Raw genomic sequence first — 144,179 nt, 5'->3', positions numbered from 1 at the left:
AGCAGCCAGCATAAATTAGAACAGCCTTCTGGCTACTCTGAATTATAACAGGGAAATGGTCCAGCAGAGTCATCCCATGATTACTGAAGCATAAAGGTGAGATCCTCTTGAGCTGTGCTGAGCATTCCTTGGTCACACCCAAGAATCTAGCTCCAGACTTTGAATGCAATACATCTCTTTAACACATGTTGTCCTCTGTGACTAATAGACTTCTAAAGACGCTAGTGGGAAATTCTTATTAAATGTGGCATAGATCAACAAGCTATCCATCTTAAGCTAGTAATTGTTTTCTTTTCCAAACCCTTATTGTCTCTCTCAAAATGTCACAAAGCACTCAAAAGACTAAAAAAAAAAAAAGAATAGTAGTACTACAGTCCAGGGCATTAATCACAAGTTGCTCAATTTCCTTCTTCGTGAAGGAATATTATCCAATAAATATTGCATTTAGACACACCTTAATTGAATTATTGTTGCCAACAAGGTGTTTGTTAATCAGTTGTCTTTGTAGTAATTCTGACATGGCTGAATTATCCAGGTTTAACAACACTTAGGATTCTGCAATGTCTTCTTAAAATGTTTGCCACTAATTAAAATGTATGTTTGACAAGATAGTGTGTAATTTAAGTTTCCATAATCATATGTTTTCCATGCACAAAGTAAAATCTCAGTTATGCTGTGGTAACACTGAGGGAAGTATCCCTAGTGCACAATAACTGAGTGAGTTAGCTTAATCTGATCAAATTAATACAATTCTAGCAAACAAAAAAATTGTGAGTGGGGTTTTCAGAAGCACTCAGTGTTGGCCTAACTCTGCTCTTCTTGAAGTTAGCATGAGTTTTATCATTATTTTAACAACACCAAATTAGACTGGTATTGAGAGTTTTTGAAAACGTCACCTTCTGTTTATAACCTATATGGAGATTACATGAGGTTAAATTCAAAGCCTTATTGCTAAAGTTACCTTCTCAGTTATATACAGTAGGAGTCACTATTCCTTCAACTTTTAGTTGTTTAATAAAAAAGTCAAAGATTATCTGTCCACAGATTCAGAATGCTGAAAAAAGTATTGCGTATGATATTAGTCTCCAGTAACAAACACAAAGGACAATACTAAGAGTATGAAATGTGTAGGCCCTTAAATATTTTATATCTGAAGCTATTAGTAAGGTATCTGTAAGAAATGGTCTCCATTCCTGACCAGTAACTAAGTGGAGTGTTTGGGATTACAGCTCTGCAGAAAAAGGTAATTTTGTTTTATTGAAGATTCAGACATTTCAAAGTTTGGTTTGCTTCCAATTTGAACTTCAAAATTTGGGGGGTTTGTTTATCCACGATAGGGAAAGCTCTGGGTTCCCTGACTCTGGGACAGGCTACATGGACCTAGTGCTTCTGGGTTCCTGGCTCCCAGTCAATTAACCAGGTAACCTGTAGAGGTGCCTGGGACCTATGGAGCTTGCGAGCCAGGGCTCTTGGTGCCCCACCAGTCTGCATGGCAGGTTGTGAAGAGCCAGAAAGATTGGTCTCACATCAGGCAGGCAACAGCCTGGTAGCCAAATAGCCAATCAGAGGAGCTGGAAGAAAAATCAGAGCAATGTCTGATGGAAATCTCTCTGCTTCAGTGAAATCAGGCCATCTCCATGGAATAGTTCAATATTGCTGAACTGGCATTCTCTGAGGAAAAATGTTCCATCACAGAATTTCCAACCAGCTTTGCTCGAGACGAAAACTACCAGTACCATTCATCCAAAACAAACTGACTATTTGAGAGAGACAATGCAATAAGGAGAGCTTTGCTGATCTTCAAAAAGTCTCCAAGGGCTGGCCCAGCAGTCTAATGACAACTCGTTATTCTGTGGCCAAAGTTTGGGGCAAGGCTTGCTCCCTCGTTCTGCAGACCACTAGGTGCAGTCAGGGCCGGATTAATGCAGGGGCTTTAGGGGCTTCAGGCCAGGGCCTCGGACTAACAAGGGCCCCGCAAAAATAAATCGGTGGTCACCAACCCATTGATCACGATCATCTGGTTGATCCTGGAGCCTCCGCCAGTCGATCATGGTCTCCAGGCTGCTAAAAGTCCAGCAGCACAGCAGAGCTCAGGCAGGGTGCCTGCATACCCTGGCCCCATGCCGCTCCTGGAGGCAACCAGCTGCTGGCATGTCTCTGAGGCCCCTGGTGGGGGGAAGGCAGCTCCCCACGCTGCCCCTGCCCCTAGCACCATCCCTGCAGCCCCCCATTGGCCAGTTCCCAGCCAATGGGAGCTGCAGGAGCGGCACTTGTGGACGCAGACAGCACCCCAAGACACGCTGTCCCCTACCCCAAGAGGCACGCACAGACGGGCTAGCAGCCAGCCGCTTCCGGGAGTGGCGTGAGGCCAAGGCATGCAGGCAACCTGCTTGAGCCCTGCTGCACCTCCAGCTGGGATCTGCCTGTGGTATACAGGGACCCCACAAAGTCTAATAGCCCCAAGCCCACAGGAGAATTAATCTGGCCATGGGTGCTGGGTCTGCAGTGGTGGAGAAATTTACTTCTAGTTAATAGAGCAGCTCAAGCCCTTTGTAACACTTTTCAGGGATCAAAGGGGGCTTAAATGGTACATAGATAGATAGAAATTTCACCCTATAAAAATAATGGCCAGTAAGACAACTTGGTTCTGGATTTATTTGACCAGAGCAGGAGCAAGAAAGCATATGAATGTTTTCAGAAATATAAAAATAGGGAACCAATTTCTGCTCTGTTACCCACCTCCATGTTTTTTTAAGCCAGTTAAAAGGTATAACAGACGAGAATTTGATCTACACGTTTAAGTTAGATATATGCCTGATAAGCCTGATTCTCACAAACACTAACGCCATTTGCACCACTTTGGTAGCGTAAAAGAGCCCTGAAGTTGGCGTTAAGCCTCCTTCGCATCTACACTAATGCCACCTTACACAGCTAGAATCAGGCTTAGAGAGATTATTTTCCAAAGAGTCATCAGAATTTTGGAGTCTCTTCTCTAGGAAATTTTCATAGAACCTTCTTTACTGATATTGAAGGGAGAAAAGATGAACATTTACTTGGACAGCCATGGTATGGCTGGTATATTTAGAGTATAAATGATATGTTATTAGATGCTTAAGGCACAGCGATTCTTCAGGGCTGACCTGATCACTAATTTGCAAACAAGATGTTATTTTCCCCAGAGTCTTTTGGAAGGTCCTTAAGCCTTTCTCCAGAGCCCAGAGCCAAACCTTTCTAGACCAAAATGATCATTTTCCTATGCTTGCAGGGGGCAATCACATTTGGATCACCACCTTCCCTCCTTCTGCTTTTAGGTTTAATATCACCTTTACTGTGATAAATACACACAGAAGTCTGTGCCAGGATTACTCCTGGGCTCACGGCCAACCATTGTGGGGTCCCCAAGGCAAGAAAAGGGTTTATCTGGCTGTTGCTCCCTTCAGACAAGGCATCTGCTCCAGCAGTCTTACCCAGCAACACTAAGCAAGGTACTGGTCATACATCACAACAGTAGTAACACATCAAGCCTGCCTACCTTCCCTCTTGGAGACAGAAGTCTCTCCAGCAGTTCCTAGCCCCAGCCAGGTTTCTCTCACAGAGATCTACTCTCCTTCCTATTCAGCCAGCAAATGGGCTGGGATCACCCCCTTTTAATTCCTTCCTCCAACCCTGAATCTATTGCAGGTATAGCGGGCAGGGCTGATTGAAACCACAGTAGCTCATTAACCCTTTTGTTGTCAGTGTGGGATTTGTATACCCCATCACAAGGGTTTAAATTCACAAAGGGATTTAGGGCCAGATCCTCAGAGGTATTTAAGTTCCTAACTTCCATTGAAATCAATAGGTGTTAGGTGCCTTAATACCTTTGATGATCTGGGTCTTAGGTGCCTAAATCTGGGGTTTCGGCAATAAATTCCCAATTTTAGGTACCACTATGATCCATAAAACCTGCCTGCCACCTGACCCTGTAGATGCCTAAACTCACTCAGTGCATACATTTCTGCCATAGAAGTTCCCTAGATGCTTAAATTTCTGCCTCTTGGTATGTGCATTACTGCCTTACTCTAGGCGTCTAGATACCCATCTCCTGCTAAAGCCCAGTGTGATCCATAAACAGGAGGAAGACAGGTCTTTTCCTACCTATCTTCCCTGCAGGGCCCAATCCTGCCAGAAGAGAAAGTGGTGGTGATGAACCACTTTAACTTTAGCCACAAGGTTGGAGCACTCACCTGGGATATGTCAAGACCCACATTCAGTTATCCCCTCTGTCAGAGTGAGGAGAGAGTTTGCATGCAAGAAATATCTGGTTGTAAATAAACATGTCAGTGGCCATTGGTGACAAATGTTGCTACAACTGCAAGAGTTAAAATGCTGGTGAAAAAGATGACCGTCAAATAAAACCCACAGATTTTTTTTCCAAAAATCTACTTTTCTGAAGGCTGCAATATTTTAAACCATATGTCTTCCTCCCCACTCATCTGTAATGTTTATGTAGTTGACTCAGTTTACCCTGGAAGAAGGAAACAATGGACTTTTGAATAGAAACGTGGAAAATTTCTGGGAGTTGTTATGCATCAAACAGAGGAATTTCACCCAGTTTGGCAAACTTTCCCACCACTGAATTTCTTTTTCCAATTACACAAATGTCTTACCATATCTCAGATTCAACACAAGAGGAAAACAAAATTCTTGCCTAATGCAGATCATGAAGGGAAAATCATGTCTGACGAAAGAAAAAGGGGACTAAGAGAATATGAGAATTATTTGAGCAAAGACAATTAAATCAAATGATCTTGTCATCTGAAGAGCATTCAATCCACCTCAGGTGATAAAGACTTTATAAGGTCCCAAAACCAGCAAGTTTTCCCTTTGACTTCAATGAGAATGGGACCAAGACCTCGCTGAACAGACATAGGCCTGAACCAAGGGCTTGATTCACCACTTTGTCACTCCAGCTTTATGCTGATGTAAATCAATGGATTTACATAAAGCAGGGGGAAATCAGGCCCAAATATTCTGGATCCGAACGAACATGAACTCTGGGAAAACTCGAAAGTGAGACGTGGGTCTGGATCTGAGCTTTGTGGCTGGCCATTCTCTCTCTAATGGGCTGAACCAAATTCTCTAATCCAAGCACCTCCAAACTCAGATCCAGATTCAGATCTGCTCTTTGAGTCTCAGGGCTATACCTATAAATGGATGCTTCCTTCACCATCTTCCCTCATATATTTGAGTGTATTTCTGGCTCCTTTTCTGCAGCAGAACATTTGGAACATACTTCCAGAAAGACCAACAAACATGACAGATATATTTTGTCTAAGATTATATCCTGAACTAAACCCCTCAGCACCCCAGAACTGGCTGGCTGACTGGAACAGTCATAGTGTCCGTTACTTTTATTAAATGGATTAGACACTCCAGCGTTATAGTCCCATATGCTATGCCAGAGCAAATGCCATCTGCTGTTGAGTTCTTCCCTAGAGAGGAAAATCTGGCTACTTACATTCAATGTGAGCCAAACAATTAGCATGCCAGTTTTGTAGCCGAAAAGCTGAGTTATCTTACAACAGCAGTTGGAATATCTTGCAACAGGGGATGAGTATTCTCAAAGACAGACTTTTAGGATTGGCAGAACACAGCAAGCGTTTGGCCAAACCAAACACCGAGTGGGGAAACACTATTCAGTCAGTTCAATGTAATCCCAGACCCACTCTTGCCTATGCCCATATGTAACAAGCTTTATTTAAAAAAATTAATGTGCAGACAAAACAAGGCTGCACATCCAATTCACAGTCAATGCTCATGCCAGGCAGCATGTAAGAATGAGTAACAGGCAGCAGATTTGTGAATGGTTCCAATAAGAGAAGCAGTGGTCATTAGTGGATTGAGCATGGGACTGGAATCCTGGAGCTTCTGAGTTCTAAGCCTAGCTTTGCCATTGAATCATTGTGTGGCCTTTTGGAAAGTCAGCACTGTATCTCCATATTACCTAATCCAGCCAGAGCAGCTGACTGCATAGGCCAGTGTGGGGATGAGAGAAAGAAATAGATAAATACTAGCTGGCTGAGACTTAAACTGGAAAAGACTCAGATGTCATAGGAAGGTTGAGGGAAACAGACAAAAGATATGATAAAGATAAACCCATTACAGAAAAGTGCAAAGTACTACACTTCAGAAGGAAAAAATCAAATACACAAATACAAAGATGGGAAATAACTGGCTTGGCATTAGTACGACTGAAAGGGATCTGTGGGTTATAGTGAATCACAAGCTAAATCAATCAACAATGTGATGCAGGTGTGATAAAGTTATCATCATTCTGGGGTAAGCTAAGAGGAGTATTTTATGTAAAACATGGCAGGTAATTGTCACTAGTGAGGCCTCAGTTGGCATACTGTATCCAGTTTTGGGTGGCCTACTTTAAGAAAGAGGTGGACGCACTAGAGAGAGTCCAAAGGAGAGCCACAAAAATGATAAAAGGCTTAGACAACAACATGACCTATGAGGATAGATTTAAAAAACAAGGTATGTTTAGTCTTAAGAAAAGAAGACTGAAGGGGGATCTCATAATAGTCTTCAAATATGTTAAGGACTGTTGTAAAGAGAAAGTGATCAGTTGTTCTCTATGTCCACTGAAGGTAGGACAAATAATTGTCTTAATCTATGGCAATGGAAATTGAAATTAGCTATTAGGAAAAGCTTTCTAACTATAAGGATAGTTTAGTACTGGAATAGATAACCAAGGGAGATTGTGGAATACCTGTCATTGGAAGTTGTTAAGAACAGATCCTTGATGATGCATTGGAGAGGTTTTAGTTGGGGGCTGAAGGTGATGGCTAGTGGCGTTCTCTTATTTTCTTTGTTGGGCCTGTCCTGTAGTAGGTAACTTCTGGGTACTCTTCTGGCTCTGTCAATCTGTTTCTTCACTTCAGCAGGTGGGTATTGTAGTTGTAAAAACGCTCCCTGAAAAAGCACAAGAACAAATCCGCACAGACACACCCCTAGAACACCGACCGGGGTATTCCATCTCCTACCCAAGATCCATAAACCTGGAAATCCTGGACGCCCTATCATCTCAGTCATTGGCACCCTGACAGCAGGATTGTCTGGCTATGTAGACTCCCTCCACAGGCCCTATGCTACTAGCACTCCCAGCTATTTTCGAGACACCACTGATTTCCTGAGGAAACTACAATCCATCGGTGATCTTCCTGCAAACACCATCCTGGCCACTATGGATGTAGAAGCCCTCTACACAAACATTCCACACAAAGATGGACTACAAGCTGTCAGGAACAGTATCCCCGATAATGTCACGGCAAACCTGGTGGCTGAACTTTGTGACTTTGTCCTCACCCATAGCTATTTCACATTTGGGGACAATATATACCTTCAAGTCAGTGGCACTGCTATGGGTACCCGCATGGCCCCACAGTATGCCAACATTTTTATGGCTGACTTAGAACAATGCTTCCTCAGCTCTCGTCCCCTAATGTCCCTACTCTACTTGCGCTACATTGATGACATCTTCATCATCTGGACCTATGGAAAAGAAGCCCTTGAGGAATTCCACCATGATTTCAACAATTTCCATCCCACCATCAACCTCAGCCTGGACCAGTCCATACAAGAGATCCACTTCCTGGACACTACGGTGATGGTCACATAAACACCACCCTATACCCTACTGACCGCTATTACTACCTACATGCCTCCATCTTTCATCCAGACCATACCACACAATCCATTGTCTACAGCCAAACTCTGATACAACCGCATTTGCTCCAACCCTTCAGACAGAGAAACACCTACAAGATCTCTATCAAGCATTCTTACAACTACAATACCCACCTGCTGAAGTGAAGAAACAGACTGACAGAGCCAGAAGAGTACCCAGAAGTTACCTACTATATGACAGGCCCAACAAAGAAAATAACAGAACACCACTAGCCATCACCTTCAGCCCCCAACTAAAACCTCTCCAACGCATCATCAAAGATCTACAACCTATCCTGAAGGACGACCCATCACTCTCACAGATCTTGGGAGACCGGCCAGTCCTTGCTTACAGACAGCCCCACAACCTGAAGCAAATACTCACCAGCAACCACACACCGCACAACAAAAGCATTAACCCAGGAACCTATCCTTGCAACAAAGCCTGTTGTCAACTGTGTCCCCATACCTATTCAGGGGACACCATCATAGGACCTAATCACATCAGCCACACTATCGGAGGCTTGTTCACCTGCTCATCTACCAGTGTGATATATGCCACCATGTGCCAGCAATGCCCCTCTGCCATGTACATTGGCCAAATTGGACTGTGTCTTCGTAAAGGAATAATGAACACAAATCAGACGTCAAGAATTATAACATTCAAAAACCAGTCGGAGAACACTTCAGTCTCTTTGGTCACTCAATTACAGACCTAAAAGTGGCAATTCTTCAACAAAAAAAACTTCAGAAACAGACTTCAACGAGAGACTGCTGAATTGGAATTAATTTACAAACTGGACACAATTAACTTAGGCTTGAATAAAGACTGGGAGTGGATGTGTCATTACAGAAAAGTAAAACTATTTCCCTGTGTTTATTCCCCCCCCTCCACTGTTCCTCACACGTTCTTGTCAACTGCTGGAAATGGCCCACCTTGATTATCACTACAAAAGGCTCCCCCCTGTTTGCTGGTAATAGTTCACCTTTCCTGATCACTCTCGTTACAGTGTGTATGGTAAACCCATTGTTTCATGTTCTCTGTGTATATAAAATCCCCCCACTGTATTTTTCTGCTGCATGCATCCAATGAAGTGAGCTATAGCTCACGAAAGCTTATGCTCAAATAAATTTGTTAGTCTCTAAAGTGCCACAAGTACTCCTTTTCTTCTTGAAACTGGTGAAGAATTCAGCTTCTCATTTGTTACAGGGTACATCTTTCCAGGATGATTTCTGGATCTCCACTACCTTGCTAAAAAGGTACAGGGTAGAATTTAGGTGTTGGTTTTCACCTATAAAGCCTGAAATAGCTTGGACTCTACTTATGTCCCCCGCTGCTGAACTGCCACTGGTGAGATCATGGGATGACCCTGAAACTGATTCCAGTGGGGAGGGGGGACAGAGCATTCTCCATGAGGGCTTCTCAGCTTTAGATATCATTCTTTCCCTTGACCTGAAATAGCCTTACTTTGGTGCCTTTCAGGGCACACAGCTAGACATATTTGTTTTCCTGAATTGAGTGAGACTGAGAGGACCAAGGGAGATCTTAAAGACTGGATGTGAATATATCTTCTGGGTTAAGATTTATGTTAATTATTGGTTGAAGGTGTAGCTTTTGATAGAAGGGAAATGCAAATTAAATAAGTCACAAATAATAGGTTCTTTTTACTCAGCTGGCTATACAATACATTTTATTGAGTTTGAAACTGGTGAGATACACACAAACTTGAAAACGTTTTACTGAAAAGGAAAGCCATTCAAAAATAAAGAATAATGAGAAATACATAGATACAAAGTACAAAGCAACCACTGAGGCTGATATACTCACAACTTCATGGAGAGTGGGGAAACAAAGATGAAAAAACAGTCAGTGGGACCGTCATCAGTGAAAATGACACGAGCTGCCACCTGTTAATTATTCCGATGATCCCACTTGTGAATATACTTAAAGCAGTTTTTATACCCCTTTATTCAGACAGCTACACATCCGTAACTATATTTAATTAAGTCTCAGCCCCTGTCCCTATGTGGCTTTCTAGGTAGCCATAACTGGGATTCTGACTACTGACATAGCTATTTGCATCAATATATTTGTCAGTATTTTCCAATGTGTCAATGGATTAGCCTCAATGGTACAAGTTACCAAAAAGAAAACTCTAAAATGTCATTAGGCTTATCCTCCTGCAGTTAACTTGTTTATTACAAAGCACTTATTACCACATCTTATAACCCTAGGTCACTTATTTATGCTAACTGTTATACTAACCTCCTACCAGGCCTCACTAATCCCCAGTTTATTGCAAGCTTACCTTAATATTCATACTGTATGTTCTCCTGTTTGAATTTCAGCTATTTTGGCTTCACTCGTAGCTATTTAAAAGGCAATTTTGCACACACTATAGAAATTAAGCTCTCATTTATATCCTCTCCTGGATCAGATCACTAGTCACACATCAAAGGGAAGTTCCTGGATTAGTCTATTTAATTGTATTTTAAAAATTGCCCTAGATGCACCTACAGCAAAGGAGAGATACTCCTTTAATTGAAATAAATAAAGTAAATTTAGACCAAATTTGGGCACCTGAAGATAAACAACTAAATCACTATTTAGACACCAAAATAAGTGGACTGAGTCTTAAAGCAGCAAAGCATCAACAGCTCCCATTGACTTCATTCTTCGTTGACTGAATGGGAGCAGTGGGTTCTCATCAACATCATCATGGCAGATCCCAAAGGGGTGTGGCCTCATTGTAAACTGCACACCCACCTGAATTGATCTCTGGCAATATGCTGAAGATGGTCTGATTGTATATTCAGTTTACGTCCATCACTGGCAAACTTGTCATGCCACTGAAGCTTTTGGCACCCACACGAATGCTGGCTGTGTAGTAGCATTCCTTGGCACACTCACCTCGGATTTCCTTGATCTTCCATTCTTATGTGTGTATCAAGAAAACCATCAAAAGCGAACCAGTGCTGATGGAGACAGTTCATCTTCAAATAGCCTCATTTTTTCTCTTGTCCTGAGACATAGTATGGAGCAGCTGATAGAGATAAGAATCAAAAGCATCATACTGGGGTTCTTCATCGTTCTTCGGCACCTACACTTCACTTCCATACAATAAGGTTGTTATAACTGTAGTTCTATAGATCCACAGCTTTGTAGCAAGCTTGATGTTCACAACATTCCCACAGAGGCCACTGAAGGGCCTGAAACATGGCAGCAGCTGCTGCTGTTATAGGATCATCCACATTTTTGAGTATTTTCCAGCACTCTCTATGGCACTTCCCGAATATGTGACAGCTATCATCTGCTCGATGTCCCATCCAGACAGGTTAAAATCGAGCTGGTTGTAATCTGAAGGTGAAGGTTAATGGACAATAATGTACAGGGACTTCATTTTAGCTGGATTAATAACCAGAGCAGCACACGCTGCTTCTTGCCTGACTGGATAAGCCATCATCTGCCCCAAACTAAGCCAACAAGACAAAGTCATTGGTCTATTCAAGATCTTTAAGCAGAATGGTACTCAGCTCAGCTGCCTCCTCAAGCTTATCCATCAACCAATCAATCAATGCATATATTGAACAACAAATGGTACACCTAAAACAGCCTTACTGAACTCCTGTAGAGATAGGAAACTATGCCCTGTATCTACCATTGACTCAAAAGCAGTTTTCCATTCCTTTATAGAGCTCTTCTCTCAATGACGCTATCTTCCCAGGGACACTGAGACACCCCATCAGATCCCACAAACTTGCCTGATGCACTGAATCAAAGGTCTGAAGGAAGGGCTATATAAAGTGCTGTGCATGGCTTATTACAGTCAGCCATCTTATCAAAAAGCTGTCTCAAGGTAATGATCCAATTGACACCATGTCTAAAACCATACTAAGTATCCCGACCTTTCTCACAAAGTGCATCATTGATTTGAGACATTAGCACAGATGCAAAGACTTCCCCTGGGACCAACAATAGTGTAATATCTCTGTAGTAGCTACAATCATCCTTATTACCCTTTTTAAACAGAGGCAAAATAACCACCTTCTTCTAATTATCATCAGAGGTATGCCAGATGATCTGGAAAAGCCTATGTAGCCACAGTACAACAACACTGTCACCTGTCTTCAGCAACTCTGGTGTGATGTTACAACCCCTGGTACTTTCCCAGACTTCAGCTTATGGACTGCAGTCCAACTCTCTTCTTGACAGAAAGGAAGTGGTTCTCTGGAACTTGAAGAGCATCTTGAAATTATTTTCCCATCCATGCAATTGATCCTTCAGTCTCTGGCTGATACTGCCATCTCAATTCTTTACTGGACAAGCCGGCTTGGTTTACAAATCCGCTGTAAACATGCAAAGTTGAATGAGGAGTGCAGAAATTGTTCCTGGTCACAGCCTATTCCAAACAGGCTGCCTTAGTTGATCCTCACACTATCTTTCCTACAAAATGACTTGACGACGCTCCAATGTCTAACCCATTCAGCCTTACTCTTAGCTCTTGACAAATGTGTCTTTGAAGACTCAAATTGCAGCCTCCCTTCTTTTCTTAGCTGCAACTGCTGTGGGCATCTCCTCACTGATCCATGGACAACATTGGAAGGGCTGAGGCATCAGCACTGAGCTGTTAGTGGTCAGTACTGATGACTCGACACAGCACATTTCCTCATCAGATGACAGAGTGAAACACCAGTCTCTAATTCTTTGATAGCCTTCCACATTTCAAAACAGAAAGCCATCTGATAGCTCAGTTTTAATAAGAGCTTTTGGTTGAATCTAACTAATTTTGACCCATTAATTGGCTGTCTTCAGGTTGGAGATGCATTTTTGTCAGCAGAAGTCAATGGTCACTGTCAAGTTCAGCACCTCTGAGAACTTGAACATCCATGACCATTGACCACCAACAGTTGTTAATGAGGACTTGATCAGTAACAGTCTTGATAAAACCATCTGGGCTGAACCAGGACTGTTTGCAAATCTTTGGGTGACAGAAAAATGAGTCAGGGATCACCAAGTCATTGGCAGATGTAACTTCCAGCAGTGGGTGCTTGACATGTCTGAAAAATCAGACCATTTACATAGATACCTAAGCATCTACATTCATATTTAACTTTAGTCACTCACATTTGAAAAATCAGGGCTTAATCATGTTTCAGTTTCCCTGTTGGAAAACTGGAAACAATTCTGCTTGCTGATGTACCTCAGAGGGGACATAGTGCGAGGATTAATTAAGTTACTATTTATACATGTTTTGAATAGAATAAGACTTGTCCTTCTATAGTGTCTTCCATTTGCATATCAAAACACACTTTGCAAATGTTAGCTACCAAAAAGTAGAATTAAAAACTCCTATGCTGTCCCCTACACCTGGAATAACCTTCCTTTTTTTTGTGCATCATGCAGCCTTCCTCTCCTCTTTCAAAAGCACTTTCAAAAGTCTGACTACTGACACACATAGTCACACCAATTTCAAATACATGTAGAAATATACATTAATAGTAATAACCATACCTAATCCCCATAAGAATGATTTTCTTCCTTATATGTCAACATACAGCACAAAAGAGGGCACTATCATTATCTCAATTTTACAGATGGGGAAACTGAGGCACAGAGCGGTTAAATGATTTGCTCAAGGTCTCCCAGTGAGCCAGGAATAGAACCCAGGTCTCCTTTATAGAATTAACAGAAGAAACCTGATAAAACTTATATTTTGTAAGTCTTCCTCCCATCCTCTCTCCCTTTCCTAATGTCACCGTTCCCTGTATCATAATGTCTAATCTAGATGGTAAACTCTCCAGGGCAGGGACAATCTATTTGTCTATAAAATGCTATACGTACCTGTGAAACTGTATATGTTATTATAATAAAAGAAGATAGTCATCATTTGAGCTTGAGGAAATATTAATAATAAAAAAAATGTCCTAAATTTATATCATTTTATATAGAGAGAGAGGTGTATAAGAGAAGCTAAATTAGATTATTAGGAAAAAGGATTAAGTCTAGAGTCTCTATGGTACCTTCCTCTGAAATGATTCAGGTTCCATGGTCAAGGACAGCTGATCAGGAGGAACTTCAACACTGTAATGTATGGACAAGAAGCTCTGTAAAGAGGAGAGTGTTGAAATTGATAAGATACTAGAGAAATGTATTGGGAAGGGACACAGCCTTTACTGAAGGGATGTGTTCCACCTTAAGTCAATGTAATCAGCCGATACAGAAACCAGGCCAGGTGCACCCTGCTTCCTTTCATAAGACCAGTCCATTCCATGGAGTAGAGCAGTGAAGAGGGAGAGATCTGCTCCTCCTTTCGGCCTTCAGAGTGCTCCAAAGGAGCAATCCCTGCACTCTGCAGAGCAAGGACACTGCACTTGTGACGAGCTCTTGCTTATATAGCATAAGGGGCTTCACAAACAAACCCTTCTTTTTTAAAGGCCACTAACTGGGTTCCTTGTATATCACAAGGTCTAGGAAAGAAGGAGATGTTTTAATTTTTTCTAAGATTTGGGATTTTTTGAATATAGGAAAGTTCCAGGCCACTCCTCACACTAATATTCTGCAGAAAGGGATATTAGCTGATGGCCTCCTGGTGAAATGTGTATTTACCTTCTTTGCTGCTTTTGGCTGCTATTCTGCCATCAGTGAAGATCCAAATACATTAGACATAGACACTCTGTGTCTACCTTTGGTGACTGGTTTCCATAACATCTCCCACCACTGGGTTTTTATCACAGTAAGGGAGGCCAAGTTGCACATCCTCAGACTCATTTATCCGTGCTTTCATTCATGCCAGTTACATGAGTGAAGAACCTACAAGTATTTGGGGGTTTTGACTGAGCACTGCCCAGCCATTCCACTTCCCAGATAAAAGTTCCTTGTGCACATTTTGTGACACATTTCAGTAAGAGATGGTTAGTGTGATGCTTACATTTCTACTTATGTATGTAGAGAAGTGCAGGTGTTTGGAGTATTCCCAAACCTTAGTGTTCTTACTCTGCAAAGAGAGGCAGTGAGTCTTACCGGCCTTCTTTTTTTCCTTTGGCTGACTTCACCTAAGATTTGGTCCTCCTGAGGAACATAGCAAGAGTCTGATAGCTTGTTTCTAGTGCAGTTGTGTGGTAAGTGTGTGTGCCCTTCCCTGTGGCACAGGTGAGTGAGGCATGCAGCCGCCTGGCCCCAACTCTGGCTCCAGGCTGCCCCAAAGTGGGGCCCGCTCATGGGCTGGAGCCAGTTCCTGCAGCACATGTACTGCTCCCCAAACGCCTCATATGTAGCTTCCCCTGGACTAGCGGATTCAGGGACTCGGGTCTTAGTGCCAAAGTGCTGGATGAGCAGAGCCAAGGGCCACTCAGAGGTTGAGTAAAGCTCCAGGCCATGCCCCTCCTCTGTCAGAGAAGAGCTTCCTTTACAGTCTTACCCCTACAGGGGGAATTCTGTGCCACTGCGCATGTGCAGAATTCACCCCCCCCCCCCACCACCAGATTTTTTTTCCTGAAGGAAATACATTTTGCCAGGGAGGCACTGCAGTTATACCTTTCGCCCCTCTGGGGCTTCTGTGGTACCAGAACAGGGGGCAGCTGGAGCAGCCTTCTGGGGAGAGGGAGGAGGAGAGGCTAGTTCCCCACAGCAGGATATTGGGGGGTGGACATAGTGTAAATACAGTAGTACAGTATAGAGGTATTCACCAATCCAGTGAACTGTAGTAGTAGTACTGCACTGCAGAGTGGCTAGTTTCTTGAAGCACTTGGGTTTTTTCAGGTAAAGTTTTCTATACAGTAGGTTATTTTATGATACTACATATCACTATGGGCAGGCATGGCATACACCCAGATCACTAAAAATACACTTAACACTAAAACTATACTGAACATAATTTAATCTTTCTTTGATAATTCAGAAGGCACTTCAGGATCTTGCAGTGCCTCAGGGTCATCATTATCAATGGCAATTATCATTGTAGATGTAAAAGGTGTAGGAGATTGGGCTGAATCTTTAATGACCTTATGACACACCCTGGAAGCTGCTTTTTTGAATAAATCCCTGGTATCAGCTTGCTTTTTTGTCTTCTGCTTCTTTTGCTTAAAAGTAGAGTACAGAATGTGCAATTGCATAACCTCCTGGGCAGTATGCTAGTCCCGGTTATTAGATTGAAGATTTGTATTGGGGGATATCAGAAATGCCAGCTAATAGAGCTTTCCGGTTGATAAAGTGCCGGATTACAAAACTTTTACTGTCCCAATATAGGCCTGTAGTGAATACCAGACTTTATGTTACCCATCTTTCCTTCCAAAATTTCTGCTTAGTAATCTTGACACCCTCCTTATGTCAAGGTATAATTTAGAGTTTGATTGCACAAGGCCCAGAGTACTCTCTCTCAGAAGTCTTCTGAAAACTCAGTGAGAGTACTCATGAATTTACAGGTAAGCATGTGTTAAGTGCTTTGCTGGATCACTGCTAGAGAACTCAGCACCATACAGGATCAAGCCATTCGCTTTTAGGCTAGGACAAAAGGTATCTTCTTTTTTTAAAGAGAAGCACTAAGCAGTTTTGAGCCCTGATAGATGGGATAATGATATGGGTTGTCTCTAAAAAAATGTAATAGTATTAAATTGTGATGAAGGAAGAAGAAACAGACAAGAACTGATTAAACCTAAGAGGTTTGTGCATAGCTGGGAGATTAAGAAAATACACTTTTAAAACCCATGGTCTTGCTAAAAAATAATTGTATGTCAAAGTTTGCTGTGTGGGCTGATGTTTCAAGTGACACTAATTTAATGGCAATGTGTGATGGCAAACCTACCTGGCAACAGATCTATTTTGATTTTTAAAAAAAGACAAATGAAAAAGCCTCTGTTTGTACCACCACTTTTTTAAATTACCAGGTATTAAAAGTAAGATAATATGTGTTTGATAATTAAGTGGTTTATTTATTTACTCACTAATGGCAAAATCTTTGTCTCATTGAAGTCAATGGCAAAACTCCCAAAAGAATTACTGTAAATGGAATCCGGATTTAGATCTAAGACAATATTTTGAGTGGACAATGAAGCAAATGTTTTCTTCATGGAGTGCTAACAGACTTCCCCAAAGCTCACCACTCTACATAGATGCACTAAATTAGGTCAAAAATAAGGTCCTTAGTTTTCAGGATTTGATTTTTATTTTTACTTTTTAATTTCATGGGAATTTACTGGGTTTTATTTAAAAATTTGAAAAATTGGAGATAAATCAGAAAACAGAAAACAAACAGAAAACAAAGGGCATTAGGAGAGGGGGAAGGATGCCAGATACTCACAGAGGGTCGGGGGGAGGCACAGAGGAATGCCTGGTTCTCAGAAGGGATGAGTGAGGGGGGGGGAGGTGATTACTCACCATGTGACAGTTGAGGAAGTCTTCTGCTCCTTGCAGCGGTTGCAGGTCACAGCTCCTTGCCCTTCTCACTCCCAAGGCCCCTGCACAGAGGAAACGGAGAGGGCCACACTGAAGGGCTGGGGTCAGGAGGGGAGCAGAAGGCTGAACCCAGGGAGTACTGGTGACCCTGATGGACTGAGCCCCCCTTTTGACCCCCGCCCTTCAGTACAGTCCTGTCCACCCTGCACAGGCCCTGTCCAGCAGGAGATGCACATGGGGCTCTGTGCTCTACGGCCAGCTGCTGCAGCTGCACAGTTAGGAACTGAAACAGGCAGGGATCCTGGTCCCAGCAGCTGAGACCACCCATACAGAGCCCTGTCCACTTCCCCTGCCAGACACAGCCCCTCTCTGAGCCCCATCCTTCAACATGGCCCCATCCACTCCCACACTGAAGGGGGCCAGTCCTCACAGAAAGCAACCTTCCGCTCCCTGCAGACCTGTCACTGCAGTGGTCAGGCGGTCTCAGCTGCTGAGACCCAGCTCCCTGCTCATCTCGCTTCCCCACTGTGCGGAGAAAGCAAACAGGGCTGTGTTGAAAGGCTGGGTCAGCAGGGGCCCCATGAGTGCTGGCACCCCTGCCTGACAGGGTTGCCTCCTGACACTGCCAGCCCTTCAGTGTGACCCCATCCACCTCTCCTGCAAAAAATTCTTGTCTCCAAAAAAAGGCAAAATTCCCCTGAAAAAAAAATGGTAAAACCCCAATACTGGCTTTTTCAAAAACCTGGTAATTTTTCAGGAAAACTATTAAATACCAATAACGAAGGGCCTTAGTTAAAAGACATTTCAAAACATGGTTGGTTGGAACACTGAGTTTGAAATATTTATGTACAGTCTTGTACCTATAAATTACTGCCCCATGCTTATTTTACAAATGTTAGTGTAAGGGAACTGTTGCCCCTTACTAACATTCAGTGGAGGTGTTTTAGTTGCTAGCTCCCAGTACTAAAAGGGAGAAGGGTAAATGGGGAATCAGGACCCTGAGACTGAGTCCCCAGGAACAATGGGGAGAGGCCAATGCTCCAGATCAGCCTGAATGTCAGGGCAGGCAGGCTAATCAGGAGGCCAGGGAGGTCCCGTCCTCCGTGTGAGCTGGAATTGCCTGGGTCAGACAGACTGGGGCCAAGATAAGGAGAAAGCAGGGGCCCAAGCTAAGCTGTGGAGCAGAGCTGTGCCAGATCCAGAGGGGCCAGAAAAGCAGCCCAGAGAGAGCAGACCCTGTCCTGGGAGCAGAGCTGCAGCCCCAAAGCCAGAGGCACAGCACAGCCCAGAGAGAGCAGACTTGCCCTGGAGGAGAGCTGCAGCAACCAGAGCCAGAGGGGCCAGAATAGCAGCCCACGAAGCAGGTCAGTGCTGGGAGTAGAGTCACAGAAGCAGCCTGTGGAGCAGACCTGTCCTGGGAGCAGAGCTGCAGCAACCAGAGGCAGAGGGGCCAAAGAAGCAGCCCAGGGAGCTGGAGGCAGAGCAGCAGAGACAGAGTGGTGGAGCTGGGGCCGGAGCTGGATGTGGTGAGCTGTTGGGTTGAGCAAGGGAGACCCTGGGCAGCGGGCCCAGCACAGGGAGACACCTCAGCCAAGAGGCTCTGCAGGCCAAGCTTGGATCGTAACCCCGACAGGGTGGGGGGGCGACACTGGGAAGAAGGACCCTACCACTTAGAGCCTGAGAGCGTGTGGCCACCACCAGAGCAAGTGTCCAGCCCACAGCATCCCTACAGCACAGCCAGGGCCTGAGAAGGCGGCCTGGGACTAACAAGGAACAGCCTGTGAACTGCCCTGACATTCCAGAGACACTGTTTGTGAAGTTCCCTGCCACAGAGCGGGTTGATGTGTTTCCTTTAACCTTTCCCATTTTTCCTTATTCTTTTTAAAAGTAATTGTTGATTAAATAACTTGCATTTGCTTTAAATTGTATGTAATGGTCAGAGAAGTGCCCAGTGCTGACAGAGTACCCCGGAGTGGGGACACCCTAGTCCCTGTCCTAGGTGACCACAGCAGGGTTGGGGGTCTGGGCCCAGCTCTGTAAGACAGGAGTCCTCAAGGGCAGGGAGGCCACTGGGTAAAGGAAGTGGGAGCGAGGACTCAGATCCTTTCGCTAGCCCACTTCACCTGGGTAGTGCAGAAGCCAGGAAAGTTCCCCACAATAATGGGACTATTCCCCCGCTTACATTAGTTTTGCCAGTGGGCCTCAACACTTCGGACTAGGTCTTTAACTCAGGTTTGGCTGAGCCAATGAAATCTACAACAGTTTCTCCCCAAATTACATAAGAAACCACAAGTGTTACAGTTAAATTTGCTGAATCCCCTAAATCCATAACAGAGTTTCTTGCATCTTGAAATTACCCAGGAGACCTTTTTTCTCCCCAACAACAGAGCTGTGGAGAGGTGTTACAAAAGTCTAACAAGGCATTCACAGACCTAAGGTATGCGGAATGGGGATGCATGTCACTGCTGTTCAGAATGACAGAGACACATTAAGCTGTTGCCAGGACATGCAATGACAAGGAGAGGCAAAAGCATTTTCATGCTACCAGGTTTCCTGAAGTTGATTCCTTGATTAGGGCCTGTTTCAAATCCCTATGAAAGAGAAATTTTGAAGCAAAAATCTCTAGTCTTTTAAATAATTATTCTTGCTATCTATTAATTATTTTTGGTCTGACTTACTTCACTTTGCAGCCTGACATAATCAAGAAGAATTATAGGGAAGATAGGAGTCCCAAGTGTTGAGTTGAGTCAAAGGGCAGTATGTCAAAAAACATTATTTCCCTAAGGATAATTATGTCATTTATCAGAGTAACAGCCGTGTTAGTCTGTATTCGCAAAAAGAAAAGGACTACTTGTGGCACCTTAGAGACTAACAAATTTATTTGAGCATAAGCTTTTGTGAGCTACAGCTCACTTCTCACGAAAGCTTATGCTCAAATAAATTTGTTAGTCTCTAAGGTGCCACAAGTACTCCTTTTCTTTTTATGTCATTTATGTGCTAAAGAGTCAGTGTTAGCTGCTCACAATGCCAATAATCATTCTCCTAGGATTTTAATTCACCCACACTTTTCCCATTCCTTCAGTCATAGTATAGCAGGGAATCAGCAATGTTTTATCCCCTGGGATATTTTTGATCAAGAAATGAGTTATACAAAAGTAATCCCCTCATGTCTTTGAGTCTCAGAGAATGAAGCTTTCTAAATAATAGCAATTGCCAGTTGCCAAGTTTCATATGTGTTTTTGACCTTACAGTCCCACACTGCTTTAAGTGCTTCTTTGGGGGCGAGGGTGGGGGGCTGTGTGTTCTAAAGAAAAATAGAAGCATGATAATTGTCTCTTCAGAACTTTTTCCCCACAGACAGATCCAGGCCACTGGGAGTTGACTGTCAAGCATCCATAAGGACATTCCTATAAGAAACAAAAGAAGCCTTTCCCAGGAATTTCATGTTTATGGTGAAAAGCTTCAAATGAATTCCAGTCTCCCATAATACATTACCCTGTGGACTAACCTATACAAACAAAATTGTTACTATTTGATGATGAATGTCAAGTTCCTGCTTCAACTGGGGTTCAAAATGATTTCTGCTAATGTGTATGGGGCTAAAACATGCTAAACACCCATTAGAGAAAACACGTTAAGTTCCTTGTGGAACAAGGGGTCTAGTACACTTGCGGTTATTGGTGGTGAATTTGACCCTGTCTACATCAGCAACAAAATCAGTCTCAACACAAGAGGAGTAGGGGTGGGCCAAGAGGATGTAGTTGACATGGTCCAGCATAGCCCCTTTTCCAAAATTAGCCAGAACCTTTGAGAAAGATAGTCCTCATGTATCTGTCATGTAATCTATATTTGGTAATTATATGGCTCCCACTACTGCAGTATCCAATCATCTCACAATTTTTAATATATTCATCCTCTCAACCCTGTGAGGTAGGGAAGTACTATCAGCTATCATAATCCTTAGAGGAATAAAAAAAAAAAAACTGATTCAGCCCATGCCTGCATTTCTTTCTTCATCTCTTTCTGCCCTACTTTCCACTTCCATCTCAGATCAGATTCCAGCTACTTCCTGATTGTAGATAGATTTCAGAGTAGCAGCCGTGTTAGTCTGTATTCGCAAAAAGAAAAGGAGTACTTGTGGCACCTTAGAGACGAACAAATTTGAGCATAAGCTTTCGTGAGCTACAGCTCACTTTATCGGATGCATTCAGTGGAAAAAAAATGAATGCATCTGATGAAGTGAGTTGTAGCTCACGAAAGCTTATGCTCAAATAAATTTGTTAGTCTCTAAGGTGCCACAAGTACTCCTTTTCTTATTGTAGATAGAGTTTTATCTTGCAATCTCCCCAGCTCCCCCACACCCACCGTATCCCCCTGCCACACACACACACACACTTCTAGGTTCACTGAAATCAGGAAAAGCCCAGAGTTGTGAACATCTTCTTAAAGTTATCACAAAATGATATGATCAGGTTTGATGCAAGAGATGACAGAATGTACAGGTCAGTTCTATTCTATCCAAACCAATTTGTCCCTATCTACTGAAAATATTAAACTACTGTGTCTATGTACTTCCCAATAGCTACATATCTAAAAAGACTCTAATGCACTGTTTATTCCAGCAAGATGAAGGAAAAAATGCACTCAAGAAACATGCCTGTGAGTAAGAATAAAACATTCCACTTTTGGCCATTTTTGTTGTGCCGTATTTGGACATGTCGTAAAGCAATGGATCCCAATCACTGGTGCACATACCAGTACTAATGTTTCAGGATTATGTGATTGGTATTCTTGGCTTGTCCTCTCTGACTTGACTTAATGATGAGCCACTAACAGAATCTGAGGAACTATTAGGAAAGGGATATATAATAAGACAGAAAATATCATAAGGCTACTATATAAATCCATGGCACACCTACACCTTGACTACTGCATGGAGTTCTGGCCACCCCATCTCTAAAAAGATCATTTAGAATTGGAAAAGGTACAAAGGATAGTGGCAAAATGATTAGGAGTATGAAACAACTTCCATATGAGAAGAGATTAAAAAAGCTGGGAGTGTTCATCTTAGAAAAGAGATGACTAAGAAGGATGTCAGAGATCTATAAAATCAGGAGGGTGTGGAGAAAAAGTGTTATTTACCCCTACACATAATACAAGAACCAGGGATAACACAATGAAATTAACAGGCAGCAAGTTTAAAACAAAGACAAGAAAGTACTTCTTCACACAACACATAGTCAACCAATGGAACTTGTTGCCAGGGAATACTATGAAGGCCAAAAGTATAAGTGAGTTCAGAAAATAATTAGATACATTCACGGAGGCTAGGTCCATCAATGGCTCTTAGCTAAGATGATCAGGGCTACAACCTCATGCTCCGAGTGTCCCTACACCTCCAATTGCCAGAAGATGGGGACGGATCACTCAGTGATTGGCCTGTTCTGTTCATTCCCTCTGAAGCATCTAGCACTGTCGGAAGACAGGTACTGAGCTAGATGGACCATTGGACTGACCCATTATGGCTGTTCTTATGTTCACTGTGCTGGTCCCTGTTGTACAACCACTGTTTCATATTCATTAGGTGCCCTCATCTCCAGATGCAGTAAATCTTGGGCTGCTCTAAACTCCAGTCTCTCTTCTGCAATTTGCAGTATGCATAAATGAATGGGAGGTTGCAAGCACTGACTGATACTGCCAGAATCTTGTCTTCAGCTACGTTTCTTGTACAGGTTTCCCCAAAAGATTGGGAGCTACAGTTATATCTCAAAGCCGAAGGAAGAGATACATGTCTGGTGTAAGAGTATTTTGAGATAATGGCAAAATTGTGATAGAAGTTTGGTACATAGGCTACTGAAAGCCATCACACAAGTCAATTATTCCAGTATTTGGAGCAATGCATCTGAATAGCTATTGTTTTCTCTTCCTCTTTTGTCCTGTTTGATACCTGCAATTGCTAAACTATAAGAGTGATTGACAAAAACTTGCATAAAGCCAAAGCCAGCTAGGAGTAATGTGAACAAATAAGGAATCGCAGCAGGGAAACTAGTTTATGTCTAGTTAAATGAGTGAATTTGTCTCAGTTTTCTGAGCTCTCCTTCCATCAACAGTGGAGTTAAGAACATTTGTGATAACTGCAGTTAAGATTTTGGTGTACGAGATTGCTCTATTCCTTTCACTGGTTTTCACTTTTTGGCATGTGACAGAGGGGTAGAACTCAGTTAGAACAGGAAGAAGGCAGGCAGAAGAGTATCATATTAATGAGAAAAGCATAATTCCCCTGAACACAAGAATCAAACCATGATATTGGGAGGGGTTGAATTTGTGACTCTTCATTCAAGCTGCACTAAAGGCTTTAAAGTCATGTTTATGCTGGGAAGTTGCCCTGACTCCAAGTATTTGTGGTTAGCCACTGGTAAAAAAAAAAAAAAAAAAAAACTGCACTGGTGCAAACTCCTACGGTGGGATTTTCAACAGCACTAAGTTGGCTTCAATGTGAGGAAGGTTAGGCTAATTCTGAACGCCTTTGAAAATCTCTACTATAAACAAGGAAAGCTATGATTTGCACTGGTACAGCTACCTCAGGGGCTAGCTACTAATGGCTGGAATTGGGGCAAATTCTCCATGTAGATAAGGCCTTACACACTGTGGAGATTCCGCATGCCCTCCAAACAGAGTCTGCCTCAAAACTTCACACCTACATAATGTAACTCTGGCCATTCTGGAATTCCTTTTTACCTCTACTGCACATCCAGTCAGTCAGAGCTTCACATAGGGTTGCCAACTTTCTAACTGCACAAAACCAAACACCCGGTCCTGCCCCTTCCCTGAGGACCCGCCTCCCACCCCATCCCTTCCCCGAGGCACTGACCCCCATTCACTACATTCCCCCTCCCTTGGTGGCTCACTCCCCCACCCTCACTCACTTTCACTGGGCTTCAGGAGAGGGTGAGGGCTCCTCTAACTGGGGGACTCCAGAGTGGGGTCAGATATGAGGGGTTCAGGATGTGAGAGGGGGCTCAAGGCTGGCGCAGGGAGTTGGAGTGCAGGAGGGGGTGCAGGCTTTGGCTGGGGGTGCGAGCTCTGGGGTGGAGCTGGGGATGAAGAATCTGGGGTGCAGGAGGAAGCTCCAGGTTTGGGGAGGGCTCAGGGCTGGGGCTGGGGCATGGACTTACCACGGGCGGCTTCCAGTCAGTGACTCAGCAGGGCTAAGGGAGGCTAGTGCCTACCTCCTGTCCTCCTCACCCTCACCTAGGAGCTGGACCTGCTGACTGCTTCTGGGGTGCAGCGCGGTGCCAGGACAGGTAGGGACTAGCATGCCTTAGCCCTGCAGCACCATCGACTGGACTTTTAATGGCCCGGTCGGCAGTGCTGATCTGAGCCACCAGGGTCCTTTTTCGACCAGAAGTTCCAGTTGACACCTGGCAACCCTACCTTCACAGAAAGAGAAGGTATAGACTTCAGAAAAAGAGGAATCTCTAAATGTAATAGTAATATGGCTCCTGACCTGCAGCTGAGCAGCTCTGATTCTCCCCTGTAGACGACAGTGGAACACACACATACTTGCATGCTCATTGCATGACCACAGTACCATATTACAAAAGTAAATCCAATCTGTTACATATTTAGACCATTTTCATTCTACTTATTTGATGAGTCAGAGAGCTAGTTCAATTAACATCTGAGGTTCTCAATGCTGTCTTTTGGTTCAGAGGCCTGCAGATAACCAGCAGTCCTAGCTGGATGCAGGATTAGCTGTCTGGGTCTGTGATGGGGTTCACAAACCCCATACTAAGCTGATGAAAGACCGGCGCAGTATGGGGCCAGGAAAGCTCCACCCCTCAAGCGCTGCTGAGCATGCTCCCAAAGAAAGAGCAGTATAATGAGAGCTCCACAAAAGGCCAGATAAACAGAGAAGTCATTTCCTAGAGGAGCACAACCCTGCAACAGTAGGAGAGGAGCCTTTACTGAGGAGGTCTGACTTTGAGTCTTCCCCCAAGAGATAGGGAGAACTGTGTGCAGGAGGCCACAGGGGTCACCTGCATCAGCTCTGAGACTTGCAGGATTTGAAGCAAAGGACTATAACTAAAAAGCAGATGCACCCCAAACGGAGTCATTGGGTGTGGTAGGAAGGACCCTGGAGAAGGTGAGCAGGAGGTGGGCTGAATGTAGGCCATCCCATTCTAGCACACTTCTAGGGCCCTGGGTTGGAACCTGGTGCAGCAGGAGGACCTGGGGGCCTCTACCCACCCCAGATTCCCCTATGCCTAGCGCTGGGACAGGCAGGACTAAGGGATTATCAACAAGGAATCTGCCCTAGCTGAACCCCATTCAGGGGGCTCAGAGTACATTGAACTTAAAAAAAAAAAAAAAAAAAAAAAAAAAGAGAGAGAGAGTCTGGAGCAGCAAGCCCTGACCATTAGCCCTGCTGACCAAACAGCCAACCCTGCTCCAGGGTCATATTAGGAATCTGAATTTGATTGGTGGATCATATCTGTTTGATCCGATGGCTACATAATTAGCCAAGTCACATAATAATGTGAATATTCTAGAAGTCCCTGCTAGCAGAGTTATATTTTAGGGCCTGTCAAGGGTTGCATTGCAAACTATTATTTCCCAGGTCTTAAAAATTCCTTATTCAGTGAAATTTCTAATATAAACTCAGTGCCAGTGCTGTGAGGTCCTGAGAGCTTCTTGGAAATTGCTGAGCACCCCTTGCTCCTTTTGACCTCAATGAGAGCTGGGGTAGAGGAGCAGCACCTGACATAGGCACACTCAGAAATGGCAGCTTTAAAAGAGTTGGTAAATACATACTCTGTATTTGAAGGGGGCTATTTTTCCTGAGAGATCTATACTAGTTTCAGTTTAATTTCTAAATGTCTTTTCAAATACTCTCTACACTAAAAAAAACAAACAAAAACACTGTCAAGTCACTGGATAACGCACATGGACAATATTTTTTCCCTGGCACTTTAATATGTATATCTATGGCATTCTGAAAGCTCCATACTACAGAATTAAACTAAGCATTTAAGTATCTTGGGTCAAACTCTCTTCTCCCTTGGACCCATGCAACCTCGATTATTTCAATGGCATGGCACAAGTTTAAGTCAGAGCAGAATTTGACCCATTCTGGACCCCAGAAAAAGCCATTACATTTTAGGGGATCAAATAGGCACTTTCAAAACTCATGGGTTGATGCAAAAGACTGTAATGGCTCTGAAATAACACTTAAAGGGGTCAGCTTTCAGAGTGTTGGATGGTACTTTCATGAAATCTGGAAGTCTAATTCTAAAAATACTCCAAAGGATGCACAGGATTTCAGTTGGATGACTTCCATTAAAGTCAATGGAAATCATGCCGCTAAAATCCCATGTATCTTTTTGATGATTTTAGGATTAGATTTTCAGTAACATACTGATAATATGCTCTTCCAAAATTGTCTAGATAGTAAATTTCTAGTGGTAAGTTGTTCTTTTTCATGAATGTTCTTTCTCTGATAGTCCATGCTGGCTCTTTGACCATCTGTCTGCATTCACACAACTGTTAACCTATATATTATTTAAATAGCTTTCCAGTTGTATGCATATTTATGAATGTTTTAATAATGCATATTCACATGACAGTAACTGTACTGAATAAGTACCAAGCAGGATTTGAACCTAAATAAGACCATAGGAATTGTCATACTTGATCTGCACACTGGCCCATCTAATCTAATGTTTGGCCTCTGATAGTGGCCAGTACAATATGCAAGAAATCTCCTGATGTGCAACCCCACAAACAGCAAGAAACCCTATCCACAATAATTTTAGTCAGCTATTGATTGGCTTATGCCCTGAAGCATGAAGGTTTATATATCTTATTTTTATCTTATCCAATGTAACTGTGCACTGGATATCAATATGGAAGTTGAAGTCACCAAAATGATGGTGGGAGATTGAGAAAAGAAGAAGAGCTGTGTGTGAAAGTCAGAAAAGAAGATGGATGGCGTGTGGTCATGGAGGACCATGTATAACTACATGGAGGAGTAAGGTGTGGAGTGTCACTAGAAGGAGCAGGAAAGAGGGCAGTGAGGGAGGCAGGTATTGGAAGTAGCATGAGAGCAGTAACTAGATGTCCATCATGGTTGGGGGGCGGGGAGAGGAGGAAGATCCAGGATGGAGAGAGAGTGTGTGAGGAGGGGGACAGGACACCGCAAAAGTTATCTAGAATTTAACTGTGTCCCAGGTGCAGGTGTGCCACTGATTGCTATAGGGGCATTATTTTCTATCCCATTCTCTATGATCATAGTATTTTGCTGGCTTTTTTTGAGCACTGCTGTGCATTAAGCAGATATTTTCACTGAGATGCCCACAATGATCCCCAGATCTGTTTTCTGTGTGATTACAAATACATCAGAATCCAGCAATGTGGATGAATGGATAAATAATTCCTGCCTATGTGAATTACTTGCACAAAGCTGCCTGCCTCAGATAGTTACAAGACAATGAACAGCCCTCAGATATCTACCCCAAACACATCACCAAACTCATCCATTTCATCCTCACCCAGAACAATTTTACATTCAACAACAAACACTTTTTCCAAACCATGAGAACTGCCATGGGTACTAGTATCACTCCGCAATATGCCAAACTCTTTCATGGGCCACCTTGAAGAATAATTTCTGGACAAATGCACCATGAAACTAATGATATATCTGAGATATATCCATGATAATTTCATCCTCTGGACAGATGACAAACTCCTGCAGAGATTTCCACCACAACTTCAACAACCACCATCCATCCATTAAACTCTCTCTCTAATACTCCCGCACTGTGATCAACTTCCTGGACACCATGATCAGCTTCAACAATGGAACCCTACAGACAAATATATACAAGAAACCCAAAGATCAGCACACCTACCTTCATAAATCCAGTAACAACCCCAAACACACAAAGAAATCTGTTCTATACAGCCAGGCACTCAGATACCACAGAATATCCTTGAAGGAGAAAGTCTGGGATATACACATCATAACACATTCAAAACCACCTCCATCAAACAAGGACACTCCACCAGACAAGTAGACTGCATCATGGAATGGGCTACCCAAATATTCCCAGAAAACTTGCTTCAATACAGAAATAAAACCCCTTCTGACCACACACCCCTAGTTGTCACCTACCACCCTGCATTGGAACCCATACAAGGAATCATCAAATAACTACCACCCACACTTGATGGGGACCCCATCCTGAAAGAAATCTTTTCTGAACCCCCTCTTCTGGCCTTCAGACACCCCACTACTTCTCCAAGCTCAACAAGTTCCCTACAGACCAGGACACAACAACTCATAGCAGCACCAGACCCTACCAGAACAACAGATGCAAAACCTGCAGACATATTTCCACTGCTACAATGATCAACACCCACACAACACACCTTTCAAGATCCATGGGTCTGATAATGCTGATCACAACATGTGGTGTATCTCATCCAGAGCATTAAGTGCCCCAATAACAACTTTGTGGGTGAAACTAGACAATCGCTAATCTCTCAAATGAACTCACATGGGATAATGATAAAAGACAAAAACACCCTGTCACTTGTGGGTGAACACTTTTCACAAAGCAACAATCACTCTATAGCTGACTTATTGGTCCTCATCCTCAATAGAAACCTGCACTTTCAAAAGATGAGCCTGGGATTTTAAATTCATAATTTTACTAGACACAAAAAAAAATCATGGCCTTAATAAAGACACTGGATTTATGGATTATTAAAACAATCTGTAACTCATTAACTCCCCATTTTTGCCCTAACAGGCCACTTCACTTTGAATGGTTCCTATGTGCTAACTACTTATACTAAAACTATATGTTTGACCTTGTATTTAGCTGTTACACTCCGAGTACATTTCCCAGGGAAGAGCTCTGTGTAGCTTGAGAACTTGTCTCTCTCACCAACAAAAGTTGGTCCAATAAAAGTTTTTAGACTACCCATCCTGTCTCTCTAGTATCACGGCTACAACAACACTGCAAACATTGCACAAACATATGCATTTTAGAATGTATGTAAATAATATGTTTCAGAGTAGCAGCCGTGTTAGTCTGTATCCACAAAAAGAAAAGGAGTACTTGTGGCACCTTAGAGACTAACAAATTTATTTGAGCATAAGCTTTCATGAGCTACAGCTCACTTCATCTGATGTGTCTGATGAAGTGACCTGTAGCTCACGAAAGCTTACACTCGGATAAATTTGTTAGTCTGTAAGGTGCCACAAGTACTCCTTTTCTTTTTGTAAATAATATATATTACAACACATAATATATTATGTATTATATATATATATATATATATATATATATATATATATATAATTGCCTATTTTATATATTTATAGCCTGATCTCTTCCCCATTTAGCCTATGGCAAAAGTGTAATTAACTTTATTGGGAGCAGAATAAGGCAGTAGTCATTAGATCTATGATGTCAATGTATATGCACTAAAAAGAAAGGAGAAAAACCCACCATAACAAAAGAGGAAATTAAACCACAAAAGCTAAATGTCTACAATATTAGGCATTGGATGAAAAGCTTGGAAAGATTTCCACATAAGCTTGGGAAGTTAGAATTGTGGTTAAAATTCCGTCCTTAAATCACCCCATCTCACAGTATGTAATCATACCTAATGCACACTAAGCAAAAGTAGATTCTGCAGTGTTTATCCAAGAGAAGTAGAGGGCTTGTTTTGCCTCTTTTACTGAAGTGGCATAATCCTGTAAGTGTTGTTTGTATTGTTGGAGAGGGTTACAGGATGTTTTGTGCAACTGGCATAAATTTCTGCCTATGCACATCGTAAGATGTAGCATGGCAACTTCATTTGTGATATCGCTACTCCAAACTTCTGTTTGACCCACAGTGCTGCATGTCACACTATAATTAAGCCTGTTCCCATTTTTCAGTATTAATCCTTTATTCAAAGTGAGTCAGCACCCACATGAAATTGAAAAAATGCCTACCAGTTTTAAATATACACACTGATCCTCTAACTTTAAATATATTATTAGATTGGCAATGACATGCATGAAGCAGAATAAACCCTGAATGACTAACCATGATGGGGATCATGAAGTATTAACTTTTCATACTTGGATAGAAGTTATATTTAAAGTTTTGCTTGTATTACCGGGTATATTCATTTTAATTATACTAATTGTGTATTGTTGCTCACAGTTTGTTTAAATTTTAAACAATATAAATCTCTCATGAATACTGTGACTTCTGCTTCACATATCCATTTAACAAAGGTGTCACCCAGAAGTGGCAATAATCCATGCAACAATCAACAAACTGTTAGCCAGCATATATGTTATGCATATTATACACCACATTACTATGTATTACATTACATCACTTATGAATGTTGTGTAGTTATGCTAAGATGGATAATTGTGAATTTTACTATGCTTTTCCCAGAATGCTGTTCACTCATGCTAAGGCATATCCAGAACCCTCCCTTGGGTAGGGCAAATGGAGTGATCACCCCAGGCCCTGTGCATTAGAGGCCCCAATGCTTCAATAAAATCAGGACTATCCCGATATTTATTCTTTGTCCCGCGTCCCAACCAATGTATGATCCGGACACCATTTGTCCCAATATTCAGGTGAGGAGGTGGGCGGGGATGTGAGGAGATGAATGGGGAGGTGAACGGCAGGCAGGAGGGTGTTGAAGAGGAGAATGGCAGTCAGATGGACGGGGGGCCTCCAGATGGATAGCGAGGAGCCTAGCTGATTTGTCCTGGGCCCTGCACCCTCCTTACGGATAGTCCTGCATATATCCACAACACTTTGCAACAGTTGAACTCAGCTCTTACAATCAAAAATGAAACCTCTCAGAGATAAAACATGACTAGTATGTCCTGGTAAAGTTGTAGGGTGTGCTTTTTTGGACCACTGACAGCTGAAATGTGGTATTCAAAAGAAGATAAGGAAAGATGCAGGATGGTACAGAAAAACATGTACAGATGATGTATAAAATACTCTAACTTGTAACAGGTCTACTATAAATATAGTCTTAGATGAGTATTTTTGAATCAGATCCATTATGTAAGCTGAATGCTTTGAGACTACATCCCAAACGTATGCCTCCTTTTGTATATTGCTTTGTCTTTTGATAGTAAGCTGACTAAGATTGGCTATTTGTCTTAGATAATTTTAATATTGAACTGAGAGAGTAGTGAAGCAATTGGCTATCCTTAGCAAAACAGTTGGAGGGGGAATGGATGGCTTTGGGCCAAGGCATTAATAATAGAGGACAACAGTGTCATGGCCTCATATTTGGGTGGCTTGTTCTCCTAGTATGAGTTGGAAACCTAGGGAGTTCAGGAGTCTTTGGGGGCAGACAATCTTTGGTTGCTCATTGCCCTGGTGGAAAAGAGGAAAGGCTCTGATCTATGCCTGGACAAGGTGGTGATCAGACCAGGGGAGTAGTACATTGGTGACATCTGCAATATCCTATCTTAGGCTGAAGAGAGAATCCAATATATGTCCAGCTGCATGTGTAGGCCCAGAGAATCCCATGTAGCCATGAGAACAAGCACAAGATTCAAAATTAGGACCTTATCTCAGAATCATTCCCTAAGGACTTCTCACAGACCTCAATTCTGAAGTCACTGGGAGTTGTGGGCCAAAAGTAAATCTCAGGAGACTTCTTAAAGTGATTGGTAATGAAGGGAAATTCTCAGAGACATGGATAGGTGCTTAACACCCATTGGAAGTCAATGGGCCATAGGCATCTAACTGCCATTCACACCTTTGAAAAAATTCCCCCCCCCCCCCAGGTCTTTAACAGCACCAGTGAAGGTTGAAGTAGAACACAACTGGATTTTTACTGTGATTACATATGATTCTTTAAGAGCTTCTTGTTCCCAACTTTTCTGCTGATTTATTTATTACTACATCAAAGAGTAATACTATGCCAGAGCTGCTTCTCAGAAAACACAATGCAAGAGAACATGGAATTCTGACAGCCTTTTTAAACCCTCTTTAGACAGGAAGTTTCTCCCTGGCCAGTGCACCCCTCTTGACCAAGTGTGGTGTAGCAGCCTCTCCAGCTCTGGTGTCCCTGTCAGTGGTCATTCTGAGCATGGGGTGGTTTGCCTCTCTCACAACTCAGCCCTCTGGCCAGGTCCCCAGTAGTCTTGCTTCTTCCAGGGTAATAGTCCAATCAAGTAGAAATCTAATTACCCTGTCCTAGGCCTTCAGCCCCACCCTGGGCTCAGCAGTCCTTGACCCTCTCTGTGTCAGGGGTTTTTAGCTCCACTTCCTTGGGGAACAGAGGCCCTCCCACTCCTCTGGGTTCCAGCCAAGAGACCCTGTATTAAGCAGCTAGGGTATTATTCAGTAGACTTGCTGCTGTTTGCCTGGGTCACTTCCTACCTTGGAGAATGACACAAGCTCCCCGGCAACATGCAACCCTTTGGAGGCTAGGCTTCCTGCAGCTAGCTGCAGATCTTTTCCTGTCAGCTACCTCTTTCCTCTGGAGTCTCCTCCGACTTCAATGTTTCTCTTTCTAGGAGCAGCTTTTTATCTCAGCTCTTGTTCGTCAACCACTTAAGGTGCATCTGTATTACCAAAAAAAATAAACCTTTGGCAACGAGTCTCAGAGCCTAGCTCAGCTGACTCAGGCTTACACTACAGAGTTAAAAATAGCTTGGGCTGGAGCTTGGCTTCTGAAACCCAACAAGAGTGGTGGGTCTCAAAGCCTGGGCTCCAGCCTGAGTGAGAACTGCTACTCTGCTATTTTTAGCCCTCTAGTGTGAGCCTGAGTCATAGATACTAAGGTCAGAAGGGACCATTCTGATCATCTAGTCTGACCTCCTGCACAGCACAGGCCACAGAATCTCACCCACCCACTCCTATGAAAAAGCTCGCCCATGACTGAGCTATTGAAGTCCCTAAATCACGGTTTAAAGATTTCAAGGAGCAGAGAAGCCTCCCTCAAGTCAACCATGCCCCATGCTACAGAGGAAGGCGAAAAACCTCCAGGGCCTCTCCAATCTGCCCTGGAGGAAAATTCCTTCCCGACCCCAAATATGGCAATCAGCTAAACCCTGAGCATATGGGCAAGATTCACCAGCCAGATACTACAGAAAATTCTTTCAGTCAGTTGACCTGGGGCTTTGAGACTCACGGCCATTGGTGTATTGGGGGTGGGGGAGTTGCAGTGTAGACATACCTAGAGTCACATCTGGTGAAGCAACTATTCTTCCCATTAATCTCTTTATACACCGCATCACACCACCACTTAAAATTCACTATTCTATTTCCATACTGATGACAAAGACAGCCATTCAAAATTGAAAGGCTGGTGTTGTTAAAACTCCTCTGTCACTTAAAGTTTGCATTAAGTTTCTATATTTCCTCTTCAAAGTCCAATACACATTTATGAATCATCAGAGGGCTTCAATTTGTTAGCGACAGATGTTTTTTGTGAAAGCTACATGAGGAAAGTGTATGAAAGGGGAAAGTGCTAGCAGAGAAGTTTCCTGCACATTGCACCTATTATAACTTATAGAGCTTTCAGGAGGAGAAACATTTACAACAAAAGTTCATGGGAGTGAAAAATGATCCTGTACTGTACCACTACTATTCTTTTACTGCCAGGGCCTAAGCAACATGTATAAAGAATAGAATTTTCCTTTCCATTTGTCACACTAACTCAATTTGTTCAAAAACGATAGAGGATGAAATGTCTGCTTTCATGTCCAAGGAGTCGGGAAGTAATAAACCAAAATGCCCCAAATTATTAAAAATATAGCTCCCAAGTAGGGCAGGTAGAAGTATGGCCTCCTAAAAATCTAGTTTCTCTCTTTTTAACTGAAGATTTTGGTCCCCAAAAAGTTAGAAATAATAAATTTTTAAAAATGTAAGGCTAGCATGTCATTAGAGATGCCCGAGTAGTTCAAAGAGCAGTTTGTGAAAATATTCACAGATAAACCATGTGAATTCACACTGCTGATATTTGGGTGCAAGGGTATCAATAGTGTTTGTGAGCATTCACACAACTGCCAATACATACATAAAAATGCTTGCAAATTCTAAAAGTTTCTTGAATGTTAGTACAAATAATGTTTCATCTGAAAACTCTTACCTGAAAGAACCTGTTACTCGCTAGTCATCTTTCAGTGTTTGTAATTTGTTATTCTCCTGCTTAAAAAGTTTCTGTCATCCAATCAGGGAACAATATGTGACTTAAATGATAAATCAGACATCACAAGTATCAACGAGAAAATAGCTGAAGATCTGGTCAAAGTAGATATTTGGCAAACAGCCATAAGCTGAAATTTCTTTGTAAATACTATTTGGCAAAAAATCGTGAAAAATTACTTGTGTAAATCAGGATCAGCCTGTGAATGATTCACAAAGGGAAGAACAGGGCTAGATATATTGGGAAATTTAATTGCAATAATAATACGATCAGTTCTATATATAAATGAGTACAATATATTACCATTGTGTCTAAGAATTTTATAAAAAATTCTTGGGAAATAGTTTTACACACACAATAGTTGACAGTGTAGAAAATCCATTGAATTCTAGTAATTGCACAGTACTTATATTTGTAAAGGTGATAACATTAGGATTTTGTACAGGTAGAATATGCTAATGTATCCTTAATGTAAAATTCTGTTATTAGATTCCAGTTAGCTATTTATGTATTTTACCAAGGTTTTATAGTGAGTTGAGCACCTGACTACTCTTATCACATATTATCCTTCAGCAATCCTTTTGGTTGCTATATCCATTAGTATGAGCCCTTTGGCTATTCAGTGGTAACCAGGTAAATGTTTGATATACATAATAAGCCAAAGAACCTATCTGATTCTGACTTTTCCTTGCTGCCCTTTGTTATGAATGTTTGAATGATGACGTTTAATGGTATTTTTCTTTATTTCTTAAATCCATCCTTATTCAGAAAAGTACTTTAGTATATGCTTAAATCCCATTGACTTCAATAGGATTTAAGCATGTGCTTAAAATTAAGCATGTGTTTAAGTGTTTTACTGAATAGGGATAGATATAAGTACATACATAAATGTTTCCTAAAAGCAGCCTACATGTTGATTCTCAGTGTACTTGGTGTTGTTTCATTACCTTGTTACCCCTTTAAGAAATAATTATTTTATTTAAAATAATATATTCTCCAACATGAGAAGCCTAGTGTTTAACAAATCTGTGGCTGCTTATAGGAGGCAAAACCAACACAGCTGTTGGCTGAACTGCACACGTATACCGTGAGGAACAGAAGTCATGAACCTCTGCCTTATTTTAAGCATGTTCTTAAGTCCCTTTAAAGTCAATGTGTTTAAATCTATGAGACTGCTCAAAATGCATAAAGTTAAGGATGCATACATGTTATTAGGGCCTTAATGGAACTCCTCCCATGAATAGATACTAATCAGGGCAGGTTAGGCTTGCAAAATCAGGCATTAAACATATAATATACCATAAATGATTAAAAATATATTTTTTAAAAAATATTCTTCCCTTTGTAATAATTTCTACTTTGACAGTATCGTTTTAATTATCTGAAAAAAAGCAACTGCATGCAAGCAATAGTTTAATAAACATGAAGTACCTGAACAAGAAACTCTGAAGTAGATCATTAAAATTATTAAGGAGCTGATTACCTAAAAAATGTTGTTCACTGCATGTATACGTGAGATATAGTCTGCTAGACACCAGTTTAAACTTTTTAATTTTAAACTTTTCCTTAATAACCTGTTTTTCCATCAGATCCTTCTGATCCAGTGACATCTCTGCATACAAAAATTCAAAGACAAAAAAGGAAGTAATCTTACCAATTTTTTTTTATTGCTCATAGAAGTAATATTCAGATTCAGCAAAAAATATTCTATACTGACTAATCTGGATATTAGATTTATCCAAAGCAACTTGCAGAGTGACCATATATGCTGGTTTTAGAGATTCATTTTAACTCAGACATTAAATGAAAGAGCAATTTCCCTTGCAGCTTTCACATCACCCAATTAAAATTGTTACATCTGGAAAACAGAATCCCCTCTAGCAAGTGTACGTATTCCTCAAAGAATATGAAATTCCTTCATTTCTATTGGACCTTGCTTAACAGACAGATGGTTTTTTGCTATTCCTATCTAAGAAGCAGAGCCCCCAATTTAAGAGGCATCTATGAATGCATACAGAGAGCCAGGTATTGACAGCAGCAAAGTCAAAAATCAATTAGACAATGTCTTAGATGATCTCAAGCCAAAAAAAACAATGTCAGCTCAGTCAAATTATAATCCAAAATGGTTTTGATTTAAATTTAGTCTCTTTAGGGCACTATCACCTACAATATATTTTACTATTTTCTGCTAATAATTTATTGGAAATTATATTAATTAATTGGTAATAATTTCTTGGAAATTAATATTATCCTACATAATTTTAAGGTGTTCCTGTTTATTAAATATATAGCATTTTTTAAAAACAATAACCCCCATGAAATGTGCTCAAGTAAACCAACTTTAGGAAGAAGTCTACAACTAAGTTGGGGTTTGAGATAAAACTACACTGATTTGGGGATATTTAACCACACAGGCAAGTTAAACACGGCTATCTGACCTAATCAGCCTCGAGAAGAGATATTTTGATGTAGCCTCAGTCTGAAATACAGGCTGTTTCTAGCCCCTCAAATGCATCTGCTTTAGGTGTTACTGTACTCTATGAATTTGCAAATCCAGGACAAAAATGGAAAATTGGGAATGGAGTATGTATAGGATTCACACAGTACTTGCATACCAAGGCGATAGGCACCTTCAAAGTACCATAGATAAAATGGAATATACTATAGGGGTTCTTTTCTGCTGTCTCATGTGGATAACTGTTAGCTAATTACATTCTTTAGAGTCAGAGACTCTAAGGGAAGAAGGGGGCCATCATGATAATCTAGTCTGACCTCCTGCACATTGCAGGCCACAGAACCTCACTCACCTACTCCTGGAATAGATCCAAAACCTCTGGCTGAGTTTTATGATTTAAAGACAGCAAGTTACAGAGAATCTGACATTTACACTGCTGCAAGTGACCATGCTCTATCCTGCAGAGGAAGGCAAAAAAAACCCAACAGCAACTCTGCTAATCTGACCCAGGGAACCGGTGGAAAATACCTCCCCGACCCCAAATATCATGATCAGTTAGATCCTGAGAATGTGGGCAAGATCCACCAGCCAGACACCTGGGAAAGAATTCTCTATAGTAACTCTGAGCCCTCCCCATCCAATTTCCCATCACAAGCCATTGGAGATATTTACTGCTAGCAGTCATAGATCCGCTATATGCCATTGTTGGCAGTCTCATCATACCATGGTTAATACTAAATTGGTATCCATAGAAATTCCACTGTGGCCTTCCCAGTTTGAGGGGAAAAAGGGAGATTTTCCCCTCATACTCATGAGTGATTACCACATAAAACTACACAATTACCTAATACATATGGCAATAAGTTTCTACGCACACTTTCCATTTTACTTTATAACATCTGGTATTCCTATCAAAAACCATCTGTATTTGCATGTAAATTGATCTGTACAAATATCATGTTCAAGAGCAGAATTATTTTTTAAATATATCAGAGGGGTAGCCGTGTTAGTCTGGATCTGTAAAAGCGGCAACGAGTCCCGTGCCACCATACAGACTAACAGACGAATTGGAGCATAAGCTTTCATGGGTGAATATCCACTTCGTCAGATGCATGTCATGCATCTGATGAAGTGGATATTCACCCATGAAAGCTTATGCTCCAATACATCTGTTAGTCTGTATGGTGGCACAGGACTTTAAAAAAAAAGTGATCTTAATAACTAAACTCTCCCTTTTTGAGAATACACTTACATTTTGTGGGCCTTGTACATTCCTTAATTGTACATTGTTCTACCCAACAAGTTTTGTGCATGCAAGAAATCAGGCCCAGTAAATGCATTGCCACAGGAAACCATTAGGCTATCCCTCCATAAATATTTTGGCTTATTGATAGAACAGTTAGTAACACAAACTAATAAACGCGAGACTGACTAAATTTCTATGGCTTCTTTTTATGTGTGAGAGTTTTTGGAAGATGTCCATTTAGCATGAGGAGAAAGGTCCGAGTGTGCTGCCCTTGTTTGTTTGTTTTTTCTTTTTTGAAGATGGATATTGCCTGATCTTTGTAAAGTTTTTCTATCTTTGTACATTTAGTACATCCGGGTCAAATGTTTTGAATCAACCTTTTGCTACTTTTATGCACTTACAAGATAGGAACAAAAATGCCTCTCTCCTTCATTCTTTGAAAGGCAGAACAGACTTCTTATGGATTTATTTCCTTATCCTGATGACCATCTTACTCTCTCTGTGTGTTCTCATAGAACAAAGAAACAAACAAACAATCTTCCCATGAAATTCTGGGTCCCCATCTTTAATCCTAAAGCATGCCACTTTATCAAGAATCCTAGAAAATATTTAAACAAATGTACATATTTGTAAAAGACAAAATATTGGAAAGCTTGTTCAGGATTTTCCATCTGTCTTGCTAGGTTACCAATTCAGTTTTTAAGATTATCTGTTGTGGATCCTTAACATTTCATCTAAACATTGATTATTTATTGTATAATGCTGTCTAAAGTCAGTGCTGTAACATGGTCAGTGCTTTTTCAGCTAAAATAATTTTCCCTAACAAATATTCGATTTTTTTGGGTCAACTTGTGGACAGCGGGTCTCATTGCCATGAGTATGGTACTCCAGAAAAAGGGTAGGAAAAAGGGTGCACAAAGCAGCCATTGATAGAGCTCTCAGGAACCACTGACTCTGTGTATAGGCCCAGCTTTGGAGCAAGCTCTAATTAAACGTTTGTCGTATGCATGCTATCCAGATTATCCACTTCCTTCCACCTTGCTGGGGCATGTACTAGGTGGCTTCTGAGAAAAGCAGGATCAGGTTGCTCTGCACTGATATGTATAATATGTATCCAAACACTAGCACACAGTATAATTCGCACCTCCATAACAATTGTGGAAATGTAAATAAGGTAGGGCCATTCTTGTTCCAAATCAGAACAGACCCAAAATTGCCTAATTCTCTGCAAAAGAAAATTCTTTTCAGATTGAAACCTGTCATGGTGACAAGTTCAAAAGTTTCATTTTGATTTTGTTTTTTATTTTATTTTATATTATGCAGCCTTTCTGCCAAGTGGTGTTGGCAGCACCAATCTCTGGGTTCCTCTTAATATTACAAAATAAAATTGGTTCAAGGTCTCACCCAGAAACTTAGGAAAACCAAACACCGCTTCTGGGCACTTCTATCAGGCAATACTTCCCCACTTGGAAACACTAAGCCTACATATAACAAAAGAAATTTTATTAGGGAGAGGGGAAACATATCATTAATTTGGGAAAACACCACAACAATAATTCAAAAGTATGTGAACAGTAAGTAAACATCTACTTCACAATACATTGGGAAGAGTCCTTTGCTGCAGTTTCCCACCTTGTGCTGTGAAAGTCCAATGGACAATGTCCCTTTAACACACCACTCCTTTTCCCTCTGCCATACCCCATTCACAGTTTTGTGGTCAGAGGTCAGTGAAGTCCCAGAGTCCAGGGGTGCATTCTGGTAGGTTCACTTCTGACCCCTGAGAGAGGCAGAGGCATCACTCAACCTCTCCTATTATAGCTCATTTTTACCTCTATCATATCTGTCATTGTTACTGCCATCTCTGCCACTGCTCAGGCCTAATGCCTCTGCAGCTGCCTGCCAGTGTTGCTGTCACCTCTGCTTGCCACTACCTTTAGCTGTGATACAATATTCTGAAATTCCAATCACATAGCCCAGTCCTTAGTGATTTCAGCTCCTAGTGATTTCACTAAACAATAAGAAACCTCCTTTGTGTTATTTTTCACCACAACATTGTCCACACACCAGATCTAAGACTCATCCCTACTTATCTAGGGCAGTTTATCAGTGACTGCAGATCAACTGATCACTGAGAAACAAGGACTCTTAATTGAGTCTGATCAACTGTGGCTTTAAACACTGGAGGAAGCTCAAATAGGATTTAGAATGCATTCAATACCTGACCCCTCTACCTTTTACTTGGGTTTGGTGTTATTAACCCAGGTTTATCAAGTGAGATTAGAGTTAGAGTGACCCCCTCAGTAAGGGCATATTAACTACAGTTTTTCTCCCCTTAATCATACAATAAAGATAAACAATATTTCATTACCCCTGCATTTAAGACCTTAGTGAATTTCAATGCAAAACAGCCAAAACTGATCACTTTTGCAAAGCAGATCTGTCTGCTATCATCAAAGCAAAGTGGGTGTGTCTATGCAAATACAATCAGCTTCTGAGATTTTTTTCCCCCATCATTCATCAATAGATGGCAGGAAAGAGCTCATTCAGACTACCGGCTTAAAATTATAATATATTACAAATTTAAAATTGAAGTGAAAAGTCATTAAAAAAAACATTTAAAAAGTGTTGACATGGACATTTTGACATTGTTGGAACGTGATCTAGTTTTTTTTCTTCCGAAACAAAATGTCAGTGAACTCAACACAATTTTGCAAAGCATTTCACTTTTGACCAAGTTGCATTTTCCAAGTAAAAATGGTTCCATCAAAGATTTTCCAACTAGCAGGATTTCTGACAGTTATAATAACTGTCTAAAAGACTGTGCCTTCTGAGATGTGGTCTTGGAGACTGTATTATTAGAAAATTAAGGAAAGTGAAGGCTATAGAGTCCAGATAAAATGAAACTATAAATCAATGAAACAGTGTAATTGTGATGCTTTCCAGGGGTTCTCAGGGTTGTGAGGCACTTTGTTACCAGCTGCCCTTAGCATGAAGAAGCATTTTCTCTGCCTGCCAGGGGTCAGTTCCCTGACTCTTCCAGCCACAGGCAACACAAGCACTCTCCTCCCAGCCCTCATGGGCCCTGCTGTCGCTCATGTAGGCTAGCAATAGACACATTCCAACCAACGAGTTCTCCAAGCATCCCCCTTCAGAGTCCAGTCCCTCATCCACCAGATGTTCTCAGAATTACCAGATCCTCTGTTCCCAAAGGAACAGTACACCAGAGCTTACTAGTTACACCTTAGAATACGGCTCTGCTTAACACACAACACTTAGATTTGCCACTTAGAGAAAGCAAGTACAACTTTATTTAATGAAGAACAGAGACACAAATGATAGTGCTCAAATATTGGAAACAAAGAGTTACATATAAAATAAAATTATAAAAAGCATTTTAGCGCCTAAACTTGACTAACACGATGCCCTCTTTCTAATAAAGTACTAATTACCCAAAATCCTTCTGAGCGTTTTTCAACCAGGATGGCTGAGACCATCCTTTCACAAGACCAAGACTGATGGCAGCTTGTCTGCCCAGAAGAAGGATGCCAGGGTGTCTTTCTGTACCTGTCCTTTTTCTTCTTCCCCTCTGAAACAGAATTCACAGCCCTGCTGTTTAGCTCTTTCTGTTAACTTTCCTTCTGAAGTCTCTTCAATCTCTTCATTAGCTCAGTATGCATGCTAACTTCCATGGATAGGACAAAAAAAATGGTCAGCAGGAGAGATAAAAGTCTCCCACCCTCTGTCTAGTAGAATTTGACTTAATATAGAAAAGGAGTACTTGTGGCACCTTAGAGACTAACAAATTTATTAGAGCATAAGCTTTCGTGAGCTACAGCTCACTTCATCGGATGCATTTGGTGGAAAAAACAGAGGAGAGATTTATATACACACACACAGAGAACATGAAATAATGGGTTTATCATACACACTGTAAGGAGAGTGATCACTTAAGATAAGCCATCACCAACAGCGGGGGGGGGGGGAAGGAGGAAAACCTTTCATGGTGACAAGCAGGTAGGCTAATTCCAGCAGTTAACAAGAATATCAGAGGAACAGTGGGGGGTGGGGTGGGAGGGAGAAATACCATGGGGAAATAGTTTTACTTTGTGTAATGACTCATCCATTCCCAGTCTCTATTCAAGCCTAAGTTAATTGTATCCAGTTTGCAAATTAATTCCAATTCAGCAGTCTCTCCTTGGAGTCTGTTTTTGAAGCTTTTTTGTGGAAGTATAGCCACTCTTAGGTCTGTGATCGAGTGACCAGAGAGATTGAAGTGTTCTCCAACTGGTTTTTGAATGTTATAATTCTTGACGTCTGATTTGTGTCCATTCATTCTTTTACGTAGAGACTGTCCAGTTTGGCCAATGTACATGGCAGAGGGGCAGTGCTGGCACATGATGGCATATATCACATTGGTAGATGCGCAGGTGAACGAGCCTCTGATAGTGTGGCTGATGTGATTAGGCCCTATGATGGTATCCCTGAATAGATATGTGGACAGAGTTGGCAACGGGCTTTGTTGCAAGGATAGGTTCCTGGGTTAGTGGTTCTGTTGTGTGGTGTGTGGTTGCTGGTGAGTATTTGCTTCAGATTGGGGGGCTGTCTTGTGGACGGCTTGTAGTCCATCTTTGTGTGAAACTACAGTCCATTGGTGATCTTCCTAAAAACACCATCCTAGCCACTATGGATGTAGAAGCCCTCTACACCAACATTCCACACAAAGATGGACTACAAGCCGTCAGGAACAGTATCCCCGATACTGTCACGGCTACCTGGTGGCAGAACTTTGTGACTTTGTCCTGACCCTAACTATTTCACATTTGGGGACAATGTATACCTTCAAATCAGCGGCACTGCGATGGGTACCCGCATGGCCCCACAGTATGCCAACATTTTTATGGCTGACTTAGAACAACGCTTCCTCAGCTCTCGTCCACTAATGCCCCTACTCTACTTGCGCTACATTGATGACATCTTCATCATCTGGACCCATGGAAAAGAAGCTCTTGAGGAATTCCACCATGATTTCAACAATTTCCATCCCACCATCAACCTCAGCCTGGACCAGTCCACACAAGAGATCCACTTCCTGGACACTACGGTGCTAATAAGCGATGGTCACATAAACACCACCCTATATCGGAAACCTACTGACCGCTATTCCTACCTACATGCCTCTAGCTTTCATCCAGATCATACCACTCGATCCATTGTCTACAGCCAAGCGCTACGATATAACCGCATTTGCTCCAACCCCTCAGACAGAGACAAACACTACAGATCTCTATCATGCATTCCTACAACTACAATACCCACCTGCTGAAGTGAAGAACAGATTGACAGAGCAGAAGAGTACCCAGAAGTCACCTACTACAGGACAGGCCCAACAAAGAAAACAACAGAACGCACTAGCCATCACCTTCAGCCCCCAACTAAAACCTCTCCAACGCATCATCAAGGATCTACAACCTATCCTGAAGGACGAGCCATTGCTCTCTCAGATCTTGGGAGACAGACCAGTCCTTGCTTACAGACAGCCCCCCCAATCTGAAGCAAATACTCACCAGCAACCACACACCAACAACAGAACCACTAACCCAGGAACCTATCCTTGCAACAAAGCCCGTTGCCAACTCTGTCCACATACTATTCAGGGGATACCATCATAGGGCCTAATCACATCAGCCACACTATCAGAGGCTCGTTCACCTGCGCAATACCAATGTGATATATGCCATCATGTGCCAGCAATGCCCCTCTGCCATGTACATTGGCCAAACGGACCAGTCTCTACGTAAAAGAATGAATGGACACAAATCAGACGTCAAGAATTATAACATTCAAAAAACCAGTTGGAGAACACTTCAATCTCTCTGGTCACTCGATCACAGACCTAAGAGTGGCTATACTTCAACAAAAAAGCTTCAAAAACAGACTCCAACGAGAGACTGCTGAATTGGAATTAATTTGCAAACTGGATACAATTAACTTAGGCTTGAATAGAGACTGGGAATGGATGAGTCATTACACAAAGTAAAACTATTTCCCCATGGTATTTCTCCCTCCCACCCCACCCCCCACTGTTCCTCTGATATTCTTGTTAACTGCTGGAATTAGCCTACCTGCTTGTCACCATGAAAGGTTTTCCTCCTCCCCCCCCCTGCTGTTGGTGATGGCTTATCTTAAGTGATCACTCTCCTTACAGTGTGTATGATAAACCCATTGTTTCATGTTCTCTGTGTGTGTGTATATAAATCTCTCCTCTGTTTTTTCCACCAAATGCATCCGATGAAGTGAGCTGTAGCTCACGAAAGCTTATGCTCTAATAAATTTGTTAGTCTCTAAGGTGCCACAAGTACTCCTTTTCTTTTTGCGAATACAGACTAACACGGCTGCTACTCTGAAACTTAATATAGACTATCTCTGAATTACTTGCCTTTAACTACAAGACTTTAAGCACATAGGAGATATATGTTTATACATAGTAGAAACTATATATTATCTGAACATGTATTTCACAAAGATTATAATGACCAGTGTGACAGGCTTTCAGAGAAACTTTCCATGACACTTTTTGGTGAACTAGAATGTAAATAATAGACCCAGGGGATCCCTGTGATTCTTATGCACTGCTGTAATGTCTGCCAGTTGGCACGAAGAGGTCTTTGGGTCACAGTAACATTAAAAATGAAGACATTCTGAGACAAATAAATATTTCCTATCTTTAACAGCTATTATGAAGTGTGGTATCAGTGGGACTATGTGAACAAACTATAGTGTATAAAGTATAGGTTTTTTTAAGAACAACATTTGGAAGACAGCTGCATGTTGACTGAACATCTGAGTAGGCCCAAAATCATAATGTTCTGCCAAATGCAACTTATGAATCCCCAACCACGTGAAATCTACTAACAAAAAATGGTTGGATATGAAAACTTCAGCATTTGGTAATTTGGCCTATTTTTGGCCAAGACGTGCTGCTGCCTGGAGAGCCAATTCCACAAACAGAAGCAACATGGAGACACATATTTTGGAGGCTTGGCAGAATTTCGGTGGATTGGAGCATATGTGAGGATGCTGATCTGAGCAAGCCACATGTCTGTATGAATCTCTTTTTTTTTTTTTCAATGTCATTCTGAGAACAGAATCTGGCACTAAATTCTGCAATTTGCAAGCATCAAGATTAACCTAACTTTTTTTTTTGGGGGGGGGGGCGCATCAGATATGCATTGGTTTTAGTAAAATCATCACAATAATCCAATCCAAAGGAACTATACAAGTGACAGAGGGAAAAAGTAAACTGTCAATCTGACAATTTATGGTAGCCAGTACAAAATAAACCAAGTGTGTCCATCTGCTACTGTCTTACTCATTCTGTTATCACAGATTCCACCATAGCCCTTCCCTGATTTTCTCTGGAAGCCCAAATGTACAGTCCTCGTAAAGTTAGCTTAAGAGCTATTTTTTTGCGGATGTTTCAGCTCTCTGCTAACATTCTACAGCTGTTGCAAATAGAGCATTAAGGAAGAAATGATAAATGTGGACTCTCTGGCTACAAGGGTTTTGATGGAATGCAAGTCAAAGAGATCACATCTGAAAATCACTTCACAATGTCTGACTAATAGCAAATCCAAAAGTTCCAGTCTGTATACTGGAGGCATATGTACATACATATATTTACACATTATACATAAAGAATCAGAACACATAGAAACTGCCTCTTCAGTAAGAAGCTTCTGTTTTGGCAATTTGCTTTAGCAACAGGAAGCCTGTCAAATTTAACAGGCTAACTGTTCCAAATGATTTATGTTCCCTTCTGTCAACAAAGAACAGATTGACTTCATTATTTCCAAATTAATTTCACATCACGTTGCTAAATTTGGGGGGGTTAATCAAATCTTCATTGCAGTCATAAAAACTGTTTATTATAAAAAGATATGATCCTAGTAATATGACATTTTAGAGGAGATATTGTGTGTCCTGAAATTAAAATATTTACCCACATGCACATAAACTAGTCAGATGACAAAGATTCTCTAGTTAATTTATTATGTGGGCAAATGTTTTTTCCTAATGCAATTGTTTTGCTCTTTAGTCTTTCCAAATAAGGATTTTACAACTTTTGCTTCAATGGCAAGGTCATTTTTCCTGGAGCTGGTCAGAAAATTATCAAAAAGCGTTTTTCCTGAAATTGTATCAATTTCAATGAAATTTCATTCTTAAAAAATTGAGAGGGAAAGGTTTTTAAAATGTCAAAACAGGATGTTTTAACATTCTCAGAATGAAAACGTTTGGATTTTTGTTTCAAAATAATTTTATTTAACAATTTACATATTTAAAAAAAAAAGAGTTAGAACAGTTTCAACAAATTAAAAATGTTTCATTTAGAAACATTTTGACTGACCTGAAATGAAATTGGTTTTGGAAATTTTTTTTTTTGAAAAATATTGAAATTTGTTTTTTTTGTCCTCATTCAGGAAAAAAATAAAAAATCTCAATATTTTTCACAGGAAGGAAATGGAAAAGGTACAGAGAAGGGCAACAAAAATGATTAAGGGTACAGAAGAGCTTTCAGATGAGGAGAGAGAGAGAAAAAAGACTGGGACAATTCGGATTAGAAAACAGACGACTAAGGGGGATGATAAAGGTCTGTAAAATCATGATGGGTGTGGAGAAAGTCAATTTACTCCTTCACATAACATAAGAGCCAGGGTCATATGAAATTAGGAAGCAGCAGGTTTAAAACAAACATTCTTCACACAATGCAGCTTGTGGAATGCCAGGGGATGTTGTAAAAGCTAAAAGTATAACTGGTTCAAAAAAGAATTAGATAAGTTCATAGAATATCAGGGTTGGAAGGGACCTCAGTAGGTCATCTAGTCCAACCCCCTGCTCAAAGCAGGGCCAATCCCCAACTAAATCATCCCAGCCAGGGCTTTGTCAAGCCTGAACTTAAAAACCTCAGAGGAAGGAGATTCCACCACCTCCCTAGGTAATGCATTCCAGTGCTTCACCAACCTCCTAGTGAAAAAGTTTTTCCTAATATCCAACCTAAACCTTCCCCACTGCAACTTGAGAGCATTACTCCTTGTTCTGTCATCTGCTACCACTGAGAACAGTCTAGATCCATCCTCTTTGGAACCCCCTTTCAGATAGCTGAATGCAGCTATCACATCCCACCTCATTCTTCTCTTCTGCAGACTAAACAATCCCAGTTCCCTCAGCCTCTCCTCATAAGTCATGTGTTCCAGTCCCCTAATCATTTGTGTTGCCCTCTGCTGGATGTTTTCCAATTTTTCCACATCCTTCCTGTAGTATGGGGCCCAAAATTGGATACAGTACTCCAGATGAGGCCTCAGCAATGTCTAATAGAGGGGAACAATCACGTCCCTCGATCTGCAGGCAATGCCCCTACTTATACAGCCCAAAATGCTGTTAGCCTTCTTGGCAACAAGGGCACACTGTTGCCTCATATCCAGCTTTTTCATTGAGTATAGGTCCATCAATGGCTATTAGCCAAGATGTTCAGAGCCACAACCCCATGCTCGGGTGTACCTAAACCTTCAACTTCCAGAAGCTAGGACTGAATGACTGGAGACAGATCACTCAGTGTTCATTCCCTCTGAAGCATCTGGCACCAGCCACTGTCGTAAGACAGGATACTGAGTTAGATGGACCATTGGGTCTGACCCAGTATGGCCATTCTTATGTTCCTATTTTGAATCCAGCATCCCAGATCCAAATACATCAGAACTTTGGTGTTCAGTGCTCAATTTCTCAGCTATTATGTTACCAGAGGATTGCATTTCAGAGCTGTGACATCACAGATATGATAATATCCAGCGACTGCAGCCTGAGGAGAAGTTAAGGGCAGGGCTTCTTTACACTGTGGAAATTTCCCAGGAAATTCTAAACAATTTTAGAATTGGTGCAGTTAAACCCATTTTGGAACAATGGTCTATATCAGGTGCCAGGCAGTCTGAACCATTTTTACTGAACTGTTTTCTAAATAGTGCTGAACACCTGGAGCCTAGTCTGCACTACAGCTCCAACTGGTTTTCAAATGGATTTAACTGAACTGGTTTTAAAACCACTTTCATACTGGGGGTGAAGGAAGAAACTCAAAGAGACCCATGTGGTTCCAATAAAGCAAGCACATTATTAACTATAACCGTGAAGTGACACATATTGCCAGCATTATATACAGAGGTTGAGACCTTTACAGTTAACTCTTTTAGGGTCTTGCAGTGCACCAGTTAGAATTTTGGGGGAAATTTCCCCAGTGTAGACCAAGCTTAAAAGGTTCAGAACAGGCTCTGTGGCTTCATTTCTCTCCTCCTTTCCTCTCAGTAGCAATAGCACAAAGGAAGTTTGCACTCATCACAGACGTATGATGTCAGAATTATTACAACTCTTATAAATATGAGTGAAGGGAAGGAGGTTATAAGTCCCGTACTTTGGAGCTATGCTATTTTTAGACTGGTTGTAAGTAAGACCTGATCTACACTATGAATTTAGATTGATATAACTAAGTCAATCAGAGATGTGAAAAATCTACACCCCTCAGTGATGCAGATAAATCAACCTAACCCCCAGTGTAGTCAGCAGTAGGTCAACAGGAGAATTCTCCCATCAACCTCTTGGGGAGATGGAGTACCTAGGCCGATGGAAGAACCCCTTCTGTCAGCATAGGTAGCGTCTTCAGTGAAGCGCTACTGCAGCATAGCTGCAGCGGTTCCATTATAGCATTAATGTGTCGACAAGACCTCAGACAACTGGTTTGATTCTTGAACGGATAAGGAAAAACGGTCCCAAAAACTTTTTTTAAAAAACTCTAAAATGTTTTAAAAGTCAAAATGACTTTTCTGTAACATTGTACCATATACAGAATACATGTTAATGCAATATAAAGGATTTATCAACACTTATTTGGGATGATTTGCAAAACCAACTCAAATTCAGCCATCTGAATTTATGCCATTAAAACATTTAATCCTCCCAGCACCAAGAAGTGTTTCATGGCACATTTTGTAGCATTTACATATGTTATACATTGGCATACATATTTCACATGTAGAAGACATTCTATATGTAACAAATAGGATTTGTTTTGTGACTAAGTCACCAGACTGGGACTCAAAGTTTTAACTTTAATTCCTGGCACTGCCACAGACTTCTTATGTAATCTTGGGCAGCTCACTTAGTCTCTCAGGGTCTTAGACTACACCTACACTTTGAGCTGGAGGTGTCATTCCCAGCTTGGGTAAATGTATACAGGCTAGCTCTGATCAAGCTAGCATGCTAAAAATAGAAGTGTAATTGCAGTAGCACAGGCAGTGGGATGGGCTAGCCACCTTGAGAGCAATGTCACCCAGGACCCTAGGTATGTAGGCAGCTAGCCCATCCCAACACCCATGCCACTGATATTTTAGCACATTTGTTCAATCAAAGCTAGCACGTTTGTCTACCCAAATTGGAATTTATCATCCCAGCTTGAAGTACAGATGTAACTTTAGTTCCCCCTCTGAAAAACCAGGATAACACCACTTCTTTTCTCCCACCCTTTGTCTGTCTTCTCTTTAGATTGTAAGCTCTCCAGGGCTCTCTCTCTCTCTTTCTATGTGTACATGTATCAGAGGGGTAACTGTGTTAGTCTGTATCCACAAAAACAACGAGGAGCCCTGTGGCACCTTAAAGACTAACAGACTTATTTGGACATAGGCTTTCATGGGTAAAAAACCACTTCTTCAGATGCAATGTACATGCAATGCCCTAATCTCAGTTGGGGCCTGTAAATATTATTTTAATACATATACATAGAGTAAGTGAATATGGGCATGATCCTCTCAGCAAGCACCTGTGGTCCAGGTAGGGATTGTGCACTCAATACACTTTGATGTGAGTTTCAAAACTCACTTTAAAATATTACCTGTTTTTATGAGGGTTGCAGAGCAATGAACTGTCTGGTAAGAAGGCTACTTACATATTGAATGTTTAATACATTAACAGTTTGGCAGGACTAATTTTGTGGCTCTTTCTTTGATGGAGTGTCTGGCTGCTAGAAACACTGGGCAAACAATACAAGGAAACATCAAACCCATTCAAAAGAGGGTGATTTCCAGACATGCATTCTGAACAGAGTCCAACATTTAGGGCTGTATGATCAGATATTTTTTCTCTTCTCTTCCACCCTTTGTATATTAATAGTTACACTTGATCTCTCTTCCATTTAACCAAATTTTTGAGGCTCCAAGTGAGATAACATCACAAAGTGCTTGGAGCTAAAGACTAGGAGTGAGAACATCTGAGTTCTGTTTTCAGTGTTGCTCCTGGCTTGCTGTGTCACTGAAATTTACTGGATAAAGCACTAAGTGGGATTCCAGAGAATAAACCTGCATTGCCAAGGGAATAGATATAACCTATTAGGCATTATTCACCTCTAATTTTTAGGACTCTATGATTTCTTTGTTAGAAAACTGATGTTGCGTATTTAGATTTCATAAGTCATGATGTCAAATACAAACTTAGTCAAAGTTTTATAAGACAGACAATCAAGCAATACTGAATACAGCACTATACCAAATACAGAAAAGGAAACATACATACCAAATTAGAAACTGAAGAAGTGAGGCAGCATACCTGAGTTCACTTCTGACTAATTCCCTAAAACTCACTACCTATATACTGCTCAGAACAAAGGAATATCCTTTCTCACTCTTGATCTTATTTTAAATCAATAAGCCAACTATATTGGTAACTAATTTACCATTACTAGGACCATCTGTGACCACAATTAGCTCTTAATGATTAGAAATGTATCCATTCATTAATGTTTTGCTCATGCATTGATTATAGAACACACCTGCTATACCACATGTTCTTTTTCCATTTAGTCAGTTACTAATTTTATCAGCTACAGAACATTTATGACACTCCCATATCAAATATACCATTATGTCCATTATAACATACCTTCATAATAACAGGCATCTGTTTATATACTATGTGTGTTCACAGAAAAGTGACAAAGAAAATGAACTATTGTCTGTTGACTTTTTTTCATGGTATCTGGTTTACAGAACTGATCAGCGAAAGACATCTGTTCTATCATCCACTATTTTATCAATTACAAAATATATTTATAACCAAGTCATTATGAAAGGAATAATCTGTTAGAGTAATCCCTGATAAGATAAAAGCATCTTTTGATAGATTATTATCTCAATTACAGAAAACATTGACCCCATTTAAGTTATAAGTAGTCCCTTTCTGGACATTTCCCTAAGGGTCAAAATTTTTAAGTAAAAAAGGACACACCATCCATTATTTAACAACATGCTAAGGTCTACACTAGAGTCAGCTAAAGTTCAGAGTAAAATAGTGTGGATAAAAGAGTACAGGCCCGCTAGGACAAAGATATGCATGCATCTAAAACAAAACCCTATTTAACATTAGAGTTTAGCCACCACCTTTGGCTATCACAGAAAGGATTCTGGGATGTCTGGCCAAGAGAGTTTATGTAAAAAGAATAATAAAAAAGTAATATTTCCTAACACTGAGTTGAAGATTATTAATCAGGGAGAACTCATATATAAAATATAAATTTCATGCACTCATTCTATTTGGTGTGTGCATTTTAATATATTGCCTACAGGATGCAAAATAAATTAGATATTGGCACAAATCAAAGCCCAAAGTCTCAACACCCCCATTTGGGGGGTGTTTAAAATTCAAATGCAGATCCAAATACGGCAAATGATTTTAGATGGCTTTAGAATGGGCCAAACCAGGATCCTACATCCTAAGATCCCTATGCTTTGGTCTGTTAGAAAATTAGATCTGAATTTTGAGGTTTGAGTCCATCTTTACAACAACAATAATAAAAATAGCCACAACACTTTGCTAATTGTATGACCTGTGCTGTATAAAGGCAAATCATTAGGGCCAACATTTTCAAAAGTGGCTATTGACTTTGAGTGCCTCAATGTCTAGGTGCCCTAAGTTGGACATCCAAAAATAGAGCTACTCAAAATCAGTGGCCTTTTTTAAAAATTTATCTCCATACCTTGGTTTCCTCATCCAAAGTCCCAAGTAAGGATAAAATACCCATTATGATAGAGATCCTCAGATGTACATGAGGGCACAACATTATTACTTATAATTGTTGGTACCAGGCTTTTAGCCTCCAAACACCAAAACCTGACATTTTTAAAGTTAAAATGCTTACAAATGGAACAAACCAGCAAGCCAAAGGGAATAGTTGTCTGCCTGTAGGCAGAAGATGTCCACTTTCTGAACATCATGGCCAAGGTGTATAATTTCATCCCCTTGTGTAAATCTGGCTCCAGAAGTCTACAAGGCTTTATGTGTGAGCTCATGCAACTGTGAGTAGCATCTTTAAAACCCATTTTGTCCTTTTGAAAATCAGGAAAATATGAATTCAGGGACAAAGAAATATACACCGATAAGTAAAGAAGCACATGTGTTTGCACGCTATGAGGAACAAGCATGTCCTTTAAGAGATTTTGAAACTGGATGGATTCATGCTTAACTTTGCAGTTAATTGTGCAGCCATTACTCCAGCCAGTCACTAATAAAGGATGCGACATTTCTGGAGACTACTAAGCATGTTTCTTTCATAATGAAGCTGGGGTTATTTAACATAAGATCCTGTGAACTGTGATGCGCACTAAGAAAATACCCTTACACTCACATATCCAAAAATATGCTATGGTCTATTACTAGACAACTGGAATGTAATATTATTTATGTGACAGTACTGATTAATTTTAAAACAGAGATGGTGGTAAGTCTCAGAATTGGCATCTGGATCACAAAATCATATAAATTCGTACTGTTGGCCTTTTGCTGCAGCACATTATGGGAATGTGGAATTCATGTCCAGATCCAGTTCTTCTATTTTTCCAAAGTTTCAGGTGTTCAGGATTAGGCAAAAAGGTCACATCCAAGTACATTCAGATGCCATGATGGAGACATTCTAAAAAATGGACTAAAGACAAGATTAGACTAATCTAGAGATAAGACCAACTGAAGACTACGTTAGACACTAGAATACAGGTATACTAGAGGCAAGACTAAACTAGAGATGAGACTGGAGACTAGATCAGCCACTAAACAGTAGACTAGAGAATAACCTAAACTCAACTAGAGACTGGTAACTAGACCAGAGACTGGACTACACATTATAGACCCACCTAGAGAACAGAGACTCAACTACACACTAGACTTGACATTGGACCAGAAATCAAAGTACAGACTAGCGAATAGACTAAAGACTTGAAAAGAGACTTGACTAGACAGTAGACTAGAGACTAAAGGTTAAACTAAACTTGAGACTCGACTAGAGACTCAAAACATAACTAAAAACAAGATTCAGCTAGAGACTAGGTTAGTCACAACATCAGATTAGACTATACTCAGCTAGAGACTAGGCTAGTGACTAGAGATTAGACAGTAGACTAGACTAGAATCCATAGTAGAGACTAGAATACACTGGAGAAGATTCTACTCTAGTTTCTAGAAAAGTGACTAGAAACTATATTAGACTTGTCTAGAGACTTGACTGGACTAAAAACTCATGTAGAGACTTGTCTACAAGATACCACTAGATTCAACTTGACTAGAGTCTAGATTCAACAGACTAAAACAGAGACTGGATTAGAGGTAAAACACTAGATTACATACTAAATTAGAGACAAAGCTAGCCTCAAAACAAGACTAGAGTAGAGATTAGACTCCACTAAAGACTAGATTCTATTAGATACTAGACTAGAGACTAGAGAAAAGAGACTAGAGTAAATGAAAGACTAGACTAGAGACTTGACTGGAGATCAAAAGTGCACTGGAGAGTAGATACTAGATACTGGACTAGATTAGACTAGAGACAAGAGACAGTACTACTAGAGACAGTAGAGACTAGAGTCAACTAGACACTAAAGACTAGAGACTTGATTCAACTAGGGACTAGGCTAGACCTAACTAGAGATGGAAGACTAGACTGGGGATTAGAGACTAGAGGCCAGACATTAGATTAAAAAATAGACACTAGACTAGATGCTAGACTAGACATGATAGTACTCAGAGACTAGTAGACTAGAGACTGGACACTAGAATAAAGACTAGACTACAGACTAATCTAGATTAGAATACAGTTTAAAATATAGAGACTCGACCAGACTACAGACTATAATAGAGTCTAGTATAGACAGTGGTCTAGAGTAGACACTGGACTAGACAGGAGACTAACCTAGGTAGAAGACTAGAGGCCAGAGACTACTAGACAGTGGGGTAGAGACTAAACTAGACTAGACTGGAAATTAAGACTAAAGATTAGTTGAGAGACTGGGCACTAGATTTATATAGAACTAGACCACAGATTAGACCAGAGTCTTGACACTAGACTAACACTAGACTAATGATTATAGATTTAACTAGAAAACAGAATACAAGAAACTAAAAATTCAGATCCACATTTTCCCATAATTTGGGGGTGTTTGTATATGTGGTTTTAGTTCAGGCCTATTCCTACCAAACATTCTTCCTCACCCATCATTTTTGGTTCATTTTTCCTTTTCCATCCTTCTCCTGCCCCATCACACACTTTACCTAGTGGCAGAACAGAATCAGACAGCAGAACAAGAGGTGTGGTCAGGAGGCAAGCCAATGGTCAAAGTCAGGAGCCAGAATAGAACCAAAGGGCAGAGCAAGAGTCGTGGTCAGGAGACAAGCCAATGATCAGAGCTAGGAATCAGGTGTTTAGAAGTAGGCAGGGACTAGGGCTGGAGTGGAGCAAGCAAAGGATGGAGTAAGGACTAGACAGAAAAGAGGCTTGGTAAGATGAGGGCATAGAATGCATTGAGCAGCCACTGTGCTACTGTTGCTATAAGTCTTAAATAGGGATCTTTGGCCCTTCTGTCCAGTCAAGTAACACATCACTTAGTGAAGGTGTATCGGGCCCAGGCAACTCATTGGGTTGCTAGGCAACCATGCCCAGAGACAGTTGAGTTCCTAGAGGCAGTGAAATGAAGATGAGTAGGATTGCATGGGTACTCATCAGTAACTGCACTCATACTCAATGGTTTCACTCCCACAGTGCAAAAAAAACAAAAGAAAAAAGGAATCAGCAACACATAATAAAAACAAAGGTAGACAGAAAGTATCTTATTTCCAGGGGAAAACACAAGGTACATCTGAGAATGTATAATGCCCCTTTAAAGGATGGGGAGCTCTTCTTTACATACAATCTCATCTAAATAAGCAATAAAGCCACCCCAAAATAGCAAAAATCTCCAGGAGTAGAAAGAAAAAAAATGTAATTATATTCAGCTAAAATGAAAACAATATTCTTTAAAAGGCAGGGGAGGAGAACCCAAATTGCCCTCATCACCAACAGAAGTGGCCATACATCCCAGTTTTAGTGGAACAATACCAGTTTTTCATATGATATTCTGATCTCCAGGCAATTTCTTTCACAACACCTAAAGTGACCCATTTTTAATGTATCATCAGTCAAAATGTATACTTACTAAATGTTTGTTCAGGATGATATAAGACGTTTGTAACCCCTCTGTGTCACCCTTATCATCAGTGCTGGCCGTACGTGTGGGTGATGTGGGCAACCACCCAGGGCACCATGGTCAGGGGGTACCATGATCAAGAGGCAAGGAGCGGGGTGGGCCTGGGGTGTGAGGCCACAGAAGGGAGCTCAGTGCAATGGGCTGGGAAAGCAGCAGAACCTGGGAACAATGGGGGAGTGAGGAGCCCAGGGAGGCAGTGGAGGCCAGGGGGATGGGTGGGGAGCCCAAGGAGGCAGCACGGGCTAAGGGCACCAAAATACAAGTTTGTCCAGGGCCTGCCCAGCTTATCATGTAGTGAATGTGGGTTTCTCACTAATCATTGTTCAAAACCAAAGTTTGTGATATATCATCACACAGCAACTCTGCAATCTGAGTCTGTGCCAACGACCCAGTTAGTCAGTACAAAATCTCTTGTTTTGGCCCCTCTATACTTTTCTTTGATCTTATCTATGGTCATCAGCTGGAGAAAGACAGGCACAGGTGGAAGAGGCAGAGCTCAAGTTTTCTTTGAGTTTTCCCAAACCAGGCAGAGGCAGATCAACGACAGGAGCTAGAACACAGGACAATTGAGTATTTCACAACCTCAAAAAATATGTCTAAAGAAGTCCCAATTTCTGGTTCTGAATTATGGTCACTTTAAAAAAAAATAAGTAATTAACCTCTTCTCTACCCACCACAGGGACATAGAAACAGATGAAGAAATTTACATACAGACCCACACAAGAACTGCTGGCTGTAAGCTTTGAAACACCTTGATTGGACCTACCTTAGTTTTCAATCTGAGATATATAGCTGTAATCCTGAACTAATTTTGAAAAGAGGCTACCAGGAGGAAACCCTGGAAATCTAATCTGAAACAGTACTCTAGGGAACAATCCTGCATTGGCAGGGAGATGGACTAGATTACCTAAAAGGTCTTTTCCATCTCTGGTTTCTATAATCCTAAATCTTTTTGTAAAAATATACGCCTAACAAACTCTCATACCTTCCACAAAGGGGTTTCAGTCAAAAAGCAGGTTGACAGATCAATTGAACTTGCTCAATGTTAAGATATTTTGGCCTGACCCTGCAAAACCATACATGGTTAGTCCTTACCCACATGAACAGCCCATTGTAAATTGGTGAGACTACTTAGATGGTACTGACTACTGACATGAGTAAGGCTTTGCAGAACAAACCTTGGTGTCTCATGGGGAGGGAAAGGTCAGCTATATTCTGGCTGTAGGATACCTCTTCTGTAGCATGGGTGAGAAAAGTAGCTTGCACCTTTCCTCTTTTTTCCTCTGATATGACAAGTTCTGAGGAAACCATCTGAGGAAAGCAGAAGATATCCAGTGCTATCATAGCCTCAGTGCCCCAAAGTAGAAGAGACAGACTGGATTCCTGGACAGTCTACGACTTTCTGTGGGTCTCAGCCTCTGACTACCAGAAAGAAAGGGACCTCCATACCAAAGACCTGTCCTTCATCTAACCTCAATTCTCTGCCACTAAGGGTTTTCCGCACACAGGAATCATCATCCGGCTAGTTAGACCCGCTTTCCAGTCCCATTGCATGACCAGAGCCACCCAAAAGGGGCCACATCAGGGGGCCAAATTTAGTGAACTATAGTGGAGGAATTTAAATTAGATAGCAATTAACAAATCAACCAGCTGATGAGTACAGAATTTCATATAATAAAACATGGCAATAAGCTTTCATTTGGACCACAAAAGCGAATGTGATTAGTAGTACAAACATATTCTCAAAGAGCTCTGAGAAGTCATAACACAGGGTTATTTTTATAACTTAAGTGTTTAGTGTCATTAATTATGGTTTCAATGGCAAAATTCACTAATTTAAAGCATGTGAACTACAAATATAAAAAGGAAAGAGAAACCCCTTTTGGCAATGCTTAATGAAATGCTAATGTAAAAACACCCCAAAATCTGATTTTCAAACATTACCATAATGAGTGCCTGTAACGAGGGCTTCCTATTCACCCTCGCACTATGGGACCCAGTGCCCACAAATCAGCCAGAGACCTCTTCTGGGTGCAATCACTAGTGCCTTTTATTTACAGTGTCAGCTCCCACCACCTTCTATTTACCGACTACTCAGAACTAGCAACCTGGGGGACACGACGCCTTGCCTTGCCTGCCAACCCTATATAGCCCCCTGGCTAATAAGGCCCGCAGGTGCTTCCCTTGTATCAATTAGGCGTGGCATACTCAGCCAGCCCCAATTAATGCTTCTTAATTGAAGCTGGGCTAACAGAGGGCTGACTCAGGACCTCCTGGCCAGCATCCTGTTACAGTGCCATAGGAATGACTATTAAGTGATTTAATTTAACTGATACCAAGGACAAAACCCGAGGTTCAGCATACAGAACTCAACCAGAAAGTGTCATTTCTTTCTCATGTTTCACCAAAAGGATCTTTGGGAGAATGAAAAGAGAATTTGTGAAGTGCTCGGTCATCTATTATCTAGACAAATTTAATATTTCACAGAACTGTAGTTTTTCCACACAGATATGGGGGAGGGGGGCAAGAGGAAGAGAGGCATTAAATTCCTTATGTATAAAGGTTAGTGAACCTTTTCATCTCCCTGCACCTTGGAATTGGGATCCGGGAATGCAGCACTCTTCTGGGCCAATAGCACAATGCAATGAAATGTGTCAGAACATCCTGAGTCATACATCTATTCTATTCCATTCTGTAGGTTCCCATGATTCCCTCATCATCATAGTGTAAGCGGGGAAATAGTCCCACTGTCATGGGGAATTTTGCTGGCTTCAGTACTACACCAGTGGAATCGGATGGTGAAAGGATCTGAGTACCACCCGAACTCCCTTTACCAGATGTCTGCCTGACCTCAAGGACTGTATATCACATAAACTGTCAAGAAATCAGAATGTACATAATGAACATGTTCTTACTTCATGTCAGTAGGCTGGCTCTTCACATTTTTGCTAAAGCTGATATTTTTGCCATGTATGGCTTGCACATCAGGTTTCTCATATTATGACAGAAACATCTATTGTGCATTTGCAGTGACTCCAAAGAAGAAAAACCCTTCCTGGAGGAAGACTTAATAATTAAAAAAAAAAGAGGATTATGCCTATTGTGGGCATCACTTTTCACTCCTGGAATGAGGGAGAAGGAAGAGCACCAAGAACTCATGGGGTACAGGGTGACAACAGCCGCTGGAATCATTTGAAGAGCAAGGAGTCTGGCACTGCAAGACACCAGCTCCATGGTTCAGAGGCAGACTTGGGGTTTCATGCTCTAGCTGCTGCGAAAGCATGCCCTGAGAATAAAGATACACTAGCAGAGAAATGCTAGCAGATGTCCCTAGCTGAGGATTTCCCCAATATGGAGGAGTCTCTAGTTGGAACAGAGCCAGTATAGCTGCTCCCATACCAACACGATGTATTCCCACAGCCAGTGTAGAGATCCTGTCAAGATCCTGAGTTTGGAAGCGTTTCTGACTGGAGTGCTCTGGCAATCTGGCAATAATGACTTCTGGGGATCATAGACAACTGGTGTACTTTAGGGTAGGGGTCACAACGTGTCCATACATGGACACAAGGGTCCATGGTAAAAATTTTGAGGCCTGTGGTAATTTTTCAAGAAAGGACTGAATGACATAACCCTTACTCAATGTCTATCACTAAGTACGGTAATTTTGTCAAGTGTCCGTCATACAACATGGTGGTGCCGACCCCTGCCAGGCCCACCAATGGGGGAAGGCAAAGGGGGCTATTGCCCAAGGGCCCAGATGATTTAAAAGGGCTGGGGACCTCTGGCCATTGCTGCTGGCAGCGCAGGAGGGCTAAGGCAGGCTTCCTGCCTGCCCTTGCTCTGCACTGCTACCAGAAGTGGCTGACTTCCCTGCGGTCCCTGGGGAAGGGGGTCTCCACACGCTGCCCCCGACCCGAGCACCAAATGTGCAGTTCCCATTGGCCAGGAACTGTGGCCAATGGGAACTGAGGGGGTGGTGCTTGCGGGCAGCGGCACGTGGAGACCCCCTGTATACTCCCCCCCAAGAGTCACTGCCAGAGAGGTGTGCTGGTTGCTTTCGGGAGCCACCCAAGGTAAGCACCAACCCTCGGACTGCCTCCTGCACCCCAACCCCCTGCCCCAGCCTAGAGCTCACACCCTGCACCCAAACTCCCTCCCAGAGCCTGCACCCCGCACCCCAACCCCTGAACCAGCCTGGTGAAAGTGAGTGAAGGTGGGGGAGAGCAAATGACTGAGGGAGGGGGGGATGGAGTGAGCAGGGGGGGGGCCTTGGAGAAGGGGTGGGACATGTGCGTGGTCTCAGGGAAGGGGCGGGGCAAGGGTCTTTGGGTTTGCGCGATTAGACAGTTGGCAACGCTACCGGGTGGGCATGTGGGAGCCCTGACCAAGCCAGAAGAGCACGCCCAACCGCACAGCCGGCAGCTTGCTGGGCACCAGCTACCGCAGGCACAGCACCACCCAGTTGTCAAGTGGACCACATCTGCGCGGGCACGGCTTGTGTGTGCGTGGAGGCCTATTGACTATTCTGCCCTGGGGCCCAGAATTGCTGTCGGCGGGCCTGACCCGGGCTTTAGGCGAGCCTTGAATCTGATCTCAGCTACACCACAGCAGCAGCCAATATAGAATTAGCCCTGGGATCAGGAAACTGCAACCAGCTCCTTTGCAGGCCTTCCTTTAGCTGCTGTTATTTGCTGGACACAAAAAACACAAAACACTAAACATATTTTCTCCTTTCATTACCCTTTCCTATCTGTATCTCCCTTGGGTATAGGATCAGTATGAAATACACACTGCCAGTTGTGCCTTGAGCACCACACGAGGAGAGAGTAGAAGCTTCCCGAAGATCATATTTCTCATTTGTAAAATCACCTTTGTAAAAACACCGGCACAAAAGACAACTGGGGGCACAGCAAACATAGGGTGAGTGTGGTATCGAGCATGAGCAGGAGACAGACATGGTTTTGGCTGTAAGGACATCGGCTGCCTAAGCAGTTGACAAGGCTTAGGTGCCTAATTCCATGAGAGGCTTTGTGGCTACATATCCAGAGCAGAGGGAGGTGCCTATTTCTGGTCTGTCAGCCAGGTACACAGTGTCAGCTGCTTTAGGATCTACTCCCCTCCCCTGACCCACCCATCTCCTCAGCATTTCACCTTATGTGGCTCCCCCCTTAACTGGCCAGTTTCTGAAAACCCCTTCTTAGGTACCTAAATCTCCACATGCGTTGTATGTAGAAATTGGGCACCTAGCTTGGATATGCTGCCTAGCGATTAGTCATTGCCACAATGAGCAGAGCAACACTTATGCAATTTTAAAGATCTGGGCCAAAGATCACACAGCAGATCTATAATGGAGCTGGTAACAGAAGCCAGGTCTCCTGATTTCAGTCCAGTGCCCTATCCACTCGTACATGCTACCTCCCAATATACTTCAGCTGCAAGTTTAGATGAGGCTAATCTGTGTTTGGAATTTTTCAACTAACCATTGTTAAACTGTGGACAGAGCAGGTGGGCTCAGTAGCATGGGAGCAATGAACTTAGTAGTAGTCCTTGCTACTGCAGACGATTCTATATATGCTGTCCATAGTATTCGCTTCTAGATGCTGCAGGCACACAGAGAGTGCACCTGGTTGTGCCCCATATGGCTGTGGCACTATGTGTATTCTGCCGGCTCTGGCCTAGCACTCAAGATTGGGACTGGGTGAAAAAAATTTGTTCAAATTATTTTTTGACAGAAAATGGAGTTTGACTAAATACATTTTTTTTTTGCAAAAAAGTGTCCACTTGTGAAAAGCAGACACTTTTTGCAACAACAACAAAAGTCAAAAACTCCATTTTCCATTTAAAAAACTGTTTCAAATGCCCCCAAAATGGAACATTTAAATTTGGATGTTCTGCCACAGAGTTTCAGGGGAGTTGTAAGTCAGTTGCTTCATCTCCCTATTTTCCTGGATGGTCCAAATTCCCTGAATGGACTACATCTACCATGATACATCATAGCCAGGGACTCTTGTGGTACATTGCCTCCCTTCTTCAAGAGGGCAGACTATGGTCTGATCCAGCCTAAAGAGGAGAATGGAAATCTGAGGTACTCAAATGACAGCTCCCATGAGGCACCACAGCCACATTTCCAAAGGGAAATATTTTAGTTTTCAGTTAATGGTTTTGATATTCAATTTTTTGCTGAAAAATCAAATTTTTTCTCAGAAAAAAACTCCAGCTCTGCTCTAGAGATTATTAAATTGACATTTTGCCTGACTTCTGCACAAGTGTGCTGGGGAAAAGGAAACTCACATTGCATTTGTTTTCCTGCCTTCCCCTTTACGGTGCATAGGACAAATTTACCCAGTATTTGTAGCCCTGCCAGTACTCATTAAATGCACTGTACATGCTTTATTTTAAGTTTTAACAAAGAAGTAAGTTGCAGACAGCCTAAAGGTATGTATGCCTGAAATCAAATGTAAATATTGTAGTCCGGCTTTCATTTAAAATGGCATTTTGTATCTTCTGCCTACACCGCAGGATTGTTAGTTTGCCTGCCCTTGTACTGTTTACAAGTACCCACAGCATTTCTGAAGAAAGAAGTGAAAACTTAGGGGTTTTCTTTTTGTTTAATAAGTCAAAAATGTGTCTGCATTTTTTTGACAGGCAATAACCCATATTTCAACCAAGTCATATGCACAAAATCACTTTCCTGAAAATACTTCAAAATACCCGGTGTAAACATGTTGGATATAATTAATGTGCCCACTTTTTAAACATGTCAGAACCACTACCAACATAGATATGTATAATTTGTAAGAGAAATCTGAAGATAATTGAGTTGCTAACTTCAGGTATTAATATCATTTTATATTGTCAATGTGGTTCAGCAACTACCCAAATCATTGAAAGATCATTAGGAGCAATTAGACTGATACAAGTTATACACTTGTTAGCTCTTCAGTTTCTGTCTGGGCCTAAGTAACTGTGACAATAAAAACAAAACCACTTTTAAGTAAAGATATTTATTGTTACCATTCTCTCCAGTTGTAGCTAGATCAGAACATGCCAAATAAACAAATTAAAAGTTCCAGGGATTTGTGGATAAAAATGTATCTGATGTACCTGCAGGCTAATTATCCCTAACTAGTAATTAGCCACCAGGTGATCTGAGCCACATAAAAGAGAGGTTGATGGAACTGTTGGTTTTTATGGCTCTAGAGAGGAAAGGCACAGTTTCTCATTGTACCTTAAAATCTGAGGGAATACTCTGATATATTATATTCTATTTTCATTTATCCTAGGATCTTTATATGATTGAACCAGTAAAACAAAGCAATTGTGATTTTTATGGGAATATTTGTTTTATTGGTTGATATTCTCAAGGTTGACTAATTGGGTGAACAATCCTCTTTGAAACCATTTTGAATGTGTGGATTTTATTTGCCTTTTCACCTAACTTTTTATAGAGAAATGTATTTGTCAACTTGCTTGCAAGTTACTAATCTGGATTATACGCTATCTAAATATTTGACCATATGAAAAATATATGTACGATAATGAACTGCCCTATTCTCTGAGATTTAAAATAGCTATGGCTTGCTAAAATGGGAAAGAAGCCTGCAGGAAAAACAAACTGAGTTAGCAAAGCATAAAGGGAAACCTCACTGTGGACACTGCCTGTGCTCATGCTTTCGTATGTAGCAGTTTGCAGAGAGCATGAGAAAAAAAGTAATGTGTGTGTAACAGCAAACAAGCCAATGGTGGAACTAATGAAAGGCTCAACCAGCTAGGAAATTATAGTTCCATACATCAGCTGAATAAAAAGCAGATTGAACAAAACCTTTTGCCAGAGGGAACCAATAAAAACATACATACGGCAATAGAATGATGAGGTTGGAGAAACAAGGTTTTGTATGTGTAGGAAATATGAAATAAACCAAAATGACACATTCTGACTAAAATGCCTCTGATTTCATTAAATAGGTAAAACATTGTCCCCATTCAGAGCAGCCTAGTAATAAAATGACATTCTTAGAAAGCTCTCTCTGAATTCTGCATCACAAACTTGAGAAACAATGTGATAACATTAGAACCCAGGAAGAAACTAATGAATCTTATGCAAATGAAAAGCCAAGTACTGTAAACAACAGGTAAAGACTGCAAACCTACTTGGCAGGGGAGCAAATTCAGTTTGAAGAAGAAGAGAGCCCCAGTTTTCCCACAGCTAGGGAGAGGCAGAGACTGAAATAGCTAAACAGTCTCTCTTCTGCAGCAACTGGTAGGCAGGACAGAGGGGAGAAAAATACTTTTCTTTCAAAAAGAAAAGGAGTACCCGTGGCACCTTAGAGACTAACAAATTTATTAGAGCATAAGCTTTCATGAGCTACAGCTCACTTCATCGGATGCATTGACTCCCTCCCACCCCACCCCCCACTGTTCCTCTGATATTCTTGTTAACTGCTGGAATTAGCCTACCTTGCTTGTCACCATGAAAGGTTTTCCTCCTTTTCCCCCCCCTGCTGCTGGTGATGGCTTATCTTAAGTGATCACTCTCCTTACAGTGTGTATGATAAACCCATTGTTTCATGTTCTCTGTGTGTGTGTGTGTGTGTGTGTGTATATAAATCTCTCCTCTGCTTTTTCCAACAAATGCATCCTATGAAGTGAGCTGTAGCTCACGAAAGCTTATGCTCTAATAAATTTGTTAGTCTCTAAGGTGCCACGGGTACTCCTTTTCTTTTTGCGAATACAGACTAACACGGCTGCTACTCTGAAACTTTTCTTTCAGAAACAGTTCTCTTGTTCACCAAAACCCCCTGAGAAATATCATGCCAGAGTGAAACCTTAACAAAGTTTCTGGGGACAAAGGACATGAAATGTACAAAAGTATGGAAACCAACATGAAATGAGAACACAACTGAAAAAATCATCCAGCCAAGAAATAATCTCATCCATGTGTTGTAATTTCAAGACTCTTCTTTTCCTTCAGTATTTCATGCTTTCCCTTCCCTCTTGCTTTGCCTGGAACTCTGCCTATCACTGCCTTCGCAACAGTGCCTGTGTACATCACTCCCTCAACTCCACCTCAGATGAAATTCTCTTCCACACCTTCATCTTCTCTCATGTTTAATATGGAATTTCCCATCTACGCAGCATCCCCAGGTCCCAGCTCTCCAGAACATGTAGAATGTTGCTGCCTGGATCGCTGCACAGACCTTGCACGAGTCTGACCACTTAGTCTCCGCCGGCTCCCAGTCCCTGTTTATTCCAGGATCGAGTTCAGAACTCCCTTTTTGTTTTCAAAACTCTCCATGGATTTGCTCCAGCTTATCGCATGGGTCTGACCTCTAATTCTCCTTTTACAACTTGGCTCAGATCACTTCCCTGGCTCACACCATAGCTTCAAAGCACGGCAAAGGGCCTTTTTATTTCATACCTGAAAATGAGGAAACTAACTTGTAAATGAAGGCATGGGTGGGTCCAAACCTTTCAGGCACATTGACATGAAGAGTACAGAATATTGTTATGTAGGGCTCATAAGTTGCAGACTGAAAACAAATCCCACAAATTCCAACTTGATTCTAAGCTAAGTAATACACTCAAAACATGGCACACACTGGCATGGCAACAGCTGAACTACTGATATGCAACAGACTCTGAAGCGACACCAAAGCCACTATCAATGGTAAAAAAGGAAGCTGCCAGGTTATTTAGTCAGATGCAGGAAAAGATAGAGAGTTTGGTATCCAAGTCCTACACTGCTATTGAAGAAGTAGAGCTCAAGGATGGTGTTTTGTTGTTGTTGTTGTTGTTGCTGTATTTAATTTTTAGTGGAAGAAGACAAGACATGGTTGTGTAACCTTCAGTATTAGGTATTTTTTTCATTTTCTTTCTGAAAATTTTTTTTAAGTGACTAGTATCCCAGCTGGGGTCATTTTTGACTTTGATGTACATTGCTAGAGACTTGGAACTTCCAGATAATGGGTTAATATTTGATATTAAGAAGAAAATAAAAGATGTTCCTCCAACGCCTATTAGTTACCCCCAGAAAAATGTTACTCATTTCCTAGGTGTGGTCAGATTTCTGCTCAGTGGTGTTGAAAATAGGTAGTTATGATGTAATCCTTTTTAGGCATGCAGTGTGTGCTATTACTTTTCCATCATGGAAGTCTGAAAACAACATGTTCTTTGAAACAAGCCACTGTGACCTAGCTCAGTTTAAGAAATCTATTTTGAATGTGCTCTGTGTCTAAACTGATCTACTTCCAGCTTGACAAATTTGTTTAGACAATTAACCAGGTGCATGTGTCATGCATGTCTGAGTCTATGAACTCACATTCAGCACCAGCAGTATTCATCAATTACACCTATTGGAGTGAAATGTACAGTATGTACAGGCTTAGAATTAAATATCTTCCATACAATCATAGATGAACCATTACAGTATGCTCAGGAATGAGTGGAATACTGTTCTAAAGAGCAAGGAAATAAATACATCTCTGTTTGAAAAGAACTCTCTCTCTCTCTCTCTCTGCTTCTCCTTCTTCCAGATTCCCACAAAGAGAGATAAATAACTAATTTTTAAGCATAACAGTATAGAATTGTTTTAAAAGACTGCACCTGTCACACCACATGCATGATGAAGGAAGGAGTATACTTTATAGACAGTCCCTCAAAGGACAGGGAAATCACTAATGCACAAATGAGTGAGATAGGTACTAGTGTGGATTGTTAGTTGTTGTAGCACATGAAATAATATTTGATCACTCAGTGCAGTAGAGAGAAGTGACTTTGAAGGATCTCAAGCACTGCAGGATTTCCTAAGACCTATCTATATCCTTGTTATCAGCTAATATTATCTGTTTCTTGGACCAAGCCCACAAAGAAAGAGAAAGTAGGGACAAAAGAAGAAGGCAGATAAGATAACAACTAAAAAAAAGCTTTCAGAGTAGCAGCCGTGTTAGTCTGTATCCGCAAAAAGAACAGGAGTACTTGTAGCACCTTAGAAACTAATAAATTTATTAGAGCATAAGCTTTCATGGGCTACAGCCCACTTCATCGGATGCATAGAATGGAACATATTGTAAGAAGATATATATATACACATACAGAGAAGGTGGATGTTGCCATGCAAACTGTAAGAGACTAATTAATTAAGATGAGCTATTATCAGCAGGAGAAAAAAACGTTTGTAATGATAAAAAAGGAGGAGTTGGGTTTGTTGGCTTGTTTTGTTTTTTATTATTGTGTATAAATACTTGGTGTGTATAATTACAGAAGGGCTCTTTAACATAGTGCAGGAATGGATAACAAGGACCGATGGCTGGAAGCTAAAGCCAGACAAATTCAACACCACTTTTTGACAGTGAGGGTGATTAACCATTGGAACAAACTACCAAGGGAAAAGGCAGATTCTCCATCTCCAAAGTCTTCAGATCAAAACTGAAGATACGCTTTAGCCAAATCACGAATTATTGGCCTTAATACCGGAGTAACTGGATAAAATTCTATGGCTTATTCAGATAAGACTAGATGACCTAATGGTCCCTTCTGGCCTTAAAATCTATGAAGCTATGAATTGTTTTAATTATTTTTTAATTTTAGCTGTGGGAGAATCAGAAATTCATGTAAAAACTAAACAAAGAGCTAAGAAGCTCTTAACTGAAGAAGTTGTCAGTTAATCTGACCTGGGTTTCCAAATAGATTCACAGATATTAAGGTCAGAAGGGACCATTATATCATCAAGTATGACCTCCTGCACAATGCAGGCCACAGAAACTCACCCACACCACTCCTGTGATAAACCTCTCACCTATGTCTGAGCTATTGAAGCCCTCAATCATGGTTTAAAAACTTCAAGGAGCAGAGAATCCTCAGCAAGTGACCCGTGCCCCATGCTACAGGAGGGAAGGTGAAAAACCTCCAGGGCCTCTTCCAATCTGCCCTGGAGGAAAATTCCTTCCCGACTCTAAATTATGGTGATCAGCTGAACCCTGAGCATATGGGCAAGATTCATCAGCCAGATACCCAGGAAAGAATTCTCTGTAGTAACTCAGATCCCATCCCATCTAACATCCCATCACAGGTCATCTGGCCTATTTACCATGAATATTAAAGATCAATTAATTGCCAAAATCATATTATCCCATCATACCATCTCCTCCATAAACTTATTAAATTTAATCTTAAAGGCCAGATGGTCTTTTGGCCCCACTGCTTCCCTTGGAAGTCTATTCCAAAACTTCACTCCTTTGATGGTTAGAAACCTTCATCTAATTTCAAGTCTAAACTTCCCGATGACCAGTTTATATCCATTGTTCTTGTGTCCACATTGGTACTGAGCTTAAATAATTCCTCTCCGTCTCCGGTATTTATTCAAATGTTTTGAAACCAAGGATTGTCTTTGGCGTTACCTCTCTTTGGATAATTAGCAAAAGTCTGATGACATTTAGCACAATATTATTGTAAATTTTCCAAGAAACAGATTACTTTTATCTGATAATTAGTTTGTCTAAAATGATTATTTCTTAATGGAATAAGGGGTTGTTTCAAATCATATTGATAATATTATTTTTATTTGGCTCAGAATAACCTGCACAAATGCACACCTGATAATCAGGATTTTGTTAAATTAATTGTATCTTCTGTTTGCAACAGATTTCCAGAGAGACTTGAGAGTCCAGCCAACTCTTGGCCCCACAGGCTTTAGGGGATGGGATTTGGTGCTGAAGCTTTGGGACTTTCCTGGGAGATTTTTGGAGAAGGGAGCAGGCTGAGTTGGTGTGTTTTCTCACCAACAGCACGGCTTGCCTTAGGCAGGGTGATCCTGGATAGAGCAGTTTTCCCTTGATCCACATAGGGATCCAGCTGGCAGTGTGTGGCTCTTCTCCTTGTCCCAGTACGGTGGAGGATCTAAGTAGCAAGTGGTTTTTTGGACAGCAGGTTTTTTTCCCCCACAAGAGAACGTGGGCAACATGTTCTTCCTTCTCCAAATGGGGTCTTATATCCGCTACGGAAGTGCTTAAGTCGCCCAGATACAGGCATGCTCTGTGTTTATCTCCATTTCAGTAAGTGCATATTGTACATAGATTATATGGATGTAAATACATTAAGCCAAATTCATCCCTGATGTAACCTTTTGTCATCAGTGGAATACACAAGGGATGAATCTGGCACATTAACACCTACACTATTCCTTATAGCAAGAACAGAGTCCTCCTGTGTGTTTTGCACAAGGACTGAACACAATATTGGGGCTTAACCTGTAAAAATAAATCCTTTACTACTTACAATAGAAGCATATGTTAGTATCAGAGACTGAGACATAGGCAGTCTGATGTCCTGGTTGGAGCAAGAGTCTGAGTTAGAACTGACCTCAGATGTGGATCCAGAAGCCAAAGGCTAAACCAAAGGGGTAAGCCAGAATTGCAGTCAGAAGACGTAGCCAAGAGCCAAAGCCAGGAGGTCAGAAGCTGAAGCCAAAGGGTTAACTGGAGTTACAGTCAGGAGGTGTAGACAAGGGAGTCCAAAGCCAGAACAGAGCTGGAATCTGGCATACATACAGGCACAGACAGGGCTGCGCATATAAACCAGGCTGCCGGCCCAGCAGCCAATCAGGCACTATGATTAATCGGGCAGCTCCCAAGCAGTGCAGTTGGACCTATTAATTGCCTAGCAGGGAAGCTGGCCCATAGCTGGTCCTAGATGACCTAACCCTTGATCCTTTAGGGGCACCTTCCAAGATCCCTAAGGCTGGATTTCTCAGGGTATGGATGGTGAAAGGTGGACAGGAAATCTGGGGCATGGGACATGTTCCATAGATTCCCATATCTTTCCCAGTCTATTAAATATTGGCATTTTTCCCTGAACTTTGAAGGAGTCCTGAATTTGTCAGGCCACACATTCCTCTTGTCCCCCAACAGTTACTAGTGGTGTGGGGAGGGAGGAGCGGTGTGATGCAGGAAGGTATCCTGGACATACAGTTTTAAAACAGGAAACCACATGAAACTGGGGTGGACTTTAGGAGATTCTGGTAATTTCAGTTGCCACGGAGTCTCCTGCCTCCTCCCCCCACCTAGAAGCTGGACCTGTTGGCCCGTTCCACGGTGCAGCCTGGTGCCCAAAGACAGGCAGGCAGCCTGCCTTAGCTCCACAGCACCGCCGACCAAGAGCCGCCCAAGGTAAACCCATGCTCAACCCCCTGCCCCAGCCCTGAGCGCCCCCCTCAAAAACCCAGAGTCCCCCTCCTGCACCCCGGAGCCCATACCCCCTCCTGCAGCCCAAACCGCAGCCTAAGTTGCTGACATTGACCATCCACAGGCACAGCCTCCTGCAGCTCCCAGTGGTCGTGGTTCGCCATTCCTGGCTGCTGCTTCCCACAGCACCCGTGGGCCGGGAACAGCAAACGGCCACTGGGAGATGCGGGGGGGCCATGCCTATGGATGGTCAATGTCAGCAACATGTCTCACAGCCCACAATCAGATTACCCTGCGGGCCCTGCAGGTTGCCCACCCATTGATTTATATGCTGCCTTAGCTTTGTCTTACCTCCTTCAGAGCTCTTGGTACACCTGGTGGATGTGAGTGGTGTACCAAGTGGCAGTACCGGTGATTTGGTGGGGTTCTCAGGGTGGAAAGCAAGGGTGGAACCCATAGTTAGGGAAAAAAAGGAGGAGGTCTCTTGGTGGAGGCATGCATGGCATTGTTGTAAGCAAAGTCAGCATGGGGGATCAGGGGCAGCCAGTTGTCTTCGTGATAGTTCAGGAAGCAACACAGATACTGTTTGAGAACCTGATTGACTCATTCTGCTTGACTGTTGGTGTTCAGGTGATTGCAGTTGAGGCCAAGGCATCAATATGCAGGAGCAGCAGGGAATGAATGGAGGAGATCCGGTTACACATTGCAGTGCCAAAAATAAAGTTTGCGGGTTTGAGGCTTGTGGACAGGGCCTCATTGCCAGGTTCATAGTACTTGTCCTTTCTAGACAAAACATCAGCCTTCCCATTCATTGTCCCTGAGCAGTAGGTGATCACAAAATCAAATCATGTATAAAAAAAAAAAAAAAAGAGGGACCAGCGTGATTGTTACCAGTTCAGGTGCCTGGCCCTCTTTTGGTCTCCAGGTTCCTGTGCTCAGTGAGAACTTGGATTGGGAACTTAGCCCCCTCCAAGAGATACTGCCCATTCCTGAAAAACTTGATGGCCAGCAGCTCTTTATCCAAGATATCATAATTCTGCTCCTCTGGGGTCAGTTTATGTGAACAGAAGGCAAAAGGGTGAAGCTGACTATCAGAATCAGACAGCTGAAAGAAAACAGCTCCAGCACGAAATTTGAGGCATCTGCCTTTACTGTAAATGGTCTGGCCAAATTTGGATGACTCAAGATGGGGGCCATGACAAATCTCTGTTTTAAGTAATCGAAGGCAGCCTGCATTTCCAGACTCCAGAAAAAACAGGCTCCTTTCCACAGAAGAGCAGTGATAGGAGCAACCAAAACAGAGAATCCCTTAATAAATGCCTATAGAAATTGGCAAAGTCAAAGCACCCCATGGACATCCTTCGGCACCATCTAGTCTGTGATGGCCACCACCTTACATGGGTTTGTGGCCAATCCTTTAGAGGAGATGATATAACCAAGAAATTCCATTGTGTCCCAGGTGAATTCGCATTTCTCCAGTGTGGCACATATGTGGTTCTGGCAAAGTCTTTTCAAGGATACTGTGTACATGTGTGTTCTGAAGTGCTTGGTCCTCCAAAAAAATAAGAATGTGATCCAGGTAAATAATAATGAATTGGACCAGCCTGCCCCAGAAAATGTCATTAATAAGGTGCTGGAATGTCACTGGGGCATTGCATAGACAGAAGAGCATGATCACATATTCAAAATGAGTATTCTGGATGTGGAAAGCAATCTTCCACTCATCTTCTTCTTGTACACACACCAGGCTATTGGCAGGTCTAGTTTCATGAAATTTCAAACAGAGCACAGCCGATCTAAGAGTTAATGGATGAGAAGGAGCAGATCGCAAATTCCAAATAGTCACCTTGTTGAGTACCCAGTAATCAATGCAGGACTCTCAAGAAGCTGTCCTTCTTCATAACAAGAAGATTGGAGCCCCTACCAGAAAAGTGGATGGCTGGATAATCCTCTTCTGTAGGTTTCCTTGCAGGCAGGTGTGAAGAGCTTGAAGTGCTTGTTCAGAGAGGGCATATTTATGACTGAATGGAACCTCAACTCCAAGTAGTCATAAATCCAGTTCAGGGACAGGGTGTCAGTATTTCTTTGTCAAATACATCAGCAAAGTCATGGTATTTGTGAAGTTTCTCCACGGCAGCAGATGGGACTGTGTGGGGTGCTGTGACTTCTTGTGGATTTGTTTCCTTAGAGCAGGGGTTTCCTGGGAAGCAGCAGAAGCTGCAGGTTTTGCTTTTGGGTTCTGGGAGACAAAACTGCTGGCAGTAATGGGAGAAGTGTATTGTCCCCTTAGGCCAGTGGATACAGGGGACATTGGTGCTGAGCCAGGGTATCCCGAGGATGACTGGAAAGTGGGGGATCCAAATTAACCCAAACTGGAGTGTTTCCTCATGGTCCTGGAGGATAACCACCACTATGGGAACAGTCAGATGGGTTACCAGGCCCGAGGAGAGGAGGGATCCATCAATGGTATCCACCAGGTCTGGGGAGATCTTGTGCAAGGTAGAGGTTGCATGAGTCTGGGGCTCATGTCTGAGGCTCCTGAGTTAACAAGCACCTCCAGGTGGATCTCAGGGCTGGTGAGAAATTGGATCTTCAACAGGAGCTTGAGGTGCATTGGGTATTGACTAATTGCTACCATCCCAACAGAGGCATGTGGGACACTGAGAACTGCGGAAGACAATAGGGAAGCCACCCATTCCAGACCCCCTTGTTGGGATGTTTCCTGACCTCTGAGCTGATTGGGCCTTCGCAGGGCATGCTGAAGCCAGATATCCAGGTCCGCCACCTTATAGGCATAGCCCTGAGGCTAGGCTTCAGTGCTTCTCCAGTTCAGAGAGATGTGGGCAGAACTGGTCAACTTGCAAGGGTTCCAGCACCAGGACTGAAATGCATAGGTGAAGATGCATGGCCTGAAATGACAGCAGGATTTGGGGGACTGAGACATATTTATGGTGCTGCTCCATCATGGTCATCTGTCCTAACACATAATTTAATTAGATCATCCAAACTAGGTAAAGGTTCGACATTGGCCAGCTCATCCTTAATATCTTCATTCAACCCCAGGTGAAACTGGTTGTACTGTGCAGCCTCGTTCCACTCAATGTCTGAGACTCAGTAGTGACATTCAGCAGCATATTTGGCAACAGGCTGGCACCTTTGCCAAAGCATTTAAATGCAGCCTAGGCAGTTCAGGTGCCTTTGAGATCACCAACAATAGCTGATGTGGCTCAAACCCCCATTTGGCCTAGAGACTGGATTGTTCCAAGAAGGGAAAAGCCCAGGCCAAGGTTTCACCAGTCACCAAACTAATGATTAGCCCTACTCAGGGAGTGGAGAACAAACAGGGACAGGAAGCAACACTGGTTTGGGAATCCTCACAAACTGGCCATGATTACTGTCAAATTTATCTGGATGGGGAATTTTTGACTCCCTGTGTCACAGATAAAGGGTCTCAAACCCTGGTCCATAGGGTGAGTCAGTAAGTTCTGACCTGCCGACAGTTGCTAGAACTAGAAGCTCAACTCTGATACAGGACTCCTGTCCTGGGATCTGATTGGCAGAATCGGGAGATTCTGATTGGTTCCTTGATTCTATTAAACCAACCACAGGAACAGGAAGTTATCCAGGCAGCTGGGTTTGCTTAGGATTGCTTCCCTTGCACTACCTACTCCTACTGCCTTACTCTGATCCTACCTGCCTCCTGATGATGCTCAGTCCAACCTCTGGCACTACAGACTCTTTATCCCCTGTATCTGACCAAGCCTGGCTCCTGACTCCTGCTCCAACCACTAGGTCAGACCACCCACATCCTATTCATGACAACCTGGGGGGTGGGGCAGCTGTCAGGACAGCCTGTATTTGTAGGATCATATTCTGTGCCTGTAGGGTGGACATCTGTGCCTGCAGGTTCTGTACAGTGTCTACCAGCTCTGTCAAGGAGATATTAGGTTTTCATGTGATCTATGTCAGCAAGGTGGATCTCTATCCTTTGTATCTGAGGGCTGCTCAAACTGTCAGAGACAGAGTCAGGAGTGGTCTTGCCTAATGGCTGGATCAAGAATTTGGCCTATCAATTAGACCTGACCTCAGAAGGTCTGGGTCCTGAAGCAGAGCCATGGGTCAGAGCTGGGAATCAGAAAACAAAGGGCTAACTGGAGTCAGTCTGGAGACATAGATGAGTGTCAGAGCTGGGAGTCCAAAGCCCAGACAAAGCTGGGGGCTGGGCCAGGAGCAGGAGCAGTCACAGGCTGGGACTGGAGCAGGAACAAGGCTTGAGATAGCAGAGACCAAGCACAGCTGCAGGCAAAGAGTACACTGAGCAGCCACTGCTCTACTGTTGCTGCTGGGCTCCTAAACCATGTTGCTGGCCCAGCAGCCAGTGAGGTGCTGTATTTAATCAGGCTGTTCTCACGCAGTGCAGCTGGACCTATTAGTTGCCTAACAGCAAAGTTAGGAGGGAAGCAGGCCATAAATGGTTCTAGCAGGCCTGACCCCTGACAATCACCTATCCTAGCAGCTCTTTTCAGAGGAGGTCAGCTATGAGCATGCTGCATGCCTGTCGGTGTTGCCTGTGATGGATCTATAATCAGGTATTTTATGCATTTATGTGTTAGTGTTTTCTTTGTTGAGTTAAGTAATAAAAGGAGTATTGATGGAGGATTTGTATATTTAAATTTTATAGCAGGCAAAGTATAATTAGCTATCTCTGCTGACTTAAGAAATTCTTTGTTTTACAATTGTAATTATTAATCTCTCAGCAATAAAAATGCCTAAAACATTTTATTTTTTTCTTAATTCAGTTGAAACATTTATGTATTATGTTTCATTAAACCTTTTCTATTTCTACATATCCCTGCCCTGATGTACAGTAAGCCATAGTCCAGTGTTTAGGCTGTTAGCCTGGACTTCAAGCTGGGTTAAATTCCCTAATTGGCCACAATCTTTCGATATGACCTTGGACAATTTACATAGTCTGTGTGCCTCGGTTGCCCATCGGTAAAATGAGGATAACACTTTCCTACTTCACAGAGTGAGATGAGGAGAAATACATTAAAGATTGTGAAGTGCTCACATACTGGGAACCATCTAAGTACCCAAAAAGTTTCATGAGGTTCCTTTTAAGGTTACTTACTGCACTTTAGGTTTTCCTTCTCTAATTTATTTGTTTTGTTTCTTTAGGCCCCACTCCTCCAAACACTTACACACTTGAATAACTTTAAACATTGTGAGCAGTCACATGGAATTCATGTGCATAAGTGTTTGCAGGATCAGGGCCTCTGATTACACCTATCTAAGACCTCAAATCAGTAAAGCATACCTAGTAAGGATAGCACTTAAGCGCATGCTTATATCCCCTGAGAGGGAGAGACTCCCCATCCACAATCCAGAATAGCCAATAGCTTGGTGGTTAGCACACTCAGCTGGCATGTGGTAGCAACCAGAGCAAAGACTTGAATGCAGACTTCTCCCAGGAGTGCCCTCACTACAGGCCATTGGGGTAGCGTGGGTCTTTTTCAATCTCTTCTGATGGAACAGTTCCACTTTGTATAAACAAATATTTATTGGAGCAGGGACTTATACCTGGGTCTCCCCCATCCTAGGTGAGTGCTGTAACCCTGGGCTATTGGGTCAGCCTCTCCCAAGGAATATTTGTTTATTTGTACAAATTGGAACATCTCCAGCAGGAGTGATTGAGAGAGAGAGAGACTTACTGTATAGTCCATTGTTTCAGGCATTCATCTGGGATGTGGGACAACTGGGTTTAAGTTCCTGCTCACTGTGACAAAGTTCCTGCTCTACCTGAGTGGGTCTTGTGCTTATTGGCAGATTTGCTCGCCTTGGAGCTTCATGGCAGCCCTCAGCTTGGCCAGTTTTCTGAATTCACAGTCCAGGTCGACTCCTCCTGTGTCTGACCAGGAGTTGGGAGGATTTGGGGGGAACCCGGGCCCGCCGTCTACTTCGGGGTCCAGCCCAGGGCCCTGTGGAATGCAACTGTCTAGAATGCCTCCTGGAACAGCTGTGCGACAGCTACAACTCCCTGGGCTACTTCCCCATGGCCTCCCAACACCTTCTTTATCCTCACCATAGGACCTTCGTCCTGGTGTCTGATAATGCTTGTACACCTTAGTCCTTCAACAGTCCGCATTCTCACTCTCAGCTCCTAGTGCCTCTTGCTCCCAACTCCTCACACGACAAACTGAAGTGAGCTCCTTTTTAAAACTAGGTGCCCTGATTAGCCTGCCTTAATTGATTCTAGAAGGTTCCTGATTGTTCTGGAACCTTCCCTGTTACCTTACCCAGCGAAAAGGGACCTACTTAGCCTGGGGCTAATATATCTGTCTTCTATTACTCTCCTATAGCCATCTGGCCCGACCCTATCACAGTACCTACTCCAAATCAGACAGAGCAGGGCTTGAACCTATGTCTCCCATGTGAATTTGAGGGGAGGGCTCCTGCCTCATACTGGGAATGAGGGGCGATCAACAGGTTATCTCAAGTGCTTATATACAAATGCACAAAGCCTTGGAAACAAGCAGGGAGAACTGGAGGTCCTGGTGATGTCAAGGAATTATGACGTGATTGGAATAACAGAGACTTGGTGGGATAACTCACATGACTGGAGTACAGTCATGGATGGTTATAAACTGTTCAGGAAGGACAGGCAGGGCAGAAAAGGTGGGGGAGTAGCACTGTATGTAAGGGAGCAGTATGACTGCTCAGAGCTCCGGTACGAAACTGTGGAAAAACCTGAGTGTCTCTGGATTAAGTTTAGAAGTGTGTGCAACAAGAGTGATGTCATGGTGGGAGTCTGCTATAGACCACCGGACCAGGGGGATGAGGTGGATGAGGCTTTCTTCCGGCAACTCACGGAAGCTACTAGATCGCATGCCCTGATTCTCATGGGTGACTTTAATTTTCCTGATATCTGCTGGGAGAGCAATACAGCGGTGCATAGACAATCCAGGAAGTTTTTGGAAAGCGTAGGGGACAATTTCCTGGTGCAAGTGCTAGGGGAGCCAACTAGGGGGAGCGCTTTTCTTGACCTGCTGCTCACAAACCGGGTAGAATTAGTGGGGGAAGCAAAAGTGGATGGGAATCTGGGAGGCAGTGACCATGAGTTGGTTGAGTTCAGGATCCTGACGCAGGGAAGAAAGGTAAGCAGCAGGATACGGACCCTGGACTTCAGGAAAGCAGACTTTGACTCCCTCAGGGAACAGATGGCCAGGATCCCCTGGGGGACTAACATGAAAGGGAAGGGAGTCCAGGAGAGCTGGCTGTATTTCAAGGAATCCCTGTTGAGGTTACAGGGACAAACCATCCCGATGAGTCGAAAGAATAGTAAATATGGCAGGCGACCAGCTTGGCTTAATGGTGAAATCCTAGCGGATCTTAAACATAAAAAAGAAGCTTACAAGAAGTGGAAGGTTGGACATATGACCAGGGAAGAGTATAAAAATATTGCTCGGGCATGTAGGAAAGATATCAAGAGGGCCAAATCGCACCTGGAGCTGCAGCTAGCAAGAGATGTCAAGAGTAACAAGAAGGGTTTCTTCAGGTATGTTGGCAACAAGAAGAAAGCCAAGGAAAGTGTGGGCCCCTTACTGAATGAGGGAGGCAAGCTAGTGACAGAGGATGTGGAAAAAGCTAATGTACTCAATGCTTTTTTTGCCTCTGTTTTCACTAACAAGGTCAGCTCCCAGACTGCTGTGCTGGGCATCACAAAATGGGGAAGAGATGGCCAGCCCTCTGTAGAGATAGAGGTGGTTAGGGACTATTTAGAAAAGCTGGACGTGCACAAGTCCATGGGGCCGGACGAATTGCATCCGAGAGTGCTGAGGGAATTGGCGGCTGTGATTGCAGAGCCCTTGGCCATTATCTTTGAAAACTCGTGGCGAACGGGGGAAGTCCCGGATGACTGGAAAAAGGCTAATGTAGTGCCCATCTTTAAAAAAGGGAAGAAGGAGGATCCTGGGAACTACAGGCCGGTCAGCCTCACCTCAGTCCCTGGAAAAATCATGGAGCAGGTCCTCAAAGAATCAATCCTGAAGCACTTAGAGGAGAGGAAAGTGATCAGGAACAGTCAGCATGGATTCACCAAGGGAAGGTCATGCCTGACTAATCTAATCGCCTTTTATGATGAGATTACTGGTTCTGTGGATGAAGGGAAAGCAGTGGATGTATTGTTTCTTGACTTTAGCAAAGCTTTTGACACGGTCTCCCACAGCATTCTTGTCAGCAAGTTAAGGAAGTATGGGCTGGATGAATGCACTATAAGGTGGGTAGAAAGCTGGCTAGATTGTCGGGCTCAACGGGTAGTGATCAATGGCTCCATGTCTAGTTGGCAGCCGGTGTCAAGTGGAGTGCCCCAGGGGTCGGTCCTGGGGCCCGTTTTGTTCAATATCTTCATAAATGATCTGGAGGATGGTGTGGATTGCACTCTCAGCAAATTTGCGGATGATACTAAACTGGGAGGAGTGGTAGATACGCTGGAGGGGAGGGATAGGATACAGAAGGACCTAGACAAATTGGAGGATTGGGCCAAAAGAAATCTAATGAGGTTCAATAAGGATAAATGCAGGGTCCTGCACTTAGGATGGAAGAATCCAATGCACCGCTACAGACTAGGGACCGAATGGCTCGGCAGCAGTTCTGCGGAAAAGGACCTAGGGGTGACAGTGGACGAGAAGCTGGATATGAGTCAGCAGTGTGCCCTTGTTGCCAAGAAGGCCAATGGCATTTTGGGATGTATAAGTAGGGGCATAGCGAGCAGATCGAGGGACGTGATCGTTCCCCTCTATTCGACACTGGTGAGGCCTCATCTGGAGTACTGTGTCCAGTTTTGGGCCCCACACTACAGGAAGGATGTGGATAAATTGGAAAGAGTACAGCGAAGGGCAACAAAAATGATTAGGGGTGTAGAGCACATGACTTATGAGGAGAGGCTGAGGGAGCTGGGATTGTTTAGTCTGCAGAAGAGAAGAATGAGGGGGGATTTGATAGCTGCTTTCAACTACCTGAAAGGGGGTTTCAAAGAGGATGGCTCTAGACTGTTCTCAATGGTAGCAGATGACAGAACGAGGAGTAATGGTCTCAAGTTGCAATGGGGGAGGTTTAGATTGGATATTAGGAAAAACTTTTTCACTAAGAGGGTGGTGAAACACTGGAATGCGTTACCTAGGGAGGTGGTAGAATCTCCTTCCTTAGAGGTTTTTAAGGTCAGGCTTGACAAAGCCCTGGCTGGGATGATTTAACTGGGACTTGGTCCTGCTTTGAGCAGGGGGTTGGACTAGATGACCTTCTGGGGTCCCTTCCAACCCTGATATTCTATGATTCTATGATCTAAGGGCCAGATTTGTAAAGGCATCTAGGCGCACAACTCCCTTTGATTCTGATGGAAATTAGGTGCCTAAATACCGTTAGAAATCTGGCTCTAACTCCCTTAGGCCTGTTTAGTCTTTAGTTGTATAGTCTATTAAAAATAAACTTTATCACTTTAGGTAGGGTTCGACACATTACATTCATTTATCTTCAGACTCCATGATTTTTATAAACCCCCAATGCGACACAATGGTACAGTTCTGCTTTAGATAACCACCTTTCATTCATGGACTTTACCCAATTCTACAGAAGCCCCACTAATTGTTTTCTTAGTGTTAATTTTTTTTTACCTTTCCTTTCTTTATCCACCGCCAGCTACAACTGCACGCCAACTCATGCATTAGTAGGAACTGATATGCAGAAACAACATAGGACATTGTATATCAATCTGCTTGGAAAAAAAAATTTGGCCACTCAAAGGAAGCCCAATGCATACACCAGGCTATGTGCACTCAGGCTGACCTTTGGGGAAATAAAAGTTTTCCATTTAGCAAGATGAGTATGTTGCTCACTAGCAGGGTTGGCTTTTTTTAAATTTTTGTTTTGTTTTTTAAAAAATCAAGTCTAATGTATCCAGGAGAGTTGAGCTTAGAAGCATACAGAAGGTCTGTGGCCTGAGCCTGGTTATTGATAGACTAGGTATGTCAAAGCATTTTGAACTCTAAGGGAGTTTCTTTGTGTGCATTTCTAAAATCAGATCTGAGACATATTCCAGCTACTAGAAAAGGTCTTTACAAATAATTCTGCCTGGTTTCTCTAGGAATAAATCAGTGGTGAAAGCATGACTGCGAGCAGTAACTATCTCTGTGCTTTTTATAGCTATATGGGCTAGTTCCAAGACTTCTCCACCTGGGTCCCAAAACTCAGCCATTTCCAGCTGTGAATTATCTGGCAGATGTGCTCATTGGTTTATTATTTGTTCACATGTTTCACACATTTGTACAGCACCTCCCCCTCAAGTATCGGAGAGTACATAAGGATGGTAATTTGCTGCTGTATGAAAATAAGCTTTCTAAAAGAATGATACACTTAAAAGAACAATAGAAAATAAATACTGCTATCACTGCAGTATTTAGTGGAGTATATCCATAAAGCCCTGTGGGTCCAAAATGTCCGAGGGATTTATTTTTAAATGACTATGGCTCTGTTATACATAAAAACTCAGAGAGCTCTTCCTGCTGAGTCTGCCACTTTTCCTTCATGTACAAATGAAGGTTGGTTCCTTTTTTCTCCACTATCTGGCTTTCCTGATACACATATTACTCACTTTCTCCAGTCCACAGAAAACAACCATAAGACGACCTTTCTTGTCCATCTCAACTATATCCCCCTGCTCCTCTTTGAATCCCTCCTTTGACTTCCCTTCATCAACGACATCAAGTTCTTCTTCTCCTTGCTTCATGGATGTACACAATTCTACCCCTCCCTATTTATCTGCCTTTGTCTCTGATCCTGTGGTCCCCATCCCCACTCTGCAAATGACTCCAGTACCCCATTTGCCCATGTCTCCTAAAAATGTCTTTGTACTTTCTTTCATGCCACTGCCTGAGCACACAATACCCTCACTGCATTGGTCTGCAAGGCTGCTTCACTCTCCAATTTCAAATCCTCTCCACTTAATACCCACTTCCACTACGATGCCTACCAGGAGCTGCCAACTGATAACGCCCAGGAAGAGGGACAGTTAGGAACCCGAATATCATTTAATAAAAAAAAACAATAAAAACCATGGAACTAGCTAGAAGAGTGCCAGTGTAATGAAGTGAGCTGTAGCTCACGAAAGCTTATGCTCTAATAAATTTGTTAGTCTCTAAGGTGCCACAAGTACTCCTTTTCTTTTTGCGAATACAGACTAACACGGCTGCTACTCTGAAACCAGTGTAACCTTTGATTACATATTTTGTCTCTTTGCCCACAATTATTTGGCTTTTTCGATTGTAAGCTCTTCAGGGCAGCAACTGTTTCTGTACACAGCCATGCATATTTTGGGCATGCTCATATTCTATGGTGATGGACCTTCATATAAGAATCTAGCTAGACAATTAATATACAGCTAACCTCAAATGTACTTAACTGCAAATGTTTGATTAGCAAACTCATTTTATATAAAAATAGTGCAAGGAATTGCAATGATATTTTTTCAAATATAAATTAAAACAGGAGGTGCAAAGAAAGGTGCCAGTTGACAATTTTGGGCTTGTATTTCATAAGGGACTTGCAGTCCCATTAATATCATAGTATCTTAGGGCCAAATTCAGCCCTGGTATAAGCTGGCACAGCTCCTTTTGAAATCTGCATTTACTGAACACTACAGCAGTTAGTGTTCATTCAGCCAAAATGAACACCGATTTTAGATATTCCAGAGCATAAAAGTTTAGAATTCCTGACTTATCCACAGAGAATAGTATGACATTAGCTCTGAGTTATTAACAAGAGAACCAAGGCAATAAACCATGTAAATTACAGACTTCTGTTCTATCTACAGTACCTTCTCAAAAACCTTCCAATGTCAAAGAAAGGACATTAGCAGAGATCTGTAAGAAAGGAATGTATACATTTAGGCTTTTAAAATACTTGATGTTGTTAAGAAGTATGTGTTATGAACAAATGCTTATTTTTTCCTCCCATGTGGAAATGCTCTTATAAGCAGCATTTAAACACTCATGCTGTCCTGAGTACTTTGCGTGTACAAATGTTAGGTTGCTTAATTCTCTTCTCTGGTGTATGTAGCAAAAGAAAAGTAACAATACCAAATGTGTTTTGACCGCCTGGGATAAATAAACCTGTTTAAAGAGACTAGTGTAATTATATTTTGAAATATTAGGAGATTAAATAGGTCAGTTGAAAAAGCAATTAAAACATTATGTAGCTTAAACCAAACAATTTAAAGTAAAGACATGCATAACTCCAGTGCTTAATTTATAATGAAAAGTGCTGGGAATAAAGCAATATTTTTACATTCATAACTTATGCAGAGGTGCCAGGGCTATCAACTGCCAAGCCTAGAGGTACAAGCCTTGGCACAAAATAAGCATTGCATAACTCTGAGATGTTCCTTCACAGAAGTTAGAAGGAAGTTATTTGCTTTATTTTTTTATAATCATGAGTTCACATTTCTTTTGCTTAGTTTTAAATTTGGGATTCAGATAGAACCAAAATCTTCGAGGGAAACAGTAAAAATCCAAAGCCAGGATCCATTTCCTCCCCTCAGCTTTCTATTAGGCATACAGGGTTTGTTTTCTTTTTCAATATAAATGAGTTATGTAAATAGTGATGAGATACTGACATTAGGGTTTTATCAAGTTAATGTAAGAGATTCCATTGTACATTCTGGCAACTCTAAGCAACCATGAGCCAAGTTTAACTAAACAGTTAACATAGATTTATCCCTGATTTGTGTCAATGAAGCACCACTAAAGCAGCAGGAGCATACCAGTGAATTTGGCCCAGTATATTAAGAACATAAGAAAAGAATTCAACAAACGTGCAGGAATGGGTAGCACTGGAGTGGAGGCCAAGGTAACACACAAACACACACACACTTTTTTCATTAGAGGACTTTGTCCCTGGGTTCTTATAATGTTCATAGTTGGCATTATAAATAAATTATAGTTATTCCACTCAATTATCCTTTTCCACCACTCTCAGATGTCCTCAGGACCTCTTTTTAAGAAAACCACTAGAGTGAGGACAAAGGAAGGGGATTGAGATATTACAGCCTAGGGAAATATTATTTTACCATGTAGCATCCTACAGAATGTGATACAGGAAAGCTAAGGAGCAGTGGAAGAGTGCTAGAGGGGAAATATATAAACTCAAGGCTAATTAAGGTGTGGTTCCCTGTAGACAAGGGAAGGTAGCTGCAGGTTAATTGGAGCACCTGCAGTCAATTAAGGCCCTCTTAGGAACCTAATAACCCACCCACCCCTCCCCACTTCAGGTAGACAGAGAAGAGAAGAAAGGACTAGGAGGTGTGCTGTGAGACTTTGAAAAATCAGAGAGCTGAAGTAAGGGGGACCCTACCCAGTAGGGGAGGGAGACTCCCTTCCCCAGCATCTAAGGACTGCAGGTACCACTCCTGAGGGGGAAGAGGGTAAGAATCCACAGGAGTTGAGAGGGACTGGGGCTCAGAGTGAGGAGCAGACCTTTCCCCCATTTTCCTCCTTTACCACCTTCCTAGGCCACTAGTAGGGCCCTTGATGCCCCAAGAACAGGGGCAAGAGGTGACATCTTAGCTCCCTGCCAGGAAAAATGCAGGCTCTACCAGACTAATATCAGCTCTCTTGTCACAAGAGATATTGGCATATAAGGCCCATCCACCCTACCCAGCCCTGTCTTTGGCCTGGCCACTCCTACCTTGGTTTACCCACTCCCTTCTTCTGCCCAAAACTGGACTTGGGGCTGTCATAAATATAAAGGGAAGGCTAAACACCTTTAAATCCCTCCTGGCCAGAGGAAAAACCCTTTCACCTGTAAAGGGTTAAGAAGGTAAGATAACCTCACTAGCACCTGGTCAAAATGACCAATGAAGAGACAAGATACTTTTAAAGCTGGAGGGGGTGGGGGAACAAAGGGTCCTCTCTGTCTGTGAGATGTTTTTGCTGGGACCAGAGCGGGAATGCAGGTCAGAACTCCTCTAAAGAGTGAGTAAGCAATCCAGTTAGATAGGTGTTAGATTTTGTTTTGTTTAAAGGACTGATAAAATAAGTTGTGCTGAATGGAATGTATATTCCTGTTTTTGTCTTTTTGTAACTTAAGGTTTTGCCTAGAGGGATTCTCTGTTTTTTTTTTAATCTGATTATCCTGTAAGGTATTTACCATCCTGATTTTACAGAAGTGATTCTGGTTTTAAGAACCTGGTTGCTTTATCATTGTTAAGATCCAAAGGTTTAGGTCTGTGTTCACCTATGCAAATTGGTGAGAACTTTTATCAAGCCTTACCAAGAAAAGGGTGTGTAGTGCTGGGGGGGGGAGGGATATTTTGTGAGGGAGATGTTTCCAAGTGGGCACTTCCCCTGTTTTTGTTAGACACTTTGATGGTAGCATAAAGGTTCAAGGACAAAAGATAAGTTTGTACCTTGAGGCAGTCTTAACCTAAGCTGGTAAGAATAAGCTTAGGGGGTCTTTCATGCAGGTCCCCACATCTCCACCCTAGAGTTCAGAGTGGGGAAGGAATCTTGACAGGGGCCATAGGTGAGGCTGAAGGGAAATGACTCCACTGAGTTTGCTGAATGGGAGGCAGAGTCCTCTCCAACGTAGAAACTTAGAGCATGTTTAGCAACGTAGAACTTAAATCCAGTGTTCATAAAGCAAATTATTTGCCCTAGTTAGATAACCTAAGGCCATTGCAATAAATTCTTTCTAGATCCCAATTGTATGCAGTGTTGTAGCTGTATTGGTCCCAGGATATCCGACGCACAAGGTGACTGTAGTAGTATCTTTTATTGGACCAACTTCTGTAGGTGAGAGAGAAAAGCTTTTGAACTTGCACAGAGCTCTTTTTCAGGAATGAGACACTTAATCAGACCTGAAGAAGAGCTCTGTGTAAACTCAATCTTATCTCTCTCACCAATTGGTCCAATAAAAGATATTACTGCACACACCTTTTCTCTCTAATATCCTGGGGGGAACATGGCTACAACAACGATGCATACAACTTGGGAGCTTAGGTCAATTATTGATGGGGAAATGTAATGGTCTACTTGTCTAAAACCCTAAAGTAAGCAATGATTAAACCCCTTGATCAAAGGCATTAATAATCTCATCAATCCCCACTCTGCCTCAAATGTTCTGTATAAAGCGAGATTGAGACAGTCTTGGCAAATCTTCTCCAGCAATATCCAGATTTGCCTAGCTTTCTATAGCTGACCAGACCATGGGCAGTCAGGCCTCATGATGGAGCAAGAGTTCAGCCTACCAGTTAGAGCTTGTTCAGGGGTGGGCAGAATCCAGGAAACAAGCAAAGGGTCAGTGCTAGAGGGACAGAAGCCAAATGCCACAGAGAGGGATCCATACAGATGAGATGGAAATCAAATGCCAGGACTGGAGGGTCAGGCAGAGCCAGGGATCAAAGCAAAGTCTGAAGCCAGAGGGGAGCGGGAGCAGGGGCTGGAACAAGCACAGTGATGGGCATAGTACATGTTCAGAACCTGCTACTCTGCTGTGGAGGGACAGCTTTATAAGCAGGGCTGCTAAATCAGCAGCCATCAGGGGCTTTGGCCACTGTCAGTTCCAAGGCAGTGCAGCTGGGCTCACTGGTTGCCTAGCAAGGCAGTTAGTCAGGGAGCAGGCCAGCAGCTGGTCTGGTCACTGACACTTTCTGAATCCCTATCAATCTGTTTTAGGACATGGACATAGCCTGTTACTTCCATTCTATCAATCTCCCACGTCAGCTCAGTGTAAATATGAGGGCTGTGGGGTTTCTGGACCAAAGGACCATCTGTTTGTTGACTATATTCAGCTCTGCATCATCTCCTCTATCACCAAACCTGGATTCAGTTTTGTCCTCATTTTCTCTGGGTTTGATCAAGGTCCTGGAAGAAAGATAAGTCAGTCTCAGTTCAGAAATGATGGAAGTAATCTTCAGGGGGAAGCCTTGTGAGAAGGGGAGTTCCCAGCCTTTTCCTCTGATCATTTCATCACAGCTATTCATACCTGTCATATCTAAGATGGACCATTGTAATATGCTCTACCAAACACAACTGCATATACACACAACCCCTATTCTCTGTACTTTTCACTGTCACCTCCTGAAATTGGTTATCGTTAAAGCTGGTCAAAAATCTATACCATCAGAACACTTTTGTCAGAAAATGACAATTTGATGTGTTCTGTCAGAACATTTTGATTTTGACAATCTAACAATTTCATTTTGAAAAAAATTGTGATTCAATAAGGTTGAATTGAAACTTTTGATCTTATAAGAGGTCTGAAATATTCCAAGGTGCAGGGGCATCTCTAATTGCTTTTATTTTGTCTTTCATTGGGTGTAGTATCTGGGCATCCATTTCATATCCCAAATATATCACTTCCTACTCCAGGAAGGAACACTTATCCCTTTTTTTGGTGCAGCCCTGCTGCCCTTAACCTTATTAACACTTCTAACTTTTGTTAATGTTCTGTTTCTCTGATACCTGTGATTAGTATATTGAATTATACTGCCATGTGGATTTCCTTGGATTCCCTGTTCCATTCATTCCCTCTGGGGCACCTGGCATTGGCCACTGTCAGAAGACAGGATACTGGGCTAGATGGACCTTTGGTCTGACCCAGTATGGCCGTTCTTATGATCAATCCTTCCATGGTTCTTTGGAAAACAGCAGGAGCTAAGGACACACCAATAGGTAACAGATTATATTTGAACAGTTGTTTGAGTATTTACAGTGAGATACTGCTTGAAATCTTCCAGAATAATCTGATAGAAATGGCTCATGTCTAACTTTATGAACTGCCCTTGTGCTAAAACTGCAAACAAGTCTCCAATTTTTGGAATTGGATATTCTAGCTGTGAGACCCTATTTACAGTCAACTTATAGTCACCACATATACGAGCCACCACATATACGAGCCATTTGGCTTAAACACTGTCACTATTGGTGCAGCCCATTCAGAAAACTTTACATTAGTTGCCTGTAGTCTTTTTAACTGAATTTCAACTTTTTGTGGCACAGGGTACAGATCCTGGTCTGAAATAATGAACCTTTGTGGTTTATGTAACATTTGGTTTATGTAGATTTTTAGCAGTAGTGCCTTTTAAAGTGCCCAATTCATCTTTAAATACTTCCTTATGTGTATTTAAAACAGTTTCCAGAATTAGATCATTGTTTGATTTCCAGTGAGGAACTTTTCCTTCCAGTCCAGTGAAAGGTCAGCCAACCATCCTCTAAGCAAGTTGGAGCCAGTGCCTGTGATCACTAGCAACAATAGATGTCTGTCTTGGCTCTGGTGGTATATTTTGACATTGGTGGTTCCCAATATCTTTACTGCTTCTCCAGCGTACGCTTTTAATTTTATCCTACACTTCTGCAGTGGAGGTGGTTCATTCTTTCCACAAGGTCTCATATGTTTCTGGCTCATAATTGTTACATTGCATCCTGTGAGCTCAAATTGTACTTCATTTACAGGCAGCCCATTATGAATGGGACCTACTGAAGAATATTTATTTGTTATATTGTAGATAGTATAAGCTACTTCCTCATCTTTTCTCACTATTTTCCTCCAAGTATCTGAAAAGTACCATGACTATGAGGCTGCTTTTTATCATGGTTTTGAAAGTCTGTTTTCCCAGTTTTCTTTCAACCTGAAAATGTGATATTTCTCATTTTTTAAATCTGCAACCCACTGGGATAGTGTTGGCTTCTGCAGTGGTTACAAGCTCTGCAGGTTAATTGCATTGATTTCCCAGGTTGCCTTAAAATTTTGTGCACAATTCCTTGTTTCCTGTGTGCAATTTCCATCTCCTCAGGTTCTTGTGGCCTGTGTTTGTAAATCCTGTACATTTTTATTTGCAGATTCCATAGCATGAGCCAATTTCAGAACTGTTTCAAATGTTAACTCTGGTTCAGACAATAATTTCCTTTGCATTTTGTCATCAATGCCACAAACTAATCTGTTAGCATTTTTATCAGGATCACACCATAATTAAAATCTTGAAAGAGCTTTCTCAGTTCTGCCACAAATTCCCCTATTGTCTCCTCTACTTTCCTTGAGTGAGTGAAACTTAAATTGTTCTACTATTTCACTGGGTGTAGGGTTAAAATGTTTAACAAATTTACAAGCTCATCAAAAGATGTATCCAGGTTTTTCAGGGGTTAACAGGTTTCTCATTAACCTGTGTCTTGGCCTCACACTACTGAATGATAGCTTTCTCCTTATCTTCATCTGTAATATCAATAGCTGTGAAAAAATAAAATATTTCATAGTGTTCTTTGCAAGTTTGTTGCAGATTAAATGGTGAAATTGTCCCAAACATTGCAGCTTTCCCCCTGTATTTGTAGTAGGGCTGTCAATTAATTACTTTAAACCATGATTTGTGTTAATTGCATGAGTTAACTGCATTTTAATTGCGCTGTTAAACAAGAGACTACAAATTTAAACTCATTAAATATTTTGAATGTTTTTCTAATTTTTCATTTATTCTATGTTGTAATTGAAATCAAAGTATATATTTTGATTACAAATATTTGCACTGTAAAAATGATAAACGTATGAGGTGAATTGAAAACTACTATCTTCCAAGTACTGTAGTGCAATCTTTGTCCTGAAAGTGCAACTTACAAATGTAGATTTGTTACATAACTGTTTTGTTTCTGGGTGCAATGTAAAACTTCAGAGCCTACAAGTCCACTCAGTCTTATTTCAGCCAATTGCTAAGAAACAAATTTGTTTACACTTACAGGAGATAATGCTTCTCACTTTCTGGTGACATTGTAAATAAGAGGGAACAGGCATTTGCATGGCACTCTTGTGGCCAGCATTGCAAGGTATTTACGTGCCAGATATGCTAAACATTCGTATGCCCTTCATGCTTCAGTCACCATTCCCGAGGACATGCTTCGATGCTGATGACACTAGTTAAAAAATGTATTAATTAAATTTGTGACTGAACTCCTTGGGGAAAGAATTGTACATCCCCTGCACTTTTATCTGCATTCTGCCATATATTTCATGTTATGGCAGTCTCAGATAACCCAGCACACATTTGTTTTTGAACATTTTCACTGCAGACTTGACAAAATGCAAAGAAGGTACCAATGTGAGATTTCTAAAGACAGCTACAGCATTCAACCCAAGATTTAAGACTCTGTCCCTCAGTTTTTGGAAGGCACTTCAAAGTAGGCAGCATGCTTTCAGAAGTCTTAACACTCCAATGTGGAAACTACAGAACTGAACCCCAAAAAAGAATCAACCTGCTGGTGGCATCTGACTCAGATAATGAAAATGAACGTGCATTGGTCCACACTGCTTTGGATGGTTTTCAATCAGAACCCATCAACATGGTGCATGTCCCCTGGAATGGTGGTTGAAGCATGCAAGATATTTACATGCCAGATGCACAACACTTGCTACAACAGTGCCATGAGAATGCACACTGTCACTTTCAGGTGACATTGTAAACAAGAGGGAGCATTATCTCCTGCAAATGTAAACAAACTTGTTTGTCTGAGAAATTGGCTGAACAAGAAGTAGGACTAAGTGGACTTGCAAGCTCAAACTTTACTTTGTTTTTTGAATGCAGCATTTTCGTACATCTATATTTGTTTGTACAACTTTCATGATTGCACTATAGGACTTGTATTAAGTGAATTGAAATACTATTGTCTTTTTACAGTGCAAACAGTTTTAATCAAAAATAGTGAGCATGGTACGCTTTGTATTGTGTTGTAATTGAAATCAATATATTTGAAAATGTAGAAAACCTCAAACTTAAATGGTATTCTTAACAGTACAATTAATCACAATTAAATTTTTTTAATTGCTTGACAGCCCTAATTTGTAGGCCTTACTTACAGATGACTTCCCAGCAGAAGCACCCTAAAAATGGGGGGGCCATTGGCACCCAAACCATGGCCCCCTCCCTGCTTTGCTACTTCTCCCCAAGGCCCCACCCCACACCACCCCTTCCCCAAGGCTCTGCACTCACACCACCCCTTCCCCTTAGGTCCTGTTCCTGCACTACCTCTTCCCACCAAAACTCCACCCTCTGCTCGCTCTTAAGGCTGGTAAAGTGAAGGGCATAGCCCCTTCCTAGACCTATTTCTTTCTATCTCATTTTTGTTCTTTGCCGTATGTTGCATTGAAAACCACACAAAAGGCAGCTTATTTAGGTATCAAGTCTTTATTCAGGCAACACACGTGCCAGCAGATCGAGGGACATGATCATTCCCCTCTATTTGGCATTGGTTAGGCCTCATCTAGAGTACTGTGTCCACTTTTGGGCTCCACACTACAAGAAGGATGTGGGAAAAATTGGAAAGAGTCCAGCAGAGGGCAACAAATTATTAGGGGGCTGGAGCACATGACTTGTGAGGAGAGGCTGAGGGAACTGGGATTGTTTAGTCTGCAGCAGAGAAGGAGGGGGATTTGATAGCCCCTTTCAACTACCTGAAAGGGTGTTCTGAAGAGGATGGATCTAGACTGTTCTCAGTGGTACCAGATGATAGAACATGGAGTAATGGTCTCAAGTTGCAGTGGGGGGGGAGGTTAGGTTGGATATTAGGAAACTTTTTCACTGGGATGGGTTACCTAGGGAGGTAATGGAATCTTCTTCCTTGGAGATTAAGGTCAGGTTTGGCAAAGCCCTGGCTGGGATGATTTAGCTGGGGATTAGGTTCTGCTTTGAGCAGGGGGTTGGACTAGATCAGTGGTTCTCAAAGCCAGTCTGCTGCTTGTTCAGGGAAAGCCCCTGGAGCTCAGGAGCGGTTTGTTTACCTGCCCCATCCACAGGTTTGGCCAATCACAGCTCCCAGTGGCCATGGTTCACCACTCCAGGCCAATAGGGGCTGGGAAGCAGCATAGGCCAAGGGACATGCTTGCTGCCCTTCCTGGAGCAGCCAACTACAGCCAGTGGGAGCTGCGATCAGCCAAACCTGCAGATGCGGCAGGTAAACTGGTGCAGTGCGCCAGGGGCCTTCCCTGAACAAGCAGCGGACGGGCTTTGAGAACCACTGGACTAGATGACCTCCTGAGGTCCCTTCCAACCCTGATATTCTGTCTCTGCCATGTTTCTGCAGGCCTCCCACTTCCTGCACTTGCCAGTAACAGGCAAAATCAAAACTAAAAACTTGTTTCACTCTGCCTGCTCCCCCAGTGTCTGGTTTATTATACACATAATACCAACAGGAAATTTCAGAAATTAACATTTCATTCTAAACTAAAAAAAATTTTGAAATCATGGAACTTCCCATAAAATAAAAATGCCAGTTCCCATGAAATGGAAACTCCAGTTCCCTCCCAGCTCTAGCTATCATTCATAAAACCCTGAATGTTAGCAACTTGGCTATGTCTACACTGAGAAGTAAGCCAAGGGTTAGAGGGACTTGAGTCAACTGACGCTGGGTTAAAGAATCCAGATCTTGAGTGTCTATACTGATTGTTATAACACTATTTTAAGAATTTTCTAACCAGGGCTCAAACCTTGGGGCTCTGGCATCCACACCACAGCACTCAGATTGGAGTCAAACCAACCATATCCCTAGTGCCCTCTTGAAATGTCTGTCTTGCTCTTTGTCCATGGTGCGCTGTGGGAAAGCTTTGCTGTGCCCGCTGCACGCTTCAGGAAGTTTGAACAGGCTGCCATGCAGTCTGCTGAACAGCCATTTTGTTCGCTTCCAGCTACTGGGGCCAGCAGCACAGAGGAGGCACCTTTTGAAGAACTACTCTTGCTCGTGTTTTCACTTCTATGACAGGAAATAGGAAGAGCTTCCATGACCTGCTGGCAGACATTTCAGCAGGGTTTTTCTGACCCACTGAAAGCACCTGACACAGCTTATGATGGAAGAGGAGGAGGGGTACCCAGGCATGGCAGACTTTCACTAGCTGATGCTGCTCAGTGTACACAATGTAGCTGCTGATGCCCTGATGATGCTTCTGGCACAGGTCACAAGCACAGACTGGTGGGATCACCTCATCATGCACACTTGCAATCAGCAGTGGGTCCAGAACTTTTGCATGAAGAAAACTATTTTTTCTGGAGCTTTGTGAGCAGCTTTCCTCCACTATCCAACATAAAGATGCATGCATGAGGGCACCCCTGGCAGTCCAGAAGCAGGTTGCTATAACTATCTGGAAGCTGGCTACCCCTGACTGCTACAGGTGCACTGCAAGTTGGAAAGTCAACTGTGGGTAAAGTACTAGCAGAGGCTTCTGAGTCAATGAGGTGTATGGTTTACCCCAAGGTGGAGGGCATAAAAGATATTCCTGAAGTAAGTACTGTCTTTGAGATGATGGGAGTTTCCAAACTGTAGTGGGGTCATTGATGGGACTCGTGTGCCCATAGTTTGCCCTCTTCGAAGTGCACATGAGTACATAAACTGCAAAGGGTACTACTCGATTGTTATGCCTGCACTCCTGGACCATAGCAGACACTTCATGAATTTCAACATGGAGTGCACAAGGAAAGTTCTTGATGCCAGAGCTTTTCACCAATCTGTCTACTTTCATGGACAGGCTGGGACACTATTCCCATCACATGACATTGTCATAAATGGGGTTACTCCCCCAACCATTATTCCAGGGGACCCTGCATACCCCGTTTTGCCTTGGTTCATGAAACCATACCCTGATCTATAGAGGCCCTGGCAAAAGGCTTAATTACACTGAGCAGATGTAGAATTGTGGTTGAATGAGCTTTTGGCAGATTGAAATCCCATTGGAGATGTCTACAGACATGTCTGGATGCTAGTGTCATCAATGCTGCCTTCGTTAGTGTGGTTGATTGGCTCCATAAACATTGTGAAGAGCACGACAGCTGCAGTGGCACAGGAGCCAGAAAACAGAGATGTAAACGGGGGAGTTCTGTTGGAGTTTATATTCTGGTGCTTGTTTGGGGTTTGTTTTTTGCTGTGGGTGGTTTGGTGTAGATTGTTTCCCAGATTAACAGGATTTAGGTGGAAGGCTATGACACAGCAGTGGGAGTGACCCATGTCATGGAAGACGCAATGAACGTGACTGGATGTGGAAGCTGCAGCATGTACATGATCCTGGAGGGGGGACCTGGTAAGAGTTTTGTTGGCATGAAATGCCGTCTGATAGAGCTGATGGAGGAAAAGATCCAAGGTTTGGAGATGCAGGTGGAAAGTCTGAGTTTAGGAAGGGGTTTTGAGCAGATGCTGGAGCAAAGACATGAGGTATCTGAAGGGAAAAGCTCATGCTTGCAGATGGAAGCAGGACTGAGGAATTCTGAGGGGAAACTGGTGCTGAAAGTGGTCAGTGGAAGCATGTGACTAAACACCAGGCAGAGGAAAAGGCAGGCTAGTGAAGGAGAAATAGAGCTCAAGAATAGGTTTGCAGAGTTGGAAAATGAAGAAGGGGCTCAGCAGGTACTTGTTGAAGGTGGAAGGGTAAGGAAAAAGAGAGCAGCTTGTCCTATAGGAAAAGGTGAAGAGTCAATGGAGACTACACCAAAGATGAGCCCCAGGAGGATACAGGATGGGTTGAAGAGGATTATAAGGGAGAATAGGAATGGAAAGAACTTGCAGCCAGAGGGAACAGGGGAGAGACTAGAGAATAGCACCGTCACCAGGAAAAGGCAGGTCTGTGATCAGGGACTCTTTACTGAGAAGAACACAGCCCTGTAACCAGAGCTGATCCAGAGAATAGAAGGGTATGCTGTCTTCCAGGTGCAAAGATGCAGGATGTAGACCTGAGGTTGAAAAGGATCCTAAAGGGAGTGGGAAAGAATCCCCTAATTATCCTTCATGTGGGAACAAATGATACGGCTAGATTCTCGCTGGAAAGTATTAAGGGAGACTATGCTAGGCTGGGGAAGACGCTTAAGGAAATCAAGGCTCAGGTAATCTTTAGTGGGATTCTGCCCCTTCCTAGAGAAGGGCAACAAAGGTGTGACAAGATTATGACTGTTAACAGTCTGTCCTGAAGGTGGGAAGATGTTCTTGTTGAAGGAATTGACTTCTGACTGTGGCTTGCCAGAGCCCACATTTGACAATTTACAGGATTCAGTTCCTGATGGCATTTGTTCTCTCTGGCTTTTTCTTTTTGGCACATAATGTTTTCCCATTTACATCTACACAACTCATGGCAGTGAGTCTGAGCGCAGGTCAACAGATTCAGGCTTGTGGGATTCATGCTATGGCACTAAAAATAGCTCTGGAGACATTGAGGCTCATGCTAAAGCTGGGACTCTGATACCCATGCCCATATTTCAGAGCCAGAGATGCAGCCCAAGCCACGATGGCTAAACAGCTATTTATAGCTCCATAACATGAACCTCGGAAGCCTGTCTGTCAACCCAAGCTCTGGGACTCACTACTGTGGTGTGCCACTCACTGTGTAGACGTACCCAGACTGGGTGGGGATAGTAAAGGCAAAACTGTGCCAATTGACAGTTGACCCTTGGGTACAGCAAATTGGGGTGACCACATCATGCCTCATGCTTTGGGGGGCCCAGCGCTTTGATAAAATTGTGGGGAGGCGAATGGCTGGCAGGCAGGGGGGTGAGGAGGAGGAGCCCCCCTACTGGCACCTTCCCTTCCCCTCAGTGTCTCCTGGCAGGCCCTGCCAATCAGCACCTCCCCCTCCCTTTCAGCATCTGCCACTGATCAGATGTTTGGTGTCAGGAGGTACTGGGGAGGAGGGGAAGGGAGAGGAGCAGGGGAGCAGCATGCTCAGGGGAGGGGGCAGAACTGGGCAGGGAAGAGGTGAGGTGGGAAGAAGCAGGGTAGGTGTAGAGCCTTCAGGGAAGGAGTGGAGTCAGAGCACCCCCTGGCAGATTAGAAACTCGGTTCCTATGTCCTGAGCCCTGCGCCCCCTAGGGATGGCCCTATCAATTGATACAAGAATTGCTCATTTTAAATCTCCATGAGGTGCCCAGATATCACAAAGAAGGGTCCAATACAAATTCATAAAATATATGCCAAAAATAATTACAGTAGTTGTCATATGCCATTGGGATGATGCATGAGTTGCACACTGTAGTTTTGCTTTTCCAGAGAATTGTAACAACTGCATACACATACTCCCAGAGGAGAAGGAGAGATGTTTCACATGGACAAGTTCTGTTTTTCTCATTTTTGGCCACGTAATTACTGGCCTTTCTGGCTTTCTTGCGGGAAAGTCTGATTCAGGGAGGCAAAAAGACAAATTTATGCAGCATAATTGTCTGGGGAAATATGTGCAAAAGTATTCCTGAGGCAACATGGACTGAAAGCAGGAAAGGTAACCTACAGCAGGTTGCAAACCTCTCTGGGGAAACTAGATACCCAACTGACTGAAGTGAATCAGCAAGGACCATATGAATTTTTGCGTGTTAGTTCTCTCATTTATGGCAAATTCATGTTTCGGTTTTGGTATTCAGATTGGTCCAAACAGGCTTTGAAGGAAAAAACCTGCATACTCACTAAAAGCTCGAAAAAACAAAGCTATTGCTCCTAACCATTTTATGCCATTTGGGGTTATAAAGCAAAATGGATTGTTTTTAGATGTAACAGGTTAGCCTCCATAGGCTAATTCCTATCTTGCATGGATGTCGGTGTGCTAGCCCAGCTCAGGCTAGCATCCTAAAAATAGCAGGTGGCTGCATCAGCAAGGGCATCATCTCAGGCTAGCCATCTGAGTACACTGCCGTCTGAGATCCTACTTCAACAGCAAGCCTGTCCCACTACCCATGCCACCACAGCCTCACAGCTATTTTTATGTGGACAGCTACCCAAGCTGGGAATTACACCTCCTCCCTCCCCAGCTTCAGTGCAGACATACCCATAGAAATCTGAAGCGTTGTTGTTGTTGTTGTTGTTGTTGTTGTTGTTGTTTTTTTTCTCTGATCTTGACCAACATTTACCCACAAAAGCCTAATCCTTCCAAGCCTAACTACCTTGGATATAGAATCAATTTCACCATACACACAAACTAATTAAATATTTCCAGAGATAATTGTGACATTGCACTCCATATGTTTTATGGAAATACGCTTGAGTGTAAATATGATATAACTGGAATATGCTTTATGCAAAAGGTCTCTTGTAAGGTATCATAACAAAGGTTATAAACTACTGAACATATGCCTCCTATTTGTAAGCATGTATCATTCTTGTATCTGAAGCTAGAAATATGAAGTATAACTCTGAGGTCCTATTGTAATTTATGCAAAATGTGGGCCATTAATGGTGGTTTAAAATCTTGACTCCATTGACTAGGAAAATTTGGTTGTAAATGGTTTATTTACCTGTAAACCTTCCTGAGTGTGTGTGGGACAACCCAGGAAGAATGGAGACTAGGGGTCTTACAGTGACATGTGATCATATCACATGATACTAGAATCCATCTTAATCCTTGTACTTTTCCATTGATGAGGCAGGGATGGGGAGAAGCACAAAAGATTCCCATCTTGTGCCAAAGCTATAAAAGGGTGAGGAGCAGGACAAAAAGGATGGCCAGTCATGAGAACTTCTGCTTACCACCTGAGATGTCTGCTGGAACTAACAAGGACTGTACCAGGGGAAAGGATTTGGCGCAGACTAGGAAGGAGTCTTGTCTGTGAAAGAAACTTATTGGAACATCTTTGAGGGTGAGATTACCTCTAATCAGTTTCTTAATATAGTAGGCTTAGACTTGCATGTTTGCTTTATTTTGCTTGGTGACTGACTGTGCTCTGCCTAAAGAAAAGGAGTACTTGTGGCACCTTAGAGACTAACAAATTTATTTGAGCATAAGCTTTCATGAGCTACAGCTCACTTCAAGTGACCTGTAGCTCATGAAAGCTTATGCTCAAACAAATTTGTTAGTCTCTAAGGTGCCACAAGTACTCCTTTTTTCTTTTTGCGAATACAGACTGACACGGCCACTACTCTGAAACCTGTGTTCTGTCTGTTACTTGAAACCACTTAAATCCTACTTAATAAAAACACTTTTGTTAATGAACCCAGAGTAAGTGATTAATACTTGGGGGAGCAAATAGCTGTGCATATCTCTTATAGAGGGTGGACAACTTATGTGTTTACCCTGTATAAGCTTTTTCCAGAGTAAAACAGATTTATTTGGGGTTTGGATCCCATTGGGAACTGGATGTCTGGGTGCTGGAGATGGATAAACTGCTGAGCTGTTTTTGGTTAAAGTCTGCAGCTTTGAGGGCGCGGCCCAGACCCTGGGTCTGTGTTGAGCCAGACATGCTAGCCTGCTGCAACAAATCAGGGTGCTGGAGTCCCAAGCTGGCAGGGAAAACTGGCTCAGAGGTAATGTCAGCACAACAGGTGACAGTCTCAAGGGAATCCGTGTGACTGAACCCATCCTGAAGCACTATTGGGTTTTTTCTCCAATTCTGTATCCAAGATACTTAGGCTTGGAAGGATTAGGCTTTTGTGGGTAAATGTTGTTAAACATCAATTTCACCAAACACACTCAAACAATTAAATATTTCCACAGATAATCAAAATTTATACATAGGCAAAATAAGAAATGCTGCTTTAGAGCTTATAGTTTACATGTGAGGTTAAACATTCTGAAAATTTAAAGTGAATACAAAAATGCTTACAATTAAATGTCAATATTATCTATCAATTATATTTAAAAAAATCTAATTCTGTCAAGCCTAAGGACCCTATTATGGAGTAAGGGCCACCTGAATAAACTGCTGGGCTTTGTGTCTGGACCCTTACATAAGTGCAAGTAGATATTATGTTTTGGTTGTCCTTATCAGCACTGTGGTCCATTCTGTTCTCTCCATATCACAATGTAGATATGTCAGGAGTACAATTTATATCATTTTAAGTTAAAATAGTGACTGAAGCAGATTCACACTAGGTCACAGGGCCAAATCCTGATCTCACAGACATCAATGGCAAATGGGATCACCATTTCGCTTTTGGTGATTTATTTGGAGAAAGAGAGAAGCCAAGGAAATTCACCTTTATACATTTTATTTCCTGGTTCTAAATGTGCAACAGTTTCCCAGCCAGGAAATGTACATTTCCTTCCTCTGGTGTGTGGTTTTTTTTTATGTAGTGTGCCTTATCCTATATAGAGCACATTGCTTAATTGGATGGGCCTTGGCAAAAGATAAATGAGACTGTTAAAGTATGGTAAATAAAATGGCGAGTCTGCTAAACTTGTAACAAACCCCCCTTTAACTTCTGTTAATACACTCTGAATGTGGGGATGGCTGCAAGGGGTTTGACAAATAGATAAACATAATACTTGTTGAAAGTTCATTAGAAAATTATTTGGACTGATGCATTTAACATGTTTTACTCAATCATATTGCATAATGAAATGGTTAACAGCAAATACATTCGCTTGCTTACATCATATGTACTTCAGAGCCCTTGCTAAATGGGACTTGAGCTTAGATAAAATACCTTGCCAAAAGGTTAGAGTTAAAACCACCTTGAACTCAAATTGGTGGTGATATTTAACACCAACAACAATGGAGAAAAGAGTTTTTAAAAAAAAAAAAAAAACCACCCACCAGCAGTGCGCAGTGCTGCCCAATTAAGGTCAATGGGAGTTTTGCCACATGGGAGCAAAAACAGACCCACGTCAGGAAGGCTGTAGATGTGTACTCCTCAATCTCCCCCAGGACTGAGATCAGCCAGAACATCCTTCTTCCCCCTTCCATACATCTGAATACATGAAATAATCACTCATCCTGTGACTGCTTGATAGGGGGTGTCCACCTCACACAAGGCCTGAAGGGGTAAATTAGGCCAATTAACCTATTGGCTGCCTGGAGGAAAGCTAAAGCTAATTGCTGATGGAGTCCAGCTGGGGAGAGTGAGGCTGGGTTTATAAAAACAGGAAGCTGGCATCAGGTGAAGTAGTCACTCCCTGGGAGAAGGAAGGTGTATGTGGGGCTACAGTGGCAGGCAGCCTGCAGTTGCTTCCTGGGAGAAGGAAATATGGCTGGTAAACCCAGAGGAGGGAGCTAGACTGTAAGAAGGAATCCAGGGAAGCACAACATGGCATCGGGGATCAGACATCAGGTCTTGAACCCTGATTCACAGGCCAATTTGGCACTAGCCATGTGCATCCTCTACAAGACAGAGGGCCCCAGTCATGGGAGCTGATTGGCAGATCTCTGGGAGCCCTGATTGGTCCACAGCCCCTCTTTAAACCCAGCACAGGAACAGAAAGTTGTCCTTGCAACTGGTATTGACTTTGTGCTGGTCTGTGTGCCTTGTGCTTCCCACTCCTGCTAGCCTGATCCAGACAAACTCTGGTTACCCATCTGTGGTTCTGCCCTCAAGTTTGTCTCCTGCTTCCGATCTCCTGGTAACCTGACCCTTCCTGCTGCCCAACTCTCAGTTTGCGTTCTGGGCTGTCTTGGATGCTGACTGCCTGGCCTGGCTCCTGTTATGACCACTAGGTCACACCACCCACATCCTGGTTATGACACATGGTCTGAGGGTGAGCAGGCCACCGTTACTCGATATAGGGTCCCTACATTGGAACCTGGAGTAGAGGATGGGCCCGGGTTCCCCTACCACACACTGGAGGAGTGGCACCATTAAAGTAATGAAGGGAAGTCTGCCATTTTGTATAGGAGGCCTTTGGTACCCTGGAAGGGGAAACCACATAGTGACTTGGCTGGAGTCACAAAGAGGAAGCTGTGGTTCCTGGAGCAAGAGTGGGGCCACAGAGAGCGAGAGAGAGACACACACAGTGCTACCACAGGAAGGTGTATGGGCATGGCAGAGCTAATTCCCAGAGCAACCAGGAGGAGGCATTCCAGAGTTGAGTGGACCCTGTGACACTGTTGCTTAATACACTAACGTAATTATTTCAATGTTACCTTCTGCTCCCCAACCCCACATGTTCACTGTATCCATCAGATTGAAACAAAGCCCTACTGTTTGTAAATCAAAGACTTTTCAAATGTTATGTTCATGTAAATGCTTCAGAGTGATAGAGCACTTTCAAAAATGAATAAAAACCCACTGGGTTATGTTCTTCCTCAGGGGAAAAAGTACTATATTTTCAATACTTCCACCTCCTATCCTCAAACATGTTTCACTATGCTTAGTCCCTGCTCTCTCCTTTACCTCTCCAGGGCAACATACATTCTCAGAAGTTTGGCACTTTGAGCCACTAGCAATCTGTGATCCATTCTAGAATTATTCTAAAACAACAGCAATGATGAGATCCAAGTCTCCATGACTTGTTTTGATCAGCCAGATTCCTACCTGTTCTGATGAGGGGTATTCGCAAGCAACTTTTCTTCCTTCCAGGTGTTCACACCCCCAGTTTGCCTAATTAGTTCTGACATGTCTTCCATCATACTACAGGATGTTGCTCTTCAAGATTTAAAAAAAGGTAAAAATGAATGGACTGGAAGGGGAAAGCACTGCTGAACTTCAATACTGGCTCTCAACAGCTTTCTCTTTTATCTCTCTTTTGGCTTTAGGGGCACATGAAACTGTAAGATGTGACTGGAAAAATTAACTCCCATGAGAAAGTTGCTTTTTAAAATAACAAGCTTATACATATGAGACTTTTTTTTTTTTTTTACCATGCAGGCAAAAATGTTTTACTGTTAATGTTAATTAATTTGTGGTGATGCCAGAGAATATCATTTCCTTTGTAGCAGTCTGTTTCCTCCGTTGGATAACTCTATGATTTTTTGTCACATTTCCCATTTCTCTAACAAACTGGAGCTTTTATTTGTACTCTTTGCTGCCCGGGGAACAGCAATTTAAGCTATTAATTTGGTCCCAGCCTGGAACCGCTTTAAAGAATCTCACCTGCAGTCATACCACGTGGAACTGTGAGCTTAAGCTGATTAAACACAGCTAGTATTTGCAGTGTGAGTGCTCCAGAGGAAGCCCAGGGTTTTGCAGAAAGATGTTCTGTTGATTCTGTAAGTGGCACACTTTCTTATGAGCACAGAACCAAAGATGCTAGATGGCCCTGTGTGGCTGGAGGTGTACTCTTTCAGAAAAGTATATGAATCAAAAGTACTGAACTACTGTATCTTATAAATAACCTGTGGCACTTTAAACGTTCTTAATTCTATTAAGGGGAAAACAGAAACCATAACAATCACAAGGAAATAAAAAAAAATACAGGATTAAACCATATTCTTCACCTCAGACGGTAATATATTAAATTTCTTTATTACTTTGTTGTATGAAAATGCAGAAGAATAGAATAAAAGCAAAGAGGAGTAAGAACAAGCAATAGAAAACAAGAGAGAGATGACACTCTGAACATAGCAAGTCAAAAAATATCATCATTGTACAGCTACAGCATCAGCCTATAAATGTTTCCAGCAATGCTTGCTTCACCACACCCATTAGCAGAATTCTGTAAACGTCCTCATTTCGTAGTTTTCAGTCAAACTCCAGAAATAAAAACCAAATATCAGTAAACTTGTGGAGTCCTTTCTTTTTTAATATGCTTCTCTTTGAAATGCTGCCATGTCACTTAATCCACTGTGCCAGTTTTCTATCCTGGGAGGTACAGGTGATTTCTTCAGGCATATTTGCAAAGTGTTAACCCCTGAGTTCTGGCTGAATTCCAGTTTGGGTAACTGCATTCTGCTGACCTTAAAACTCCTGCTGTCATTTCAATCGTACATGTTACTTTTTCCTTCCTCTCTTAAAAAACCTCTTATGTAGTGTTACTTGCAGAGAATGACAGCTGCATTCCAGCCTAGTGGTAGGAAAGCTGGAGAGACAAGCTGAGAAGTACATTGGGATCCTTTCAGATAAAAGATGTTATATAAAAATGCAGATTATTAGTTAAAAATGCAATGTGAAGCTTTTATTTTTGTTGCCTGTAGGCATCCTGCCCTGCTATTCAAATATCTCATTATTTTTTGTTCTTTGATCGGGCATTCTCATTTAAAAATAATGTAAATAGAGAGCTTTTTATTCTTTTGGATTTGGGTTAAGCCAGAGGCCTGTTCTAACGTTCGGGTGTGTTCACTTGTATTTTGGACTCAAAATTGCTCCTGAGACAGGAAAGCAATTTTTGTTATTAAAATTGTAATTGGATTTTAGGTATGCATATCTTTATGCAGTCATTTCAAAGAAGAATGTCCTCAAAAGGACAGAATTGGCTGTGGGAAAAGAGAAAGGAAGTTGGCAAAAGCACAAAAGAGTAACAGTGGTCTATTTGACTTCCAGTGAACAACTAGCATGTGGGGTGGAAGCATGATGCAGAGGCTAACAGCAAGCGGTCATTGATCAGACATACCAGGGAATAAAGACAGTGGGTGAAATTCTGGCCCTTTTGAAGTAAATGGCAAAACTCCCATTGATTTCAATGGAACTAGTATTTCACCCCTTATATTTTCAAACTGTTCAGTCCTGTTGTGACTCTTGGATGCCACCCTTTTCCAAGGCAGCCACATCACAACATTCAAAAGCCCGGTTCTTTATATTCAGAGCTGTTGAGTTCTTCTGTCTCTACAGCACTTATTGATCAAGCTATTGGGGAGGCAGGGAGAAGCAAGTGTTTTTGGTAGTTCATAAATTCCAGAGACATTGGATTAGTATAAGTAGCTGAGCTCTGAGCAGGACCATCGCTTGGAGGAAGAGGGAATTCCTGGAACACTACTTCTTTCAAAATCCTTTAATCCTGGAGTATTCCCACAGCATATGGAGCAGTGTGCCTCCAAGAACACAACAGCATGAGCTGTTACCCAGGGTTTTCAGAGCCCAAAACAGCCGTAAATAACTGTTTCTCTCCAGGCGGCATCGGGAATATATCAGTGGGGACACAGCTCTTCCATCTGATAAATGATTGGTACAAACGAGTGCTTTTACCTAAAATTACTTTATTAGCTCTCAGACAGACACACACATACATGCTGTAGCAGTAGGTTCAGAGCATCCCAAATACTTATTTACCCAAAGTTTGAGATGGTTTTGGGGCCTTCCTTCCGTCCGGCTGCTGGAGAGTTTAGGTGTTTAGCTCCTTGCCCAAAGAAAAGCTTCCTCGGACTGCTCCAAGGTGTATCCTTTTCCCTAATCTTTTATAGTTAACTTAAACAAAGCACATAACTCATTGTGACTCTTAGTGGTTCACCATAGTAACCCCTCATAGGTTACCCATTCTCCTAATTTCAGCAAACTACTTTTATTATCAAAGCATTTTGTATCTCTAGTCATAACAACAATGAAACTTGTATATTAGGGGCCTTAAAACCAGGGCTGACTGTCCAAATATTCCATCCATTCTCATGGTACATTAACATTTTGTCCCATCCTCCCATTCTGATTAGCAGAACTGCAAACATGCAGCTGTTTGGCCTTGCATCTCAGAGTCTAAGATTATTTCTAGCTATGTGGTATTTGGCTTTCAGCTATCTGGACCTGAAAAATGGCTAATCGCAGTAACATCAAATTCTGGGGTTACATGCAGTAATGTCAAGTTCTGAGGTTACAAAGCAGGCACCATTGTCCTTTATCTTAGTTTTGTACATTCTAGTGAGAAGCCACTTGACACAAAATAGTGTTATCTGTTGCAGAGTCCAGAGAGAGCATCTTAGGCTATGATTGACCATAGTCTATTGAACTTTTAAGATGAAGCTGGCAGCTTCAAGAGTTTTACATGCTCTAGTTTGACCCCGTGGCATCTTAATGAAGGAATAGAGGGTAGAGGCAAATCTTCCTATCAAACCCATTCCCTCAAGGGAAGCTAAGAAGAAAGGGATTCCTGGGGATGCAAGTGCATCTGAGCCAAAGGCATTAGTAAGTAGATGTCGCCATTGCAGGTATTACCAAAATTGTGACTTTTGCAGGCCACACAGTGTAGCATGGTCTTTCCACCCACAAGGAGACCTGGTTGCTGTATAGAACTGTCTCTGCATGTAGCATGGAGTAAATCCAGGGTCAGAGTGGGCAGGGCTGAGAGCCTGAGTGAGTGTCAGCTCTGGGAAGATATAGGAACCCAATCCAGCAGCAGTGCACTGATGGAATTCAGCAGGTTTCTAAACTCCATGGCTTAGGGATTCTAAGATCCTGAGATTGCATTGCCAGGGTCTGTTCTCTAGTCCAGCTCTTTCTCCTGCCAGGTATCTTGCTATAGCTCAGTTTCTTGTGCTATGGAGGATTGATCCTCCAAAGCTTAAATGCAGGCAATCGGTCCCTGCAAGACCAACTGAACATGCCCACACTGGATTCCATTTTAACTTTATCTTTGAATGTAGCTTTAAGCAACAAGTGTATGATCCTGGCTCTCCTACTTTGTGTCCTGTTTATGCGGTTGAGATTCCATTCTCAGCAGGGGAACCACCACGTGAATATCTCTGCTACATAAATGAATCACCTTTGGGGTTTAGTGTACAAATATTGTTCTGTTGTTTTATTAAATCCTAGACCCATGGCCAACTTTACATGCAGTTGCTATTTTAAAATACATTTAAAATAGCAAACGACAGCCCTAGACCCTGAACTGCCCTTGCAGCAGTGCACATTTCTTTACCCTGTCCCATCAATGTGCCTCATCCATGATATAGAGAAGTCATCTCTACGGTGAATAAGAACTTCATTTTTCTCACTCAGCCTTGGCCTATGCCTAGATTGCCAGCAAGGTGAAAACTGGTGAGAGTTTCTGTAATTCTATACCTCCTTGGAAATGGAGTGAGCAAATCAACTAATTTTTCATAGTGTGCCAATATTTACTCACTATTGACACTGTCTAGATTCAAATTAACATGACCTTGAGTTAACAAGATCCTAATACCAATTCTCTGAGCTATTCTATCATCAGTAGCTATTGTTTTAAAACATTTTTAAAACCCTAGGGAGGAAAACCTGCTAGTTTCCTATTGCCATTATGGCCTCTGCCGAGTTGGTTTCATTCTCGTCTGCATAGGTATCTATGTTTCCACTGGTCAACATGCACAAAGCTGCCAAGTCATCATGACGCTCAGCTGCTTAGCATCCTAACTCTCATCTAAATCCTGGCAGGATTATCAGACTAGATGCTCCTTGCCTATGTCATCTGTTGGGCCCAATCTGGTAGATATTTTCAGAGCAAAGCCTAAATCCCCTTTGTGAATTTAGTCTCTTAAGTCTCAAGCATTTGCAGTTCCCATAGACTTCAAATGGAGTGTGGATGCTCAGAACATCTAAAAGTCATGCCCTTAACTTGTCTGTTGCTCAATCTCCTCATCTCTAAAGATCTACTAATACTTTTTGAAAGGAGATTTGAAATCAATAGACAAAAGTGCAAAATGTATTATTAGTAATACTTATAAAATACATTAGACAGCAAGATCTATATTCTGCGCCTATCTACTTGCCAAATACAGTTTCTGATGTCTTTAGGGTAAATTATGCAAGGGATACTGTGACAGGTATACCTGGCCTCTGTGACTCCTTAAAGTAGGCCCCACAGTCCTACTACATAGAATCATAGAATATCAGGGTTGGAACGGACCTCAGGAGGTCATCTAGTCCAACCCCCTGCTCAAAGCAGGGCCAATCCCCAACTAAATCATCCCAGCCAGGGCTTTGTCAAGCCTGACCTTAAAAACTTCTAAGGAAGGAGATTCCACCACCTCCCTAGGTAACACATTCCAGTGTTTCGCCACCCTTCTAGTGAAAAAGATTTTCCTAATATCCAACCTAAACCTCCCCCACTGCAACCAGGAAGCAGTGAAGTGACAAGAAAAGAGCAGCAAAGATGGGTCCAGCTGCCTAAAGATGCCTTACAGAAGCAGCCAATCTGATCCCAACAGGCTCAGGTAAAGGGAGTTGCAGGGGGTGAGTAGCTTAGTTCCGGGCTGGGACCAGAGGAGGAAGGAAGGCTGCTCTGTTCTGGCCACAGGAGCTCAAGAGGGAACTGGAGTTTTTCTGGGAGGGAGAGGACCTAAGAACCTTAACTCTGAGGTAAGGATGAAGTGAAAAGGGGCTAGGTAGGAAGAGGTCTAGGGAAAAAAACACAGTGAACTGAAAGCAAGCAGTGCATAGCTGATGTTTATAGGGTTTCTGGGCTGGAACATGGAATCATGGATGGGCCTGGTTTTCCCCCACTGACCACAGTGTCATAAACCCCTGGAAGGGGACAGAGCTTATTTGAGTCTGGACAAAGGGCTGCATTTAAAGGGCCCAGAGTTGGGGCTGAAGACCGTAGGCTGAGCAATGGGACTGTTCATTTATTGGTCTCTTTACTACCCCAGAAGTGGTTCATTTGGACTTTGTGACTTGGTCAGAGGACCAACCAACTAAGGTTGGCCAGCAGCTTGCAGGAAGTGTAAGTGGTGAAAGAAAGACTATGGTACCACCCCCAGCCACTAGGAGGCAGTTGAGGTGAATGCCCCCATTACAAGTCCACTTAACTTGTTAACTAATGTGCACAAGTTCTGGCACCAGGAAAATGGTTTATAAATCAAGATCAATGGGTGGTGTTTTGGGGATGACTAATCTAAAACTTGCAGATGGGGTGGGTTTTTTTGTGTGTGTTTTTGGAAAAGGGATTGAAGTGGTAATTCTTAGGCCAGAAGGCAAAGAATAAAACATGTAAAATGATAGCTAATAAATTTTTATTTGGGATAAAAATTGTGATGAGGTAGCCTTTGCAGTATTTTCACCAGGGCTTGAGTGAAAAAATGGAAGGATTTGTCCATATTTCCTCTTCTCTCCTTCAGCAGGAGGCAGATTTAGAGTGGAGCTGTTGGTAGGCATATGTGGGCCCAACAAATGGAATTTTTGTATCACTACTATGTTCTTGAAACCATCATTTGCTCAGTTATGAGATATTCTAGGCAGAGTCTCGGTCATTAAATACTAGTGTGTGGAATGCTTTTGTTGTCTGTATTTTGATCAGCTGTCTCTTGCACTACAATTTCATATGTTGCCAAAGCTTGTAAAAAAAATTTAAAAAAAGATCAGAAATTAGTGTATGTGGGAATAATACAGGATGGGATTGTCTTGCTAGGACGTCTGAGCGCTGAGAAATTTTAGAGTTGAAATGGGAACAAGAAATGGAATGTTATGTCATTCCAATGAAATCTTACATCTGTAATCTTGTCAAAGATGCTAGCTCTCAGGGGCAGGAGTGTGCACAAGGGAGGGCAAGCAAGGGCACAGGCCCCCCAATAATCTTTGGGGGCACAGAGCTCTTCCAGCCCCAGGGCCATGGTAGATTGGGGGAGAGCTCCTCCTGGCTTGGGGGGGAGGGGGCGAGGAGGAGGGAGGGAAGAGCGAGCTCCTGCTGGGCCAGCGTGGGCGGGGGGGAGAAGGAAGAGTGAGTTCATGCCAGGGTGGGAGCGGCGGGAGATCAAGCTCCTCCCAGGGCCAGGAAGGCACAGAACATTCCCCCCCCCCATGGGGTTAAAGTTAAATGTCTGTGCATGCTCCTACTCTGGGGTCTCCTTCCTAGACTGTAAAAGTCCTTTGAGAGCAGGAACTATCTTGCTATGTTTGTACAGTGTCTATCACACGGGGGCTCAGACCTCTTGGTGCTTGTGACAGGGCACTATTAGAAGCACCCTGGTCACTGAGGTTGCTGCAGCACTGGGAAGAATGCAGGTTTAACTGAAGCCAATTAACCAGCTTCTACTGGGGGTTACTGAAACTTGGGTGATAATTGCTGAGCTAATAAGGCAATTGGCGGGGGGGAAGCTTAGAGGATGACCCTGGGCTGTGAGGAGAGAAAATTGCATGAAAGTTTCCTCCTGCTGTAATCCTGCAATACATTGTTATACTTTGTAAGTGATGAATAAATACACGTGTGGTTAAAAAGATAACAACCTAGTGTGGGTCTGTCATTAAGAGATCAAAAAACAGCCAGGCAGTGTGGCACACTGGGGAATGTCAGAGGCACCCCATAACAGTGCTACTGTAATAAAAGAACTTTGGTTACTATATCTCTGCAAATTCAGTCTCATTTTTATTCCAGTTGTAATGATGTAAATATCAGAATTTTCTCACTGAAAAGTCTTAGGGACAGAACACTCCCCTCAAAATTGACTATTACAATAAAACATGTGTAGGGGCAAGAACATCCTTTATGGACAAACAAATTTCAGGGACAGTCAAACTAGTTTAGGCCCAAGGTTTTAAGAAAAAAAAAGTTTGTGACAGATCAACTGAAATATTTTCATGAAATTAACAAAAGATGTTATTGTTTCAATGTAAACAAAATGCCGTCTGATAGAGCTGATGGAGGAAAAGATCCGAGATTTGGAGATGCAGGTGGAAAGTCTCGTTGAGTTTAGGAAGGGGTTTGAGCAGATGATGGAGCAAAGATATGAGGTATCTGAAGGGAAAAGCTCAGACTCACGGATGGAAGCAGGGCTGGGGAATTTTGAGGGGAGACTGGGTGAGGGTAGTGGTCAGTGGAAACATGTGACTCAAAGAACCAGGCAGAGGAAAAGATGGGCTAGTGAAGGAGAAATAGAGCTTAGGAATAGGTTTGCAGAGTTGGAAAATGAAGAAGGGGCTCAGCAGGTATTTGTTGAAGGTGGAAGGGTAAGGAAGAAAAGAAGAGAGGCTAGTCCTATAGGAAAAGCAGAAGAGTCAAGGGAGACGACACCAAAGATGAGCCCCAGGAGGATACAGGATGGGTTGAAGAGGATTATAAGGGAAAATAGGAATGGAAAGAACTTGCAGCCAGAGGGAACAGGAGAGAGACTGGAGAATAGCACCGTCACCAGGAAAAGGCAGGTCTATGTGATCGGGGACTCTTTATTGAGAAGAATAGACAGGCCTGTAACTAGAGCTGATCCAGAGAATAGAAGGGTGTGCTGTCTTCCGGGTGCTAAGATACGGGATGTAGACCTGAGGTTGAAAAGGATCCTAAAGGGAGCGGGAAAGAATCCCCTAATTATCCTTCATGTGGGAACAAATGATACGGCTAGATTCTCGCTGGAAAGTATTAAGGGAGACTATGCTAGGCTGGGGAAGACGCTTAAGGAAATTGAGGCTCAGGTGATCTTTAGCGGGATCCTTCCTGTTCCTAGAGAAGGGCAACAAAGGTGTGAGAAGATTATGACTGTCAACAGATGGCTTAGGCAGTGGTGCTATAAGGAGGGCTTTGGGATGTATGGCCACTGGGAGGCATTCACGGACAGAGGACAGTTCTTTCGGGATGGACTTCATCTGAGTAGGGAAGGAAATAGACTTCTAGGATCGAGGCTGGCACAACTGATAAAGAGAGCTTTAAACTAGGAATTAGGGGGAGATGGATGGGAGATGTCCAGGAAATCTCCACGCCAGATTTTAGCATTGAGAGGGAAGAAGACTAAGTAAGAAAGGATACAGCCGTGGGTAGGAGAATGTATATAAGGAGCGAGGGTGGTGTGGATACTAGTCTAATAGGTTATACTGGCTGTAGAATGACTGTGCCTAATAGGGTACAAAATGTGAGCGAGGCCAAACAGCAAAAATTAAGATGTTTGTACACCAATGTGAGGAGCCTAGGTAACAAAACGGAGGAACTAGAGCTACTGGTGCAGGAAGTGAAACCAGATATTATAGGGATAACAGAAACATGGTGGAATAGTAGTCATGACTGGACTACAGGTATTGAAGGGTATGTGTTGTTTAGGAAAGACAGAAACAAAGGTAAAGGTGGTGGAGTAGCATTGTATATCAATGATGAGGTAGAATGTAAAGAAATAAGATGCGATGCAATGGATAAGACAGAGTCCGTCTAGGCAAAAATTACACTGGGGAAGAAAACTAGTAAAACCTCTCCTACGATAGTGCTTGGGGTGTGCTATAGACCTACCGGATCTAATTTGGATATGGATAGAGCCCTTTTTAATGTCTTTAATAAAGTAAATACTAATGGAAACTGTGTGATCATGGGAGAGTTTAACTTCCCAGATATAGACTGGAGGACCAGTGCTAGTAATAATAATAGGGCTCAGATTTAATAATAATAATAATAGGACCTCATTGAAGAAATGGTTATAGGGGACAATCTTGGCTCAAGTGATCATGAGCTAATTCAGTTCAAACTAAATGGAAGGATTAACAAAAATAAATCTGCAACTAGGGTTTTTGATTTCAAAAGGGGTGACTTTCAAAAATTAAGGAAATTAGTTAGGGAAGTGGATTGGACTGAAGAACTTATGGATCTAAAGGTAGAGGAGGCCTGGGATTACTTTAAATCAAAGCTGCAGAAGCTATCGGAAGCCTGTATCCCAAGAAAGGGGAAAAAATTCATAGGAAGGAGTTGTAGACCAAGCTGGATGAGCAAGCATCTTAGAGAGGTGATTAAGAAGAAGCAGAAAGCATACAGGGAGTGGAAGATGGGAGGGATCAGCAAGGAAAGCTACCTAATTGAGGTCAGAACATGTAAGGATAAAGTGAGACAGGCTAAAAGACGAGTAGAGTTGGACCTTGCAAAGGGAATTAAAACTAATAGTAAAAGGTTCTATAGCCATATAAATAAGAAAACTAAGAAAGAAGAAGTGGGGCCGCTAAACACTGAGGATGGAGTGGAGGTTAAAGATAATCTAGGAATGGCCCAATATCTAAACAAATACTTTGTCTCAGTCTTTAATAAGGCTAAAGAGGATCTTAGGGATAATGGTAGCATGACAAATGGGAATGAGGATATGGAGGTAGATATTACCATATCTGAGGTAGAAGCGAAACTGAAACAGCTTAATGGGACTAAATCGGGGGGCCCAGATAATCTTCATCCAAGAATATTAAAGGAATTGGCACCTGAAATTGCAAGCCCATTAGCAAGAATTTTTAATGAATCTGTAAACTCAGGAGTAGTACCGAATGATTGGAGAATTGCTAATATAGTTCCTATTTTTAAGAAAGGAAAAAAAAGTGATCCAGGTAACTACAGGCCAGTTAGTTTGACATCTGTAGTATGCAAGGTCCTGGAAAAAAATTTGAAGGAGAAATTAGTTAAGGACATTGAAGTCAATGGTAAATGGGACAAAATACAACATGATTTTACAAAAGGTAAATCGTGCCAAACCAACCTAATCTCCTTTTCAAAAAAGGAAACAGATTTTTTAGATAAAGGAAATGCAGTGGATCTAATTTACCTAGATTTCAGTAAGGCATTTGATACCGTGCCACATGGGGAATTATTAGTTAAATTGGAGAAGATGGGGATCAATATGAACATCAAAAGGTGGATAAGGAATTGGTTAAAGGGGAGACTGCAAGAGGTCCTACTGAAAGGCGAACTGTCAGGTTGGAGGGAGGTTACCAGTGGAGTTCCTCAGGGATCGGTTTTGGGACCAATCTTATTTAATCTTTTTATTACTGACCTTGGCACAAAAAGTGGGAGTGTGCTAATAAAGTTTACAGATTATACAAAGCTGGGAGGTATTGCCAATTCGGAGAAGGATCGGGATATTATACAGGAGGATCTGGATGACCTTGTAAACTGGAGTAATAGTAATAGGATGAAATTTAATAGTGAGAAGTGTAAGGTTATGCATTTAGGGATTAATAACAAGAATTTTAGTTAGAAGTTGGGGACGCATCAATTAGAAGTAACAGAAGAGGAGAAGGACCTTGGAGTATTGGTTGATCATAGGATGACTATGAGCTGCCAATGTGATATGGCTGTGAAAAAAGCTAATGCGGTTTTGGGATGCATCAGGAGAGGCATTAGAGAGGTAGGGATAAGGAGGTTTTAGTACCGTTATACAAGGCACTGGTGAGACCTCACTTAGAATACTGTGTGCAGTTCTGGTCTCCCATGTTTAAAAAGGATGAATTCAAACTGGAGCAGGTACAGAGAAGGGCTACTAGGATGATCCGAGGAATGGAAAACTTGTCTTATGAAAGGAGACTTAAGGAGCTTGGCTTGTTTAGCCTAACTGAAAGAAGGTTGAGGGGAGATATGATTGCTCTCTATAAATATATCAGAGGGATAAATACAGGAGAGGGAGAGGAATTATTTAAGCTCAGCACCAATGTGGACACAAGAACAAATGGGTATAAACTGGCCACCAAGAAGTTTAGACTTGAAATCAGACGAAGGTTTTTAACCATCAGAGGAGTGAAGTTTTGGAATAGCCTTCCAAGGGAAGCAGTGGGGGCAAAAGATCTATCTGGTTTTAAGATTCTACTTGATAAGTTTATGGAGGAGATGGTATGATGGGACAATGGGATTTTGGTAAGTAATTGATCTTTAAATATTCAGGGTAAATAGGACTAATCCCCTGAGATGGGATATTAGATGGATGGGATCTGAGTTACCCAGGAAAGAATTTTCTGTAGTATCTGGCTGGTGAATCTTGCCCATATGCTCAGGGTTTAGCTGATTGCCATATTTGGGGTCGGGAAGGAATTTTCCTCCAGGGCAGATTGGAGAGGCCCTGGAGGTTTTTCGCCTTCCTCTGTAGCATGGGGCATGGTTGACTTGAGGGAGGCTTCTCTGCTCCTTGAAGTCTTTAAACCATGATTTAGGGACTTCAATAGCTCAGACATAGATGAGCTTTTTTTCATAGGAGTGGGTGGGTGAGATTCTGTGGCCTGTGCTGTGCAGGAGGTCAGACTAGATGATCAGAATGGTCCCTTTTGACCTTAGTATCTATGAATCTAAATTAGCACATGTAGAACCCAAATGTAGAAACATTACATAATGAGAACCAGAAAGAAAACTTCCTAGAAAATAAAGGGAAACAGACTAGCACTAGTTTTGTTGTTCACATTACCCATGCTGTTTACAGAAGGTAAACTGCATTAGATATTTAGAATGATTTCCATTTTAACATGGTAAGGTATTAACACAAGTATACTTTAATTTATTGTTATTAACCTGACAGTGTCCCTTTAAAAACACATCAGACATTGCCATTTTCTATTGGTTTGGGGGTCGAGGGGGGACTGTTCTGTTCCATAGACTTTCGACATGAAAAATGTCATGTTTCATTGAGTTGGGATACACTTCCAGAGCACTTCCCAGGTCATGAGAAGTGAAGCCTTGCCTATGGCGGTTTGCAAAATACTGGCAGTTTCAAGTAGTTAGGGGAAAAACACAAGAGATTTGCCAAACTGTCACTATTTCCTCTCCCAGCCTATTACAATGTGAACATCAAGGTGGAATTGCTTTGCTCCACACAATGCATGTATAATTACCAATAATAATTCCATGACCTACACTTAGAAGTCTGTATGTGGCAGTTAATTAAAGCAATTGTTGTATGTCGGCATAAATTTTGTTGACAAAACTCTGTGGTGTAGACAAGGCCTAAGCCCTTCCCACTCTGAACTGATGTTCCATTAATTGACTTGAGATAGCAGGTAATGAGAGATGGCACTGAATGGGAATATATTATTTTGAGGGAGATTCTTTCTGAGCAGTAGTAGCTCAGACTGATCTCTTGGCACATTGGCAATGAGTGAGTTTATAAAACAATTTGATCCCTTCGACTTGGTCTTATAAAATGCAAAGCCATATTGCTCTGTGATATGCTAGTTAACACATCAGTTTTCTGTAACATATTACCCTAAGTAAAGCGCAGCAATGGAAATGCAGCATAAATGGCAGCATCTTAAAACTAAACAGTTCTGATTATCTGGTTCCTATGAAAGTAATAAATTATAGCTCATTTTATGGATTTTATTTAGAAAAATATTACTTTTAATCTAGTAGTTTCCAAGGGCTCCATTGTGCTGAGCAATGTGTCATCATATAAAAGACATGGTCCCTGCCACAAAGAGTTTAGAGTCTAGGCCCTACATCATATCGTTTTAGATCCCCTCACATAAAAGGGCCCTATGTGCATAGATCTCCTTTCTGCATGGAAGGTGTTTCTTGTACCCTTCCTTCTTTCCCCTCCCCTTCACACAACCAAGGTTCAGGTACAACACGATCTTATAATATATGGAGTGTTGTAGCTGTGTTGGTCTCAGGATATTAGAGGCACAAGGTGGGTAAGACAATGTCTTTTATTAGACCAACTTCTGTTTGTGAGTGAGATGAGCTTTTGAGCAAAAGTTCTCGAAAGCTCATCTTGCTCATGAACAGAAGTTGGTCCAATAAAAGATATCACCTCACAGACTTGTGTCTCTAATGGTCTTGCATTGATGCTTGTCAGTGACTATAACTCAGTTCTAGTATAACTGGTTTGGTTCCTTCTTTGGTAACTTATGAGAACCAATCTGTAATAACAGGAAATGTCCAAGTTTTGTGGCTGTTTAGCCCATGATGGTGGCAGCGGGGGGGTGGGAGTGTGGAATTTGGACCTTTCTCCTGACAATTCACTAAAGAAATGAAATAGTTTTACAGATAGACAAGTTTGTCTGAGATTTTTTTTTCTCCTCTTGCTCTTCTCAGGGCATCTCTACAGGAAAAGAATTACAATTGCTTGGATGCCTTCACTGTGTATTTCCATATTATAGCAGCATTCCTACCTGGTGTGGCCTATTAGGTTGGATCTCCAGCTTGGTTTGGTTGCTGCAGTGATTTGGCTGCAGTGACTTGACCCCTCTAAATCAGAAAAGGAAGTCTATTCCATCCAGGGTACAGAAGTCCCAAAAAGTCTTCTGCCCCAGCCTCAAGCTGAGCACAACCCTTCCTTTGTGGGAGTCTTTCTCTTTCAAACTTCAGACACTCTCTTCAGCCCACCTTCTGAGCTCAGCTCTCAGCCCTCCCAGGCTCTGCTCTATCTCTCCCCTCAGCTCCTCCTGGGCTCCTCTGAGTTTCTTCCTGTTCTCTATGGAGCACTGACACCTCAGCCTTCTTACCTGTAGTCTCCCTTCTCAGTCTTTCTAGCTCACCACAGGCTTTAATCACATCTTTCTCCCCCACCCCCACTGCCTGTTTGACTCTTTTTAAGACACATCATCTGTCAAATGACTATTTTCCCCACTTGAGGAGGCAAGTTCAATATGTCACAGATGGTGCAGGACATATACTCTCAGTATCAACTCCATCTTAATGAAGATTTAAGTTTGGGGAATTTCTATTATACTGCAGATCTATAATCTTTGTATCCTATAGTGTACCATCTTCAAAGATTATGGGATAATACCTTTGACATCACCAGTTAAGGTCATTGGGTGACCAGATGTCCCATTTTTATCAGGGCTGTCCAGATATTTGGGGGTTTGTCTTATAAATAGGACTCTATTAGCCTCCACTCTCCTCGCACATCCCAATTGTTCACACTTGAAATGTTGTAAGTCTCTGTTAAGATTTGCCTGCCTACTCCTACATGTATCACACTCATTTTCGTTTGCTATCCTCTTTTTCCATAGTGACTTTACATGTTACCGAGAGGAAGCATCTGTTTGTGTTTGCATATACCAGTATATTTTGTAATCCAAGTAAGAAATTTAATAAAAAAATATGTGACATACAGGAAAATGTTTAGAAAATACATGGGTGTGATTTTCTTTCCATGTGCAAATAGTTCCTTTTCCAAAATATTGACATTAAACCTTTAATTTTTTTTCTCACACTAAGTTGACAGCTTCTTTTCTTATGGCTGGAATAGCAGGGTAGTGTAGAGTTTCCAACAACACATGCTTTCACTTAGCCACAGTATCGGTGAGGGACACATCATTCTCTGTACCTCTATCAATGCCAAGTTTCACTTGCAGAGGGGGGGAAAGTAAGGTGTGCTCCTTAACCATTCGTATTCAGCTTTCTGGAGATCTAGCTTGGTCACATTAGTTTAAACATAACAAAGAGTCCAGATAATGTCAATGGCATTATTATAGAGTCACCACTTAGGATACATCAGCAAACATTGTATCACCACTTCCATTATAAAACTAGGCTTATATGTCTGCCAAAAAAACTTTCTCCAAACTAACATTTGGCAAAGAAAGTAGCAGCCTGAGTTTTTGTTTTTTTTTAAACCACTAAGTATAAATGTATTCATACAAGTGCCGGATTCTGCCACCCAGTATCACAGTGGGCAGTACCTTAATACGCACAGTCTCACTGAAGTCCCTGTAGTGAAAAGGTGTCAGATTCTGGCCCTAAATTATCTGAATGTAATTACAGAGAAACTGGTATTAGGCTATGTTTGTGGATCCAGCTAAAGCAATGAAGTTGGGCAAGTGCATAATACTGTATGGACTATTATCTCTTCATGGATAGGGGGCGGAATGTGAAAAGAGCCAAGAAGTTGAGGTTTTCAGATTGGCTGCAGGAAGCAAGTAAACTGATTCTTTGGAAATTGCAGAATAATTGTTACCATCACTTAAACTAGTCTGGCTCCTAAAGTTCTGAATCCATGTGTCATGTCATCTCCTCCACATTTATGCTTCTTTCTTTAACACTCATAATTTGCTTTTCTGAAAGCAAAGATAATAACATAAATCAATTTCAGCAATATTGTGACACAAGTGTTTGTGAGCAAATTCAGAATAAGGGATGACATTCTGCCTATAGCTCATGTCATTTTACTCTTTCAGTGCAGTCTAAAGGCTAAATTCAGCGCTGATGAAACTTAGTGGAATTGCCCATTTATACGGGAGATGAGTTTGATCCTACATGAATTTCCTTTAACTTGTCAAGTTGTGTCACATCCTCAGGGAAAACTTTAGACATAGATGGGATGGGCAGCTGCCTAAAGTATCATATGGCAGGGCTGAGAGACATGATTCTGGAAGTAGTTTCACTGCAGGAAGAAACTGCTGTCAAGAGTGATCCCCAGGAAAAGAGCTCATTTTCTCCAGTGCAGATTGTGACAGGAAGCTGATTAACCAAAGAACTATTTACTTCCCAGCTAAAAGGAGTCAGATTTTCTGTGAGAATGGACTGGCTAGGGCACTAGTATAGGATTTTGGAGCCTTGGGTTTCATTCCCAGTTCAGCTATAGACTTCCTCAGTGACCTTGGGTAAGACACTTAATCTACCCTCTACCTCAGTTCCCCCGTGGTGAAATAGGGACAATATTTCCCTTCCTCACAGGGATGTTGTTAGGATAAATACCATAAATATCTGAACATTTCACAGTCATTCTAGTCATACTGAGCACATGAGCACCTAGGCAGACACAACCCACTATAAGGAGGAAATAAGAAGATTGGCTAGAACCAGGGAAGGAAAGATGTAAACAGAATGGGACTGGCTTTTTTGTATTCAGTGGAAGCAATCTCTTAAAAAAAATGTCATTATTATTATGCCTTCATAATCTTTGCTTGCTCCATAGATTCATAGAGTTTAAGGCAAGAAAGTATCATTAGATCATGAATGTCAGAGGTCATTAGAGGAGCCTGAGTAAAATTTTTCCCTCCCATTGTTTGTCTGTGAATTAAGAAGAGAGTTTGTTAACACTGGTGTTAATTCAACCACTTTTAAGTAGGGCTTTCAGGACCCCATTCTGTCATTTGTAGATACCGCAAAAAGCTTTGTTGGCACATATTACTTCAGGCTGGTATATAAAGCAATAGATCAGAAAGGACACTTACCCTTGTATCCTGAAACACATACTTTGACTGAGCTGCTCATTTATCCTTTGCTTTGCCAGACAGGAGTTCTGGGTGGAGGCTTCAAGAGTGAAATCTTGGCGACATTGAAGTCAAAGGCAAAACTTCCATTGACAGGGCCAGGATTTCATCCCAACTGACAATTCATAAATCCACTTTTCAAACCCCAGTGCTGCAAATGAGATGCAATATCTGTGAAGACCCCACCAAAAGATCATGACTTTCTTATAGGTAGTTATGACCATGGACAAGAGTATTATGTATTAAAAGCAGTTTAAAAATACCACAAGGCCTTACTCTAACAATTTGATATCTGCAGTAAACTTTGTTTTGACAATAATTTATATGTATACAGGGTTGCCAGGTGTCTGGTTTTCGACTGGAACACCAGGTCAAAAAGAGGCCATGGTGACTCCGGTTGGCCACAGTGCCAGCATGGCAGGCAGACTCTGTGCCTGGATCCATGCAGCTCACAAGAAGTGGCTGGCATGTCCCTCTAGTTCCTAGGTGGAGAGATGGCCAGGGGGCTCCACGTGCTGCCCCCACCCACAGGCACCACCCCAAGTGCCAGCTCCACAGCTCCCATTGGCTGGGAACCGCAGCCAATGGGAGCTATGGGGCCAGCGCCTACGGGTTGGGGCAGCACACAGAGTCTCCTGGACACCCCTTTGCCTAGGGGCTGCAGAGACATGTCACCACTTCCTCAGAGCCCCTACCCACACTCCGAACCCCTTGGCCCCACCCCCCAGCCTGGAACCCCCTCCTACAACCCAAACCACTCATTCCCGGCCCCATCCCAGAGCCCACAACCCCAGCTCAGAGTCCCCTCCGACACTCCATATACATCAGCCACACCCCTCAGCCCGGATCCCCCTCCTGCACCCCAACCCCCTCATTCCCAGACCCACCCCAGACCCCACAACCCCAGCTAGAGCCCTCACACTCTCCTGCACCCCACCCCCCGAGAGAGGGTGGGGGAGAATGAGCAACACAGGGAGGGGGGGATGGAGTAAGCAGGGGCGGAGCCTCAGAGAAGGATCAGGGAAGGGATGGGGCAAGGGTATTCAGTTTTCTGCAGTTAGAAAGTTGGCAACCCTACATGTATACAAATCCTGTCATTAGAGCAGGTCAGAAAAGTTGGAGGGGGTTGGAGTGTTCTATGGAAAATTTCCAGATTTGGAGCGGGGGAGGAAATCAAAATCTGAAATCTCAGCCAAACACAGAGTATTTGATTCTGAAATGGTGTGTACCTCATGGGAATTGTAGTTTGGGTGCCTCATAATCCTGTTCTTCTCCATAGGCTGGACTTCCCTATTCAGACTGTCTCTCATAATGCGTCATGGTTGGAAATGGGAGGCGGTGCATCATGGTAGTTGCATAGCCATGGTGCATGATGGGAGCTTAAGTCAAGCAACTTATAAGAATCAAAATATTTCTGCTTTTTCAAATGAAATATTTTACTATCAACATTTTCCATAGAAAGCAGATATCTTGTATGAAAAATTAAGTTTAACTGAAAACAGAATTTTCCATAGAAAAACAGCTAAGATGGAGAATTTTTACCAGCCTGACCTGCCATCCCAAAGTGCTTCCCAAACTATATACAGACATAAAATTACCTTTAGAGGGACAGGCAGGCAGGCAGATCACTAGCACCCAGCTTAGTGAAAGAGGGAGAGGAGTCTCTTGACCGAGAACTCTAGAACAAAATTTTACCCTTCCATGCTCCAGTGAGGACCTACATTTTTTTAAGATGTCTTCTAAAAGCCTTGCACTTGTAAACATGATTCTCAGTTTATCTAGATTGGAAGGTTAAAAGGCTGTGTCAATCCTTCCAGCATTTGAACTTCCAGTTTCAGGGAGCTTAGGTATTTTCAAATATCTAGCAGTTTCAGTTTTCTCCAAACCATCAGACATAGACCAGTCATCTTTAAAGTAGAGAGTGCATGCTTCAGTATGAAAAACTAAAGAGACATTCCTGAACACTATTAAATAGAGCTTCTTGAAAAATGTATCTCCCACAGTATTTCCCACTGAAAATGTTGACGATAATGAAAAATCTTCATTTTTTGTTTATGCTTCTTGTAGAATTTTGGGGATTTTTGTCCAATCCCTCTCCATCAACACTGAAACTAAACTTGGGTTTAGTCAAAATGCAATTTTTTGTTACAGTTTTGTGAGTTTTCTAACAGTTATACTCTTAAGCATGTCTTTTACCTTTTCAATGATTTTGGCTATTTTCTAAACCTCCAAATCCCAGCAGTCTTGCATCTATAACCTCACATCTCACTTTATACCACAGTCCAATATTGCCAGGCTCTTGTTTGCTTTTTAGCTACCTTCTGTTCTCTTCAGATATATATACATGTAGAATAGGTTTGAATTTGGCAGCAGCAGAAACACAGACATGGGGGGAATTTTTACTGAACAGGACACGTAAGCTAAGGCACTTACAGGGTTCAGTGGGAGTTTGTGCATCATGGTGGATCCTGAAACTAAGATGTAGGTGCTTAACTCCTTTTGTGCATCCAGCCCAGAGATGGTGCCCTTAATCAGAGGAAGTTTGGTACTGTAACACTTTTTCTTTCTCTTAAAGATTCTTGTAAACAGATTAAGTCATCATTTGGCTCGGGACCCAGCAGCCAAAGGGAATTCAGCTGCAGCAGTGACAGAGTGAGAAATAGCTCAGTGAGTGCAGCTCACAGGAGGAGACTCAGACTCAGGTCCAGTATATTCTTAATCCATGCCTGCGCTGGTTATTAACCCATGAATTCCCTGGGGATTATGTCATAGTATGTCTTTTTGTACACTGTATTTTCAGAATGTTTCCCTAACAGTTAGTTCCCAGTGGATCATTAGCTCTGGAGCAGCATTCCCATGCACCCCCAACAGATTGCGCAAGTAGTTCAGTCACCAAAATCTGAGACCTGCTGGGAGCCAGACCATACTCACAGAGGTCCTATGCCTTCCCAGTCTCCTCTCATTTCCTAGTCTATTATCACCCCTGCAGCCTATTGTGGTGATCGGGCCTTCAAATTTACCCTAATTGTGAGCTCAACTGTGAAAAGTAAGTGAAAGTTCATAAAGTGTCACAATAACCTATAATAACAAATAGGATAGGAAAAGATGCAAAAAAATAAAAGATCAAAAGACTGAATTTGTCCAAACAAAAAGGCCTACTGATGTAATTCAAGGACTGTTGAGATCATGTCTGGTAAAGAACAGTATGAGACCAGAAATCAATAATCAAAATTGGTATGTCACAAATTAGGCCTATTGGTGTACATAAGAACATAAGAATGGCCATACTGGGTCATACCAAAGCTACATCTAGCCCAATATCCTGTCTTCTGACAGTGGCCAATGCCAGGTGCCCCAGAGGTAATGAACAGAACAGGTAATCATCAAGTGATCCATCCCCCTGTTGGACAAAATAATGAGAATGTACTATTCCACCCATCATTCCATTTTGGGGTCCTTAAAATAAGACTTTGAGTGGAAAATTGGCAGAGAAGAAGCAAAGGGGGACAATTGACTGAAAGAAGGTGAAGGAGCAAGGTTCACCATCAAGACTGCAACCTCCACTGTCTCTTGGGAGCTGGGATCCACTGTAATACCATTAGGCCTTCATCATCTTCATACCAAGGCCACGACTACACTACCCGCCGGATCGGCGGGTAGTGATCGATCTATCGGAGATCAATTTATCGTGTCTAGTGTAGATGCAATAAATCGATCCCCGATCGCTCTGCCGTCGACTCCGGAACTCCATCATGGCGAGAGGTGGAAGCGGAGTCAATGGGGGAGTGCCAGTTGTCGATCCTGCACCGTGACGATGCGAAGCCAGTGATTCTAAGTCGATCTAAGATACATCGACTTCAGCTACGCTATTCTCATAGCTGAAATTGCATATCTATTGGCATCTCAGGAGGATATTAAACAGCAGTTATTAAAGTTAGATATTTTTAAATCATCAGGTACAGATAATTTTTATCCAAGAGTTTTAAAAGAGCTGGTTGAGGAGCTTGCTAAACCCTTACTGGTGATTTCAGAATAAGTCTTAGAAAACCAGGAAAGTTCCAGAAGACCAAAAGAAGCAGCTACTGTGACAGTATTTGAAAAGGGTAAATGGGATGATCTGGGTAATTATAGGCCTGTCAATGTGACTTCGTTCTAGGCAGAATAATGGAGCAGCTGATAGAGAACTCAATTAAAGAAGTTAAAAGACGGTAATTTATGCCAATTAATATGGGTTTGTGGAAAATAGATCATGTCAACCTAACTTTATATTTTTTATAAGATTACAAGTTTGGTTGATAAAGGTAATAGTGTTTAGACTTCAGTAAGTGTTTAGACTTCAGTCTTTGATGTCAGATCACATGTCATTTTAAATAAAACAAGACCATATAAAATTAATATGGTGCACATTAAATGAACTAAAAGCTGGATAACTTCATAGGTCTCAAAATATAATTGTAAACAGGGAACCATCAGCATGCAGGTGTGTCTCTCATTGAGTACCCAGGAGAGCAGTTCCTTGCCCTATGCTATTTTTTTACCAATGATCTGGAAGAAAACATAAAATCATCACTGGAAAAGTTTGCAGATGACACAGATCAGAGGAGTGATAAACAATGAAGAGGACAGGTTACTACTACAGAGTGATTTGGATTGCTCAGTAATCTGAGCTGAGGCAAACAATATATATATTTTAATATGGCTAAATGTTAATGTATTCATCTAGGAATAAAGACTAAACTATCTTTACAGGATGGGTGATTCTATCCTGGAAATCAGTGACTCTGAAAAAGATTTGGGAGTCATGGTGGATAATCAGCTGAACATGAGCTCCCTGTGTGTGATGCCGTGGCCAAAAGGGCTAGTCTGAGCCTTGGATGCATACCCAGAGGAATCTCTGTATTTGGGACTGATACAACTACTACTAGAATACTGGGTCCAGTTCTGGTGTCCACAATAAAAGAAGGATCTTGAAAATTTGGGAGGGCGGGGGGTATAGAGAACAGCCATGAGAATGATTAAAAGATTAGAAAACCTGCCTTATAGTGATAAACTCAAAGAGCTCAATCTACTTAGCATAACAAGCAGAATGTAAGGGGTGACTTGATTAGTCTATAAGTATCAACTTGGGGAACAACTATTTGATAATGGGCTCTTCAGTCTAGCAGACAAAAGTACAACATAATCCAATGGCTAAAAGTTGAAGCTACAACAATTAAGGCTGGAAATAAGGTCTAAATTTTTAACAGTGAGGATAATTAACCACTAAACAATACACTCTGGGTTGTGGTGGATTCTCCATCAGTGGCAATTTTTAAATCAAGATTGCATGTTTTTCTAAAATCTGTTCTCTAGGAATTATGTTGGGGAAGTGCTATAGCCTGTGTTATATGGGATATCAGACTGGATGATCCCAATGTTTTCTTCTGGCCATGAAATTTAAGAATGTATGAAAACTGAGTGAAAGCATACAGGAAAAGCAGGTGCTATTTGCAAAAAAAAAAATATTTCTTTCTCCCCACATTGTTCATTCCAGGAGCTGCACAGAAATACTGCTATCTCCATCAGTACATAGTGTATCCTAACTGATCACAAAACCTATCGTGACTTTGACTTAATGCTTCAGAAAACTCTTTGATAAAGAGATGTATTGTGGCTCTCAGCATTTCCTAGGGACAGAATTTAGTTGCAAAAATGTTTTCAAAGTCTTCTAGTTCATGTTTACTGAGTTTAACATACAACTCAGGAGGTTGGTGTTGGATTCATTTTGAACTTCCCAGCATGAGTTCTGAAATCCCCCAGTTAGCCATGAAAGGAGTTGAGGAGGTGGACTAATGCCTTCATGTGAAATTTTGGCAACAAGATACTGTGACAGGAACCCTGGGGTACAACCTGGACTGTGGGACCGCTGTGTTCTCTTAAATCTCCAGCCTGGGCTGTCTCTCCCAATGCTTTGCTAGTGACAAGCAGCAAACCCCTCTAGGCGCTGTTATCACTCAGCACAGCAACATGTAGAGCCCCACACCCAGCTAGATTGCATGAATGCTCTCAGAGCCACTCATGAGTCTCATAGAGAAAGGTGCCAGCCAATTCTCCCCCAGTTCTCTTGCCTTGCACCCCAGAGCTGTACTGTCTTGCACTGGTCCGAAGCCTGACCTGTGTAAATTTATTAACCGGTCTGCCCCTCCTTCAATTTGGAGAGGACATATATGAGCCTTTGTAAACTGAGCTGAGATTTCCCAAGCACTTCAACCAGAACACACTGTTTTGGTAAAATAGGGCTTTCAAGCAATTAAAAAAATTAATTGTGATTAATAACTATGTTAAACAATAATAAAATACCATTTATCTAAATATTGGTGTTTTCTACATTTTCAAATGTATTGATTTCAATTACAACACAGAATACAAAGTGTACAGTGCTCACTTTATATTTTTTATTATAAATATTTGCACTGTAAAAAAACAAAATATAGTATTTTTCAATTCCCCTAATACAAGTACTGTAGTGCAATCTCTTTATCATGAAAGTTGAACTTACAAATGTAGAATTATGTACAAAATATAACTGCATTCAATAATAAAACAGTGTTAAACTCTAGAACCTACAAGTTCAATAATTTTTTCCAATACCTTGCAGCTATAGGGTACCGCCCTACTTGCACTCCTGCTTGTGACCCCAGAAAAACCTCTTGGTGGGGTTTAAAGAACTGGTCGCATGCCCAGGCTGTTGTTGGAGTTCAGGTGATCTCAGGTAAACTTACTAGCATCCATATAGGTTCTTTTGTTGTTTTTAATATGTTTTCCTGTAACATTTCTACCCTAAGAATAGATGTGCTTGCTTAGAAAGAACTGTGTGGTAGCTTAACTGTGGCAATTACACTCTTTATAGTTTCTGCGGAGAAAACAAGAGGCCTGTTCTAGCAATCTGTCTTGCTGGGGTATTCACAGTGTAGGCAGGGAACTGTGTAGCCTGGATATACTCCAGTCATATATGTCTCCATGCAAGAGAGGTGATAGCTAAGGAGCTGGAAGCCTGAGAGTGGGTCCCCTTGCTAGACAATGAGAGGGGAAATACAGGTGCAGTTGTCCTAAACTGTGACACTTACTTCTTCTGCTAAATGAGTAGTTTTTAATTCAAATGGTAGAGACTTCTACTTTAGAGTTCGAGGTCCCATATTCAATCCCCATGCATGACCATTACTGTTGGGGCTATTACTTATCTTTATGCAGAGCTCTAGGACCCATATTTATGGTGGACATAAAATGTGCTACCCTCTGCAGTCACCTAACAGCTTTCCCATGGGCTTCTGGTTGGTAATCATGGCTCCAACATACAGTGATTATCCACAGAAAACTGAAAAGTCAACTTTTGAATATCCCTCCCTTGAACAGAAATGTGGTTAGCAGTAGAATCAGTCATTTGTTCTTCCTGGGAAAAAATGGTTTGTCTGAAGAACAAAACCTCTCTGGCGAGACCTTTTTCCCCAAGTATGGAAATAAAAGAATTGTTCAAAAGATTGCTGGTTGGCTTAGATTTTTAATATCTCTCAGAAGTAAAACTTGGCCCAAGTTACATGCACAAATTGCTGAACTTTATAGTTCAGATTCCCTCACCCACAACCTCATCAAAAAGTAATCTGGAAAAACTCACCATGGGTAGGATGTGAACAACTGGTTTTAACTGATCTTCCACTGATGTAGGTAATAAGGAGGAACAAGCAGACAAATCATTATAAGCTGCCCGTTTTTGCAAAAGAAAAATATTGAATACTATACCCTTGCTTCCAAAAGAGGTTACAAAGTTTAATTCCTCTTATCAAGTAAATGGAGGACAAAATGGCACAGAGAGAAGGGGGAAAACAAGAGAATAGGGAAGAAACACCCCCTAACCCAATTTATCTCAGATTGTTTGCAGTCAACATGTGCAACAGATGTGACATGTGACACACAGCATAGAATTAGTCTTTGTTTTATTCTGCCATAACTGTGCAGTGAAGGGAGGACAACTTCAAAGTGCTATCTAAACAGCTATTTTTTAGAGCACTAGTGCAAGCCCCACTAGTCCAAGTATTGACCCAGGCTGGGAGGCTTGCTACCAGAGGCTTGAAAATGCTATATGACATACCCTATGTCAATATAATAACCTGACAAATGAAAGCCCAAGAAGAATTCCCCAGCAGTTAGTAATTTAAAACAGTTTGTGGGAGCTTTTTTTTAAAGATCTCTTGGTAATTTAAGAAAAGCCTTTTCAATTAAAGATTTATTCACTGCCAAACAGTTGATGAAACAATACCTGAGGAAAGCAACAGACAGGGCTTTGGGCTTGCAGAGCCAAAGGATGTTTGTACTCCCTTTGAGATATCTCACATTCAGAAACAGTTGGGAACAATGAAAAGAGCTTTTTGTTTGTTTTTAATTTCAGTGTATGTAATAGTGATTTCATAAAAGGACTTTAAATAAGTTTATTTCTTACAGCTTCCAAGGGCTACATAATTTCTAAGCTGTTGTACAGAGTAACTGAAAGCCGAACTCTCCCTGCTTTCAGAGTAGCAGCTGTTTTAGTCTGTATTCGCAAAAACAAAAGGAGTACTTGTGGCACCTTAGAGACTACAAATTTATTTGAGCATAAGCTTTCGTGAGCTTTCTTCATGTAGTTATATTGACTCCTTTATCCATGTAAAACACTGAACAAAGACTCCTTCACTTTTTTCTTATGAATCCCCATGACTCATCCCCAGTGAGCTATCATTGATTCTGAATTACAGCTGCACCCAAATCCTAAATTAAAATACCCCTGAACACTGGGTCTGATTCTACTTGCATTAAAGTCAATGGAAAGACTCCCACTGGCTTTGGTGGGAGTTTGTTCAGGGTCTTTGACTGATTCCTGTTCTTTTATGGGGCTAACCCAAACCCCACCAATTCAGATTCATCTCTTCACTGAGTAGTAAACAATAGCAGGAATGCAGGAAGGGGAATGAACATTCCTAGGGCCAGATTTTCCATCACTGGCTCATACTGAGTGTCAAAGGGGTCAGGATTTCACCCATAAAATTAAAGCATTACCTGCTTTTGGTTTGCCTCTTGTCCTATTAGCTTTTCCAAAGGTTAGTCAACTGAATCCAACGCTTTCCTGACACCTTTGTAATTCCTATAATTAATTATAAGTGACTCAGTTGAATCGTGTCCTTTAATAAAGGTCTTTTTGTACATGGAGAAATGCACACAGGCAAGCTGTAAAGAATGGCTCATGGAACATTCAGGCATGTGTTACAGAAATGGCCTAAGTGAATAAGCCTTTTCTTAGCATTATGCTGTCACAAAACCACCAAGCTAATGTGACTTCAAAATATTACCTCCCATATTATCTCATCCAATTTATTGTATGCCAACTACTCTTGGGGTTTTCTCTTTTATGAGAAGTTCAACAGTAGTTTTCATTTGCCTCTGGTTTTCTATATGTATTTACAATTGATTTCAACAGAATAGACAAAATAATTTTAGTGCAGTCAGTGTTGCAGCAGGGACTTAAAAGAATGTTGAAGCTACAATGGTTAATTTCTAATTTGAAAATAAGATATTCAGACAAATGAAAACAAAATCCAGTCCAGTGTCTGTACCTTTTAGGGCCAGATTCACTGGTACATTCCAACTCCATGGTACCACTCTGGCAATGCTGAGCAACTGAAGTGTGTCAATGAATCTAGCCCTTAAAGTTTATCCTAATTACATTTTGTTTTCCATCCTATTCTTTAATTCCTGCCTTCTCCAGAAACAAATCTAGGCATCTCCAGAATTTAATTAAACACCATTCAAAATTGCAGATGTTTATTCACCTTTTACGAGAAGTAATAGTAGTTCAGCCTCCTTTTTCTATTTCTAGTTTAATCATTTTAGAGTATGTTGCATAGTTCTTGAATCCATTCCAAGTGTAAAGTATTTCTCCTGACTTTATTAGTCCAATTCTTAATGTCATACTGTGCCATTAATTTTTTTAACTTTATTTGTATTTTTATATAAAATAAAACATATAAATACATGCACAAGATGGAAATAGCATATAAATATCAAAATTCAATGTTAATTATTTGCAAAACCTGAGGGGTGGGGAAGACCAAAGAAGCCCTGAACCCACTGAGGTCATGTGAGACATCAATTATTAAAGTCACTGACTAGATAAAAAGTGAGAAAACATAACCTATAAGTAACAGGAACTAAATATATACAAAATCACAAAAATATACAGTAGTTTCATGTGTGACCAGACATCCTGATATTTTTTCAATAATTTTTATTAGACAAAGTCATTTTTTCCAATAACGCTGTAGCAGGGGGCTCACTAAGACAGACTGTGTATGAGGGAGGAACTGCAGATTTCCATTTTCTCAAAATAACTCTTTTGGCGACTAAAATAGTTGCTGCAATCCATTTCTTAATGATAATGGGTAATACCAACTCAACCAGCGTCCCTAAAATACACACACAGGAGAAGAAGGAAAGATAGTGACATGTAAAGTTTTTGAGAGAGCACTGAATATGGTGTTCCAAAACACATGGATTTTAACAGGTATTGACTAGAGAAGATATGCACAGTGAATGGTGGAGATGCAATCTAGCCTTAAACAAATGTTCTGAAGTCCAGTAGAACCTGTTTAATATCTTGTTCTGGAAGAATCACAGGATAATATACTTGAAGTAGCTTTTGCATTAAGCCATATAGAGATATATGTATAATCACACTCCTTGGGGTGTGTCGGTCTCCATAAATCTTTTAAATCAAGTTCCTTCATTAATAACGAGGGTTGGCCTATTGTGCTTTGAATGATGGGTATCATGTAATTGGATTTGTCCAAATGTCAATCTAGCATAGTATTCCAATCACCTCCAAGTATTACAGGAATGTCTTGCTCATTAGAAAGAATTTCTGCAGTGTCTTTGAAAAATTCAGAATTACCTCTACGTGGATTGTATCTGCTTCCTACAATTAATTTTTTTTCAGTTGAAACAGCCTTCAAGAAGAACTTATCTTTCAACATCAGACCGAGACTATATACATTGAAAAGTTGTACGTTTAAAAATGAATATGGATGTGCCTCCTCCATTAGAATTCAATGATGAATGATAGTCAACACTTACCCACATCTACTGGGATTTATTTCTGGTAGATGAGTTTCCTTCAATAAAGCTACTTGGCACTCTTCTGATCTAAGATGTTTCAGGATTTTAATTCTTTTGGAAAGGTGATTAAGTCCCATCACATTCTGGGAGCACACTAAGAAAATTCATGACAAAATTTTAAAAGATACATATTTCCCTATTGATATTGTAAAATCACATCTCTAGTATATGGTCTGTATTTATACATATTAGACAGTGGTTAGTTCTGAATAAAGTTTTTCCTTTAATTGAGCCTTTAAGGGTGTCAGGTATACCACAAGATCTATAGTTAAGTATCTTGTCTTCCAAAGTGTATTTGTAACAGAAAACAAAAAAAATTAACAGACTTAAAACAAGTCCGTGTGGGCATATTCAGATCCCTGATACCTTCAGATCCATTCACTCCTTCCCTCCCTATATTTTATTATCATATTCTAAACATCTCTACATGCAAATATATTTTAAGTCAAATATTACTCTCTAAATACCATTGGGTATTCTAAGAACTCTATATTTCTACATTCAAAAATTTGTGCACATGCACACATGTACATATATATATTGATTTCCAATTGATTTGATAAATCAAACAAATTTTACAAAATATGAAAAATATAACAATATAAAGTTTCATATTCATAGAATGTCAAATGCCTCGCACAAGTTGAATAAGAAGTGCTATTTAAGGTTTAGGTTATAATCTATTTTACATATCAGAAGTATTGGCTGTTCCAAGTGGCTTGTGGTTCACAGTAACACATTCCATCAGAGGCAGAGATAGTGAAGAGATTCCGCCTAGCAGTGCAAGTTGTGGTGATTAGAGCAGATAATACATCAGGAAGTACATGGTGCTATATCCCCCAGCTTAAACAGTTACTCTATATATTGCAGTGCTATACATAGTTGTTGTTGTTGCACAGTTCCAAAGGAGACTAATAGAAGTAAGCCTACCTGATTTTCTGCTTGGAGTTGGAAAATTATATAAGTGCATATTACTATAACTGTATAGGAAAACAAACTGGTTTTTAAACTTGTGGAGGTATATTTTTTATCAAATCTGAACTCTCTCTTTGAAGTGTCTGCCAAGCTTCAGAGGGGGTTTTGCAAAATCTTACAGAGCCTGCTAAATCCACAATGAAGATGAACAGGTATTTGATGCTGTTAGTAATTGAATGGGGTCTTATTTTCTACAGCGTTCTTTGTTCCATTTTGGCTGAATTATTTACCACAGTATGCTCTGATATGGCTCTGGAAGTGGATAGGTCTTTGGTGGTCTTACAAAAAACTTTCCTGTGGTACTCACAAGCCTTACAAGGATCTATCTGCAAGGGTATATCTGTTTATCTCACTAGGCTGGGTCTCAAGAGTTTTTTTCCCCCCTAAAGTTGATTAAGGCGGACTTTAGAAGACGTAGTTATATAAAATCCTTTGAACTTAACATTCTTTTATTTCTTTAATTATATTATATATAAAACTCAGCTGGATCTAAGCCACATAATTTTATACATTAAAGACACTCAACAGGAGATTATTTATATTCTAAACAGAATAGAATTTTCCCTTGATAGGAGTCAGTCAATCAGCAATAATATGTAAAAACATGTTTAAACACAGCAGGCAGGCAGAGATCTGACTGAATTAATTTTATCAGTTCTTGGATTAAGTTGGTTCTAGATAAAATAGAAATCAGAGTGACATGTCACTGTTTGAATTACAATTTGATTACTAGAACCTTTAGCCATGGCTTAGCACAGTATATCAATATTGGATTTTGAGTGTGTAGATGGTCCAGCTGTGAGATTTTAAATTAATTTAAAGGTCTGTAGAGGAGAAAAATGTGAGGAGGGAAATAGTTGGAAGGAGTCAATGCTCGCCAGAAGCCCTTTTATACGTTAGCAGACAAGATGCACTAAAAAGAGAAAGTATGGTAAGCTCATCAGTAAATGAGGAGGAGAAATCTAACGATGACTCCAAAATTATTAAAATACTGAACTAATTTTTTTAAAGATTTTTTTTTATCAAGAAAAAGTAAAAGTCTGGAAAATGAGTAAATAATGAATTGATTGTCAAAACAATTATTTATAGCGAGTAGGTAAGGGGACACTTGGAAAATGTGAAGACCTACAGGTCAGCCAGTGTGAATGACCTGCATCCTAGAGAGTTAAGGGGAACTGGCTTGTGAATTTACCAGAAATCTGACGACTTGGAAAATAATTGAAACATGGGAAGTACTGGGAGATTGAAGAGAAAAGCAAAACTTAATACTGATCTTTTAAAGAGATGAAGAGCGATCCTGGCAAATGGGTCGATTTAATTTAAATCTGTAGAGTAATAATGAAACAAATAATACAGGGGATAGGGGAAGGGAACCACTAAATATCTAGATTAGGCATTGCAAATATTTTTCACTGTGTGGACTAGACCTCAACAGAGATTGTCTTGGAGCATCTCCACTTCCTTTTGTGATTTCATAACTTCCCTACTTATTTAGTGATAAATGATATTAATGTTTGTTTGCCTACCTGCTTTAATGTGTTGTGTCCCTTTTTATAAAAAGTTAATCACATCTGTTCATTTTATATCCCTCCTTCTATCCATTCTTTCTCTTCTTCTACCTCCCTGCAAAAACGTCTTTACTGTCTGGTTCCTTCTTACCCTTTCCCTCTGCACTTCCTCCCCTATTCCCTGCGTCTCTTCTCTGTTGCATGGTTCCATTCTCTCATGCATATACTGGCCAGCCACTCGTTCCTCTTGGCCTTCTTCACATTCCTCTCATGCTGGTGACTTTTATTTTCTCTCCTCCTCCTTTTACAGCAACAATGCCTAATAGACGCAGTTACACTAGACCTCTTTCTCTGTGGCTTTTTTTTTTTTTTAGAAGATCCTAGACACTTGTAGAAGCAGCTGGAAACAATGAAGAAAGCTAAGACCATGTGGCCTGCCAGATCTCCATAGACCACTGGTGATCTCAGGCCACAATTTGAGAACCACAAACTACAGGATCATGGGACAATGAGTTTGTAAATATCACCAAACAGACTCAATTCCTTTTTTTTTTTGATAGAATTACAAAATTAGTGGATGAAAGGAGTTTATATTACTTAGACTGTAAGCTCTATGGGTCAGGGGCTGTCAATTTGTGCTGTTTGTACAATGCCCAGCACAATGGGATTGTACTGCATGACTGAGGCCCCGAAGCACTCCCACAATATAAATAAATAATAATCAAAGTGCAGTAAGTGGTTTTATATTTGGAATTTTAGTAAAGAATCTGAGACAGTAACTCAAACTTATTCGCAAAACTAGTGCAAATTGGCTTGGATAGGAGCATAGCTGGAAGAACTGTCAAAAAAGGTAATCGAAAACGTATAGGCTGTTTCTGTTCAACAACCCTAAACTATATTTCATAGTGATAGTTTCTGTTATTCTGTTTAATTACAAACCTAGAACTGTTTTTTGCACTCTTTTTTTTGTATCCGTTTAGTGGGTTTGTGTCTATCTTCTCACAGCCACCTGTGAGATGATGCCATAAATCAGATGGCTTCAAAATACTGGTAGGGAAACCATTAATCTCTGGACTCCTCAGTGTCAGGGGAAAAAAATTTTTCTTTTTCTCTTTTTGTTTCCTAGATTTGAGTGACAGTTTTAAAATCTGACTGTTAGCCTATTTGCAATGTCGCTCTCTCGAGATAATTGCCGGTGTGTATTGGCGTTGGCTGGTACTACCCAACGGAGCTTATATATAAACTGCAAAAGTGCCCATTTATTCTCTCTTGGCCATCAGTGTGGCTTGCATCTGTAAGTGGATTCTTCCAAACATTACTCATTTTCTGCTAGCCACACTTCTGAAAAGATTGTGGAATAAAATGACCAGTTGACTTGTACTGTACATATTTCCAGAAACAGTTTTAATGAATAATCTGGGTGTTCTTTCTGTCTTTACTCTCCTGCATCCTCCGGTACCTAGGGCATCCACCAAGTTTCTGCTGGTCTGTTCAAGCTTCTGCGCATCATGTGTTTAAAAATTCCAAACCTTTGTTACTGAAAAAACTTGGTTCTGAACATATTTAACTGAATATTATATTGAATAAATAGGAGCTAAGATAGCTCAAATGAAATAGAGGAGGGTAGCTGTGTAAAGAGATAATGGTCCTTTTAAATAGTTTGTGGACTTGATCATATGGAAAACTGTGGGCTTTTGGTGTAATAGGCTAAAAGGTTTTAAGCCAAGGTTTTCAGGTCACTAATGATTTTGCCATTTCAAGTTTTAACACGCTTTAAAGGGGCCTATTTCCAAGTAATGGGGAGAGGGGTGTGTTTCAAAATCACTTGGGCACTTAAGCACTCTTAAAAATCCCACTTCTGGGGCTCTGCACTTTCTGAAAAAGCCAAAGACCATAGAGTGTGACCTGAAATTTCAATATAAGCGCCTGGGGTAAATTTTGGCCTTTTGAAGTCAATGGGAGTTTTACCTTGGACTACAATGAGATCAGGTTAATACCCATGGTGGTGGTAAGCTACTTATTAAAACAACACATCACCCTGTTCACAAGTTTTAATGAACTAATATGTAGGTTCTGCATAGTGTCATTTTTCCAACAACAAATATATTTTGGTTTTTGTATGACTATTTCCAATTAATTTAGAATATATTGTCTCCTCATTTCCCCCTCTAAAGGGCCAAATACATCTCTGGTGCAACTCCTCACAAATGCCACTGAATTAATTTGTCCAAACTCTTTGGCATGCGAAGGTACACTCATGTAAATAAATCTTCAGAGATTTCTTTTATGACTCTTTTAAATGTACACATCCTGGTTTCCTTATTTATTTAAATTATGTGAAACCATGAGTACAGTACCATGTGTATGTTTGGATGAAGGATGTATTCAAAGTCTAGGATGGAATAATTCAATTGAAGAGTTATAACACTTCATAATGTCAGCAGCATAACTTCAGCCCTAATATTCTATATTCCTATTAAACTCTATTTCTGTGCTTCTGCCCACCTATAGTTTCACAAAAAGAAAAGGAGTACTAGTGGCACCTTAGAGACTAACAAATTTATTAGAGCATAAGCTTTCGTGAGCTACAGCTCACTTCATCGGATGCATTTGGTGGTGCATTTTTTTTTCCACCAAATGCATCCGATGAAGTGAGCTGTAGCTCACGAAAGTTTATGCTCTAATAAATTTGTTAGTCTCTAAAGTGCCACAAGTACTCCTTTTCTTTTTGCGAATACAGACTAACACGGCTGCTACTCTGAAACCTGTCAGACCTTAAAGGCACAGTACCCAGTACCACCAGGCTTAGCCCTATTAGCGCTAATGACCAGCTGCCCTCATTTAGACAAAAGGCAGAAAATACTAGAGGTGGGGTATGGGGTTAAACATCAGGAGTGGGAGGTTACTTTGAGTGGTTGTGCAGGCTTCCTAAGGGAGTAGGTCTTTTTAAAAATTATGTTAGGAGCTAAAGTTGCGCTTATTTGCTCTTTCACAAGTGAGGGCTGGAAAGACGAGTGATGACAGGGAAAACAGGAAGAGTGTGAGGGAAGAACATGGAGAGAGAGGGAAGATGGAGCCAGAGTGAAGGGGAAGTGGAGACAGAGGGAGGGGATGAGGACGATGGTTGCAGAAGTGGCTCTGAGAGCAGTGAGTTGTGTGGGGGGAGTGAAGCTGGGCAGTGGAAGATTCCAAAGTGCAGATGTAAAAGTTCCATTTTGAGCCATGAGCTGATCTCAGGAATGCTGAGTTAAAGGCTTCTTCCCCTGCCACTGAAGTTGGTGGCAGCTGTTGCTGGCTTCAGCCCCCTCCTCCCACTCCATCTCAGAGCCATGATGAGCCTAATGGTAGGAGGTCACACAAAGGAGGGGAAGGGGGGCTAGCTGTGGTGCTCATTAGCAGCTCTTTTGTGGACTCGAGGGAGCTAATCAAGAGGGAGGAAGTGCCCAGCCCACTCCCTGGCTTCTGCTACAGCTGAAGGCTGGTGCCAGCATACATGTCTCTGACTAACAGCCAAAGGAAAACTTGTTCAAAGGGTTTGACTGCAGAGCTCTTTACTCATTACACCTATGCATTATTACAGGTAAATCCAGCCCTAATTCCACACCTGTGGAGAGACTTTGTGTGAAGATGCAGAATGAGTGCAGTATGATGGAAGGTGGGGCTCTCACCTGCCTAGTGGATGAGAGTGAAGAACATAGGCTGGACCATGTCTGGGAGATATACGACTGCATGGAAGCTCCTATCTTCCAGCCACAAGGAAAGGGAGTGTGTGAAAAGGCCCTGCAACCAGTGGGCTGAAGTAGTCACCATAAAGCAGCTTGGCAGCTGCTCCATGGCCCATCTTCCCACCTCTACAATGTAAGTGTTGGGCTACTTGGACTTCAAGCTGAGGGCTCTAAATACAAATTTACAACACATCTGAATAGAGGTTGCAAACCTCTATACAAAATAGTTCCATATATTCTCCACAAAACTTATTTCAATTACTTGTCATAAAAAAAAATTGATGTGGGTTGCAATAACCATTTTGTCCAAGGAAGTGACCAGCATCGCTTAATAATATAGGTTTCAGAGTAGCAGCCATGTTAGTCTGTATCCATAAAAAGAAAAGAAGTACTTGTGGCACCTTAGAGACTAACAAATTTATTAGAGCATAAGTTTTTGTGAGCTACAGCTCACTTCATCGGATGCATACAGTGGAAAATACAGTGTGGAGATTTTATATACACAGAGAACATAAAACAATGGGTGTTACCATACAGACTGTAACAAGAGTGATCAGGAAAGGTGATCTGTAATCGAGTGACCAAAGAGATTGAAGTGTTTTCCAACTGGTTTTTGAATGTTATAATTCTTGACGTCTGATTTGTGTCCATTTATTCTTTTATTCTCCAGTTGGAGAACACTTCAATCTCTTTGGTCACTCGATTACAGACCTAAAAGTGGCAATTCTTCAACACAAAAACTTCAAAAACAGACTCCAATGAGAGACTGCTGATTTGGAATTAATTTGCAAACTGGATACAATTAACTTAGGCTTGAATAAAAACTGAGAGTGGATGAGTCATTACACAAAGTAAAACTATCTCCCCTTGTTTGTTTCCCCTCCTACTGTTCTTGTAAAGTGCTGGAAATGGCCCACCTTGATATCACTACAAAAGGTTCTCTCCGCTCCCTGCCCCCACTCTTCTGCTGGTAATAGCTCACCTTTCCTGATTACTCTTGTTACAGTCTGTATGGTAACACCCATTGTTTCATGTTCTCTGTGTATATAAAATCTCCCCACTGTATTTTCCACTGTATGCATCCGATGAAGTGAGCTGTAGCTCACGAAAGCTTATGCTCTAATAAATTTGTTAGTCTCTAAGGTGCCACAAGTACTTTTCTTTTTAATAATATAGGATATTTTGGGTGAACTCTAACACAGCACTTGAATGCCAACATTTCAAGCTTCACTTGTCCCAGAGGAAAACTAATATGGTTCTTTCTCCTTGGAATTCAGGTGCCTGCCACTAAGATGAGAAAGGACACAACAAACAATATGCTTTAATTTGTCTCAAGGTTTAAGGGGATTCCAGTATTTAAAAGTTCCTTATTCCTATTCATGAATGCACATTATTAGAGTTATATGTATGCATACATGGAAGGGGAAATAGATCACAAAGAGTTAAAAAGAAGAGTGTGGTATTCTCTATTTCTTCAGCCTGGAGTACAACCAACATTTCTGCTGTCACCCAGAATAGCAGATGTTCTGAAAAAGAAGAAGAAAAAAAGGAAAAGTTATAAAATTGACAAAGATCAGGACACTCCTCAATGTACTGACCTGCTGCCAAACTACTTCTCAGTTTGTTAATGTGCAGTTAGAATAGACCCATAAAATGCACAATAAACAGCTAGTGAAAAACTCAGGGTTAGATAAGTTTTGTTTATGTTATTTTAGGAAGAAAGAAGACCTGCATCTTAAAAAGAAGTATCAGTTCAAGGGAAGAAATTTGTACTTAGGTTTAAAAGGAAATTGAATTAAAGAAGCAACTTTCAAAAACGTCTGGCTTCTCTTTTTATACTAGGCTACCACTCAATTTACAGGTATCATCAAATTTTAAAGAACATATGACCCTGTTCTTCCAATGAGCCCCAGGGAGGTGGATCCCTGGACCCACATGGCACTCAAAGATGTATTGGAATCTATAGCCTGACTTAGCAAGGTATTTAAGCATGCATCTAACTTTGAAGTCAATGAGAAAATTCATGTGCTTAAGCATGTTGTTGAATTGAGATCTATATTTGTCATAATATATGTAAAGGTAGCAAATATGGAAAGTCAAATAATTTAATAATACACACTTCATTTTCTTCCATTTAGAAAATGTTGTTAGCATGGTTTTGGTTTAACATGCTCTACCCTTTGCAAAAAACTTTAAAGTTTCCAATTTAAAATTTTCAATTTTAAAAGATTTTAAATTATTTGCCTGTAATGGCCTGTAAAAGTTAAAAATGGGCTTGTGCATTTTGTTCTTATTTAAGATGTATGTAGAAGGCCTGAAATATTTTTGTCCAAAATATATTTTTCCTACATTTTGCTCTTCCCCAGCCCCTAATTAGAAATTCAGGTCTTAGCTAAATCCAAACCCAATTTTAAAAAAATAATCCCTTTGTAAGTCACCTTTCAGAGGTAAAGTCTGGCCTGGTCTCACAGCTTATACAAGAGGACTAGGAAACTGAAGGGGAGCTTCTACCACCAACAGAGGACCCTGTTAAAAGAACAGGAGTACTTGTGGCACCTTAGAGACTAACAAATTTATCTGAGCATAAGCTTTCTTAAAAGCTTGAAAGCTTATGCTCAAATAAATTTGTTAGTCTCTAAGGTGTCACAAGTACTCCTGTTCTTTTTGCGGATACAGACTAACGTGGCTGCTACTCTGAAACAGGACCCTGTTGAAACTGTCACACTAGTGGTCCTCAGTGTTAGGGGAAGCTGGCTGATTTATCCAGCAAACTCTGAGTAGGTCTTCACTGCAGAGTTAGCCGGGGTATGTATTTGGTTGTTGCCCCATCCTCCATCCTGTGCACACACAAAAACTTCTCACTCAAGTTAAGTGATGCTTTCAATCCATACAAGGGTTAGGGATGCAGGTTAGATCTGGCTTCTACTTCACTCATGCTAGTAAGCCACCCACTTTGCAGTGAGGTCACAAGCTAAATCACTTACCCACAATTCCCCCCATGTGCCCAGAAATACAACAAGTTCTCCCACAATTCACTGGGAAAGAATCATAGAATGGCTCAGCTGACTGAAGCACAAAAAACTATGGGATATGCCCCCAGAAGTTCTAGCTACGCACACAGAAGAATTACTGCATCCTCACTGATGCTGTACTTGGGCATGGTTTTGCAGTGTCGCTTCTCACACTCAGATTAGGGCAACTCCGGTGCTCAAACCACAGTGCCAATCACCTGGGCTAACTGCAGTGAAGACATACTCCGCCCATGGCCCAAGGGGGCATAATCAATGTCCTGCACTCACCTCCCCCATTTTTTCTAACATTGGGGAGCAGGCCTGGGGTGGATGATAATGCGTACTGTGCCTTCTCCAGAGGAGATAAAGAGTGCTACATATTGTACTCTCATTCCTGTCCTCCCCCGCATTCTTTCCTCCACTCTATCTTGCTAAGCTAGTCTTATTCCATCTTCCTCCATAAATAGAATGTCTCAGACTACCTACACCTCTGCAAACTATCCCTCCCTTAGGTGCTTTGATAGCACAGTAATGGATACAGTAAAACAATTTAAGTAGGATACAATTAACATTCCAGAGAGGACTTTATTTCACTTACAGTGTGCTATGAAGATCAAATAAACCATAAGGCAAATCCTGAACTCAGTGGGACTAAGGGCCTCAGGATCTGGGCACAACATTTCTGTGCACCACATTTCAGGAAGGATGTGGACAAATTGGAGAAAGTCCAGAGAAGACCAACAAAAATGATTAAAGGTCTAGAAAACATGACCTATGAGGGAAGATTGAAAAAATTGGGTTTGTTTAGTCTGGAAGAGAGACGACTGAGGGGGAGATGATAACAGTTTTCAATATGTAAAAGGTTGTTACAAGGAGGAGGAAGAAAAATTGTTGTTCTTAACCTCTGATGATAAAACAAGAAGCAGTGGGCTTAAAGTGAGGTTTAGATTGGACATTAAGAAAAAATTCCTAACTGTCAGAGTGGTTAAGCACTGGAATAAATTGCATAGGGAGGTTGTAGAATCTCCATCATTGGAGATTTTTAAGAGCAGGTTGGACTGGACTAGATGACCTCTCGAGGTCCCTTCCAGTCTTATGATTCTATGATTTGGCCCAATTTGAACCCATATTAATCTTCCAGATGAATATTAATTAATAATAAGTTAAAGAGAATATTGCACTTTCTCTTGGAAGATTTTTTCCTAAAAAACCTCCATAGCAGGTTATTGATTGTTGACACAGGTTAAACAAACAAGCAAAATAATGTGAAAAGATAACAGGACAGACTGGATCCGAGAGACTGGAGTTCACTAATGCAAACCAGTGAGCACTAACCACAGAACAAGAAATGACTCCCTTTTGCTCCTAGTAGCCACCTCTTTAGCCCCCTATTAAGAAAGTGACATGTATTTAAAGGTTTCCTGCCTGACTCTTTTGTATTTTTAGTATTTGTGTGTGTGTAGGGGATGTGCTGGGAGAGCAGCTGAGCCCTGATTAGGGGGTGGGGCTTTGTGCTGGGAGAGCAGCTGAGCCCTTCTTAGGGGGTGGAGCTTCTGACTAGGGGTCCTATAAAGGTAGCCAGCCAGTCAGGCAGCGGCATAGGAGCTAGCAAACAGAGCTCTAAACAGGGGAGTTTGAATAGGAGTGCTGTTAGAGGAGAAGGTAGCTGTACTTGGTTTTGTATTTTTAGTATTTGTGTGTGTGTAGAAGCTTTGTGCTGGGAGAGCAGCTGAGCCCTGATTAGGGGGTGGGGCATCTGACTAGAGGTCCTATAAAGGTAGCCAGTCAGGCAGCGGCATAGGAGCTAGCAAACAGAGCTCTAAACAGGGGAGTTTGCAAGGGGAGTTTGGATTGTGGTGCTTGTTTGGGGTTTGCTTTTGCTGGGGGGGTGGTCTTTTTGGTGTGCCTTGTGTTTCCCAGATTAACAGGATTTAGGTGGGAAGGTGATGACAGATATGGAGGCAGCTGTGGGAGTGACTCCTGTAGAGGAAGACACATTGAGGATGACTGGATGTGGAAGCTGTGGTATGTACATGATCCTGGAGGGGGGAACCGGTAAGAGTTTTTTCTGCATGAAATGCTGTCTGATGGAGGAAAAGATCTGAGGTTTGGAGATGCAGGTGGAAAGTCTGGTTGAGTTTAGGAAGGGGTTTGAGCAGATGATGGAGCAAAGATCTGAGGTATCTGAAGGGAAAAGCTCAGACTCACAGATGGAAGCAGGGCTAGGGAATTTTGAGGGGAGACTGGGTGAGGGTAGTGGTCAGTGGAAACATGTGACTCAAAGAACCAGGCAGAGGAAAAGACGGGCTAGTGAAGGAGAAATAGAGCTTAGGAACAGGTTTGCAGAGTTGGAAAATGAAGAAGGGGCTCAGCAGGTACTTGTTGAAGGTGGAAGGGTAAGGGAGAAGAGAAGAGAGGCTAGTCCTATAGGAAAAGCGGAAGAGTCAAGGGAGACTACACCAAAGATGAGCCCCAGGAGGACACAGGATGGGTTGAAAAGGATTATAAGGGAAAATAGGAATGGAAAGAACTTGCAGCCAGAGGGAACAGGAGAGAGACTGGAGAATAGCACCGTCACCAGGAAAAGGCAGGTCTATGTGATCGGGGACTCTTTATTGAGAAGAATAGACAGGCCTGTAACTAGAGCTGATCCTGAGAATAGAAGGGTGTGCTGTCTTCCGGGTGCTAAGATAAGGGATGTAGACCTGAGGTTGAAAAGGATCCTCAAGGGAGCGGGAAAGAATCCCCTAATTATCCTTCATGTAGGAACAAATGATACAGCCAGATTCTCGCTGGAAAGTATCAAGGGAGACTATGCTAGGCTGGGGAAGACGCTTAAGGAAATTGAGGCTCAGGTGATCTTTAGCGGGATCCTTCCTGTTCCTAGAGAAGGGCAACAAAGGTGTGAGAAGATTATGACTGTCAACAGATGGCTTAGGCAGTGGTGCTATAAGGAGGGCTTTGGGATGTATGGCCACTGGGAGGCATTCACGGACAGAGGACAGTTCTCTTGGAATGGACTTCATCTGAGTAGGGAAGAAAATAGACTTCTAGGATCGAGGCTGGCACAACTGATAAAGAGAGCTTTCAACTAGGAATTAGGGGGAGATGGATGGGAGATGTCCAGGAAATCTCCACGCCAGATTTTAGCATTGAGAGGGAAGAAAACGAAGTAAGAAAGGATACAGCTGTGGGTAGGAGAATGTATATAAGGAGCGAGGGCTGTGTGGATACTAGTCTAATAGGTTATACTGGCTGTAGAATGACTGTGCCTAATAGGGTACAAAATGTGAGCGAGGCCAAACAGCAAAAATTAAGATGTTTGTACACCAATGCGAGGAGCCTAGGTAACAAAACGGAGGAACTAGAGCTACTGGTGCAGGAAGTGAAACCAGATATTATAGGGATAACAGAAACATGGTGGAATAGTAGTCATGACTGGACTACAGGTATTGAAGGGTATGTGCTGTTTAGGAAAGACAGAAACAAAGGTAAAGGTGGTGGAGTAGCATTGTATATCAATGATGAGGTAGAATGTAAAGAAATAAGATGCGATGCAATGGATAAGACAGAGTCCGTCTGGGCAAAAATTACATTGGGGAAGAAAACTAGTAAAGCCGCTCCTACGATAGTGCTTGGGGTGTGCTATAGACCTCCGGGATCTAATTTGGATATGGATAGAGCCCTTTTTAATGTCTTAAATAAAGTAAATACTAATGGAAACTGCGCGATCATGGGAGACTTTAACTTCCCAGATATAGACTGGAGGACCAGTGCTAGTAATAATAATAGGGCTCAGATTTTCCTAGATGCGATAGCTGATGGATTCCTTCATCAAGTAGTTGCTGAACCGACAAGAGGGGATGCCATTTTAGATTTAATTTTGGTGAGTAGCGAGGACCTCATAGAAGAAATGGTTGTAGGGGACAATCTTGGCTCAAGTGATCATGAGCTAATTCCATTCAAACTAATTGGAAGGATTAACAACAATAAATCTGCAACTAGGGTTTTTGATTTCAAAAGGGCTGACTTTCAAAAATTAAGGAAATTAGTTAGGGAAGTGGATTGGACTGAAGAACTTATGGATCTAAAGGTAGAGGAGGCCTAGGATTATTTTAAATCAAAGCTGCAGAAGCTATCGGAAGCCTGTATCCCAAGAAAGGGGTAATAATTCATAGGAAGGAGTTGTAGACCAAGCTGGATGAGCAAGCATCTTAGAGAGGTGATTAAGAAGAAGCAGAAAGCATACAGGGAGTGAAGATGGGAGGGATCAGCAAGGAAAGCTACCTAATTGAGGTCAGAACATGTAGGGATAAAGTGAGATGGGCTAAAAGTCGAGTAGAGTTGGACCTTTCAAAGGGAATTAAAACCAATAGTAAAAGGTTCTATAGCCATATAAATAAGAAGTGGGGCCGCTAAACACTGAGGATGGAGTGGAGGTTAAAGATAATCTAGGCATGGCCCAATATCTAAACAAATACTTTGTCTCAGTCTTTAATAAGGCTAAAGAGGATCTTAGGGATAATGGTAGCATGACAAATGGGAATGAGGATATAGAGGTAGATATTACCATATCTGAGGTAGAAGCGAAACTGAAACAGCTTAATGGGACTAAATCGGGGGGCCCAGATAATCTTCATCCAAGAATATTAAAGGAATTGGCACCTGAAATTGCAAGCCCATTAGCAAGAATTTTTAATGAATCTGTAAACTCAGGAGTAGTACCGAATGATTGGAGAATTGCTAATATAGTTCCTATTTTTAAGAAAGGAAAAAAAAGTGATCCGGGTAACTACAGGCCAGTTAGTTTGACATCTGTAGTATGCAAGGTCCTGGAAAAAAATTTGAAGGAGAAATTAGTTAAGGACATTGAAGTCAATGGTAAATGGGACAAAATACAACATGATTTTACAAAAGGTAGATCGTGCCAAACCAACCTAATCTCCTTTTCAAAAAAGGAAACAGATTTTTTTAGATAAAGGAAATGCAGTGGATCTAATTTACCTAGATTTCAGTAAGGCATTTGATACCGTGCCACATGGGGAATTATTAGTTAAATGGGAGAAGATGGGGATCAATATGAACATCAAAAGGTGGATAAGGAATTGGTTAAAGGGGAGACTGCAACAGGTCCTACTGAAAGGCGAACTGTCAGGTTGGAGGGAGGTTACCAGTGGAGTTCCTCAGGGATCGGTTTTGGGACCAATCTTATTTAATCTTTTTATTACTGACCTTGGCACAAAAAGTGGGAGTGTGCTAATAAAGTTTACAGATGCTACAAAGCTGGGAGGTATTGCCAATTCGGAGAAGGATCGGGATATTATACAGGAGGATCTGGATGACTTTGTAAACTGGAGTAATAGTAATAGGATGAAATTTAATAGTGAGAAGTGTAAGGTTATGCATTTAGGGATTAATAACAAGAATTTTAATTAGAAGTTGGGGACGCATCAATTAGAAGTAACGGAAGAGGAGAAGGACCTTGGAGTATTGGTTGATCATAGGATGACTATGAGCTGCCAATGTGATATGGCTGTGAAAAAAGCTAATGCGGTTTTGGGATGCATCAGGAGAGGCATTAGAGAGGTAGGGATAAGGAGGTTTTAGTACCGTTATACAAGGCACTGGTGAGACCTCACCTAGAATACTGTGTGCAGTTCTGGTTTCCCATGTTTAAAAAGGATGAATTCAAGCTGGATTAGGTACAGAGAAGGGCTACTAGGATGATCCGAGGAATGGAAAACTTGTCTTATGAAAGGAGACTCAAGGAGCTTGGCTTGTTTAGCCTAACTAAAAGAAGGTTGAGGGGAGATATGATTGCTCTCTATAAATATATCAGAGGGATAAATACAGGAGAGGGAGAGGAATTATTTCATCTCAGCACCAATGTGGACACAAGAACAAATGGGTATGAACTGGCCACCAGGAAGATTAGACTTGACATCAGACGAAGGTTTCTAACCATCAGAGGAGTGAAGTTTTGAAATAGCCTTCCAAGGGAAGCAGTGGGGGCAAAAGATCTATCTGGTTTTAAGATTCTACTTGATCAGTTTATGGAGGAGATGGTGTGATGGGATAATGGGATTTTGGTAAGTAATTGATCTTTAAATATTCAGGGTAAATAGGCCAAATCCCCTGAGATGGGATATTAGATGGATGGGATCTGAGTTACCCAGGAAAGAATTTTCTGTAGTATCTGGCTGGTGAATCTTGCCCATGTGCTCAGGGTTTAGCTGAATGCCATATTTGGGGTCAGGAAGGAATTTTCCTCCAGGGCAGATTGGAGAGGCCCTGGAGGTTTTTCGCCTTCCTCTGTAGCATGGGGCATGGTTGACTTGAGGGAGGCTTCTCTGCTCCTTGAAGTCTTTAAACCATGATTTAAGGACTTCAATAGCTCAGGCATGAGTGAGGTTTTTCATAGGAGTGGGTGGGTGAGATTCTGTGGCCTGCACTGTGCAGGAGGTCAGACTAGATGATCAGAATGGTCCCTTCTGACCTTAGTATCTATGAAACCCTCTGCCATTACATTACATTAAAAAAGGCAATTCATATTACAGCTTATGCTCCCAAACCAGTGTAATTTGTATCCTATGTCTTCTCTTGTT

At 41.8% G+C, this 144,179-nt stretch overlaps 1 long non-coding RNA gene across 1 annotated transcript; it reads left to right on the top strand.

Annotated features, from left to right (window-relative positions):
- The first annotated feature begins 74,289 nt into the window (after window positions 1-74,289).
- On the top strand, window positions 74,290-136,361 carry LOC119847691. Its single transcript, XR_005290157.2, has 5 exons — window positions 74,290-74,370; window positions 119,753-119,879; window positions 123,815-123,928; window positions 134,419-134,696; window positions 135,841-136,361. It is a non-coding gene; the product is annotated as an uncharacterized LOC119847691 (long non-coding RNA).
- The last annotated feature ends 7,818 nt before the right edge of the window (window positions 136,362-144,179 follow it).

Source organism: Dermochelys coriacea, chromosome 1 (genome assembly GCF_009764565.3).
Source record: "Dermochelys coriacea isolate rDerCor1 chromosome 1, rDerCor1.pri.v4, whole genome shotgun sequence".
NCBI lineage: Eukaryota > Metazoa > Chordata > Testudines > Dermochelyidae > Dermochelys > Dermochelys coriacea.
The sequence above is the reverse complement of the archived record's forward strand: the minus strand, read 5'-3'. Positions and strand labels throughout refer to the sequence as shown.